Source organism: Ictidomys tridecemlineatus, chromosome 14, assembly GCF_052094955.1.
Source record: "Ictidomys tridecemlineatus isolate mIctTri1 chromosome 14, mIctTri1.hap1, whole genome shotgun sequence".
In the NCBI taxonomy this organism is placed as follows: domain Eukaryota; kingdom Metazoa; phylum Chordata; class Mammalia; order Rodentia; family Sciuridae; genus Ictidomys; species Ictidomys tridecemlineatus.
Window position 1 is genome coordinate 13,196,947 of NC_135490.1, and position 144,179 is coordinate 13,341,125.

A 144,179-nucleotide genomic window follows, 5' to 3' on the forward strand; every position below is an offset into this window, starting at 1 on the left:
GCTAGGATTATAGCTGTGTGCCACTATGCCTGGCTGCTTTTACTAGTATTTGAATAATGCCACGATGGTATTTGAATACTAGTATTTGAATCGTGCCATGTGTATAATTTCTCTCATATTTTTTAAAATTATTTTTTAGTTGTAGTTGCACACAATACCTTTATTTCTATGTGGTGCTGAAGATGGAACCCAGGGCCTCGCACATGCTAGGCAAGCAGCGCTCTACCGCTGAGCCCCAGCCCCAGCCCCTCTCCCACATCTTGAACAGGATTCCTTGCAGGGGAAGAGAACACCTGCATGCCTTTGAGAGGGCTGTCCCTTCACTGCACACATGCCTGCTGGGCCTGCTCTTTCCAGCACAACACACCTCAGCCAACGACTTCTGGCGAATTTAATAGATGGAAAGAATTACCTTTCTGTCTCCTCTTCTTTGTCCAGCTTTTTTTTCTGGAAACCAAAACCAAGCATTACTAGGAGAGCCAGGGAAGGACCCAGGGCTGGAGCAGACTCCCAAGCCCCACATAGTCCCAGCTGAGCACCTGGCAGGACTTGGTGGCGGTAGCCTTAGCCTGTCCCACAGGCTTCTTTGGGAGCCTGGGCCACATGCTGGAGCCCAGTCCCTCCCAGGTCCTATGCAGGGTCCCACCTCAGTGAGAGCAGCCATGCTCCTCCCCCACCTTGGCAACGCTGGTCTGCTTCTGCAGTGACGGCCGCTTGACTTGTTTGACAGGTGTGTCCTCTAGAGACACATCTGCCTCGTTGTCATCCTCTTCCTCTTCTTCCTCTTCTTCCTCCTCTTCCTCCTCCACCTCTTCCTCCTCCTCTTCTTCTTCCCAGGGTATGTCTGAAGTTTCTGTGATGGCGTGGGCAAAGGGGCAGGGGTAGGGGAGTGGCAGAGCTTCTGAGTAGCTGGGTGACACCTGCCTCCTGTCCCAAGACTTGTGCCCCAAGTGTGGTCCTGAGGAGATCCTGCATGGAGCTGAAGGTGTTAGCCTACCCACTGCCCAGGGCCTTTCTCCTCCACAAAGTGGGGGCCAGGGTGGGGCGTGGGGCCCTGGAAGCCCCCAGAAGGTGGGCATGGGAGAAAGAGGGCAAGGCAGGAGGACCACACACCATTAGGAAGGGGTAGGGGCGAGCATGAAGGTGGGCAGAGAGGGCGAGCAGGTTCCAGTGCTGGTGACGTGGTCCCCAGCATGGCACAGTTGAGCTGGTGGGATGGAGCAGAGCTGGGGCCCAGTGGAAGGTGATTAGGTCTTGGGGTTCCACCCTCACGAGAGGACTAATGCCCTTAGCCTAAGGGAAGTGGGAGATGCCAGAGGATTTTGGGGAGGAGAGTGCCCTGAGAGAGAGGCACAGCTGGACAGAGAAGAGGCCAGCGGAAGGGGTCTTGAAGGGAACAAGGTTATACCGAGCTGTTTGCTACACTGCACAGCTTCGTACTGAACCAGCAGCCAGGTCTGGGGTGGTCCTGTGTACAGGTGTTTTGCTAAGTGCTCCTTCTGACCACCTCATTTATTCTTGAAACTATTCTTCAAAGATGAAGCCAAGGGAGGCCCCATTCTCAAGCTACAGATGAGGGGCTGAGGCCCACAGAGGACCTGGGGCCAGGACACTTGCCGTGGCCTTCCACTTCAGGCTCCAGGTGATCCTGTTGCCTTTGGCGATTTTGTCCCCCAATTCAAGAATCTCTCAAGTGTCTGAGTACCCAGTGTGTCCCTAGTCTTGTTTGGCACCATACCCTCAAACTTGCCCACCAACCTCATACTTACCATAACATTCCTGGCCACTGAGAAACACAGGCCCTGAGCCAGCCCGGAGGTGAAAAGTAACTGGAGGAGAAAATTCTACTCCTGTCATGGCGACCTGCAGTGGAAGGGATGTGGGGACAGGAGCACAGGAGACAGGGTCACTGAGGTTTGGCAGCTGCTGTGGGCTGGCCTTGGTAATACTCAGATATGCTCCTCCCACCACAAATGCTCATGGGCTGTGTGGACCTTGGTGCCTGCTCCCTTCCTGCTGAGGTGGGCCTTGTCCAAGATGGGAGCCTTAAAATCTCGCTTCAAGACCACAGATTGCCTTCCAAGATGAGGGGCAGCTGTTAGAGAAGTCTGAAGGCTGTGGTCTGACTTGGGATCTCCTTTGCGCAAATTCATGGTTAGGACCCAGAGGCGAAAGGTGTGGAGGGTTCTGGTGAGATGGCTCCCTGACGAGATACCAGAGGGCTCATCTCTCCTCTCACACTGAGAAGGGAGCTGCCCATGAAGGAGGGGACCCTCACCAGAGCCCACCCACTTGGGCACCTACTGTTGAACGTCCAACCTCCAGAACTGAGAAAAATCAAGCCGTCTCCGGTACCTTGTTAGGGCAGCCTGAGCCGAGTAACGTGTTGACCAAATGTGAAAATGCCACGTGGGACATGCGGTACAGCTTTGGTTTTATGAGAAATATATGGATATACATCTGAATAAAGGTTAGAAACAGTTAAAGAACTAAGTGATAACTGTCGGAGGAAAGTACGGTATTTATTATCTATACTTTTCCAAATGTCCCAAATTTCTTTTTTTCTTCTTTTGAGACAGGGGTCTCACTGTGTTGCCCAGGCTGGCCTTGAATTCCTGGGCTCAAGTGATCCTCCTGCCTCCGTGTCCTGAGTGTTAGAACGAAAGGAACACACCACTGCACCTGGCCCAACTCTTCTAGAATAACAACAACTTGTATTTTTTGAGCTTCTACCATGTGTTAGGTATGGTTAAGCATTTTACTTGCTTTATCCCACATAAATCTACCCCCCCACACCCCCATGATAGAAGTACTGTTGTTTACAGAAGAGGAAGCTAAGGGTTAGAGAGACCAACTTAAGAGTTTGTGATCCAGCTAGGCACAGTGGTGCACATCTGTAATCCCAGGAGCTCAGGAGGCTGAGGCAGGAGGATCGTGAGTTGAAAGCCAGCCTCAGCAAAAGTGAGATGCTAAGCAACTCAGTGAGAACCCGTCTCTAAATAAAATACAAAATAGGGCTGGGGCTGGGGCTCAGTGGTTGGGTGCCTCTGACTTCAATTCTCAGTACTGCTCCACCAAAAATTGTTTCCAGCCTACGACAAGGAGGCGAAGGCCCCTCCGAGGTCTTAACACAAGGGCTATGGGGAATGTTGAGGATTGGGGCCTAAAAAAAAACCCCAAACCAACCCCCTAAAACCAACAAACCCACTAGGCAGAATTGAAGAAAGATAACGGAAGTGCCAGTGCTGGGAGAACCTAAAAACCCTTAGCTGTGTCTCTCACACCCGCAAAGGCTGCATTCACACGGTGGGTACTGCCAGGCAGGAAGTTGGAACAAAATCCTAGCCTTGGGATATTTCTAGAGCAAATGGTAATGCAAACACAAAACCACTCCACTGGAACAACTCCCAAGCCCAGGCCACATGGAGAGCTTTCAGAGCAGAACAAGCAAACCAAACCCCTGAGGATGAGCTCACCATGAAAAGTCACAACTCAAACGAGAAACAACCCTGCCGGAATTAGCAGAAAGAGGCAAAGAACTTCAGGTTAGTACAACCAAGGAGTCCAGATAGGAGAACAATGACTGAACACTTCAAAATAAACCTGGTTATAAATGTAAAAGTGGGAATCAGAACCATTAAAAAAACCCATGAAAGTAAGAAGCAAATGCAGTCACAAGGCCATGAAAAATAGGAGCATTAAAATAAAATGATCAAATGGTAAAAAAATAGAATAAGCCAGTGGAAGCAAGAATTAGTAAGACAGGGCTGGGGTACTGGCTCAAAGGTATAGTGCTCACCTAGTGTGCGTGAGGCACTGGGTTTGATCCTCAGCACCACATAAATATAAAGATATGGAGTCCACCTATAACTATATAACTATAACTAATTATATATATATATATATAAATTAGTAAGATGAAGGGATGCTGTAAAGAATTACTCAGTACAAGCCAGGCATGGTGGTGCATGCTTGTAATCCCAGTGGTTTGGGAGGCTGAGGCAGGAGGATCGCAAGTTCAAAGTGAGCCTCAGCAATTTAGAAATGCTCTAAGCAACTTAGTGCAGCTCTGTCTAGAAGCAAAAAATAAAAAGGGCTAAGGGTGCTGTATCTCAGTGGTTAAGGACCCCTGGGTGCAATCCCAGGTAACAATAATTAATTAATTACCTAGTAAGAGGTAAAGGAGAGATTTCAAAACTATGAGAGATTAAAAAAATTTTAAAATCTTATAAATTAAAACAAAAAACAAAAGACAAAAATATGAAAGAAAGGTTAATACATGGGAAACTAAATGGGGAAGGTCCAACATGCATCTAATCATGGTGTGTTGTAAAGTTGAAAAATTATAATTTGAACCATTACAAGTTGGGGACTAACTTTGCAATTATTTTTAAAATTTTAATTAAAAAATAAACATACATCACACAATAAAATTATAAGAATCCACTGAAAATCCACAAGAATAATCAAATTTTAACACACTTCTTTTGGTAACTGATAGATCAAGGAGATTTAAAAAGTAACGCAGGTTTGAATGCTTAATACACTTGATTTAGCAGACACACATAGAATCCTACGATACCACCATGTATTTGTCTATATGTCAGGTATCAACAAATACCAAAGAATAGATAAGATAGTCTTTTTTTTTTTTTTTTTTGTACTGGGGATCAAATCCAGGGGTGCTTTACCACTAAGCCACAACCCTTCCCCTTTTTATTTTGAGACAGGGTCTTGCTAAGTTGTTTAGGGTCTCACTAAATTGCTGAGCCTGGCCTTGAACTTGAGATCCTCCTGCCTCAGCCTCCTGAGTTGATGGGATTATAGGCTGTACTACCATGTCTGATGATAAAATGAAAAATCTTAAAAGCAGCCGGGTGGGCAGGGGAGGGCAACTTTACTTACAAAGAATCAAGATAAAGATATGAGTAGATTTCTCCAGACAATACAAACTAGGAGAAAATGAAGCAAAGTTTTTCAAGTATTGAAAGGGAAAAAAAATTTCAAACTAAAATTTTTTGGGGGGGGATACTGAAGATTGAACTCAGGGGCCCTTATCACTGAGTCACACTCAGCCCTATTTTATTTAAAGCTGCTGGGATTACAGGTGTGTGCCACCATGCCTAGCTTCGACCTAAAATGTCTTTCAAAAGTAAAGTGAATGATCCAGGCATGGTGGCGTAAGCCTATGATCCCAGCAGCTTAGGAGGCTGAGGCAGGAGTAAAGCGAGTTCAAAGCCAGCCTCAGCAAAAGTGAGGCGTTAGGGCTGGGGATGTGGCTCAAGCGGTAGCGCGCTTGCCTGGCGTGGGTGCGGCCTGGGTTCGATCCTCAGCACCACATACAAACAAAGATGTTGTGTCCGCCAAAAACTAAAAAAATAAATAAATAAATATTAAAGTTCTCTCTCTCTCTCTCTCTCTCTCTCTCTTTCTCTCTTAAAGAAAAAAAAGCGAGGCGTTAAGCAACTCAGTGAGACCCTGTCTCTAAATAAAATACAAAATAGGGCTGGGGATATGGCTCAGTGGTCAAGTGCCCCTGGGTTCAATCCCATGTTAGAAAAAAAGAAAGAACAAGCAAGATGAAAATTCAGACAACAAAGGCTGAGAGAACTCATCAGAAGCAGACCTACAATACAAGAAACTTTCAAGTCCTTGAAGCAGAAGAAAATGTTACAACATGGAAACATGAATCTATGCAAAGGAATGAAAAGTATCCAAAATGGTACATATGTAAACAAATACTAGAAACGAGATACTTTAATTTATAATCCCCTTAGAGCCTTTAAAACAATGTAACGGTAAAACAATGTAACAGTGCAGTACAGAATTTATAGCCTTTGTTGACAGGTAAAAGTTGTTATAACACTACCTCAGAAGACAGGAGGTAGGAGATGGAAATAGGCTGAGCTAACCTCCTCCTCCTCCTCCTCCTTTTTTTAAATTGCAGTAGAAAGTGGTGTTGAAACCAGGAATGTTCTATTGCTGAGCTACATCTTTAGTTCTTTTTATTTTATTTCTGAGACAGGGTCTCACTATGTTGCTGAGACTGACCTCAAATTTATTAAGCTCCTGCCTCAGCCTCTTTAATCTCTGGGATTACAGGTGTGTACCACTGGGCCAAGCTTAGCCCTCTTTCTCATTTCTTATTTTGAGACAAAATGTCACTAAATTGCTGAGGCTGGCCTTGAACTTATGATTCTCTTGCCTCAGCCTCCTGAGTAGCTGGGGTTACAGGCATAACACCACCCACCACGCTCACCAGTAATAGTCTTTTAGAGTACATTAACAGGAAGAATATTATTTGGAGGTAGATTATTGTAAATTAAAGATGCAAATTGTAAATCCTAAAACAGCCACACACATACAGAAAAAATGATTAAGTATATAGCTAAGTGGCTAATGGTAGAGATAAAAGTTTAATCATTGCCTGAGGTTGTGGTTCAGTAGTAGAGCACCTGCCTAGCCCATGTGAGGCATTGGGTTTGATCCTTAGCATCACATACAAAACAAAGGTATTGTGTCCATCTATACTATAACTACACAGGCAGCCCCCCCCCCCCCGCCCGCCCTCTCTCTCTCTCTTTCTCTCTCTGTACCAGGGATTGAACTCAGGGGCACTCGACCACTGAGCCACATGCTCAGTCCTATTTTGTATTTTATTAGACAGGGTCTCAATGAGTGCTTAGTGATTCGCTAAATTGCTGAGGCTGACTTTGAACTCAGGATCTTCCTGCCTCCACCCCGCCAAGCCACTGGGATCAAAGGCATGCACCACTGTGCCTGGCCTACACAGGCAGCTTTAAAAAAAAATCATAAAAGGGCCAGGGATATGGCTCAGTGGTAGAGAGCTTGGCTGGCCTGCTTGATGCTCTGAGTTTGATTCCCAGCACTGGAAAAAAAAAATTCATGAAAACTATTTAATTAATTCAAAGAAGGCGGCTAGGAGAGGAAGAAAGGAAAATAGATGGAGGAAAACAAATAGCAACATGATACATTTACACCCAGGTTGATAAATTATGTGAGATGTTAATGGTATAGGCTAGGATTAGTGACACTCACCTGTAATCTCAACTATTTGGAAGGCTGGGGCAGGAGGGTCACAAGACTGAGACCATCCTGTGCAACTTAGATTCTGAGCTGAAATAAAAAATAAAAAGATCTAGGACTATAAGTAGTGGTAGAGTGCCCCTAGGTTCAATCCTCAGTACAGGGGGAGGAAAGGACATCTAACTGGATAAAAGAGTAAAACTCACTTATATCCTATCTCACAGAAACCCACTTTATGTATAAAGATATAGAGAGTAAAAGTAAAATGATGTCAGGTACGGTGGTGCACACCTGTAATCCCAGTGGCTCGGGAGGCTAAGGCAGGAGGATTGTGAGTTCAAAGCCAGCCTCAGCAAAAGTGAGGTCCTAAGTAACTCATAAATTAAAATGATAATGAAAAGAATAGGAAGAATACACCACATAAACACTAATCAAAAGATCTATATTAAGGCTGGGGATGTAGCTCAGTGGTGGACTCAATGACATGTATATGTGAGGCCCTCGTCTTGAGCCCCAGCACTCAACAAAAATGATATTGACTATTTTTGTGGGGTACAGCTACTGGAGATTGGACCCAGGGCATGTTACTATAGAGCCACATCCCTAGCCCTTTTTTTATTCGAGTTTCTGAGGCTGGTCTTGAACTTGTGATCCTCCTCCCTTAGCCTCCTGAGTCACTGGGATTAAAGGTGTGAGATACCATGCCTGCCTATTTGTATAAAATAAACAGAACTGTTATCTAACTTGATATAGAGCAATTCACCTCCAACGCAACACATATATTTTTCATTTTAGTGTAAACAAAATATTCATCAAGACAGAATATATTCTGGCTACAAAACAAGTCACTACATTTTAGATTGAATTCTTACCAATTACATTCTCAGAACCCAATGGTATTAAGCTATGAAACAACTGAAGCATCATAGAAGATGCCTAATTATTTGGAAATTTAAAAATACACACATTCATAAAATACTTCAGGGGCTGATGAAAGAAAGTGGTAATGATTTGAACTGAATGAAAATGAAAACAATACTTATCAAAATGTATTGAAGCTAGAAAGATGCTTAGAAGAACATCATGACCTGAAATGCTTGTATTATAAAAAGAAGACCTAAATATACCTATTATATAGTATAATATATTATATGGTAGAATATATGTGTATACATTTGTATATATGTGTGTATATGTAAATATATATGTATGTATACACACAAATATGTTTTTCCTTTTATACTCAGGGGCACTCCACCCCTGAGCCACATCCCCAGCCCTATTTTGCATTTTATTTAGAGACAGGGTCTCACTGAGTTGCTTAGTGCCTCCCTTTTGTTGAGGCTGGCTTTGAACTTGTGATCCTCCTGTCTCAGCCTCTGGAGCCACTGGGATTACAGGTGTGTGCCACTGCGCCTGGCTGTTTTTCCCTTTATAAACTATAAAAAAGGCAGAGCAGAGATAGGGATGTAGCTCAGTGATAGAGTACTTGCCTACCACATGTGAGGCCCTGGGTTCAAGCCCCAGCACTGCAAACAAAACAAAACAAAAACTACAACAAGAGTAAGCGAATTCGAGTGGGGTGGTGCGTGCCTGTAATCCCAGCGACCTGGGAGGCAAAGCAGGAAGATCACAAGTTTGAGGCCAGCCTCAGCAATTTAGCAAGACCCTGTCTCAAAATGAAAACTAAAAAGGGCTGGAGATGTAGCTCAGGGATTAAACACCTTGAGTTCAGTCCCCAGTGCCAACACACACACCCCCACACCCACAAAAAGGAAAACTCCATCCAAAACAGAGAAGGAAATAAAAATATGAAAGGAGATAAACAGAAAATTGATGGGACCAAAAGCTAGTTTTAAAAAAATTTCTGTTAGTTTTAGAGAGACACTCAATATCTTTGTTTATTAATTTATTTTGTAAGTAGTGCTAAGGATTGAACCAGTACCTCACACACGCTAGGCAAGCGCTCCACCACTGAGCCCCAGCCCCGCAAAAAGTAGTTTTTGAAGGAAATTAGTAAAACTATTAAATCTCTGGACAAGCTTTAAAAAAGGAGAAAAACAAGTTACCAATATCAGAAGCCAAAGAGCAGATGTCATTACAGCTAACAGAAACAAAACAAAGGAATGTCACGAACAACTTTACACCAAGAAATCTGACAAATTAGATAAAATGAAAAATTTTCTTAAAAGTCACAATGAGGACTGGGGATGTGGCTCAAGTGGTAGCGCGCTCGCCTGGCATGCGTGCAGCCCGGGTTCCATCCTCAGCACCACATACAAACAAAGATGTTGTGTCTGCCGAAAAACTAAAAAATAAATTTTAAAATTCTCACTCACTCTCTCTCTCTCTCCCTCTCTTAAAAAAAAAAAAAAAAAAAAAAGACACAATGAAGCCCTGTCATGAAAAGACCTACAACTCAAACAGTCCTGTATCCATGAGAGCCCTTTAGCCTGTTAAATGTCAATCGGAGCCGAGTACAGCAGCACACATCTGTAGTTCTGGCTACTTGGGAGGCTGTGGCAGGAGGATCACTTGAGCCCGGGTTCATGGCCAGCCTGGGCAACAGAGTTGGACCCTGTGTCTCTCTCCCTCTCACACATATACAAGTTAACCAGATTGTTTCAATAATGCATTCTACCAAATTTATATGAACTGTTCCAGAAAAACAGAAAAGGAGATAATACCCTGTCATTTGGAGGCCAGCATTAGCCTGATACTAAAACCAGATGAAAAAAAGAAACTACAGACAATGTTGCTCATCAACAGACACAAATATCCTTAATAAAATATTAGCAAATAGAATCCAGCAATAAAGAGAAGGATAATATGACAAATGGGGCTCATTCCAGGAAAGTACAGTGATCAATAAATATAATGGACTGAAAATCGAATTTAATTTGCCAAATAACAGAACAAAGGAGGAAAAATATCACCTCAATACAGAAAGGAATACTTTGACAAAATTGAATAGCCAAGTATGATAAAATATCTCAGAAGAGTAGGATAGTTGGAACATCTTCAACCTGGTACAGGACATCTTGGGAAGATGGCTTGCCTTTCCCTGAAGACCTGGAACAAGGCAAGGATGGTCCTGCTCTTGCCATTTCTAGTCAACAATATACTCAAGGTCCCAATCAGTGAAGTTTGGCCAGAAATACACACAGAGGCACAGAGGTGTGCATACGGAAACTAAAGGAGTTAAACTTTTATTCACAGATGACATGAATATGCACATAAATTCAAAGGAACTAATATATAAATTTAGCAAAGACATATAATATAAAACTAATTGTATAGCTGTAGACTAGTTATGAACAATCACAAAATGAAATTTAAAAAGCCCATCTGGCCAGGGCCATAGCACATGCCTGAAATCCCAGCTACACAGGAGGCTGAGGCAGGAGAATTATATAGTTCAAGGCCATGTGGGACAACTTAGTGAGATGCTGTTTCAAAATAAAAATGGTGGAAATGTAACTCAGTGAGCACTTGCCTAGCATGTGCTAACTCCTAGGTTCAACCCCCAGGACTACATACACACACACACACACAAAATCCCACCTGTGTACCTCACATCATATACAAAAATTAACTCAAAATGGATCACAGACTTAGATATCTAAGAACTAAAACTCTAAAGCTCCTAGAAGAAGTTGTAGGTTTAAATTTTTGTGACCTTGGACTAGGCAATAGTTTTTAGATTCAACCCCAAAGGTACAAGCAACATAAGAAACAAAAATAAATTGGATTCTATAAAAATTAAAAACTTCTCTGTTGCAAATAATAGCAGGAAAGTGAAAAGAAAATCTACAGAATGGAACAAAATACTGCAAATCATCTAATAAGGGATAGAAAGAACTAGCATAACTATAGCAGAAAGACAAATCTTAAAATAATTGACCTGAAACCCAAAGGGGGAAAAAAAAAAACAACGAAGACTTGAATCAACAATTCTCCAAGGAAGATAGACAAATGCCCAACAGAGTCACGAGCTGTGAGAGGTATGTTGTAAAAAGGGACAACTGGATTCCTCAAACTTTGCTGGTAGGAATTCAAGAATCACACAGCAATTTGGAAAATAAACTGGCCATTTGGTATAAAGTTGAATATATGCTTATTATAGGAGCCAGTGATTCACTTCCACCATTGTGCTCAAGCTAAATGGAACATTTTCCCAAAGACTTACACTCGAATAGTCATGGCATTTTTTATTCATGATAGTTTAACACTGGGAACCACCCAGATGTCCATAAATAGGTTATTCAACAAACATGACATGGAGCCATAGCATGGCGTGCTACTCCAACACAGAAAGGGGCACGTGACTGTTTACCAATACGGATAAATCTCAAAAGCATTACGACAAATGAAAGAATCTGGCACAAGGGACTACATACTACACGATTTCATTTAAGTTAAATTCTGGAAAATGAAGAACACAGTGGTAGAAAGTAGATCCATAGTTGACAGAGTCAGGCATGGGTGGAAAGGGCTGCCAAAGAGGCAGAGGGAAGTTTTGGAAAGTGATGGGAATTTTCTCTACCTTGATTGTGGTTGTGGCCACACAATTAAACCATTCACACACACATCCAGTTGTGCACTTAACACTGTTAAATGGCATGACCTGAATTCTACCTCAATACAGCTGACAAACTGATTCAAAGAAATAAAAACATTTGGATGGATCCATTAGATAAATCATAATAGCTTAAAATCATACCAATTCTATATAATTCATTCTTTTAATTACTCATTCATGGTACATGGAATTCCTACGCTATGGCAGGCACTATTACGTAGGCTTCACAGATAATGCAGCACACTAAACAGGACAAGCCCTGCTCTCTTGGAACTTACATTCTGGTTGGGGAGAAAGACAGTGCACAAATGAAAACTGATGCTAGTGATGGGTCCCATGGTGTGTGTGTGTGTGGGGGGGACTCATGGGTGAGGCAGGAAGAGGCCATGCTGCTCGTGGTCAAGAAAGACCTCCCAGATGAGATGACATGGGAACCAAGACTGGACTCAAGTGGGAAGGCAAGCCCTGGAACACACAGGGGGAACCAGTCAAGGTAAAGATGCTAAGGAGGGTGAGCACTTGGCATTTTAGAGATATTCAGGGGGTGGGCATGGGGAAGCACACCTATAATCCCAGGGACTTAGGAGGCTGAGGCAGGAGGATCACAAGATCTAGGCAAGCCTCTACCATTTGGCAAGCTCCTGTCTCAAAATAACAAAAGGGCTGAGGATGTAGCTCAGTGTTAGAGTGCTCCAAATTATTTCAAAGGTAGAGTTAGGGAAACCAATGTGGTTTGAACAGGTTTAAGGAGGTTGCTGAGGGCTTTGAGCTGGGCTACATGACTTTTTTTTTTTTGTACAAGGAATCGAACTCAGGGGTGCTTAACCACTGAGCCACATTCCCAGCCCTTTTTAAATTTTTGAGACAGCATCTCATTAAGTTGCTTAGGGCTTCAATGAATTATGGAGCCTGGCCTCAAACTTGTGATCTTCCTGCTTCAGCCTAGGGAGTTGCTGAAATTACAGGTGTGTGCTACCCTGCCCAGCTTAAACTCTCGAATCTTACTCTGAGTAGAATGGGAAGCCATTGACACAACATGATCTCACTTGTGTTTAAGAGGATCTTTCCAGGTCTGGGAGTGTAGCTCAGTGGTAGATGCTTGCCTGGCATGCAGTGAAGCCCTGGGTTCCATCTCCAGCACCACACTCCGCAAATAAAAATAAATAAATAAACAAACAGAGGGATCTTTCTGGCAGCTTTGTACAAAATGGATCAGCCCTTTCTGTAAGGGGCCAGATTTTTTTTGGGGGGGGGGTACTGGGGATAGAACCCAGGGGCACTGTCCCCCCATCTATATCCCCAACATCCACCCCCAACTTTAATTTTGAGATAGGGTCTTACCAAGTTGCCTAGGTTGACCTTGGATTTTCAGTCTCCTTACCTCAGCCCCCTGAGTTGTTGGGATTACAGCTATGCACCACCCTACCTAGCTCAGTAATATTTTAGTTTTGCAAACTGTGTGGTCTCTGTTGAGATTATCCAGCTCTGCTGTTATGGAGGCAAAGCAGCCAAGAACAATATAGAAATGAAGGAGTGTGGCCGAGTTCCAATGGCACTTTACCTATAAAACAGGCAGTGGACTAGATTCAGCCCTGTGTGTGCCTACCCCAGGAGAATAACTGTAGGGGAAGGAAGGTAGACCAGTGGGGAGGTCCCATAATAAAATAAAGGAGGAAGTGCAGTCACCCGTACCAGGGTATAGCTGGAAGGTGGCGAGACAGGACTGGGTCAGGTATATTATAATGGTAGAGCCAATAGGGTTTGTTTGCAGGTAAGATAGGGAATGAGAGACAAAGACATTTTGTATGATTAATTGGAAGAACAGCTATTTGGGAGAAGATGGGCAGGGGATTACAGATAAAAATCAAGAATTTGGGCTTACACATGTTAGGTTTGGGAGATCTATTAGATTTCTATTAAATATATAGGTATATACATATGTACATTGGTGTAAGTACATATATATTATATATTATATATATATTTGGTACTGGGGAATTGAATCATCTAAGGGCACTTTACCACTAAGCTACATCCCTAGCTCTTTATTTTTACTTTTGAGATAGGGTCTCATTAAATTGCCAAGGGTGTTCTTGAACTTGTGATCATCCTACCCCAGCCTCCCAAATAGCTGGGATCACAAGCTTGAGCCACGCACCTGGCTTTTACTAAATATATTGAGTTGGAGATAGGATCAGGAGAGAGAGAGAGAGAGAGAGAGAGAGAGAGAGAGAGAGAGAGAGAGAGAGAGAGAGAGAGAGAGATATTGGGTTTACAGAAACTGGTTTCAAAGTCTTCATTTGTCTAGAGGGTTTTGAAACCCAAGAGACTGGGTGAAACCCTCTAGGGAGTGTTTGTAGATTGAGAAGAAAGTAGGTGTGAGGGCAGTTTTACAGATGGGAATCCCAAAGATTCAAGGACTACTAAGCATAGACTTTTGCTCACTGTTTCAGGGAACAGAGGGAGGGAACACTTCATCCTCAGTTCATGAGGCTACTATGCCTTATTCCCAAAAAGATAATTTATAGGCCAATCTCATTTAAGAGTATAGAAGGTAAATATGTAAATATACTTCTATAATACATTAGCAAAGCAAATCTAGAAGTTATGTGATCCAGTAGTGTTTATCCCAGGAATGTAAAGAAATTCATATATTATTCTATTAATATAATTTTCTATATTAATGGAATAAAGAATAACAATCCCAGGATCATAAGAGTAGAAAAGCATTTGATAAAATTTAATTTTTAAAAAATTGTTTTCTTATTAAACAAAGCAGGACTAGTTGGGGGCTTTCTTAACTTGGAAAGGGTATTTGCCAAACACTTCATACTTAATAAAGGAGCATTAGAAGCATTTAAAACAAACAAACACACAGGAAGAACACCTATAATTTCAGTGGCAGGAAGATCAGAAGTTCAAAGCCAGCCTCAGTAACTTAGTGAGGCCCTTAGCAACTCAGTGAGAATCTGTCTCAAAAAAAAAAAAAAAAAAAAAAAAGGTTGGGGGTATGGCTCAGTGCTCAAGTGTCCCTGAATTCATTTCCTAGTACAAAAAAACAAAAACAAAACAACACAACAACAACAACAACAAAAAAACCCAGACTAAACAACAACAAAAAATCAGGAAGAAAACTATTCTTACATTTATCCCAAACAATCCCCGATTTAACGATGGTTCAACTCACATTTCATAAAGCGTTATGAAAGCCGCACACGTCAATAGAAACCATATCTGAATACTCACTTTGGACTTTTTCCAGGCCTAGTCACACATGGTTCAATCCTTTCTGTTGATGGAGAGTAACTGCAAGGAGCTGTGGCCCTGTCAGCCCCACATTCTGCAGGCAAATAACCAACCCTGGGCAGTATGGTAAGGTGGTTAGGTGTAGTAAACCATTCTCCACTCTGCATTTATCAGAACACAAGTCCATCTGTATTACCTCCGAGACCCTCACCAGTGCAGGGGTGTAGTAGGATTACAGAATAAGGAAAAAAAAAAAAACAACAAAACTGACATTATTCACAAACACTGCTTAATTGTACAGAAAAGCTAAGATAAATTATTAGAAACAGAGAATTTCTGGGGCTAGGTCTGTAGCTCAGGAGTAGGGTGCTCGCCTAGCATGCACAAATCCCTGGGTTCTATCCCTGGCACTGGAAAAAATAAAAACAACAAGAAAATTTCTGCATATAAAACCAATATGCGTACCAAGTGTCTCTTTCACTAGCAATTTAAAGCTGTAACCTGCCCTTCTCTGATAGAGGTGGTAGAAACCAGGGGAGCTCTTTGAGTCACATTTCGGGCACTTCTTATTTCTGAGACAGGGTCTTGCAAAGTTGCTGAGTGAGGCCTTGAATTTGTCATCCTTCAGCCTGAGCCTCCCTAGGCACTGGGATTACAAATGTGTGCCCAACTAAAGCTGGAATTTTTTCCCCCTGGTAGTGGGAATTGAACTCAGGGGCACTTGACCACTGAGCCACATCCCCAACCCTATTTTGTATTTTATTTAGAGACAGGGTCTCACTGAGTTGCTTAGTGTCTCTCTGTTGCTGAGGCTGGCTTTGAACTCATGATCCTCCCGTCTCAGCCTCCTAAACCACTGGGATAACAGGCCTGTGCCACTGTGCCTGGTTTAAAACTGGAATTTTTGAAGGGAAGTTATTTGACTTGCCCAAAGTCCTGAAGCTGAGACGAAAAGCAGGCTCTGAGTGGTGGACTAAATTGCTTCTCCAGCAGTAGAGCAGGACTTTTGGTGTATGAGGTCCTGAGCAGGGTGGAGGCAGCTGTGGGGAAAGGCTCACCATGGGTAGGACCGAAGCCTTCAGTGAGGCAATGGTGATGGGCTGCGTCTTCTTGTCTTCCTGGTTTGTCGAGGGCACGATCTCCACTCGGTTCACCTCATCTTTGGCTTTCTCCCCCAGGCAAATCTGAGGGTGGTGGCAAACAGAAGCACTTCATCACCCCAAGAGCAGATCTTGGAATTCTACTGTCGCTCACTGGGAACAGAGAATCCCTTCTGTTCCCTCTTTCCTCCCCTCCCTGAGGGGCACCCACCGCATTGAGCAACAGCCTACAGCTCTCCTTCCTCTCCGCTTGAGGTCTGAAGGTGCAGCTTCGCCTCTCCAGATTTAGTTCACTACCTGCCAAGGGAGAGGGACAGGTGGGGGTGGGGCTGGGGCTGGGGGGCCCATGAGAACTCTCCAAGCTCCCTTGCAGCCCACCCCCAGGGGAGGGTTACAGCACCTCCATCCCGCCTCTGCTGGGGACAGGGAGGGTGGACGGAGCTGCTCTTGGCCCTCACTCACCCCAGAGCAGGGTCTTTGCTTTTTCAGCTGTGCTGCTGATGCTGGGGCGACTCATGTCGCTGAGCAGAGTGGTGGGGGTGGCCGGGCAGCTGTAATGAGGGCGCCTGCGGTGAGTCAAGGTCTGGGGACCCTGCTTGGTACTCAGCACTACTCTTTGTCAGCTGAGTGGTGCCCCATGGGCCAGCAGGGTTAGATGATGAGGCCTTGGTTGCAGCCTAAGAGTGGCGCCATGGTCAAGGGCTCATTATAAACTCCGGGAGGACAGACAAGTATCCATGGCCCTACAGATGAGGACAGCCCAGACCCGAAACAGCAGTACCCGGGAGAGAAAGGCGGTTCTGTCAAGCCCAGCTTGCTGTGAGATCACTTTTTGAGCCCTCCCAGCCCTGTGGGAGGGTGCCAGGGTGTGTGTGAACTCATTGGGGTGGGGGTCTCAGAAAACAGACAGAATGGATAGTCTGGGCTTAATGCTACTCATGTCTTGGGTCCCAGCCTTCCTCAGCCCCTCCTGAATCTCACCTTGCTGTTGCTCAGGTCATAGGTTGTCCTACTGACTTCAGCCTCGTCCCCCTTCACCAGAGGGCTTGATGCCCACACCAGGCTGTTAAAGAAGCCTGGGAAGGGGAAGAGGAAGGGGAGCTGTCCAATCAGCATCCAAGAAGCAGTCCTTTCCCCCATCCTATTCTCTCCTCCTCTGTGCCTCAGAATCACCTGGAGGGCTCATTAAAACACACTTTGCTGGGCCTGACCTTCAATTTCCCATTGAAGAGGTCTAAGTGGGGCCAAGAGAATTTGCATCTTTAACAAGCACTCAGGTGAGGCCGCTGCTGCTGGTGCAGGACCACTCAGTGAGAACCACTGTCACAGCCACAGGGATTCACTAAGCCTAGTGCATGCTCCTTCTTCCAATTGGCCACCATTCTTCATCTCTGCCTGCGAAGTGTGGGGATTCTGATTGCTCTGCATCTTTGTCAACACTTGACATTGTCACTCTTCCTAACTTTAGCCATTCCAGTGGATGTATTTGATTTTCTAGCGATATTTAATTTGTGGTTTTTATTTGTATTTCCTTGATGAAAAATGATATTGAGCATCTTCTAAAGCAATTACTGGTCTTGTGTATACAGTCATTTGAAAAATTCCTGTTCAAGTATTTTGCCTATTTTTAAGTCCTAAATACAAATGGATTTTAACATATAGATAAATAGCTTTTAAAGATGGATAGATGCTGAAACTCAATACAAATTAAAATTGTATTGAAGTAATGCAAACCATCAGTATGAAGTAATGAAAATCATCAGTAGTAAGTGCTCTTCAGAGATCAGGTACTATTTTGAGTACATAAATATATCATATTTATTCTTTGCAACAACCCTACAGCCTAGTGATATACAGTATGATATTCTTTCCATGCTAGTCATTGTTTTACCTGTTTTTGGTTTTTTTTTTTTTTGTACTAGGAATTGAATCCAGGGATGCTTAACCAGTGAACAACATCTCCATCCCCTTTTGTATTTTATTTACAGAGAGGGTCACACTGAGTGGCTTAGGTCCTCGATCCTCCTGCCTCAGTCTGTGTAAGCTGCTGTGAATACGGGCATGCATCACCACACCAAGATACTTTGCATATTTTTGTAGTTGGACACAATACCTTTATTTTAATTATTTATATTTATATGGTGCTGAGGATTGAACCCAGGGCCTCTCATGTGCTAGGTGAGCGCTCTACCACTAAGCCACAACCCTAGGCCTATTTTGCCTATTTTAAAAGAGTTTTCTTTTTATTGGGTTGTAGATATTCTTTATATATGCTGTATGCTTGTTTTGGGTCAAATTATGTATTTCAAAGATTTTTCATTTCCATTAGATAGTATCTTTTCAAGATTTGATGAAACCCATTTTTTTTTTAATGGTTTTGGTTTGTTAAGACATCTGGCTTAAATTGAAACATTATGAAATGTTTTGAGTATACTCTTTTGTGAATACTCTTAGGTGACGATCAATATCTGCCTCCCAATGGCATATCCATTTCCTCTAGCACCAACATATATATTAGTACCAGCGATTCAGAGGTGCTTAACCACTGAGCCACATCCCCAGCCCTTTTATATATTTTATTTAGAGACATGGTCTCGCTGAGTTGCTTAGGGACTTGCTAAATTGCTGAGTCTAGCTTTGAACTCATAATCCTCCTGCCTCAGCCTCCCAAACTGCTGGGATTACAGGTGTGCACCACCATACCTGGCTGTAGCACCAATTTTGAATATTATCCTTTCCCTATTGTTTTACCTTTGCTGAAAATCAGCTGTAAAAGTTGGTCTATATCTGGACTTCATTCTGTTTCATTGATCTATATGCCTGCTCTAAGGCCAGTACCACAATGTCTTGATAACTCTAGTTTCACAGAAAATCTTGAAATCACAAGTCTGCTAGCTCTGTTATTCTATTTTAAAATGCATTAGTGATTCCAGATTCTTTGCGTTTTCATGTAAATTTTATAATCAGTATGCTAGTTTCTTTAACAAACCCTTTTGAGATTTTTATTGGGATTTTATTGAATGCAAAGATCAATATAGGGATAACTGACATAGTTTTGAGTTATTCAATCCATGAACACATTACAGTCTACTTAGATCTTTAATATTCCTTGGCAGTGTTTTGTAGATTTTAGAGTACAGATCTGTATCTTTTTTTTTTGTACCAGGGATTGAACTCACGGGTGCTTAACCACTGAGCCACATTCCCAACCTTTTTTATTTTGAAGCAGGGTCTCGTTAAGTTGCTTAGGGCCTCCCCAAGTTGTTGAGGCTGGTTTTGAACTTGAGATCCTCCCACCTAAGTCTCCCAAGCCACTGTGCCCAGCCCTGACATCTATCTTGTTAAATTTATTTATTTATTATTATTTTTTGTGATGCCGGGGATTGAAGCCAGGACCTTGTGCATGTGAGACTAGCACTCTGTACCCACTAAGCTACATCCCAAGCCCAGATTTATTTTTACATACTTCATGTTTTGGATGCCACAGCATATGGTATATATTTAAAAATGTCTTCCTCAAATTGCTGTTAGTATACAGAATTACAGTTTGTGTATGTGTACTTGTGTGTTGCTAAGGATCAAATGAAGATTCTTGTATGTGTGCCAGGCAAGCACTCTACACAATTGTGGCTTTTCTTGTATATTAGTCTTGTATTCTGTGTTTTCTGCTTGCTTATTAGTCCCAGTTGCTTTTTTGTACCCTAAGTCATGATATCTGTGAGTAGAGTTTTACTTCCTCCTCTCTGATCAGTGTGCCTTTTCCTTCTTGTGCCTTACTGATCAGGTTAGGACCTCAGGTAAAATATTGAATAGAAGTGGTAAGAATGGGCATGCTTACCTTCTTGGCTTTTGGGGAAACTCTAGTTTTCACCTGTTACTGTGCTGTTGGTGATAGGCTTTTTGTAGATATCCTTTATCAGTTTGAGAACATTTATTTTGGACCTGGAGCTATAGCACGGTGGCATACATGAGACTCTGGGTTTGATCCCCAGCTCAGCCAAAAGTAAAACAAAAACAAAAAGAAAACAAACAAAAACAACAACCCCCACCCCAAACCAGAAAGTTTCTTTCTATTGCTAGTTTGTTAAAAGTTTTTTTAAAGCCTTTTTTTTCCAGTTGTAGATGCGCACAATATCTGTATTTTATTTACTTATGTGGTGCTGAGGATTGAACCCAGTTCCCCATGCATGTGAGACAAGTGCTCCACCACTGAGCCACAACCCCAGCACTTGTTAAACTTTTTAAAATTTTTTATATTTTTAATTCATTAATAGCTGGGTATGGTGGTGCTTGTCTGTGCATGAACTCAGAAGGTAGGAGGATCACAAGTTTGAGGCCAGCCTCAGTAATTTAGTGAGCCATTTTATTCAATTTTTAAATAAAAATTAAAAAGGGCTAGGGATGTACCTCAGTGGTAAACTGCCCCTGCACTGAGAAAAAAAAATTACGAATAAAAATTGAATTTTGTCATGGTATGTTTTTAATTTACTGAAACCATCTATTATTTCTCCTTAATATTGTTTATATGGTAAATTAAATTTATTGTTGTTTTTCTAATGCTTTCAACCTTGATTCCTAGATAAATCAATCACATTTGGTCAAGGTAGCTTTTATATATTGTTGGATTTGCCTTGTTTATATTTCTATATGGATTCATAAAATATGATATTCTAAAGGGTTCTTTGTTTTGCTTTTTTCATTTAATCTCTGGTTTCGGCTTGGGAGATGCCTATTTGGTAAAATGAGTTGGGAAGTGCTCCCGCCTACTGAACTTTTGTGTTTGGTATTATTTCCTCAGTTTGATGTCTCTCAGGCACTGCGTGCAAAAGCAGGAAATCCTCTTGGGATCAGAGTTTCGCTGAGACTCTTCAAAGACCCCCCCCCCCCCCCCCGCCCGCCTTCTCTACAATACCCAGGAGCTGTACTGCCCTGGATCCCTCTTTTCTTCACTTAGCGGCCGCTCTATTCTGGAACCTGAGAATCAAGCAAGAATCATCTTTTACTCTCCAAATCCAGCTGGTCACAGAGCTCAGTTACCTCCATTTCCCTTAATCCCACTCCACTCCTTTTTCCCAACCCTTGCCTTGTTCCAATGTATTACCCACTAGCTGATGGGTTAAACAAAGACTCCTCACTAGGTGGCTTTGACAAGTGGCTTTGGAAATTAAGAGCTTTTAGGATCAAATGTCACCTCTCGTGCTCCACCCCTCATCTAGACACATACAGGACTGCACTCTCTAGTCCTATTTCCGAAACTCCTAAGAAGGCAGACGACGTTTCATGCCTGCGTCCGTGCCTTCTTCGACTGGCCAGCCCTGCCGCGTGCGCCTGGGTGCCCCTTCGGCGTTCTTCCCGCGCTCCTGGCCGCACGGTGCGCATCCCTCTCGGTCGCCCTGCTCCACCGGGGTCTTCCCAGCCAGCGACGAAGTCCCCACCTCCGTCCCCCAGCCCTATTCCAGGGTGCGAGCGAACTTAACTCCTAGCAAGCGCACCGGGGTGGAAAGACTCCTCACTAGGTTGCTTTGACAAGTGGCTTCGGAACTTCGCAGAGCAGGTAAACACGGTGTCCCAAACTCAAACCTACCGCAGGACCGAGTCCTTGACTGCGCTTGCGCAGGACAGCCGGGCTTGTCTAGGACGCCGCACAAAGGGCGAGCTTGGAGATGGTGTGCGCAGACGCACGGGGACACCGCCGCTCCCGACGCAAGGGGCGCGCAGAACCACTTCCGGGTCCGCGAGCCGGCGGTTGTTGGGGCAGCGCCAACAAGAGTGCGGGGTCGCTTGTTGGGCGTGAACGTTTCCCCTTTTCCTTCGTGAGGGTGAGGCGGGACCGTGTCGCCTTCTGCTCTTTTCCTTTCCGCAGAAGTCTGCGGCGCTTGTATGGGCTTAACCGCTCTGCACCAGGCAGTGGGGGACTCCGCAAGGGCGTCACTCGCATAGTTCCACCTGCTCTCTCCACTTACCGCCTGTGCGGACGCTCCCGCAACCCAGAATTCACACTTCCATCGTGACGTACCGAGATCGTCGGGTCCCGGCTCCTAGGGAGCCTGGTTTGATTGGTAGGGAGGGGACGGCTTAAGAACAGCTCAGGCAGGGTCTCACTGAATTGCTTAGTGCCTGCTGTTGCTGACACTGGCTTTAAAACTTTTGTTCCTCCTCCTGCCTCAGCCTCTGGAGCGTGCATCACCTGTTGACTGTATTTTAAAGCCAGTTTGAACTATCAGGGATCTTACACCTAAGAATGGAAATAAATTTGCTTTGCAGGTGACATTTTCTGCTTTGAGTTTCCTTTTACGCTGCCGACAATCAGAAAATTATTTATAGATGCTCAGTATTTGACAAATGAACACATCATAAAGGACCGACATTAAATTTTCCCAAGAACTATGTTCTGAGGAAGGGGAGTACTTTCCAAACTTGATGCCATCCTCTACCCTGATGGTCTCATGTCCAATTGTCTGATAGCTGCTTCCTCTAGTTGATCCACTGGTTCTGAAAACAGACTAAAGTGGCTAACAACCACTGAATTCAGAGTATCTAAGGCACCCAAGGTAAAGGTATTGGATCCAGAAAACAGTTAAAGGCAAGAATCCCTTAATGTAGACATTATCTTTTTTTTTTTTTAAAGAGAGAGGGGGGGGGAGGGAGGGAGAATTTTTAATATTTATTTTTCAGTTTTCGGCGGTCACAACATCTTTGTTTTGTATGGTGCTGAAGATCCAATCTGGGCCGCACGCTTGCCAGGCGAGCGCGCTACCGCGCGAGCCACATGCCCAGCCCCCTTTAGACATTATCTAGCATCTAATTAACAGTTGCATAATTATGGCTGATAAATATATTTTTATTCTTTTAAATTTCCCTGTGACTATATTCTTATGCTTTGACACTTGAGATTTTGGCAACATCAGATGTCAGCTTAGGTTTCTAGATATAACTAAAAATTTTGTATGAGGACAGGATTGACTGGTGGCAAGTAGGACATGGGGGGCGGTGTTTTGGACCTGTATTTATCGTTCTTATCCCATTATCATGGATATTTTGGAAAGTATCTGTGTACCTGGATGAAATTTCATAGGGTACTTCAACATTTTTTCACTTCCAGGTAAAAAATCTTAATAAACCCCCATGTTTTGGAGAATGAAAAAATTTTCTTAGTTGGCTATCATTTGTCATCAGAAAGTTAGATCCTGAGTCCTTACTTCCTAAAATTTTAAAAACTAAAAAATGTGAACCTGAGCTTTATTTGTTTGTTTTTAATACTGAAGATTGGACCCAGAAGTTCTTTACCACTGAGCTACATCTACAGCCACCCCCCACTTTTTTTTTTTTTTTGAAACAGGGTCTAAGTTGCTGAGACTGATCTTCAACTTGCAATCCTCCTGCCTCAAGTCTCTGGAGTCCCTGGGATTAGAGGCATCTGCTGCCATACTTGTAGTTGGGATTACTGGCATACACCACAGTGCCCAGCCTCCCTTCTTTTGATTAATTTTTTAGTGGGAAAAGAAAACCAGTGCACACACACAAAACAGTTAATAATTGACAGTAAAGGATTTGTTGTGAGCTGGGGATGTGGCTCAAGCCTGGCATGCGCGGGGCCCTGGGTTTGATCCTCAACACCACATAAAGATGTTGTATCTACAGAAAACTAAAAATAAATATTAAAAAATTCTTTCTCTTAAAAAAAAAGAATTTTTTGTTTCAACACAGCCACTTCAATGTTTATAGCAGCACAATTCATAATAGCTCAACTGTGGAACCAACCTAGATGCCCTTCGCTGGTTGAATGGATAAAAAAAATGTGGCATATATACACAATGGAATATTACTCAGCAATAAAAGAGAATAAAATCATGGCATTTGCAGGTAAATGGATGGCATTGGAGAAGATAATGCTAAGTGAAGTTAGCCAATCCCCCCCAAAACAAATGCCAAATGTTTTCTCTGATATAAGGAGGTTGAATCATAGTGGGGTAGGGAGGGGGAGCATGGGAGGAATAGATGAACTCTATATAAGGCAGAGGGGTGGGAAGGGAAGGGAGGGGGCAGGGGGTTAGCAAAAATGGTGGAATGTGATGGACATCATTATCCAAAGTACATGGTATGAAGACACAAATTGGTATGAACATATTTTATATACAGAGAGATGAAAAATTATGCTCTATATGTGTAGTGAGAATTGTAATTCATTCTGCTGTCATTTATTTTTTAAAAATCAATTAAAAAATTAAAAAAATAAAAGAATTTATTGTTTCAGGAAAAAGTACCTAATAATAGTCTAGAGACTCCTGCATAAATTCATTTTTTGACTGAATAAAACCACATGATTTCTAGAGAAACTGGAACCTAAGATTTAACTTGGCTTTTATTAGGTTGAATTATATGAAATAAATAATCATGTTTTACCCAAAAAGGCTACGGGGGGGGGGGGGGAGGTATTGCTCTTATAATTGGCAATTAGGAGGGAACAGTCCCTTGGCCATGTATTCACCCTGTCCTGAGGAGACCACCATGCCTGATGAGTTTCTTGCCTCAAATTATTTTTGTGGAAGGGAAGGAAGAGGGCTCTGGGATTTTGCAGATGGATAGGCAGGTCAAGATAGCTGGGGAAAAGGGGACTCTTTTTCAAGTACCTGTGAGAAAGTTGTTACTGTTTTGTCTTCAGAATTAGAATTCTAAGTCCCTAGAGCACGGGAGAATTTTGCTTAATAATGGAACTTCACCATTCACCATTTTATCTCCCTGCTAGGCTTACAGATGCTAATATCAGTCAATTCTATTTGCCTTAAATTTTGCTTAATAATGAAACTTCACCATTCACCATTTTATCTCTCTGCTAGGCTTACAGATGCTAATATCAGTCAATTCTATTTGCCTTTTTTGGATTTGTTTTTTGGTGGCACTGGGGATTGAATGCAGAGGTCCTCTACCACTGAGCTACATTCCCAGTCCTTTTTGTCTTTGTGAGATGGGGTCTTGCTAAGTTGCTGAGGCTGTCTCTGAATTTGTAGATCTTCCCATCTTAGCCTCTAGAGTTGCCAGGATCACAGATATGAGCTTGTGCCATTAGAATACAATTTTTTTGCCTTCAAAACAACTTAAAACTGAGGTTATACCTATTCGAAGAAGGCTGAAACAGCACAAAAATGAGTATTTAATAAAGTCAGACAAGATGGCACTCTTGAACGTATGAATCACTGGATATTATTATTTTTTTTTAAAGAGAGAGAGAAAGAAAAAGAGAGAGAGAGAGAGGTGTCCCCGAACACACACTAGACTTATTTTTTAGTTTTCGGCAGATACAACATCTTTGTTTGTATGTGGTGCTGAGGATCGAACCCGGGCTGCACGCATACCAGGCGAGCGCGCTACCACTTGAGCCACATCCCCAGCCCCTCACTGGATATTATTAACCTGCAGTAAGGTACACACCTGCTTTCCAGTGTTTTTGGTAATGAAGCTCCAGCATACTTAGGTACTGGGCAGCTCAGGAATTAGGAGTTCACATTTCATTAGTGTTCTTCATTTGCTAAATCTGGCCCACAAGGTCTGGAAGTATTCCAGGGGATAGCATTTGCCTTTGAACTTGTCAGGATCTATGAATAAAGCCCAGCCCACACCAGAAGAGCAGATGTCAAGACACTAACAAAGCTGGGCTTTCTTCAATTACTGCTTGTCTGCTGGTGGCCACGTTAGTACCATGCTAGTAAAGAGGTGGCTTCATTACAGCTGTGGACAACATATGCTATCCCCTATGAACGTCAGCCCAATCAATCATACTTTGAAAACGAAGTTGAGTGAGACTTAGTCCAATGCTTGTTCTTTTTTTTTAAAACTAGGGGTGCTCTACCACTGAGCAACAACATCCCCAGACTTTTTTTTTTTTTTTGTATTTTGAGACAGTTTTACTAAGTTGTCCAAGCTAGCCTTGAACTTGCTATCCTCCTGCCTTAGCCTCCTGAGTCACTGGGATTATAGGTGTGGCCACCACTTGCATTTACTTGAAACAAGTTAATTTTTCAGGTTGAGAGGCCCCTGTCGCTCACTGGCTTTTAAGAATGCATGTTTCAAACAGCTTTGTGTTTAGAGTGAGACACGTCCCTGAACACACACTAGACTTGATTGCTGAAACCAGGTCAGTAGAAACCATTGAAGTTTATTGGCGGTCACAATGCTTACACTGTATGCAGCAAACACCCTTACAAGTCTATCCGCAACCTGATCACGCAAGAAAGGAGTCACCACACAGTCGCCAGAGGAAAAGGAAAAAAAAAAAAAAAAAATCAACAGGTTTGTTTCTGGGGGTAGAGGAGAGAAATAAAAACAAAACCTAATTGATGAGTGTCCCATGGGCAAGAGCTGAACTAGAGATGTGAACAACTAGCAGCAATAATTGTGGAAAAAGTACAAGGCAAATAGCTTTCTCCATTAATTTTCCTCTGTAGGTTAATTTTTTATATTCAAAACATTTATTATGGTTTTCATTTTATAAAAATGTATATTTTCAAGGGGTGGGAAAATGTTAAATACTTCATGCTAGGTAGACCTTGTTATTAAGAACCCCTCCCCTGTCGTAACTTCCTCCAGTACATACATTCACGAGTGCAGGGTACATACATAAATATCCACACACACACACCCACACACACTGCCTCGAGGGCTGGGGAAGACAAAGTTATGGCCACACACAGTTAGGCCTCTGGTGGACTCACCCAAATTGCTCAACCAGAGAGCAACTGGCTCATTTACTTCTCTGTGGTCTCTCCTTTATACAGAGACCAAGAACCCTAAAACACATAGTTAAATCCAACTTTTAAAAGCAAGAGGCATCTGTCTGAGGATGAGGGTAAGCAAAGTGGGAGAAAGGATGGTGATAAGAACACCAAATACTTTTAGCTGGAGTTATTTGTCACTGCAAGAGGTCAGGGGACCTAGGGCAGAATCCACAGTTAAACGGGAAGGACAGTGCTCTGGCATGGCTTAGAGTTCCTAATAACAAGGGTTAATACAGCAACAGGAAGTGATCATTTCTGGGGTAAGGAAAGGGCAATAAGAAAAAATATACATTTGGAATTTTTACTTTTTTTTTTTTTGCCTCTCTACACCGTGTCACTAAATATATCTCTGCACTTTCACACATCCTTGTCCAGTAAAGCTTCAGGCCACCAGAATACACATTTTCTTCACTCGCATACATAACCCCTCACATCAGCATTGGTGCACTAGACTCTGTAAAAATTTTTCAGTCACACTTTTTGTTTTTAAACTTGAGTCAATATAAACCTTGTTCAAAATGTTATGAAAAAATGTACATGTTTATACAAGGCAGGTTGTGGCAGGACACTGGGGGTTCTCCCCCATTGGGTGGCCCCAGCAGGAAGGGGCTGGAGTCTCAGATGTTTGTGTCTCTGTCTCCTCCCACCACCCTTCCCACCCAGTTGCCCAGGAACCAGCAGCGCCCTGCCCACTAGTGAGTGCACACACACCCCTATTCCCTGGGGAAGTAGCTAGTTGACCTTTGCCATTTTCCCCACACCCCTGGAGGAAGGAGCCAGGATCAGCCAGGCCCTTTCCCTTGCAATTGTTTGCCCCTCTGGGCCACACCAAAGGGATGCTGCTCTGTACAAGTAGAGTCCAAGGAGGTGTCAGCTCATCATATCATTGCTATTCACGCCATAAGTGGAATTCTTCATCGAGTCGTTGACTTCCCGACGGAATGCTGACAGGTTCTGGGTGAACCTGAAGAAAGGATGCATGTGGGTTGGGGGAGGGTGGTAGGGAAAAGTTTTTGCTTAAAAACACACACACACACACACACACACACACACACACACACATATGACAGACAGCAGAGAAGTGGCTACTGAGAAGAAAAACAAAGGAATAGATAGATGGGTTCTAGTTCTAGGTCAGTTAATCTCACTCTTAAGACCTGAAATTCAGCATGACAGTATAAAAGGAGTATCAATCACAGGGGTGGTAAGTAACCCCTCACAAAGAGAGGGTGGTAAGGGAATGAAGCTATCTCATCTCTTAATTAATGCCAAGAGACCAGTGATACGGAGCTGGTATTTCCAATATGGCAGTTGCTAACCACATGTTAGCCACATCTGTGGCCTGTGCGACTTAGAACTGAATCAAATAGAATTTAAAATTCAGTTTTCCAGTCATATTTTAGTTAATTATAATTAAAATACCTTAACTAGAATTAAATAAAAAACCCAGATATTCAGTTCAGCTACTAGAAAACATCTAAGTATGTTTGGAGCAACCTGGGTATGGGAATCTACTTTGTCAACAATAAATTTATGAAATCTAAATAGAGATCAAGTTTCTGAACTGAGGTGTGCCAGTAAGTATAAAATACATGGAATTTAAGATAGTACAATAAAATGAATGTTAAGACTCAATTGTAAAGTATTGATTATATCTTGACACATTTTAGATAAACTGGGTTACTTAAAATATTAAATTGAATTTTGCTTGTTTCTTTTGACTCTTTAAAAATGTGGCTACTAAGAAATTTAAAATTATATATGTGGCGTGCTTTCTATTGGACAGCATTGGTTTAGATGGGCTTCAAATACAGAGAATGGCCCTTGTTTCAATGATTTAAAATTTAACAGCTGCCCAGGTTTTCTTGGCAGGGTCCTCTGTGCTTACCTGTCTCTATTTTTTGTTAGAAGATTCCGCTCAATGCCTTCCATCAGGTTTTCAAAACACAGATGCATGGCTTGCTGCTTCTCTGGTGGCTGGCTGTTGACGATACTGTTCCTTAGGTCCGAAAAATACTGTGGGCAAGGAGTGAAACAGAAGGTAAGGGAAGATGGGGGAAAGGCAGATTAGCCTTTTGTTCACCTACAGAGTGGTGGAATAATGTTTTTAAAAAAGGAATGGAATACACTACCTACTAAAACTGGATACTTTTTAAAAAAATTTTTTTTTTTTAGTTGACAATGTATGCCTATTTTATTTATTTATATGTGGTGCCGAGAATCGAACCCAGTGACTCCTCAACAACATGCTTAAGCAAGCGCTCTACCACTGAGCCACCACTTCAGCCCCTGGATACTTTTTTTTTTTTTTTTTTTTTTGTGATAATGGGGAGGGAACACTCTACTAGTGAGCTACACCCTCTTCTTTTTTTCTTAAAATTCTGATAGAAAGGGCCTTGCTAAGTTGCCCAGGTTGGCCTCGAGCTTGTGATCCTCCTGCCTAAGCCTCCTGGGCAGGTGGGATTACAGGAGTGTGCACAACTAAAAATCAGGAATTTTAAATTTCTAAAGTACCTTAAGCTGTTTTCTTTTATAGAAATCAAGCCCTATTTATTTATGGTGGAACTTGGGTTATCAAGTGCTCTGATATCCAGGTATATTCTTCCTTTAAAGGAGTCCTCTTACTACTTAGAGGAAATGAATTTTACCCTTTGAACTGCCACATGGTCTACTTCTATCAGGCAAGCAGGAATAGGGTATACTCAGTAAATGGCCCAAATTCCCTGTTTTGCCATACTTCTGGGATATTTCTATTAGTCTTTATTTATTTTTATTTTTTTGCCGTACTAGGGAATTGAACCTAGAGTCTCATGCATGCTAGGCAAGCGTTCTACCACTGAGCTATATTCCCAGCCCCTTCTTTTGAGATGGGGTATCACTAAGTTGCCTAGACTGGCCTTAAACTTGTGATCCTCCTTAACCTCCTGAGTAGCTGAGATTGCAGGCATACACCACCATGCCTGCTTTTTATAAGCCTTTCCCATAGTGCCTGGGACAGCCAATGTATGTCACCACTGCCTCTGCCATCAGGAAGCTGGCTTTCCTACCTTTTCATTAAGTAGTATCAAGCCAAGCAGAGGTCGAGACATAGACCACTGATTCCTACAGTCTTCAAAGATGATGATGTTCAGCACCGTGGACAGCATCTGAAAATAGAAAATCAGGCAGTGACCTAGTATGTGGCTACCCAAAATAAGTTGATAGATCCCAAATAGAGGAGGGTATTAGGAAAAGCTTTTTGTACGTAGGGTAAACCAGACAAATATTTTGTGACGCTTAATTTCAGTCTTATTTCAAGGTAAGTTTTTCTTCATCTAAGATTTCCTGTTCTTTAAACTGACTTGATAATTTCATTTACAAATGGACCTTCCCAGTTTATTCTTGACTTGTGGGGACTGGGATGAAGTCAAGTAAACCAACTACAGTAGGCGAAACCACCTTACAGTATTGCTTCCCAGTACTGGTCTCAGACAGCTTTTTTGACATTTTGTGGATATGATGGAGTTGTGAATTATTTCATTGCTATTGAGGAACAGACAATGGTGAGAGCGTCTAAAACACTATTGGTTTAAATATGAAAAATTCTACTAATCCCAGTTTCTCATCTATTTTAGTATTGTATTTCTGCAGGTTCCTTCAAATCTTGTTTTTGTTACAGACAAATAAAATATGGAGACATATGGTGTGATCAGTTACTTTCTTGTTCTAGCTTTGCAAATGGAAGCATAAGCCAGAAAGAAGGTTGATTACTGCTAACTTACACTCAGTGTTCACCAATGGGCAGCAGTGCATGGGAAGAGGACAGTGCATGAAATAGGATCAAGACAAAGGGTTTGTGCCATTCAAAACAATTCAGAACCTGACTTTTTTTAGACTTTCTATATCCAATGATTATTTAGTAAATTCAAAATCCACTATAAATTTTAATTTTAGTTGGGGGGGATACTGGAGATTGAACTCTAGTGCTTTACCACTAAGCTACATCCCCTGCCTAATTTTTATTTTTTGAGATAGGGTCCTGCTAAGTTACTGGCCTCAGACTTGTGAACCTCCTGCCCCAGCTTCCTGAGTTTCTGGGATTACAGGCATGAGCATCCTGCTCCACTGATTTTAAGACATGAATTCTACCTTAGCAGTGTGAAACTGAGAGGTCAATTCATCATCTTGCTTGGCCTCCACTCTCTATTCTACTGTAGGACACTTTGTCACGGCTTCCTAACCTTTGGCAGCTTCCTTACCTGTTGGATCATCTCTGGATGCTGCTGCATGATGTGCAGAAAGCGGTCACTCTCCTGGTTCAGGGGTGTTGTTCTCTTCTTGGTGCTACGTGACAACTGCTTGAAGAGGTATGTCACGATGTGGTCCAGGCAGGAGCAGCAGCCTGTGCATACCATGGTGTCTGGAGCCAAGCGGGCAGGGGGAAGAGAGGGATACTGAGCTATCGAAGGTGACTTGGGCAATAGGGATCACTCTTGACTAGATCCCAGAGAAGTACCCCATTAAGACTGGGCATGTGGTCATTTCAGCCAAAGCCCAACTCAGGATGTCTCCTGTTAACCTCTTACCCCATCATACTATCATACAGCAAGGCCCAACTTCTAAGTTTTTTGGTAGCACATTGGCAAGTGCTCTACCACTGAGCTTCAGCTTCAGACTTTTTATTTTTCAGACGGCATTTAGTTAAACTGCTGAGGCTGGCCTTGAGCTTACAATCTTCCTGCCTTAGTCTCCCACAGACCTGGAATTACCAGTGTTTGCCACCATACCAAGTCCAATTTCTAAGTTTGATACTGAGTGTATGGTAATAATATTAATTAAATTACTGGCTCAATGTGTTATGAATATGTGTCTTCTGCTTTGTGAAAAAATCACAAATAGATTAGAAAGATGTGTGTGTATTTTTAGATGTGTGTGGAATTTCCTTAAATTTTACTTTCAATTAAAAAAAATTACAACTAGTTTACTTCATCCAGCACTTCATTTGTGCCAAATACTGTGCTGAGTACATGATAGTATTATCTCTATCCTCTCAAGAACTCTAGGATGTATGTGTCATAAGAACTCTAGGATGTGTCTATCTTACACACAAGAACAGCACAGTTTGGAAAGGCTGTGAAACTTGCTGAAAAATCACATAGTGCTAGTAATTGAAAACACTGTGATTAGAATCCAACAAGGCTGAGGTGTGGGCCTATGCCGAGTTACCTGGTGTAGAGGGTATGGCGTTAAAACCAACTTCATATAGCCTGTGGACATCTACATTTTTTAGAACGGAGTGTATTGTTATCTTTGAAGCATCTTGGGGAAAGCCAGCCTTTGTTGCCCCTGCCCCCCGCCGCCCCATATTCACTAAGGCTTGAGCCTGTGGGTATTCTACCAATGAGCTATAGCCCCAGCCCATTTAATGTCTTAATAAACTGTTGAGGCTAGCCTCAAAGTTGTAATCTTCCTGCCTCAGCCTCCCAAGTCACTGGGATTAAAGTTGTGCACCATTGTGCCCAACTCATCTGTTAATTTTTACCAAGGCAATATGATAGCACAACCTGTGGACTGAATGCTGACTAGGTGAAGCAAATGGGCTGAATGATAAATACGTCAAAGAGTAAATAAATCTCTGATTCCTGGAGTGCTGAGGTCCCTCTATTTTTTTCTTTTTTTCAGTACTAGGGATTGAACCCAGAGGCACTGAACCACTAAACTATATCCCCAGTCCTTTTTATTTTAAGGTAGTACCTCACTAAGTTAGTTAGGGCCTCACTAAATTGCTGAGGCTTGCCTTGAACTTGTGATCCTCCTGCATCAGCTTCCCCAGCTGTTGGGATTACAGGTGTGTGACACTGTGCCCAGTGAGGTCCCTCTATTTTTCTTTCTTTCTTTTTTTTTTTAATATTTATTTTTTAGTTGTAGTTGGATACAATACCTTTATTTTAATTATTTATTTTTACATGGTGCTGAGTATTGAACCCAGGGCCTCACATGTGCTAGGCGAGTGCTCTACTGCTGAGCCACAACCCCAGCTTGGTCCCTCTGTTTTTAAGAAGATATAAAATGGCCTTCCAAAGCAAGATCTGACACCTGACTGGACTGTCCTCGATATGGATAAGCTCCTGATGGAAGTAAATGTGTATCATAGAAATGGTCCAGACATGGATAATTCACAATAGATAATCTAGAAGTCATTCTGTGTACATTTGTAATATAGCTTGATTATTCTGCAGTTTACTTAACCTTATTTCTGTTTTGCCCAGCCTAATATAAAAAAAAGTGTTTTATTCTCTAAAAACACAACATGCATATGTATACACATATACACAAAAACTTTGGAGAGGTAACGTAGAAACAAAACAGTCAATAGGAACTGTATGGACTAGGATGGAAAAACTTATGCAGTTTCTACTGCCCTCAGGAAAGAGTCTAAACACACCCTAATATTACTAGAAGGGCCCTTCATGACATTCATTTTTGTACCTACTCAGAATTCAGCCTCACTTCATTCCTTACTCTTCTGCATTACTGTAGCTATCTGGAATTCCTGCCTCCTCCTTGCCAGCAGGGCTCATGGCTAGCAACTTGGGTAACACCTGTGCAGATTTGCTATGTATGCTTTTTTTTTTGTACTGGGGATTGAATCCAAGGGTGCTCAATCACTGAGCCACATCCCCAGCACTTATATATATATACATAAAATATATATTTTATGCAGAGACATGATCTTGCTAAGTTGTTTAGGGCCTCTTTCAATTACTAGGCTGGCTTTGAACTTGCAACCCTCCTGAGCTGCTCTGATTACAGGTGTGTGCCACTCGCCCAGCCTGGTGGATGCTTTGCTGTCAAGCCTTCAGCAGGTCTTCCCTGACCACATCTCCTCAAAGCCAGGAGTTTAGGTATTCTTCCTGAGGGCTGTGGCACACTGCATTCACCTCACTGCAGTGTGTAAGTATAGTAAACAGGCAGATATCCATTTGTGTGCCTGTTTAATTCACTAGATACAAAGTTCTTTAAAGATAGGGTCTATATGTTGTTAATTATAGTATCCTTAGTATCTCACACAGTGCCTGGTATTTAGGAGGGGATCAATAAGAACTTGCTGCAAGAGAATGTGCTATGACTATCATACTTGGTTATTGGGGTGTACTTCCTAAAACAATAATCCTTTGAACATTGGGGCAAGATTCTCTCCTTCTGTTAAGTGGTATAAGTCAGCCCACTGTGTTGCTTACCAAGTGCAGTAAGTCCTTCAGAAATGGAAGAGAGAATATACATAATAACATGAGGTTCCAGACTTGCAATAAAGTTCATATGGTCCTGGGTCAGGACTTCCAGTAGTGAATAGTAAGACTGGCTGAGCTTGGGGTAATCCTATGGCAGAGGAGGAAGAAAATCATCCTAGTTAGTGTGGTCTTCAGCATGGAGGAAGCAGACCTTAAATAAAATAGTATTGTTCCTTTCACTTGGTTAAAAAAGAAAAGTTTGTTAGCAGAAAGGGGTTAGTTTGTGGTTTCTTGGGAGAAACATTCAATCACAGTCTTAGGTTAACAAAAAAAAAAAAATGATGAGGGGCAAGATCCTATCAATGAATGAGGCTTAAGGCTTACCAGGAGATCACTGTGGGGAATAGAGAGAAGCAGCTTAATGAAGGTCTGTAGAGCGTTATCCAGGGCATCGTCTCCATAGAGACGAAAGACTCCAAAATTGACGTAACTCCCACTGAGAGCAGCCTTCAGCATAGAGAAGCAGATAGAGATGCCTTTGAGCTTTAGGGCATAAACTTGATCCTTTGGGACCTCTCCTAGTGTCAGGATGCGATTGCCTGAGTAGACATGTAAGATAAATATTTAATCAGCCACATTAGAATTAATATTTTTATGCCACCCTCTTATTCCAAAGGTATAAAAATTCCAGCAGGCCCATGCTAGCAACTGGCACTGTGATACATATGTATAAGGAACAAAGCACCCCTGGGGATGCTATCTTGACTATTTCCAGGGGCCTGTTGCTCTAAAGTACTTACCGTACATTGTTATCATCTTGCTGGTTTCTCGGAAAAGCAAGATGCCATTGGGAGAAGAGACATCAAACTGGAGGCGCTGGGATCTGAGCAGAGAATATACAGGGAGAAAGAGTCAAAAGTGTTTTCTTGGAAAACAGGGGTACATGAGGCTCTTACTGGAGTAGAATATACAGACAACTTGTCCCAAGGTGAGGATAACCAAGTTTGCTGAAGATATTTATACAGTCATGTCGCTAATCTCCAGAAGCCCAACATACTGTATTCATGTTTCTGCTACTCAAATTGAAAAAATATTTTCAAGAAACAAACAGAGCTGGGTGGTATCTCAGTGTAGAATGCTTGCCTAGCATATGTGAAGCCCTGAGTTCCATCCTTTGCACTGAAAAAGAAAAGCCAAAAAGCAAACAAGTTGGGTATAGTGGCACATGCCAGTAATCCCAGCAATTTGGGAGGCTGAGGCAGGAGAATATGTCAGTTTGAAGCCAGCTTCAGCAATTTAGTGAGACTCTGTTTCAAAATTAAAAAAGGGCTGGGGATGTCGCTCAGTGGTTGAGTGCCCCTGGGTTCAATCCCCCAGCATCAAAGCAAACAAAAAGAGGCAACATCTAAAATTACTCTTTGATAATTCCCAATTTCACTTGACATATAGCTCCTATTACAGCCCTTTAGACAATAATTTAATCACCTTTATAGCCTCAGTGACAATGAAGGGAGGGAGGGGTATATATATTGTTACCATTTTAGAAGAAGAAAAGATACAAAGGGACCTGGATTGCTCCAATAGAAGCTAGGCAGAAAAGGAAGATTTTTTTCCAACAATATTGTTTTGAGTTCTTTGTTCATGAGAGCATAAAACCTTTTCTATTGACAAATTTCTTTCTTTCTTCTTTTTTTTTTTAATGGGGTGGCGGTGGTGGTGATATTGGGGATTGAACCTAGGAGTGCTCTATCACTGAGTACCACCCCCATCCCCTTTTGAGACAGAGTCTCACTAAATTGCCCAGGCTGGCCTCAGCCTCTCTAGTAGCTGGGATTTGTCTGCTCTACTTGTGAGCATCTGACAAAGGTTGGTGAAGTCTCAAATCCAGGAGCCCTTCTTGACTCCCCCTGTCTCCATCAAATCCATGAAGATCTAGTTCTAAAATGTGCCCTGAATCCACCCACCGCCTATAGGGCCTCCCTGTTTCTACTCCTGCCTGCAGTGGTCCTCATTCTTTATACAGCAGCAGCTAGAACAATACCTTTAGATGATGTAATCAAGATCATTTTACAACCTTGCTTAAAATGCCCTAGAAGCTTTCCACTGCAATGAGAATCAATGCCAAATCCTCTACTGCTGTGTGGGACACAGGAAACTGGGCCTCTGCCTACTGGTTTGACTCTCTTTATCACAGCCTGCCTTTGCCAGGCTGTCATCACAGTCGCATTTGTCTGTCTCAGATCCCAGCAAACTCTGCCTCTCTTAGTACTCTGCAGTTGTGTTCTCAGTTTAGACCACTCCTTACCCTTGCAGGGCTACCAGAGTTGTCTTGTCATTGAGTCTCTAAGAGGCCTTCCTGGAGCTTCCTATTCCTTTCAATTTTTCTTTTTTCCCACAGCACTTAATCATAACCTGAAATTGTCTTCTTCTTTTCATTGCACTTAACAGTGAAGAAAGCAGAGATTCTGCCTAGCACAACAGATAAGGAAGCGGCCCGGCAGACACTGGGTACTCTCAAGTATCTATTTTATAAATAAATAATTCTTTTTAAATTTTTTTTGGGAGGTACTGGGAATTGAACTCAGGGGTACTCTATGACAGCTATATCCCCAGATCTTTTTAAAATTTTAGTTTGAGGACAAGGTCTTACTAGGTTGACAGGGCTGGCTTTGAACCTGTGATCTTCCTGCTCAGACTCCTGGGTGGCTGGAATTACAGGTGTGCACCGCTACACCCAGTTCTAAGGTAGTTTTGAAAATGAATTCTCTCAGAGTGCCAAGACAGATGTACATATACCTGAAATTCTAGCAAAGCTAAGGTGTTGGTCTTTCCTTTTTAACCATCCTTAAATTGTCGGGCAAATTTAAAATTTGGTGTTTTGGAAGTATTTCTTACTTTTCAACAAAAGCAAAACTTTATTGATCCCTCTTCAATTTGTCTAAATAAGCACTTTTCTAAAGAAGGTTATTTCATAACCTTCTCAACTATCTCTACTCTGAAATGTGCCAGACGTGACACCATTACCACATTAACTTTTGTATCTGTAGGCAGTGAAATCAGAATCTTGTTTGCCAAACTTCCTTCTCATAAGAATGGAAACCCTGAGACTAACAGGTGACTTATTTCCTGCAGGCAGCTATGGCTTTGTGTGGTTGATATTCTTCTTTCAAAGAAAAACAAACTTTTATGGGTTTTCAAGTTTGATAGCAGTGCCATCTTATCTCCCACAGTCTTCCCAAAGCATGAGATAAAGAAAATTCTCTCAGGGCTTTCTCAGCTAAAGAGTAGCTATGCCCTTCTGATGTCTTCCACCTGTTTACCTGTTATGAACTAGTTCAGCCATCAGCTTGAGCACAGGTGTGGTACAGGCTGGGTCATGGTACCAGAGCTCAATGGCCCGCTGGAGAATTGGCATGTAGGATGGGTATCTGTAAATGAGAAGCTGAGGAAGAATTTCTGAATCCAGAAAGATAGAGAATTTTAAACAATTTGTCAGCACTAGCCAAGTATAAACTCAAATTATAGTCCACTACTTTCCTGTCTCTTGCTTGCTAACCTGGGAATCATTCTATCTAGAAAATGCTGAAGTGATTTTGTACTCTTTTAGCCTGTAAAGTGTATCTAATGATACACTTTAAATTATACAGTGCTTTTCTTTCTGCAAAGCACGGTGTATTTCATATTGTTATTTACCACTGCTGTGATGGGGATAAACTATTTCCTTGTCATAATTATTTAAACAGAGGCACACCGATTTAAAATGATCTGTTTAAGATTATGAAGTAAAGTTAGACTTCCTAATACTAAAATCTATTTTTATTTTCTTCCTTTCATTTTTTTTCGGGGGTAGGGAATACATGGAACCATCTCTCTTTTCTAAGAGTAATGGAGTTTACATGCAACAGTTCCACAGGAATTTATATATTTGGGCCCTATAAGAGAAACTGGGAAATGATCTCATTCATGTCCTAACCTCAGGCAACATTGTGTCATTAGACCACTTTGAAGTGGTAGCTTATAGGACAGACACATGGCAGACCTTATGGGAAACTCCTCATCTTCTTGCCTCACCATGCCTCCCTTGCCAACCCCCCAACCCCCATAACTCCATCATCAAGTTATGCTCCAGTTGAGACTTGTATACTATAATTCTAGTTTGAGTTAGGATACATCCATTCAAACAGCATCATGAAGCTGGTCTTGGCATTGAAGGCGAAAGCTATCCCCCTCAGGTCTCTCACTAGGCCAACTAGAGTTCGCTGTAACAGAAGACAAAAATGTAAAAATAGAAGAAAAGCCAAACAATGGGGGATTTCACACACCTTGTAATCAAATTCTTCCTTCTAGTTCAACAGATATTTACTGAATATTTTGAATCACTTTCCTCCATGCTAGAATGAGATCTTTTCACTTTGATATGAAACAAATGAATTTTGTATTTAGACTTGGGTCCCATCCCCAAGATATCTCATTATGTGTATGCAAATATTTAAAAAAAAAGTAAAAAAATATGAAACACTTCTGTTGTAAGTATTTCAGATAAGGGACATATAAGCTGTCTAAGAAAACAGGATGGTCTGTGGCTCAGTATAGCAAAAATCAAGGCTGGTAAGTTTTAAAGATATTAAAATGATAAATTTAAGGGGAAAAAAAAAGGCCATTCCAAAAGAATGGGGTGGGAGGAAGGCCCACAGAAGAAAAGACAGAAGAGCCACATATCCTAAAGGTTTGTGTCTTAAAAGAACTCAAATGCAGACCCTACCAGAAGGAAGATACGGGGAATTTACAAAGTACCTTCTCTTTGGTTGGGGTCTGGAAATAAGACTATTATGTTAAACCTTGGGGCTGTAAATCACTGTACTCTCCTCTGACAGAGACATGGCTTTGAAGAGGCCAAATAACTTGCCAGTGCTCATACTGCTAGGTGGTAGGAAGGCCCATCTTAGGACTCACAAGCATGCACCAAGATGTCAAACCCAATACTCCATTAACAAAATTTCTACTGGGGGGGGGTTTCTATCAGGATTAAGATTGCTTTTAAACTCCAACAGTTATCAATATGCTCAAGAAGGTAGAACATATGGGGATCCTCACTCTTTTGGCAAAAATTACCACACTTTTTTGAATAGAGTGCTTTAAGCATATGGTTCTATTTCTGAGCTGATACCAGGAGCTCAATTTTCTAGTCTAAAACATGGTCAGTCTAAAAGACTTGTTCCATGGGACATGACAAAGATGTGTCTGATTGCTGTAGTCCATTGTCAAGGAGGTTCTTGTGGGTAATTTTTACTTGCTTTGAATGGAACTAATATGATGGGAAAAGACCTGATATTCACTGATCCCCCTTAGTTAAGTCCTTGATACTGGTTAATACTGTAGCCTAAATCACCAATATGTTCCACACTTACCCTCATCTTTTAGAATCGTACTCATCAGACTCTAAAAACACAAGGGCAAAGGGTAGAGAGTTGGACAAAGCGATGTTGCTAACTAGCCGCTGATGCGAAGATGGAAAACTATGATACTTAAAGACAAAAAAGGAGAACTTCACAAAATCAGGTAAAGCCTTGCAATACCCTATCTGGTGGTTCTCCTACTCAGCTACAGTGCTGTTAGGAGTGCAGTAGAAAGCATTACATATATTAACATCCTGGTATCTTATGATTTGAGCAGTTACCTCTAGGTCAGGAGAGCAGGTGTGTGTGAAGTAAAAAGATGAGGAAAGCAATAATCAATGAATGACAATTCTGAGAGCCAGATATTAACAACTAAAAGTAACTTAAGATCCGTACACATAGAAATTCGAAGCAGGAATCTTAACAGAAATGAGAAATTATAAAAAACTTATCATCATGTGTATATAAAAATTTTTAAAAACTCTTGTGCATTCTGAGGATTTGTTTCACAACAAGGTAGAATGGCTTAACACTATTAAACTATATACATAAAATAGTCAAGATGGTAAAGTTCGTATAGTTTCACCACAATTAAAAATAAATATGGAATAACATGCTAAGAGGCACTGATAGTTTTATATATTGATTATTCCAGGAAAGAAGGGTTGCAAATAAGTCAGAACTGAGTAACTCTAAAGAAAATTACATGAAAACAAAGATGAGAGTAGAAAGGAATAAAGTGGAATAGAGTAGAAATGAATAAAATATAAACCACGTAGAATGTGTAAAACAGAACTATGTTTTGTTTTTTGCAAAGACTAATAAGACTGCAAAATCTCAGTCAGGACTGATCCAGAAAAGCAGTGGTGGTGGACCCCTGTAATCCCCAAACAATTCAGGGGTCTGAGGCAGGAGGATCACAAGTTCAAAGCCAGCCCCAGCAATTTAGCAAGACCCTAAACAACTTAGTGAGAACCTGTCTCAAAATAGGGGGGGAAAAAAGGGGGGAGGTGGGCTGGGAATGTCGCTCAATAGTATCAAAAATGAAAAGGGGACATAATTAAATATATAGCAGTGACTGAAAAGTCAGGAAATTGTAAATAACTTTATGCTAATATATCTGAAAAATGCACATTAAAAAAATCTTAAGAGTTGCTTCAGAATAAATATACTTTAATGCAAAATATTAGACTTTAATAAATCTCTACTAATTCTTCAATTTCACAATCCCAAAAGATTAAGTCTAGTGCTAACCAGTGGGTAGTATAAGGATGAGCACTATTCTGGTAGTGCTTGCTAGCCTGGGCTCTCTCAAGGACCGTGTTCCACCAGATGCTGATTAGCTGGTGGGTGTCAGACTCACCTTTGCCTCTTGCTCATTGAAAGTGTTAGTGCTGAACATCTGGGCCACAGCCTCAAATGCTGCTGTGAGTGGTAACATGAACTGCTCGTACTGATCTTCATCCTCTCCTGAAAGAGAAACAACCCCATGTGTTACCCTGATTCCAAACAATCCAAGCTGCATGTGCCTGAGAAATAAGCCGGGATGAAAGAATAGTAGGCCCCAGAGTAATTCCAAGGGTCCCGTCATCCTAATAGAGTTCACAGTAATTTAAGAACAAATTTGGAAACTAGAAAACAACAAACTTTCTAGTGCAGGGATCACCTAAGTTTTTGAGGTTGAGTCTCAGTATCAGAGATACAGGTATGTGTATTAGGTACGATGTGACTTAGCCTTCAGTAAGAATTAAGAGACAGTTAAGAAAGGACAATGTATGAGAACTAGGCAAGACTCAAACCTGAAAGAGGTACTTGGGAAGCTTTCTTCATGCTTACTTAGTAATTTTTCATAAACCTAGATTGCATAATGTCATTTTAGTAGGATTAAATTCAAATAGCTTAAAATTAGAATAACCACTGAGCTTCAGTTATTAGTTGACACCAAATTACTTTTATCATCATCAGTGCTGCAGAGATGATCAAACCCTCCTGGTTCATATGTGCTGGAAACCAACAGTAAACCCTTTGCTGAACATCTCTATTGGGTTTGCACCTCAACTTGGGGAGGGGGGAGAGAGGAGGTATCTGGCCAATAGGATGCGTTCAGGAGTCTCAAAGCACAATTCTCTTATTTTACAGATGAGAATTTTATAGCCATAAGCATATCAGAAACTTTGGGAATATGCTGTATTCTCTTCCAGTTATAGGGACTATGCCAGCATGATGTGTTCTTGGTGAAATTTGACTGTTATTCCAGATGATTTTGCTATTACTGAAACAACAGAGAAGATTTCCCCCACATACAGTTTTCTGTTCTCAAATAAAGATTTAAACAGTGCCAGATTAATTCATGAGCCTCAGGATTTATTGCAGTACCTAAATCCACCATGAGGAGACGCCCAAGTGCTGTGTAGAAGGTAGTCCGACACCGCATGTCAGTCAGGTTGGACTGATTGTTAATACCCAAAAATGAAAAGTGCTCGCTCTATTGAAAAAAAGAAAACACGTTAAAAAGGTGAAAACATGGGTTAGAGGCAGAATGCAAGCCAGTAATTTGAGAATTACTGAGCCCTTTTAGGCTAATGGCTCCATGGTCATTCCTTAAGGATGTAAGGGTATTTTTCTTTTCTTTTTAAAATTATTGTGGTTGTTACCTGCTAACAACTTATTTCAGGTATAAATGTAGCAGGTGATGTCAATATAACTTAGGTCACCCTGATCTGAAAAAGCAGCTCTGATGCTTGGAACTGTAATCTGGCAGTGTGATGGGAGTGGGAACAGCCTGTGCTGTGGTGGCAGCCAGGACCTCAGCTTGACCTCTCCTTCATGTGTGTGGACGATGGAGAGAGGATGGAAGAGGGGCTCGAATCACTCACCGTGTGATTGTTCAGCATGAACTGTACCGCACTAAGCTTCACTAACTTCCTTACACTACTGTACGTAAAGACAAAGTCAAGGAAAGTGTGAAGCCAACCAAGAATCTTTAAGACGGAAAAAAACCCCTTGGATTAAGTACGGTTTACCCAAACATCTATTTTTCCAGTCCACTTGAGTATACCATTGCCAAGTGGAAAAAAAATTGTTTTCTTCTAAGCAGTATTTAAGTGATCAATAAGAGAACAGTCATATTAAACACCTATCTGTAAGGAAATTGATAAAACCTAGCAGTTTCTCGTATGAATTATGAATATCCTAGAGCAGCTTTCTGGATGGGGGGTTCCAAGAGAGAATTTAACTTGAGCCCTAAACTCTTGCCTAAGGTAACCACAGTGTATGAAGAATAAGCTCCTCTCCTATTCAGAATGACACCAGCTGTGTACAACCTTTGGGAGAACTGAGGAGAAAAATAGCTCAAATACTTTTACAGGATTTACTGTTCTTATAGACCAATGGTTGTGAAAAGCTCACCGAGAGCAATTCAAACTTTATAGTTGCAAAGGTTAACATCATCAGGATGCTTCCACCAATCAGCTGGGAACTTTTATTCTGGATTCTGTGAGGGCTTTAATTTCAGGAAAATGGAGGATACCCAAGTATATACTATAGTTAATGAAAGTAGCAACAGCAGGAGGCCATAATTTCCAAGACTAGCATGTCATACTTTTTGCTGTGCACAGAAGCCAGCTTAGAAAAGGATATCCAATGGACAGGTCATTGAGAAGCTGTAGTGTCTTAGAGGTGATTGGTTCACAACGGCCCCAGTACTTCAAGTTGGTGATGCTGGAGGACAAAAACAAAAAAAAAAAGCAAGAGACACTTTTGATTTGCCTGGTCTCCTTGAAGGCTGGGAGAAGAAGAATATCATCCATCAAGTCACCACACATCTGCATCACCAATTCACAGACATCACGACCACAAAAAAAAAATGGGTATAAAATCTCCGTACTTACATTTGGTTGACTAGAAAAATTATCCTTCAGATAATCTTCACTACTTGGTTCCAAAGCTACACTGGCCCATACCCAGGCCCTTGGAATTCTGGGGCACTCCAGGGCTGATTTCTGCAGCAAGGGTAAGAGATTTCTGCGGCAGTGATAACATGCAGACGTATGCAATTCTGCACCTGCACCATCCACTGTCAGCTGCAGAATTCTAGTAGCCCTTGCTTCTGGATTCTTGGCTGGCAGAGTCCTTTAGACCCCCTTTGCTTTTTCCATCTTAAATTATTAACCAGCTCATGGATATGAGTGTTTAGGGCTGGGATAGTTGGAAGGAGGCAAAACATCACTTTGCACACAGCCCTGGGTAATATATTTGGCTCCTAGTGTGCGCTTTGATAAATTGAGCTCCTAAAGAGGGGAAAATGTAACTAAAGGGGCATAACTTAAAAACAAAAACAAAAACAAAAAAAGGGCCAATCAGGAGCGCCAACTTTGAAGACAATTCAAATAATAGCACCAGATTTTGGAGATTTAAGACCCTCAGTGGGTATGATGCTTCCTGACAGGAGTAAGCCCATCTGAAAGTGGGGCTCTCCCCTGGGGGCATAACTACTGGAAATCAGCATCAGAAAGTGATGCCTGCTCTGGGCATCCTGGGTAGCTCAGGGATCAGGTGAGAGGTCAAGCACCAGTCACTGGGGAAGGAGAGCCATTTTGCTAATGCCATGACAAGGTTTCACCTGTGATCCCAGAGGCTAAAGAGAAGATTCTGTACAAGCCTGGAATGCTCTGGGGCCGGGCCATATCTCTAAGCACAGCTTGTCACACACTCAAAGGCACAATTTTCTGACGCAAACGATCAATGCTGTAATACCCAGGCACTGGCAGCACAATGCCCAGATCACATTGTACAGTTGCAACAGGACTGCAAGGGCCTCTTGCTGAGGGCAAGCTGAAACACTTACATTTTTCCTATGAAGACGCTTAGGACCATGGTCTCATCATTCAAGCCGAGAACTTCTGAGAGTCGGCGGTACAGCTGGTGTCATGTAAAGGAAAAAAAAGTAACCAGAGAATATTAGAACAATCACATATCTGGACTGTTTTGAACATATTCAGGGAGTAAGATGTGGGAAGAAAATTGAAAACAATCCTGTGAACCCCTGTTGAAGGGATGAGCCAGTTTCTAAGTATTACAAAATACTGGATAGATGCTGAGTTCTCTTATTGGTCCCCTTCAATCCTGAAATCACAAAAACTCTGCCAAAACCTTCTGCTGTTCTGAACATTAATTCATGTATAGAGACTAAGAATTGCCAATTTGGGGAAGAACAACAGATGTTTTGACTGGCCATTTGTTAAGCATATGGAATTCAGGAGGAATAGACCCAATTCCTCAATAAGTCTCCAGAATTCTACACACTAAGAGAAAACATTTGTAGTTTCCCAGTACCTAAAATCTGGAGACTGTATCTCAACAGTTTCTCTCAATCAGCAATTTCATGTGTGAGAAGTGAGAACTAAATGGAGCCAATTGTAAGTCTGTTACCTTTGAGGATTTCTGCACCTGGTCCCCAATGTAGATTTTACGAAACTGTTCAAAAAAGCTCAGCATGGCCAATTCCAGTTTCTCGTTACCCGCCTGAGCCAAGCGAGAATCTGTTAGGTTCATCAGCTGGAGCACCCTAGAGGAAGAGGAGCAATGATTCTCAACAGCAGGATAGCCTGTCACCCTACACACCCCAACCTACCCTGAAACAGCCAAACATACCTCCTCTTCTCCTTATCTAGCCTATCTGAAAGGCATTCCCTGCAGGTTGTAAGCTTGGGTGAGGGAAAAAACAGTCTCCATTTCTTGCCCCACAGGAACCACAACTAAGGAATGAGATGTTTGTCACTGAGATCTTGGATAGGGGTAGAACTGAGAATCAGCTTAAAAACTATGAAACACACTGGCATGACGGGTCATGGTATTTCCTAAAATTTCTGAGAGATTGGATAGAACAATTTTATGCACTCCATTCATCTATACAAATGAGGGACTAGCCCAGGGTTCTCAATCTTTTCTCTCAGAGCCACGAAGGAGATAAAGATATGTGAAACATAATGTTCATAGCACTTCCAGGGACAAGGACAAACAGCAGATGTGCACCCGTGTTTTTGTCTCTTTTGCCTATAATGCTCTCTTCCCAAAAAAGCATAATGCAATGCAAGTGAAAGAATATTGAATGAATAGGCATGATGTTACTTTAAGTGAGTCATCTGACATTTTCGTGTGAGAACAGGCAGCAAACTATTTGTTACATATCATAAGTAAATTAGACTCAGTCATTGTGTTGCAACACTTGAGCTAAGAATTATAAGACACCATCTAAACTAAATTTATATATCATGATACACACAGTACCATAGTAGACTGCAAAATCAGAAAAGCATTAAATTTCATTCTTCTTCTTCTTCTTTTTTTGCGGTACTGGGGATTGAACCCAGAGTCTAGCACATGCTAGGGGAATGCTCTACTACTTAGTTATATCTCAGTCCTTTAAAACTTTTTATTTTGACACTCATCATCCTCCTGCCTCAGTTACATGAGGAGCTGGAATTACAGGTGTGTGCCACCATACTTGATCATTCTCATTTCATCTTTGCTCAGTTCTTCAAAGAACGCCAATGGACAATACCATGGAGACTCTTGTTAGGATTAAGGCAGCTAAGGCAAATGGGCATAGAAAGAGACAAAAAGGGAATTTCAGAGGAATAAGAATTATAGATTGAGGGTATAGCTTAGCCTTGGGTTCAATCCACAGCACTGCAAATAAAAAATAAAAGTTGCCCAAGAGCTCAATGTGACTAATGAGGTTTAACTAGGCTATCCATAAATTTATTAAAAAGGAAAAGAATTTATAGATTGAGATGTCCGGGGACAAGTAAAGTCTACGGCATCAGGTTAAAGTGTGTGCATCCCTAAAGAGAACATCTGAAGGTTTAGAACTCTTTATAGTAGTAGCCCCTGCAAGGTCACAAAATCATTCACAACAGTAGAAAGACATTTTCGGTCCTTTTTGCTTATAATCTCATGAGTACGTAGCAGGCTTCCCAGAGGCTACAGGCCACATGAGACACACAGACTGAGTGCAGAAGTAGGTATGAGAATCCAGCTGAATTCCACCATGCAGACATGAAAAAGATTTGCAAATTGGGGCTGGGGATGTGGCTAAAGCGGTAACGCGCTCGCCTGGCATGCGCAGGGTTCAATCTTCAGCACCACATAAAAATAAAATAAAAATGCTGTGTCTGCCGAAAACTAAAAAATAATATTAAAAAGATAAAAAAAAAGATTTGCAAACATGTAAACAACACTGCTCTTCTCATTAATTTTTTTGAAAAATAGTTTTCTTCATAAAAATAAACAATGTTAGCATTTAATGGGCTCATTAGTGTTTTACAATAAATTAATATACATATTGTTTTAAACCCCAACTGCTCTTCTGGAAACCTCGATGCCTTTTTTTCTTTAAGAAAGGTAGGTCTAAGATCAACATGGTGGAGAACATCTGCCTTAAAAAAATTGTGCCTTTTATTTCTGCTATGTAAACTTTCAGAAATCACTAGTTATGTGCTATCTTTCTTTTCTTTGACTTCGAAAAGTTTTCAATAAGTTCTAATGTTCATTAAAAGGTTTTTAATAAAATGAAGATTACACAGATACAAAATAACTTGAAAAAAAAATTTTTTTTCTTTTGGTAATGGAGATTGAACCCAAGGGTGCTCTTCCACCAAGCTACACCCCAGCTTTTATTCTGGAGACAGGGTTGCTGAGGCTGGCCTCAAACTTGCAATCTTCCTACCTCAGCCTCCTGAGTTGCCCGGATTACAGGTATGTGCCAACACACTGGCAAAATAACTTGATGAATGGATATATGGTTGAGAGACAGATCTGAAAAGTCTGTAGTTCTATAATTTTACCATTGGTGACATTTGAGAAACCAGTTTCCCTTGTAACTTGTGTTGGCATGGCAAAAGCAGCCTACATTCCACTAACGCTGAGACATGATCCTTAAACAGAACTAATGGTTACTCCCACATTAATTTTCCTAATTCTGTCCCCATCATTTCCTGCTGAATTATTGCTGAAATGTTTTTTGATAAGTTTGTAGGCAGAGCTCTCACTGCACTTATGAAGGCTGGAAGCTGGAGCTGCAGCAGGCCTGTTTTCATGGTGTTCTGCTTCCTAAGACTGGTCTGTAAGTGAACGTCAACAGGGCATCCAAAGTGGCTGGGGAGTGGTCTTACCGACACACAAGCTCGCCATCCATAGCATCTTGCTCATCAGTGCTGGCAAAAGAAACCCGGCCACCTATCACAGCTCCGATGATGTACACCAGCCACGTCAGCCTCCCTGTGGCAGGAGGAAGCCTCATTAGTGACCCCTCCAGGGATAATTTCACCAAGACACTCTTCATTAGGAGCTTCCTTAATCTTAAGGAAACTCTGGTGAAGTCATAACGTCTTACTTTCCTTGCACATGATGGCTATTCCCTTGCTCTAGTAAGAGTGATGCCAAGGAGGAAATTCACCAGATAATCAATGTTTCCATGTAGACAAGGTCATTACTTTTAGAATGCAGCAATTCTTTAGAGTTAAAAGCCCTCACTGCAGGTGTGATTTTAGTTACTTTTCCCTTGTCCCCTATGATATTCATCCATTCACAAATACTCTCCTGTGTACATGGAAGTAACCTGAGGATGAAGAATGGGGGTGGGGTTGCAAAGGAGGGTGGCATGCAGTTAAGGGTTCTGATAGCATCTCCTCAGGGGTCTAGAACCCTTCTGCACAATATACTCACCCTCTTGTACTGCAATGTCCATTGGGCTGGCGCTGGCGCTCTGCAGCAGCTCCTGGTAGGACTGGGCCGACTGGTCAAACAACTGTACGAGGAGCGCACATGTCTTCTCATACTCACAACGCCCAATGGTGGACAGCTGGTCCAACTGCTGCTGGACCAGACCTGTATCCTCCAGGGGATCTTCCAGGCCATCTCTACTCCCAAGGGGTAAAAGGAAGGATGCTCTCTTAAAATATGCCTATTGAATTCTGCAATGCAGCAGTTCTCTTTCTCCTTAAATTAGCCATCATTTCCTATCATAAAGGACAACACTACTTTTTCCTAAGGAAGGATATTTAAAATTTTTTTTAATTGTAGATGAACACGATATCTTTATTTACTTATTTTTATGTGGTGCTGAGGATCAAACCCAGTGCCTCACACATTTGAGTCACATGCTCTACCACTGAGCCCCAGCCCCAGCCCCAAGGAAGGATATTTTAAAAGTAAGAAGGCAGAGGCCTTTTGCTTTGGCATGTCTCCCTTAGGTATACTATATTTGTTAGCAGTAAATCTTCCCACCTGAATTCCTATCCCTTAATAATTTGTCTGCCGTGAACCTGGCAGCCTTATCTTCTCACCTCTCTGAGCTCTTTTAGTTTAGCCTTTCACTTGTTGCTAATTACAATAAACGTTGGGACTGTAAGTACACAGTCTTTTATGTGAGGCTATTGTGGTCAGATGTGTTTAGGATTTCAGAAATTTTCAGACTTGAGGAAGGCAATATGATGCTTTTCCCATGTATTATAAAGCCCTTGATGGGCCCTGTGGCTTATTAGACTTAATATTCCCATAGCAAATGTATGAATATTGTGAACAGTCATGTTAAACAGGTTTTAAAAATATAAATCTATAAATGGTCTAATAACTCATATCACATTTCGCCACCAAGTGATTTTTGGTACCAAACTGTTGAGAAAATTTAGCTTTGCATCTTCTTGGATTTCAGAATTGCACCTGAGGAAAAATGGATCTGTTTGAGGTCTTGCCTTATCTACTGGCTCTTAGATTTTAACACCTTGTTCTATGGTGTGCTGCTATTGTTCCACCTTAGTATGCTTGGCGGTGGCAGCAGCAGCAGCAGCACAATCACAGCTGACTGTGTTTGCAATGTCCCACACACCAGGCCAGGTTATATTAATTTAATCCTTGTAAGAACCTTATAAGGTAGGTCTATTATTATTTGTGTTTTATAATAATGCAATGAAGAAAGTTGACCAAGAGCACACTGCTATTACCTGACTCCTTGGGCCCACTTCTCTACCTTAACACTGCCTCCTGGAAACCTGGTGCATACAGCAATGTTTTCTAGTGAACTTCATGAATATTCTGATTTTGAAATGACTCAAATTGCAGTTAAAACTTTAACTCAAATGCTCTTGATTTTGAGGAAATTAAGAATGTGACTTTAAAAAAAGACATATCAGACATTCAGAGTCCCAAAACAAAGACAACTTCATTTAATATGGGTCATATTTAAAAGAATCTGACATTTCTTTAACTACAGGTTTCTGATCCAGTTTATAGTCAATGTAGACAGAAACCCTGTGTTAATATACTGCAATCAGTGATAGCTGCCTTGAATTCTTTTGTCTTTGAGTAAGCTCTGAAGTCAGAGTTGATGACTGGACTTATTTCTTTAGGAGTAAACATTAAGCACCATAACTTACATATTAAGAATTCTTATCACCTATGTCCTATAAATTTCTCACATTTGAAAAAAACCAGTGGCAAAAACAAACATACAAATGTGCTTTGTATTCAAAGACATTTCTAAAGACAGTGAAAAGGCGGACAGAAACAGGATGTTTAAAAGAAAGACTATTCTTTCAGACTTTATGCTGTTAGGCTGACAAGGAGGGATAACTATAAACAGTACTGGCTCTGATGGAACTCATGTCAAGTCCCCCTTTGCCAAGTGGGTGTGTATAATGGGTTGAAGCAATCAGTCCAAATTTCCTTACCTTAGTATGATGTGCACAGATTCCAACCGGGATGTGATGTAGGCTTTTGTGACCTCAGGAGTATATGTTTCCAGCATGTGGGGCTCTGTGGCTTTGACGTATGGCACAGAGGCTGCCAGCCGCTGCCACAGGCTCAGGAGATAGTGCACACTATTTGGGGCAAATTCCCAGTGCTAAGGACAACCAAAGGAGTAGAAGGCATATTTTTCATTTCTGTATACATAGTTCCAGACCACTTGTCACAAATGAAAGACTTTTTTTTTTTAAATTACTGGGATTGAATCCAGGAGCACTCTACCACTGAGCTACATCCCCAACCATTTTGATTTTTTTATTTTGAGACAAGGTCTAAGTTGCCCAGGCTGGCCTTGTTTTATGATCCTCCCAAGCTGCTGGGATTACAGGTGTAAGCCACCATGTCCAGCCAGGATAAAGACGTTTTAAAAAAGAGGATAAGATTTTATGGGCTTTGTTCTATGTGTGGCAACTAGTTTAAAGTTATTAGTATTTTTAGAGGGTAAGCATCTAATGAGAAGACAGTTCTATACTGGCTATGTAAACCTAACCCACAAAGAAAGCCCTCTGTGTTTCTCAGTTATTTAGTATGCATGAGAATCACCTAGAGAACTTGTCAGACATAGGGATGTCAAGGCTCCACCTTGGACCTAGGGAATTGAAAACTATGGGGGGCGGGGTGTGTGAGACTCAAGCACCAGTATTCTTCATCAAGCTCCCAAGTGATTCTGATGCAATACTGTTCGAGACCCACAAATCTATTTTAAAAGACTAAAAAAGAGAGGCTACTAACTTTTTATTCTTTGGTCTAGCCCCCTGTTCTATTTTGTCTTTTTCAGAGAGGTTGAGAGGTTAAAATGGAGTTTCCTCTGTTTTCAATCTGAATATTACATTTGTAATTCCCACATGTTTCTTTAATCATATCCCTTACACTTTTTTTTTTTTAAAAAATTATTATTTTTTTTAAAAAACTTTTGTTCGGTTTAGGAATCTTTATTTATTTATTTATTTATTTATTCATTCATTTACTTACTTATATGTGGTGCTGAGAATTGAACCCAGTGCCTCACACACGCCAGGCAAGCAAGCACTCTACCATTGAGCCACAACCCAAGCCCCTCCCTGCACTTTTGTAAACTTAAAAGACGAAGCTACAACAGGAACTACTTTGCAGGGTAACTTATAACCTTTGCCAAGGTAAGAGGTATCCTTAAAAGATCAAAATCAATAAACAAGAGAAGAGATTCCAATGTTTAAGAAGAAACACAAAAGCAATCCAAGACAAACCTGTAGGCTGGTCACTGTGAAGTTGGCTATCAATCGGATGACCTCAGGGTAGTTTTCCACTTTTACCAGTTCCCCCAGTTGATAGTTACTCTTCAATCGAGCCAGTAGTCTGCAAAACTCATGGTAATTGTTTGGGTCTGATAAACTCTGGCAACAGCACGGGGGAAGATAAAATGGAAAATGTGATTAATCACACTTTATGTGTTCATAATAACCACCAATAAGATGGGATTATTAGTTTTGATAAGCAGAGTTTGCAAAGAAAATCCAAGAGGGACCATAACCCTTGCCTATGGTTCTAAAGCTGATTAATGGCAGAAGGACACCACATCTGATGTGACTGGCCTGTGTATTTCCCACCAAAGAAAACCTAATAAAATTTCTCATTTCTACATCTGTCAAACTGATCACTAAGCACAATACTGTAATTTACTACAATGGCAAAATTATACAAATGTTTCATTTATATCATTATTATTTACAATTATCTAAGTATCTTTATATATAAAAAAACTGCGAACAAAAACTAAATCCAAACTTTAGAGGCTAAATTTCTTGGGGGAACAGACTAACTCCATCCTTATAATTTTGTATCAAAGTGATCTCTTCCCAAGACTCCTACATTTCTGAAGCTGGAGGATACTGACTCCTCTTTGGGGCAAATACTCTAAGAATCTAATTAAAACGTAGACTCACAGAACTCTTAAAGATCAAGATGAAATGGTTCTCTGAGATTTCTAAGTGTGGTGTCTAGATGAACTTCTTTCTGACTCCTATAGTTAGTCATACATTAATTGTATACATATATAAATTCTCAAAAATCTTACCTGTGGATTTTCCAGTATTCGTTTAACACCATCGACAAGATGGGAGAGAAACTTGGCCCTCTCAGCATTGTTGAACAGGGATCTCCTGACAGAGGCGATCTGTACTAAGCAGGATAATACCTGAGCAGGATACAACACATACAGTGATTAGGATGGTATGGCTATTTTTACCAAACCTTGTTCCTGCCTATAATATTCCTTAGGGTATCTGGAACAACTTTACAAAAGAAAGAGTATCAGATCTAAGTTGATCACAGCAACCACTCCTGGTTACATTAACAGCTTGGAAAGCTCCCTTAGACACTATACTTAGACAATCCCATAGGCTTCTTTAATGATTCTTGCTTAGAAAATATCAAGCAAATTATATTTTAAATAAAACTTTAGACTTACTTTTATTTTTTTTTTGTTTTAAAATTTAAAGACTTGGCTAATCAGGCTTTGCTATGTAGTGATATATAATGAAATAAACAAGTCAGATCTATTCCCCCAAAAAACAACTTTTACTCTAAAAACATTTTCTGTGGTGTGCTATATATTTACATTGTTTGCTCCTCCCAAATCTATTTTGTATCCTTCTCCACCCTGCTCTGTCCCCTGGGACTATATGACCTCTCAACAATAGCAGCATTCCGTTGTCCTCTGGATTCTGGTTGGCTTAAGCCACTGGGAAGTACCGGCAGGAGGTCAGAAGGCAGAAAAAAAGAGGAGCCCTTCTCCCCACCCTCTAGCTGGGCTGGGTTGGCATGATTTTTCTATGAATGACCACAATTATTGCTTTCAGTCCTCCCCTTAGCTACAACTTCAGTTCTCTTCAGGGTTTCCTTCCTCTGTTCCTGGAGGCCCCCGCTCCTGTGGGTGATCATGCACCACAACCATTTGCTGAATTCCCTTCAATTCTGCCCATACCTTTGCAAACCATCTTTTCATTAATTAGCACTCATGGTTGTGCTCCCTTCTCCTGCAGTGACCTGAATGATGCACACAGCACTGAATTCACATTTCTTCTAAATCAAAGGTACATATTAATTTGGAAAAGTATTACAATGGCCAGGAAATTAGTCCACTGTGGACACCATGCAGAACATCCAGTACTTCACTGTATTTTCTTATGTATATTTTATGTACAACAGCATTTTAGACCAACAATCTAAACACTGGACCAATAGGGTTTTAGAATCTGAATGATTTTTGAGATTAATCATTGCTATTGGAAATACAGCATTCCTAATATCTTTCAAATGTTATTTAGGACAGTATGCAAATTAGTTTTTCCATTACAGTTTCCATTTATCACTATGTAACATTTGCCTGGGTGATTGTCAAAACTTCTCAGCATAATCTTAATGGTTTGGCCGGATAGTATCAGATGAATCCTCATGCTCTAGCCCGTGACATGGATGTGAAGTATAGTACAAAGTCAAACAGACACAAGATGAACAAAAAGAACTTGACCATTTGCAGCAACTGGCCAATAGACAGGAATAATTTATAAACAATGAAACCGTTATTGCCAGAACCTTTAGGCTGTAAGCTTAATCTCATAAGGTTAGATAACTAACCCTAGTATTTCTATCCTATAAAACAAAATGAATGAACACTCATTGCTATTTTTTAGAAACAGTTTGTGTTGGAAATAGTGGTTCTGACTCACCAGAGGTGAGAATGAAGGAGGGATGGAATGATACAGGTCGAAAAACAGCTGCAGAGTTGAAGAATCTAAGAATGCTGAAAAAAGACAAATGACATCACTTTTACTTTGTCCACAGAGTGCTATCATATTATTCTGTTCTAAGATACTACGAGAGCACATCCCGCTGCATACTTATCTTACAGAATGTCTATATCCTTAGCAAGTGGTAACTATTAGGACCTTTTTGTTTTCCACTTTTCCCCTTAAAATATCAATTGCAGCAACTATAAGAAACATTCATTCTTTGGTTCTCAGGGAATTTTAGACAATCCTAACACCTCTAACCACATCAAGAATTTAAAAATTTATCCTTAGGAACACAAAAACAAATGTAAGCTCAAGTTCTTTGTATGATATATACATATTTTTGGTACTGGCTAGGAGCATTCTATCTCTGATCTATGTTCTCAGACCTTTTTTATTTTAAGACAGGGTGTCACTAAGTTGCCCGATTGGCCTTGAACTTGCGATCCTTTTGCTGCAGCCTCCTGAGTAGCTGGGTTGATACTATTTTTAAAGGCAGTATTATTCTGAATAGATAACAAGCCTCTTAATGATTAATACAAGAAGATACATGCCCACTCTTATTTATTTATTAAGAGTTTTCCCATGCTGGGGGATCTATGAGATTCTTCCAACAACCTCTCCCTTGTATTATAAAAATAGACATCAAAATTATCAAAATTCTAAGCTTTAAGTAAACAAGCAATCACTGGGGTTCTTTGGATTATCCTATGAACATGCTGAGGAGCTGTGGGGCAGGCTGATACAGGTGGTGCGATTTCTCTGTTACCTGATCTCCAGCTGGTGGGGATCTGTACTGTACATAGGTCATCTGAGGACTCATCAGTAGATGTGCCGATGAAATCAAAGTTCAGGCAGTTATGGGTGAGTTTGAGCAGCTGCATGAGCAAGCCATGCTGACTTTCATCATTCAAGTTCAGATTCTTTCCTGAAGCCTGGAAAAATTGGCACACAATGAGCCCCAAACAACTGTTCCTCTCTTCCCAGCTTGCTCCCAGATTCAGCAGCAGGATGCTGAGCCAGAAAAGGGGGACTGTATTTCAGCAGAACAAACTGATGGTTTTCCACACAAAAAGATGCTGTACTTTATCATGTTAATCTTACTATAAAAATCCCTTCTGTTCCTTTTTTCTAATAACATTTATTATAAAAACATAAAGTTGATACTTAAATAAACTTTTTCCCCCTTTCGTTTTTTTAAATTTATATGACAGCAACAATTCTTATTCCACATATACAGCACAATTTTTTATGTCTCTGGTTGTATACAAAGTATATTCACACTAATTCCTGTCTTCATACATGAACTTTGGATAATAATGATCATCACTTTCCACCATACTTTCTAACCCCATGCCCCATCCCTTCCCCTCTAACTCTTCTGCCCTTTCTAGAGTTTGTCTATTCCTCCCATGCTCCCTCTCCCCATCCCACTACGAATCAGCCTCCTTATATCAAAGAAAACATTTGGCATTTGTTTTTTTTGGGATTGGCTAACTTCACTTAGCATTAACTTCTCTAACTCCACCCATTTACCTGCAAATGCCATGATTTTATTCTCTTTTATTGCTGAGTAATATTCCATTGTGTATATATGCACCACATGTTTTTAATCCATTCATCTACTAAAGGGCATCTAGATTGGTTCCACAGTTGAGCTATTGTGAATTGTGCTGCTATAAACATGGATGCGGCTATGTCCCTGTAGTATGATGTTTTTAAGTCCTTTGGGTACAGACTGAGGAGAGGGATAGCTGGGTCAAATGGTGGTTCCATTCCCAATTTCCAAGGAATCTCCTCCATATTGCTTTCCATATTGGCCGCACCAATTTGCAGTCCCACCAGCAGTGTATGAGTGTACTTTTCCCCCCACATCCTTGCCCTTAAATAAACTTTAAAAAACGTATTTTTCATATGTTGAGACAAAATGGCCACAGGGAATTTGAAGCAAGATGGGTTGTGAAATTTACCTGTGAGAGGCTAACAATTTCTAGACATGGCTAAGGTAAAACTCTGGATGGAGTTCTGAGGAAATTTCACAACTTGCTCACCTTCCTTCCTCCCTCTTTTCAGCACCATCCTTACCATGATCACCAGAAATTTTTTTAACCAGAATTAAAACAAAATCACCAATGATATTTATTTGTTCACCTGCAGTGTATCTGCAGACCATACAACTGATTATAGCTCCAGTGAGCATGTTTATTGACTCCAAGGTTACACCAGCTGTGTCTCAGTGACTGGCTGGCCATTTGTTTTTGATAGGATCAATGAGGAGGATTTAACCCTGAGTTTTCTCCAAAGCTTTCCCCCATTCAGGGTGTATAATAGCTTTGCCAGGCAACTTGCCAAACCTCAGGAATATTAGGGAATTCAGAGGTAACACTAAGTAACTGAGTAAAAGATAAGTATCATTAACAGTGTCAACAAAAGAATCCAAATTTGCCTTTAAAAATTAAACTGGGAAATATTGGAAAATGAGGAAAAAAACAAAACAAAACAAACAAACAAACACCCCCCCCCAAACCAAAAATGAACAAAAGATAGTAGCTAACCCCATTTAATTTCTCACAGGGACCAAGAACCCAAACATTGTTACAAATGTGTAGGTTAACATTTCTTTCTTCAACTCTATCAATAAATGAATTGAAAACCAACTCTCTACATTAAAACAGGTAATTTCCTTATGTGATACTGTATATCCCTTCAGGTTATTAAATCTAAATGGATGTTAAAAATTCAAAATCTACTTTTCCTTACAGATGTTGCTTGTTTATTTGCTGTTTCTAACTCAGCAGGGGACAGAAGCGTCAGCCTAGTTTTGTGTGGTAACAGTGCAGTCTGAACCTACTTTCAAAGTACCAAGATTCCAAACACCATAAAACTAACATGCTTTCACTCTGAACAGAGATTTTATGTGGTTATAAAAAAACAAACAGCAAAATCTCTAACTTTATGGTAAATTCTTGATACCTTTAAGATAGGAGAATGGGATAAGTGTTCACTTACTGCTGTTTACCTAAGGGAATAGTTTTGAAGTAGGAAAATCACAGTCTTTTTCTTTAACTTCATTGGTTAATCTGGCTGGCTTTTTGTATATCTCTAGATGTATAGTATATGAGAGAGGAATGATTAAAGCAATGCAAAACTCTAATGCCCTCAGTTTGAAGCTGTCCCCTAACAAATTCCCACATATTCTCATCCTTTCAAAAGAAAAGTAGGAAGCATGATCCAACCCATGACTGTACCTGTTTTAATAAATTGCAGGAAAGCGTGAAGATATCAAATAGTGATGAATCTCGGAAAGAGGAAGCTATTTTTCTGTGCTTGGTTAAAGGATGGGTGGTGTCTGCCTGTGTAGAAACAGAATAGACCAATGCCAGTTTTAGAATTAATAGGAAAAAAAAAAAAAAAGCAAAAATGAAAGAATTTTTCATGGAGACTTTAAAACAGAGGATTTCCAATAAAAGCAACATAAATACAAACCACATTTTTAAAGTTTAAATTATAGTTAAATCATCTAGTGAGAAAATATTCCAATTCTAGTTTCAGTGTCCTGCTAGGACAGCTAGCTAGGATCTCATTTCTCATAGCTTACAGAGGAAAAACAAAAGAAGGGATAAATATTTTTACTGCAAATTTTTATTTTCCTCTGCACTTGGAGAGGTAAAACTTAACAAACTGTTGGCAGACATTGTTAATAATTACTGTCATGTCATATTGTGGCTTAGTCTCAAAAACAGAATAGCAAGCCTTGAATTTTGATAAACAAACCACTCAGGGCTGAAGTTTCTGCTGAATTTCCAAAATAGTCTTTAACAGTCATGACTTAAAATAAATGACAATGAGTGGTGTATTGGTCTTTTACTTATTTCTGTTTATGACTTTTCAGCTAAGATATACATATTTTTGTAATTAAAGATTAAATCTTTTATTTTCCTCTGGCACTGAGGATTGAACTCAGGGGTGCTATACCACTAAGCTACATCCCCAGCCATTTAATTTTGAGACAGGGCCTTGCTAAATTCCCCAGGCTGGCCTCCAACCTGTGACCCTCCTGAGAGGCTGATACTATAGGCTTGTGCCAGCACACTGACTAGGACTAAATCTTTTACTTCTTTAACATGCCTTCTATTTTGAACACATAGTAGGCACTCAAAAAATAGAATGCAAGAATTTCAAGGTTATCCAGGGTATCTTTAGTTGATTCACTTATTAAAAATGTAAATCTGTTTGCTGATCAAATCAGCAAAATGCTGACAGACAACAAAGTTTTCCTTGACTTTATTTCTAAGTGCAAACAGGAATTGTGACAGAAATATACTTTCTGAATTGAATCTGACAGCCAAAAAATTATGGAAAATGAATATTATTTAAGGTTAAAAATATTCCAATTCTAGTTTCAGTGTTACTGTGTTAGCATGTAGTCTTAGATAACAAAGGAGCTGCTACAATATATATCATGAACATATATAATCTGCTGTACTGATCATAATACAGAGTACACTTAAACTATGGCAGACATGTTTTTATCACTTTCTCTCCCTTTCTCTCTTTTTGGTACCGGGAACTGAACTAAGGTACCAAACCACTGAGCTTAAAACCACAGAGCCACAACTACATCCCTTATTTATATTTTATTCAGAGACAGGGTTTCATTGGGTCTTAGGGCCTCGCAAAATTACTGAGGCTGACCTTGAACTCATGATCCTCTTGTCTCAGTCACCTGATCAATGGGATTACAGGGGTGCTCCACCGCACCCTGCTTCATCACTTTCTTAAGAAAGAGAAGTAAAGCCTTGCAAGATTTTATATCAACTATTTATGTATTTTATGGGGACAAACTACAAAGAGGAGAACATTAAGGCCACAATCTCTGGTTAATGAATGCTCTCCTACTAAAAAGGAAATAGTGGTTAAACAGTTAAGAGCACAAGCTCTGGAACAAGACTATCTGGGTTCTAATTCAGATGCTCTTGCTTACTATTTAACTGTAGGCAAATTATTTAACCTTAATGTGCCCCAGTTTTCTTATCCAGAAAATGGGATAACTACAATACCTATCATGCAGGACTGCTATGAGATTAAAATTAGTTAATATAAAATGCTAAGAAAAGGAACTGGTACATCATAACCAGTATAAGCTATTATTTTGATAATTACTGATAATTACTGTGACAGAAAACACATGGATTTCAGATTTAAACAGGCTTTAAAAGCTAGTGCATTAAAAGAATATTGACTCACAGTTAAAATTTCTTGGGGTTAATAAAAATATCTGCATAATTATGAGCAATAGCAACAATAGTGCTAATGTAATTAATACACTGACAACTTAAAGGTGAGATATTATAATATTAATATTGGCCTGTTCAATAATTATAAAATTTTAGCTGAATATGAAAATAAATAACTGGAAAAAAAAAAGCCAGAGCAAAAACACAAACAAAAACACAAGCCACTGGTGTTTCCTCTGTAGTACTATGTGACATCAATGACTATTTAAAAAATTAAATCCCACGCAGGCTGGGGTTGCAGCTCAGTGGTAGAGTGCTTGCCTGTACGTGAGAGGCCCTAGATTTGACCCCCAGAATTGCAAGAAAAAAATTAACTGGTATTAGCAGAATGGTTCATACATTCTAAAGAATCTAGGAAAAAATCTTTAGGAGTAGCACAGGGAAATAAGTAATGTATAAATGGCTATAATGCATTAATGTAAATAGGAAAAAGGGGCACACAAATGATGCTGGTTCTATTTTTAAGGTTCCTGGTTTTAACTTAGGACCATTATTCTCATCTTTAGAATGAACATTAATACCAATGAGAAAAGCTGAGATGGTAGGGTGGAATATTCTGGAGACAGAAGGGGACCAGGACAAAAAGAATGAGGTTAGGTTGCTCTTACAGAGGAAAGCCCAATGGAACAAGATTGTTTCAAAAGGGCATTAATCACTTACCGCAAAAGCACACAACGGCCAAAAAGATCATCCCACACATAGCAGAAAACACCAAGACTAAGAAAAAATATGTCACTTACTTCAATGAGGAAGGCTGTAGCACTTACTTGGTTAATTTCATTGGTTAGCTGAGATAAAATTGTGACGCCAATAATGCAGTATTCGACACTGTCCTGGTTAAAAAAATATGTTAAGGCAGAAAGAGTTGGCATGTGTGCTTGATTTTAGCATTTGGGATACACTCATGCTACTGGATGACAGATTCTTTGGTCACTAATAAAACTGGCTAGACAAGGCAGCAAGAAATTAGTTTCAACCTAAATAAAAGCTAACTTTTATTGGACGAGACTGTTAAATCTGACCTCAGCAAGATTTAAAACTTTGGTTTTAAAAAGTTCCTATAAGCACTGTAGCATACACTTTACTATAAGATAAAATGCAAAACACATTTGAAAGGTAAATGACAAAAGACAAAGACCCTGAGGAAAAAAACGTAAAATAGGGAGTTCACAGAAAAGTACACACAAATATTAAATTAACAAATAAAAATGTGTCATGTCTCATTCGAAACAAACAATGAGATACGAATTGCTTTGCCTATTTAAAAGAGAAAAAAAAATGTTTAGCTTCCCAGGCTGAGGTATTTTTTTGGCAGATGGGTACTGGGATTGAACTCAGATGCACTAGACCACTGAGCCACATCCCAGCCCTATTTTGTATTTTATTTAGAGACAGGGTCTTACTGAGTTGCTTCATGCCTTGCTTTTGCTGAAGCTTGCTTTGAACTTGCGATCCTCCTGCCTTAGCCTCCTGAGCCATTGGGATTATAGGAGTACACCACTATGCCCCGCTCAGGCTGAGGTATATGAAGTAGATACTCTTAGAAAATGTTGATGAAGTATAAATGAGATATAACATTTTGAGGGTTATTTGAAAATATTAACTATCCCTTCAGCTGAATTAATTCCAAGGCAAAAAATTTGCCTTTCAAATACACTTACTCAAGTACAAAATATATACACTGGAATAGACTTAACATATTTAACAGCCAAAAAATGGAAACAAACAAAATGCCCAGCTATAGGTGACTAATTAAATAAACTATGGTATTTCACTGGGAATTTTATGTAGGCATTTTTGAAAAGATGAGGCAAGGTTTGTTTGTGCTGACAATGCAAAGACAATAAGGACAAAAAAGACACAGAAGAGAATATGCCAAAACCCCCATTTTGTGTAATTTTTTAAATAGATTAACGTAAGTTAGAGGTTTCTGTTGCTTTTCCCATTCCTATTATATCAAATACATATGCTATACCTGTAAAAACCTTGTGACATCTGTGATTGCATTTCTGAAGACATAGTCATCCTTCTGACAGTCAAACCAGCCCAGTTTTGTGATCCTGGCATATAACTGAATAAGTGCTTGCGTCACAAAAGTAGCCAACTTTGGCCGTGTGGCAAGGTAGTTGAGCACATAATTCCCTGTGGGAAGAAACATCCACTTAATAGACAGCTCTGCCAGAGAAGGGGGTTTGTCTTCAAGCAAACATAGGTCAAGAAATAATAATGTCAGACTGTTCACCCTTTACTCTCTTTAATTGTTTATGCTGAGAAATAATATGCTGGGACCTCATATTTAATATTATTGGTGGGCTTTCAAATTCATATGAAGCATAGCAACCTTGAATCTACTCCTACATAGCTAGATAACATGGTCTTACACAGAATTCAAAATCCCTAGAAAAGTGTTTTGAGTTATAAGTGACAATAAAAACTAAATGAAAGAAATCTGACAACAAATCTGACTTGGGATTTATCTGGAAGTAATTGTATTAGATCTTCTTTACTTTCATAGGCCCAAAATTCTGGGAAAAACCTGGATTCTAGATATTCTGTATGCTTAGCAATTTTAGCACATTATCAAACAAGCCCATATCTATTATAAAACTGAAAAAGAAAAACAACTTTTTTACGTTTATCTATTACTAGTACACCATTAAACAAATTAATTTCTTTAAGCCAGATCAGAAAATTCCATACTTACGAATATCTATTCGTTGTTCCAATGGTAGAGGGTTGTTTGTGCGTGACACAAGCTTGGTAAGGCATGTAGCTGCCAGTAACTGGGAGTAAGATGACTGTAAAAGAGGGGGAAGAAGGACTTAAAATTGTATTGGTAATTCAGTCACAAGGTTAGTTAGAGATTTTATACTGATGTTTCACCTCAAAATATTCCTGTAGTATGGTAGTGGAAAAGAAAAAAGAAAAATATTAGAGGAAACTACCACATTATGCTGCACAGTTAATCTCCAAATTATTTCTTTCCACCAGCAAACCTATTGATCATTTATAACTCTGGGGAATATATATGATAGTTTGTTTGCAGTACTGGGGATTGAACTAGGGCTTGCATAAATGCTCTACCACTGAGCTACATCAACAGCCCTATCTATCTATCTATCTATCTATCTATCTATCTATCTATCTATCTATCTATCTATCATTCATTCATTCATTAATCATTAGTCAATCAATCATATTGGGAATCCAACCCAGGAGCACTGTAACATTGTTCTACACTTTCAACCCTTTTCATTTTTTGTTTTGAGACAGGGTCTCAAGGGTCTCACTAGGTTGCCCTGAATAGTTTTTAACTTGTCATCCTCCTGCCTGAGCCACCTGAGTCTAAGAATAATTTTCCATGAAAATAAAAGTCCTAAAGACAGTAGGCTATTCACAGCTGTGAGAATTATGTAATATATCATGGTATAAAAAATCTTTAATAAAAGCAATTTTGACATGCAATATTTATTCAAGTCACTTAGAGCACGATTTAGACTGATAGGTCAAACCACTAATAATGCAAGAGTCTACCATAACCACAGCACATATTGTACCAATTCTGCTTTCCAGTCTGTGAACTGTCAACAAAGCCCCAGAGTTAGCAGTCAGAGACTGTACTGGAGCTTTAGCAGAAGTCAACTGGAAGTGCTAGCTGTGCATCTCCCACAGGCAAATGCAAAGGATATATGACTTAAATATTAGATTCAGAAAGCTTAGAACAGAATAGACCACTAACTATTCACTCTCTATAATCCTTAGCTACTAAAGGATAATTTGAACTAAAATTTGTACTACCTATTGCATAATAGGGAGTACAATAGTAATAAAATATGACAATAGTAATAAAAACTGAAAAAATAAAGTTACCTAGAATTCTGCCCTCTCAACAGATTAACTGCTTTCATTATTTTACATATCCTTCCAGATGGAAAGTAATTTTTATAAACCAATTTTTAGGGATAAACTTTTTTAAAAAGTGATACCCTCCTATCGGGATATAATACTGGATTATCATTTCTAATTTTAAAAACTTTTACTACAATGATAATAATTTTAGCTACTTTTTGCACTTCTTGGTTTCTTCCCTTTCTTTTGTAAAACAAGATAATGTAGCTAGGCATGCCTAAACTTCTTTGGACATTAGGACAATCAGGAGAATTGTACTTGACTATGTCACCATTTGTACTGAGAAGACTAGTGCTGCATGCTTGTCATCCAAGCTACTTGGGAAGTTGAGGCAGGAGGGTCATAAGTTCAAGGCCAGCCTGGGTAATTCAGATTCCTATCTCAAAGGGCTGGGGATGTAGCTCAGTGGTAGAGCACTTGCCTAGCCTGTGTGAAGTGCTGGGTGCAATCCCCCAACATGTGTATGCCATGTGCATACATGCACACAGAGAAAGCAAGCAAGCTAGCGTTACTTGCTAATAACTACTTGTGATTCTGACTCTCCATGCCCTTTCATGGTACCCTGATGGGATCTTACTAAGACCGCCTTCTTGCAAAAACTAGTAATTTTATCAAATTATGTCTCATTAGAAGTATTATTTTGATTACTACCATGCCATTTTTAAGCTAGAAGAGGTTCTAATGTTGAAAGCTAAACTTCCTGTAATTTTCATTATCAAGGTCTTTATTTCCTGGACTTGTAAAAGGTAATAAGCAGAAGCTATGATATGAAGGAGGAAAAACACAAAAGACTGAGGGTCTTATACAGTGATAAGGACTTTAGATAGGAGAGGTCATTTATATATAGCCCTGTCTTCTGTAAGATGAACAAGGGATAGGACTCTAATATACATTTCAAGAAATTTTCTTGTTGAGGTCATATAGAAATCTGGCAAATATGATGCTTTTCAAAAATAAAATGGAGAGGGGGCTGGGGTTGTGGCTCAGCGGTAGAATGCTCGCCTCACATGTTTGAGACCCTGGGTTCGATCCTCAGCACCACATAGAAATAAATGAGTGAAGTAAAGGAATTGTGTCCAACTAAAAATAAATAAATATAAAAAAAAAAATGGAGAGAGCTGGGACACGTAGAAGATCAAGGAACAGAGGCTATCCTGATGAATTCCTAAGCTTAGAACCAGAATATTTTCCCTAAGCCTCTGTTATCCTCTAGGATTTGTCAAATCTTACGTACACTTCCTCTCTCGAGGAGCAGCTGGCACTTGCTCAGGCAGTCAGGGCTGTTGGTGAATTCAACCAAGGCTTTCTCTGCCTGCAGTCGAGTGGTTGTATCTGTTGTTTCATACAGTTGCTTGCACAGATTCTCTAGTTGGGCCAGGCTCTGGAAAAAAAAGAAAGAAGTCAGTCTGGTCTCCTATCTACTCAAGACACTGTGCTTGAAATTACTGGATAAAGATAAATTTTAACAACCAATGAGAAGAGAATTGCTTTTCATCTCTGAGAAGCTGGGTAACCTTTATCTGATAACCATTTGTAGCTCTCTTTATTTGAGGCTTTAGAAGAAAAAATGACAGAATGCTTAAGGTATCTATATACTTTTTTTCAGTCATTCCCTTGAAGATCAATAACAAATGATACATTTTTCCTTGCAAATACTCATCTTCCTAAGTTTTCCAAAAGGCTTTCAAATAAAATTCAAAATACATTGATTCTATCATCAATTTTACAAGTATGAATACAAGAGGCATTGCTGCCAAAATTAAGCACATAAACATACAATTTGAGTGCTACACAGATCTTTACATAGTTTTAAATATTTTCCTCTTGAGTGGTAGTTATTAGCTTACAGTTATCTATCTGCATAAGGACCATCACTCCCAAGAGAAACTCTAGAAGAATATTTCAGCATGCAGGTACGCACCTTCCTCCCCGGATCCCTCATGTCTAAAGTTCGGCAGTCTCTTCTGTTGTACTTTAAACTCTTGCTTCACTTCCAAATTTAAAACGAAAGGGCCAAAATAAATTCAACCCTAGCATCTGCTCACCCAGAGATAAGAAAAGGGAAACACCCCCAAATAAACCCTTCTCTCCAAATCTTGAACCAGTTCCAGAGAGGTAGGCAGGGTATGGGTGTGTGTTTTGGTCAAAAGCCCAAGTGGATACAAGCAAATCTACTTGCACTGAACATGATGTTCAAGGCAAAGAGGAAAGGAACTAGTTAAGACCACACTTAACTATCACCTTTCACTGATGGAAGGACAGTAAACATCTGTTAGCCTTTAAAGGAATGGTTTGGACTTTAAGAAGAAATCCGAACCTATTTTCAACACTAGCAAGCAAGATTTGGTTTAAGCAGTTCGGAGGAACCTACTATTAAAAATAGCCATTCTAATAAGAACAACAAAAAGATAATAATTAAAGTTAACCTATATAAATTGCTTAAAATATACTACACAGCCAGTTTGCCCAAGGCTTTTCACTATCACCTTTTTCTGTTACACTGTGGCTTTATAAATCACAGCTTTTCCACTAAGCAAGAAAGCCTTTAAGGCAGAATTGCTATTTTATTTAACTCGATATAACAAATTTCTAACCTTAAATTAAAGGAAACAAGAAGGATAAATACTGACATTCTAAGATCTTCAGTGTCACTTCAGAGAACCACCAAAAGAATAAAACAACATCTTCTAATCTCAAATCAACAAAACTACCCTTCATTCAAAATATTTTGGATCGGGGCTAGAGATGTGGCTCAAGCGGTAGCGCGCTCGCCTGGCATGCGTGTGGCCCGGGTTCGATCCTCAGCACCACATACCAACAAAGATGTTGTGTCTGCCAAGAACTAAAAAATAAATATTAAAAATTCTCTCTCCTCTCTCTCTCTCTCTTAAAAAAAATATTTTGGATCTTTGATTAGGGGTCCCACTTACTCTCTTCAATTCAAAAGCGCAGAGAAAACTGCAATTGTAAAGTCAGATACCAAGTAATGAAGGTCTATAAACAGTACCTGTTCCCCCCCCCCCACACATGGCTCACAAACACAAGAAATGGAAGATAAGGCTAATTTTTTGGCGGGGTTGAGGTGGGATGTACCAGGGATTGAACCCAGGGGCACTTGGCCACTGAGCCATATCCCCAGTTCTATTTTGTATTTTATTTAGAGACAGGGTCTCACTGAGTTGCTTAGCGCCTCACGTTGCTGAGGCTAGCTTTGAACTCAAGATCCTCCTGTCTCTGCCTCCTGAGCCGCTGGGATTATAGGTGTGCGCCACTATGCTCAGCAAGGCTAATTTTATATATGCCATAAAATATGTGTTAAAGAAACTTTTATGCTTGCCAGTACTGGCTCGAGACCTTACTAAAAATTAAATGAGTTTAATTATAAATCCCCACATTCCTAAACAAGGGATTAAGTCTCCTTCACAAGGTTTTGTTTCAACATCGAAGTCTGGTTTTTAGTTCCTCCTATAAAATGTTTCACTTAAAAGGAACACATTTAAAACATCGGTAATATAGAAGACATCAGAAGGACCCTCCCCCAAATAAAATATGAAAGCTGGCTACAAAATCTGGTATTAGGGAGCAAGAGCAACCCCACAGTTATCCTAGGAGGTTTCCAACCTCCAACAGACAATCCCTAGACAGACCTGCTGTTTAGGGTGTAATGACTCTCCTCAAGGTCTCATCAATCAGACCGCAATTCTTGTTTATGTTTATTGCAAGAAACTTGCTCACAACAGTGGCTAAGCATCTGTCACACGTATTTCTTTACTGCTAGAAACCTACATGCAAGTTATGGTGGAGTTTTTGTTGTTTTGTTTTGATTTGCTAATTTAGCAGACAAAACATACTTGGGGGTAAGTCTGGTAATGAGTTCTCAGCTCAGAAAACAAGACTGTTAAAAAAACAAAAGTAATTTAAAAGTAATTTGACCATTTATACAAACAGTTTGAAGAACTACAGATCTATTTCTTTGTTTCCAGAGAGCAAATGGGGAACCATTTTGTTTTCCCAAACAACTAGTGGTAACGTGAAAAACAGGGTTAATAGTCACTTTGTCTTGGATAGTCACCATCCATAGAAAGGAGGAATTAGTCATTTAAAATTATAGTCTTTCATCTCCTAGTGTTTCCAAAGCAAATTTAATGGTTGGATTATCTGAATCCCTTTTTTTGGGGGGGGGGTAGGGCCCAACTTAAAATAATTTATTTTACAATTATTTGATTAGCTATTTTTAATAGTTATTTTTTAGTTGTAGTTAGACACAGTATATTTATTTTATTTATTTATATGTAGTGCTGAGGATCGAACTCAGGGCCTCACATGTGCTAAGCCAGTACTCTACCGCTGAGCCACAACCCCAGCCCTTGATTAGCCATTAAAACCAAGATTTCACTCTGAGGGTGGCAATGACACAGCAGAGCATTCCCTTCATGTGATAACACTGATGTTCAAACCTTTCCCTGTTCCATAGTTCTTGTTAAGGACAGCTATTATGTGATGCTACTTTGGTCACAAAAAAGCCTTTAGAGAAGAATGTCTATTTTCTGTTCCTGAGATTACAAGCCTATAATCCATACAGAAACATCCATCTGGTGCCAATGGAACAGAAAGGTACATTTATAAAACTGGAAGACAATACTCAACTAGCAAAGTACTACTTTAGTACAGGAAACTCAGCCAATTAACCCCAAACATAGAACCAGACTGATTTTGCAAAAAACCACATTGAAGGTATTAAAAAAAGCACACCAACTTTATTTAGTAACATTATTTTGTACATTAGTCTTTTTGGCGTGGATAGAGAAAATGCAGTTCAATAATTCTCCACATAAGGTGCAGTTTATTGAAACTACAGACCTTCAAATATAATAATGATTAATCTGAAAAATTGCCATAGATTAAAGGAAAATAAAAATTTTGTTTGTAGATTAGATGATATGCTCCTCTATAAAGCAGAACAGTTTGGAAACTATTTTATTTAATTTGCCTATTATTGTTTTTTAAAATAGGCTTACACTCTATTTTTAAATTAGCCCACTGCTTTAAAAAAAATTAAAAATTGGGCTGGGGATGTGGCTCAAGCGGTAGCGTGCTCGCCTGGCATGCGTGTGGCCCGGGTTCGATCCTCAGTACCACATACCAACAAAGATTTTGTGTCCGCCGAGAACTAAAAAATAAATATTAAAAATTCTCTCTCTCTCTCTCTCTCTCTCCTCTCTCACTCTCTCTTTAAAAAAAAAAAATTAAAAATCATCTTAGAGACTTCCAGAGACCAAGATACTTGCTTTTGGAAGGGTTTAATGACATTGTCCATAATGCAATTACCAAATTAGAAATAAGCATAACTCTTGAAGAACCAGCAGATTTGCAAGTCTCTGAGCACATGTCCATGTCTAACTGTCATCTGCCCATCTGAGATGAGAGAAGCCACCATCACATTATAGAGAGTAGGTAATCCATGAGTTTCAAAGAACAGAGAGTGCATTTACCAGCTTGGAGATTGAAGCTTCATAATTATGATATCTCAACTAGGAAAAAGAATTAACAGGTCAATTTCAACCTGTTAAATTTAGATTCTTCTAGTTGTAACTCTTCTGTATACTAGGAAATACAAGTGTTACGTAAATTAAAAGATGGACACTGAGTCTTGCCAGAAAATGAGCTGTGCTTAGATGGTTAATGAGACTAATATATAAGGCATTCTTACTTTCAATAATGAGTATCCAATTATCATAAACTCTAAAAAATTTAAAAATTCAGGATTGACAATTATTGTTAGGTTAAAAGAGCAAGAGGTAAAACAGTATAAAGTATATTATCAGTTGTAATATATGTTAGTAAATTTTAAGAAAATCTGTATGAATAAAACCAAATTTAATCATCTCTCAAAGGTGAGATTATGGAAGACCTGCAATATCTATGGTATATATTTCTATAAGTTTTGAATTTTTGACCACAAATCTGTGAATGTTTATATTAATCTATAAGCAGGAAAAAATTCCCAAAAACTGTACATATAAAATATTTTTTACCCAGGGACAGTCGCTCATACCTTGTAACCCAGCAACTCAGGAGGCTGAGGCAAGAGAATCATAAGTTTGAGACTAGCCTCATAAAGGCTTAGTAAGGCCCTAAGCAACTTACTGAGGCAGGAGGATCAAAAGTTAGAGGCCAAATCTTTGGAGGCCAAAGTCATTTTGGTTTTATACATATATCAAGAGATCTCTCAGAAGTTATTTCTTCAGTGGAGTCAATGAGAAAGCTAACTAGCTCTCTGAATAAGAAAGTTAACACATGCTGGGCTGAGGTTGTGGCTCAGAGGTGGAGTGCTCGCCTAGCATGTGTGAGACTTTGGGTTCGATCCTTAGCACCACATGAAAAGAAAGATATTGTGTCCACCTATAACTAAAAAAAAATATATATATTTAAAAAAAGAATATTAACACGTGCAAACTACTCATTTTAAAAAGTCTGGTTAAGTAGTTTACAAAGCTGTTGTGGAAATAACCTGAAATAAATGTACTTTAGGAGAGGATATCCAAATGGCCAATGGGCAAATAAAAAGGTTTCAATCTCAGTAATCACCCAGGAAATGAAAACAATGATGAGACAGACACCCATTAGAATAAAAACGGAAAAGCCAAGATCACCATTGGTTAGAATGTGGAACTCACATGCTGCTCAAGGAGTCTGAATGATCAAAACTCAATGGAAACCTGGCAGCAGCTATTAAAGCTTAAACCTGTGGATACCCCATGACCCAGCTACTCCACGCCTGGTATGTGGCCCAATGGGGATGAATATGAAACTAATCAAAGAACATGTTCAAGAATGTTTATGGCAGCACTAAATGTAATAGTTCACAAATGAAAAGCCAAGTACCCATTAATAGCAGTTATAATTTCACATTTTAACCTGTGTGCAGGTTACCCAGGCATGTCTACTTTGTGAATACTCACTAAATTGCACATTTATAATCTGTGTATTTTTTGAATATATAGATAAATGATATTGCTCCTCCCAGAACTCTTCAGGTATTTATTCTTACCTGTTACTTTCTGATATGAATGGGAAAGAAGTTCATCAATAACCTGCAGTTGTACTTCAGACTTAGAATGCTTAGTTTCATATTAATTCATGTTTTCTTTTTAATTGAAAAAGCATTATTTCCATTATTTTCTCAGGAAATGAGTAAGGTAAGATTTTTGGATATATTTGGGGACATTCTACTTTTTAGAGTACTGAGAGGGCGAGTAACACTTTTGGCTGCAGGTGCTGTGTAGTTTGTCTACTGCCTTCAAACAAGATAAAATACATACTTCAGCATGTGATAATGCTGTGCCAGAACCTTGCATGCATTAGATAAGGATGGCAAGTCTGCTAACATATGAGACTGCAAAATTCTAACTTCCAAATATGAATCAATTCTAACTTGTAATAAACACATATGGTCTTTGCATTGTGGGTAATATGAGGCCAAAATACACATAAACAATTTCACAAAATAAACAGCCAAGCTGACTGTGCCTAGTCACTTAATGGTTTTTGACTTATACATGTAACCCAAGAGCATTCACTTAATCTGTCACTGAAAATTGGGTTCCTTCTCATAGTCACTAGTGGTGTGAGAATTGAAAACTGTAGCATAAGAAAAATCTGCTAAGACAGGTTTCAAGACAGCACCCCAAAATAGCCCACAGACATTTCTATTTCTGGTTTGGGTCTTGCAGTATGGGTTAAAGTTTGACATGGCTGCCAATATTTTGTAACAATATCTGATTTTCCAGATTCCTATGAAAAATTATAAAGTCTAAAAACACTTGCATTTTGAAGGGTCACTAGCCAGTGCCACTGGTAAAGAGAAGGAAGTGCTTTCCTAGGCCGGCTTCCTCCCTTGCCAGTTCCCCTGCAAATATCCTGGGTTTAGGGGCTCAATCCAAGAAGTCAGATGTAAAAAGTTGGGAGCTAACAGTACTTAGATTTTGTCTTAACTAAGTCTGCCAAATTTGGTTACAACAATCTTCTGAATAAAAGGGGCTATGAAAAACTTAGGCAGAGAAAAGAGATTGGGAGTTAAGCAATTTGGACACTGGTGATAACTAACCATGTGACTCCGGCAAGTTTATTTCAAGGAGCATCAGTTTTCTCATGTGTAAAGTAACTGGACTATATTACACAATCTACAAAAAAACACTAGTTCTAAAATTCTATGATTATAATATGCTATTTTTCTCTATTTTTAACTATATTAGTAAATCAGAGTTAAAAGTGAGCAAAAGACTAAAATTAAAATAATCACGACGACAACAGTCAGTACAACTTTTTTTAAAAAAGAGAATTATCCTTAAATATAAATCAGGTAACATACACACATCTTGTCATTGTAGCACAGTGCCCTTCCCCACAAACAACTTCAGTGACCTAGCAGCAGGGACAAGGGTCCTTTTGAGTTGAGGTTCAAAACCAAGTAATGGTTATGCTTTTAGGTTACAGACAAATCCCAACTCCTCCTATTAGCTGTGGGAGTATAAAGCATTGAAGTCATTCAAACTAGTTTTTTCTTCTTTTAAATAGAAATAACACCTACTTCATAAGGCTGTAAATGTCAGTGAGGTGATGTATTAATGAGTGAGTTTATTACTGGCTATTATCTATTCTACTGGCTACTAAAAGCTCTAAAAAACAGCAGTTTTATATTTGTTTGCACAAATGTGTTACTTAATATGCTATGGTTGTTCTAAAGGAATTATAAATGCCCTTTCCCTGTAGAACTAGAGGGACTGGGGACAGGATATACAACTGGTCCTCCGTCCCATGGATTCTGATTTTGTGAATTCATTACTTACTAAAATACATTTGTAACTCACAAATCAGTATTGCTCATGGAGTTTTACATGGATATGCGGAGGACAGAAAAATTTTTGAGTTGCTGGACATACATTTCCAGCTGAGGCTGAACACTTTAACACTTTGCTTTCTTGTCTTAAATCTCACAGTGTAAACAAGTGTACAGTCCGTTTGATGTTTTACTTAGTAGCATTTTTTTGGGTAGTATTTGGGTAATTTGGGGCATTTTGTTGATTTTACTGCTTAGAGTAGCCCTGAGCACAATGCTGAAGTGCTGTCTAGTGTGCCTATGTGCAAGAAGGTTGTGATATGCTTGATAGAGGAAATGTGTATCTCAGATAAAGCTTGCTGAGGCATGAGTGATGGTGCTTTTGGCCAAGACTTCAATGCTATATTTTGGTCCAGAGTTCAAGATTAGTGAATCAACAAAATGCATTAAATATAACGCCTTTAAACAGAAACACACATAAAGCAGGTTTATATACTGATTGGTTGATGAAAATTTTGTGACTGGAGTTTGACAGGAACTTAACTTTGTATTTCCCCAAGCAGAAATGGTTCAGTATGTTCTTGGTGACTTTATAGAACATAACTACAGGGAACAATTAAGTTATAATGCAGTTATATTTTTGGCCTCAATGGTGGTACCAGTTACATATTTTCCCATGGAAACAACTATATTTATTCCCATTGTTTCAAGTCATTTGTTCAAACAGAGGTATTTATTAATCTATTTGCATAACTTCCATATTAATATATATAATGTTGTTTAAAATTCTTGAATTGTCTTAAAAAATCTGCTAAAGTTGCCACTTGTATTATTTATGTGTGTATAAGAGTGGATTATAAAACAACCACTACCTCATATTCCCACAAGAATAGGGAAAAGAGGACAAAGGACAATAGCAACAAAATTTTAGAATATACAAAACCAACCTGATTTACAGCATTTGCTTAGACACTGAGGTACAGTGGGAGGCTTAGATGAGGAAGAACAAAGATTTTTTTTTTTTTGAAAAGTTATGATTACCAGATATCTTCCCCTATTCTGTGCCTCTAAATGTCTGTCCATCTCTGAGGAGACACCAAGCCAGCTGAGTGCACACTTGAGGATAAGGGCACCACATACCAAACGGGTTGATAAAGTGGCTGCCTCCACCCCGAAGGGGGCTGCGTCTTCAATTACTGCATCTACCCAGATATGTCATATACAAATGGTTCTCTTTAAGCAGGAATTTAAAAGATTCCCCCCTCAAGAATCTAAGTAGTCACAAAGGAAATAGCTGACGATACAGTGATATGGGGGTTACCCCAAAAGTGGCAAATGATTCTCCTGCAATGCCTCAAGCCCACAAGCCTCACCCAAACTCTTCAAGCTTCCAACTGGCTTTGGAGTCTCTAATCTTGATAGTGAGCCGTCAAGGAGTACCAGATATCAGAAGAAAGCCTTTCACATGGAAGAAAGAGAGAGAGAGCTAAATAAGTACACAAAAATAATCTGGGACAGGCACAGTGGTGTACACATGTAATCCCAGCTATTTAGGAGGCTGAAGCAGGAGCTGAAGTTCAAGGTTAGTGCCAGCGATTTAGTGAGACCATGTCTCCAAATAAAAAAGAAAAAAAGGGGCTAGGTTTGTGACTAGCAAGGTCCTGAGTTCAATCCCAGTAACCCCCACCTCCCACCCAGGAAAAAAGATATACCATTAAGCCTACTGAAGAGACATTCTAGGTACATGTAGAGAGAGATCTTAAGAGAATAAAATTGTGACATTAGAGGCAAAAATCTACTGGCAGATTGGAAATAAAGTAAAAATCGCCATACACGGCAGAGAAGACCCTATATGGATAATATGGGAGCAAATTTAAGCTCAGGCCAGTGAAAAATGTCCCTCATCCAGTTCCAAAAGTTCTAGAAAGAGAACAGAGATTGGGGAGAAAGAAGAAATCATCAAAAAAAAAAAAATTCAGAGAAACTTCCTAGAACTGAAGAATATCAGTTGCTAGAATGAAAAGGTCCACCAAGTCTGAGAAACCCAAGGACAAAGATTCCTTAAGCTGCCAGAATGACCAAGAGACAAAACAATAGGTGACATATAAAGATCAGGAGTCTGAAGGCTCTGGACATCACAAAAGCAACACTGGAAATGAGAAGACAAGAGAGGAGTTCCTGCAGAAATCTGAAGAGAGATGAACTGGAAGACTACCCAGCCAGAGGTAAGCAAGGGCTGGGCAGGACAAATCTATTTTGGGGAATATTAGGCCAAGAAACCTCTCATCCATGCTCCCTTAGATTGTGCTTCAAATCAAAATAAAAGTAATTCATGAGAAAGGTAAGCATGGAAGGGACAGCACGGGAATCCAACACAGGACAAGAATATCAAGGGAACCCCTGGAGAAGACAGAGAAGTGAGACAGACCCCAGAATAACCACTGAAGAGTAAGCCGGGCATGGTGACCATCCAGGACTTATTCAAGCAGAGTGGCTCAAGGGACAAGTGGAGTTCTACCAAGATCCCTACCACCACTGGCCTCTTTAACCAGAGGACAGAATACCTGGGTAGGATTTCTCATTTTAAGTCCTTACTTTGATCCATGTTGAAGTTTTTAATTAACATAAAAAGCCCTCAACTGATGAAGTCATGTTCTCCTTCAAATTTTGGAAAGTTTTTCTATAGAGCTGCAAAATCATTTTTTAACTAACATTCCAAAGACAAGGGCAGTTGTGCAACCTTGAAAGCTGGCTTTGAAATAGACACTGCACAGTAACACAGTGTAGTGGTTAAGAGAAATAAGCTTTGGGCATAAAAAATTCTGTATCTTGTGATTTGCAAATGAAGTTCCAAAAAGAAGAAGAAAAAAACAACAACACATACTAGCATTTTTGCCACCTTCACTTCCTTCTTTATCAAAAAGAAATCTGTTGGTCTCTAAATTGCCTTTTATGGGACTTGATTCTGCCATGCTGTCAGTATTAAAAGACCAAAACAATATACTCTGCTATGAAAACAGCTGAGTAAGAAAGTAGATTATGTAGGCCGAGATAATCACCTAAGGAAAGGAAGTCAACATCTAGGTATTTGGGAGCCCAAATTTATAATTTAAAATAATTATATATGTAAATACATTTCCCTTAAAACTCTATGTTAATAAAAGCAGATCTATATAGGGACAACAATCCTCATAATAGAGGTTTAATACTCCTGTTAATAATGTCACCATACCCTGGGTATAGTGGTAGAGACCTGTAATCCCAGCTACTTGGGAGGTTGAGGCAGGCGAATTGCAAGATCTGGGCAACTTAGTAAGACCCTGTGCTTCAAAATAAAATTATTTTAGCTTACTGGTACAGTGTTTGCCTAATGTGTGTGCGGCTTTGGGTTGATTTCCCCCATACTGAAAAGAATATTACTATACATTTTTAACAATTTAAATAAGTGTGACCAATCTTGATATTAGCAGATTTACAAACTTAATAGTGATCTTTACCATGTAGCAAGCGTGGTAAAACAACTGACTTCCAAAGTTCAGAAAGTGATAGCCTTTTAGTTAGGTATTAAAGGAACAAAAATAAAAGTAGTTTAAACACTCACTTAATTTAGTCCTGGTTTTCAAGAGCTGTTTGTCTTTTTAGTTCTCTTTTTACCCTGCAGAGGAACACTGTAAGGCCAGAGCATACTTATTGTTTTAAATTTATGTTTTTAATATCAATTTGGTACAATATTCAAACTTCAGAGTACTAGAGGCATTTTGTGCAGACTGCTGTTAATACATTAAAAGCCACATTTAAACACTGAATTATATATATAACAAAGGAAGTGATCACAAACACAATCACCATCTCTGAGTCCACCAATCATCAGGCTTCAGCACTGCTTTGCATTAACTACATGAAAAGGGTAGATTCAAGCAAAGCAATTAATAAGCTACCCAAATAAATGTAAATGTAAATGGACTTGGAAAATGTTCAAGGAACTTCAAGAATCTTTGGCTTTCCCCCTTCTATTTACTAATTCTTAGAATTTCCAAGATTGATAGAAAATGTATTTACAAATGAAATCGAGTTTGCTTATGAAAAACAAACAAACAAAAACTAGCTATAGATGGCAGAAAATCTTGCCAAAACCTGACATAGTAGTGGTATTAAATATATTCAAAAACCTTTTTAAAAAATTTTAAAATGTGTTCTTTGTATTTTAAAAAAATATTTTTAATTGTAGTTGGACACAATACCTTTATTTTAATGTGGTGCTGATGATCAAACCCAGGGCCTCCCATGTGTTAGGTGAGCATTCTGCCACTGAGCCACAACCCCAGTCCCCATAAATATGACATATTGTATATTACATGGAGTATAACTTCCCGTTTTTGTGGTTGTACATGATGTAAAGTTACACTGGTTGTGTATTTATAAATGAATATAGGAAAGTTAAGTTATAAATGAATATAGGTTCATTCTACTTTCTTTTCCATTCCCATCACTCCTTTCTCTCCCTTCCTCCCCCAATCTGGTGAACCCCCTGCCCCCTATTGTGAGTCACTATCTGCATATTATTTGACTTTCGTTTCTTTTGAGATTGGCTTATTTTACTTAGCATGATAGTCTCCAGTTCCATCCATTTACCAGCAAATGCCATTGTTTCATTCTTCTTTATGGCTGAGTAATATTCCATTATGTAGCGGTACCACATTTTCTTCATCCATTCATCTGTTGAAGGACACCTAGGTTGGTTCCATATAGCTATTGTGAATTGAGCCACTATAACATTGAAGTGGCTACGTCATTATAGTATGCTGATTTTAAGTCCTTGTGGGTATTTACTGAGGAGTGGGATAACTGGGTCAAATGGTGGTTCCATTCCAAATTTTCTGAGGAATTTCCATACTGCTTGCACCAGCAATGTATGAGTGAGTGTATCTTTCCTCCCACATCTTTGCCAACATTTATTGTTACCAGTATTCTTGATAATGCCATTCTGAGTGGAGTGAGATGAAATCTTAGTGTAGTTTTAATTTGCATTCCTCTAATTGCTAGACATGTTGATTTTTTTAAAAAAAATATATTTGTTGACTGATCATATTTCTTCTTCTGTGAAGTATCTGTTCAGTTCCTTAGGCCCCCCCACCCTTTGGTACTGGGGGTTGAACCCAGGGGTGCTCAACCACTGAGTAACATCCCCAGCCTTTTTTGGATATTTTATTAGAGACAAAAGTCTCACTGAGTTGCTAAGTGCCTCACTAAGTTGCTGTGACTGGCTTTGAACTTGTAATCCCCTTGCCTCCAGAGTCTCTGAGATTAGAGGTGTGTGCCACTATGCCCGGCCTTAGCCCATTTCTTGTTTCATTTTTCTTTTTTTATGTTGCTGGGGATTGAACCCAAGGTCTCAGTGCATGCTAGGCAAGCACTCAACCAACTGAGCTATGCCCACAGACCTTTTCTTGAATGGATTATTTGTTCTTTTGGTGTTGAATTTTTTGAGTTCTTTATGTATCCTGGAGATTAATGCTCTATCTGAGGTGCAGGTAGCAAAGATTTCTCCCATTCTGTAGACTCTCTCTTCACATTTATGATTGTGAAGAAGCTTTTAATTTAGTTTGATACCATTCCATTTATTGACTCTTGATTTTACTTCTTGTGCTTTAGGAGTCTTGTTGAGGAATTTGGTTACTAGGCTGACATGATGGAGAGTTGGGTCTACGTTTTCTCCTAGTAAGTGCAGAGTGAGAGATAGGGGTCTAATTTCATTTTGTTACATATGGATTTTCAGTTTTCTCAGCACATTTGTTGAAGAGGCTATCTTTTCTCCAATGTATGTTTATGGTGCACACAGACCTCTTAAAACTCAGCAATAGGAAAAGAACCCAATTTAAAAACAAGCAAAAAGTCTAAACCTAAGAAGATACACAGACCTCACCTAAGAAGATATACAGATGGCAAGTAAATATATGAAAAGCAGCCAAACATTATGAATCATGAGGGTACTAAATTACACCAACAGTAAAGATACCACCACTATACGCCTACTAGAATGGTTAAAACCCTAAACGCTGATAATACCAGCTGCTGGCAAAAATGTGAAACAGAAACTGATGGTGAGAATGTAAAATGTACAACCACTTTAGAACACAGTTTGGTAGTTTCTTATAAAAATAAACATACTCTTATCATATGATTCAACAACTGAGCTCCACGGTATTTACCCAAATGAATTGAAAAATTATGTCTACACCAAAACCTGTACACAAATGTTTATAGAAGTCTTATATTTATAAGTGGCAAACTTGGTCATAAAAGACATGGAGGAACTTAAATGCACACTGCTAAGTGAAAGAAACCAATCTAAAAAGGATTCCAGTGATATTTTTACATTCTGAAAAAGGTAAAGCAAACCAGAGGCAGTAGTAAGATGAGTGCCGGGTTGTGGGGAGAGTTGAACAGTGGAGCACAGGATGTATTAACACTGTCATGGAGTACCTGCCATTACACCTTTGTCAAAACCCATAGTCTGTACACCACAAAGAGTAAACATTAATAAATAGGGGAAACAGGGGAGGGCAGGGTGAGTGGCTATGGAGGAACTGTCTGTACTTTTAGCTCAATTTTTACACAAACCTAAAAGGGTTCTAAAAGACAAAGTCTGCTAAAAACAAATTTAATTTGCCAGTTTAAGAAGTCCAACTCTCCCACCTCAATTTTTATCTTAATATTTTTCAGGGTTTACTAACCCATGGTATTTATATATTAAAACATTGTCATTATATATCTTAGTGCTCACACCCTATCCCACCACTGGTGTATGTGACAGGGCAGCAGAATGAATACCATTCTCTAGTTTAATACACAGGTATTCATAGTAAGAGAAGATGTAACCGTGGTTATGTTACCGTGGTTCTCTGCCTACCTAAATTGGAATCTATACTGTACCTATCTGGTAGAAAAATCTTCAATGGTTAAGACTTATATTGTTTCAAAGTAATGCTCACATAGACATATATTACTGTTACTTTTCTAAACTACACCCTACCATCCATTCAAATATTTGTCTATGGGACACAAAAACAGTTTGGTTTGCCTTAGGGATCTGCTATTTCATATGCTCTCTCTGGTGTTCTGCCCTTCTCTGAAAAATGCTAAATACAATCTGGACATTCAACTATTGAAAATTTTTCTCTTTTAAGTTCCTCCAGCTTAACCATGCATTTGTTTCCATGAAAAAGAAAACACAACACTCACTTCACCTGAGGAACAGTTGACAGTAAACTGTAACAGATTTGTTGCCGCACTGTAACAAAATGTGCAACAAAAAAAGTATGTGTGTATCATATCAAAAAACTTATTTTTGAACACCCCTAAAAATTTTTTTAAAACAAACTCGTAGGAAATGACTACAAGTATCAGGTATTTTACCATCTCTTTCATCCTAAACTGGTGTTATATTTTTTGAGCTAATTCTCACAAAGGAAATGGGTAGACAAAATGTAGATAACATTCCAGGAAAAAGCCAACACCATGGAGACACTTCCCCCAATGTACATGTGGGACTGGATGAACTATACTTAAATGTTTTGAGTTTGGACTGAGTTGTCACCATCCTATCTTGATTAACTGCTGTGTTCCATCACTTCTATGGATCAACATAACCATATAACTCATAATTGACTATAAACAATATATATGCATAATTAACATAAGAACTTAATGTAAGTTCCAGTACTATAAATACACTTCAAAAGGAATTTTCCAAACTACTAGGCTAAGAACACAAGGCTCTGAAAAACATTAGCAGCAGTTGGAAACAGTAAGAAAACAGTTGACTACACACCTATACGACTACTGAATTCTCCAAGTGTGACCAAATGCTGACAGGCTGCATCAATATTTAAACTAAATGCGAAGAAAGGCAGGCTGATGAAAAGAACACAGACTTGAAGGTCAGAGAAGAGAGTTTTTATCAGTGGTTTTATGTGCCATTCTGCTCTAGACTATTTATGTGACACGAGAATACCCTAAGTCTTGAGTGTCTCTTTCCTATCACCTAGGAAACATGATTTATTCAACAACAAATGTGAGTGTCTAACATGTGCTAAAGCATCATTCTAACAAACAAAATAAAGATCCCTGTATACCTGCTGCTGATATTATAGTAAGGGAAGACAAATAATACTCAACACAATAAATAAGCTATAAACTATGTTAGAATATGATATACACTATGAAAAACTAGAGCAGAATAAGGAGAATTAAGAAAGTGTATATATGTACATATAAGGATAGAGAGAGCTACAGGTTACAGTATTTAAGGTAGGCCTCATAGAAAAGTGAAAAAATGAACCCACATTTTTTGGGGTGAAGAAATTAGCCAAGAGGCACATCTACTTGTCTCAAGAAGGCTCCTCAATAGGTAAGATGAAACACATTCCTCCAAAGGGAAAGATCACTTTACTGGGTGGGTGCCAACTATGTGCTAGGTATTTTAAACATGTTTCATTTTCTTTTCTTTTTGGTACCAGGGATAGAAGCCAAGGATGCTTGACCACTGAGCCACCCCAGTCATTTTTATTTTGAGACAGGCTCTTGCTAATTGCTAGGGCCTTACTAAGTTGCTGAGGCTGGCTTTGAACTTGCTATCTTCTCCTATTTCAGCTTCCCAAGCCGCTGGGATTACAGGTATGCAAGCACATCTCATTTTCTATACAAAATTTAAAGTTCCATTGGTTGTTATGCTCATTTAAATAAAAAAAAGTGTTAGGGTTGGGGATATAGCTCAGTTGGTAGAGTGTTTGCCTCACAAGTACAAGGCCCTGGGTTCAATTCCTAGCATCTCACACACACACACACACACACACACACTTGAAAGACAAGTACATATTTCAGATGAGTTAATTTAAAGAACATCTATGGAAATACAAACAGGAATATGCATGAATATACTACATACATACATATGTGCTTAATTCATAAAACACTGTTGTTTTATTATAAATTACCAGGATCTAATGCAAGACACCTCAATCTGAATTCATCCAAGGAAAATCTATGCAAAATGTGCAGAATCAAAGAAGATAAATTGAAAGGAACTCAATAATGTTCACAGAAACAAAAGGACGAACACAGCCTAATCACCTCAACATAATCTCCCCAACAAATATTATTCATTGGAAGGGGATATCACTTACTCTTCTCAAAAATTAGCTTCTGTAGTTAAGAACATGAAATATACCTCAACAAATGGTATTAATACTAATTAAGTCTTTTTAAAGACAGAGAGAGAAAGAGAGAGAGAGAGAGAGAGAGAGAGAGAGAGAGAGAGAGAGAGAGAATTTTTAATATTTATTTTTTAGTTCTCGGCGGACACAACATCTTTGTTTGTATGTGGTGCTGAGGATCGAACCCGGGCCGCCCGCATGCCAAGCGAGCGAGCTACCCCTTGAGCCACATCCCCAGCCCCTAATTAAGTCTTCAGGCAAGGATTTCTTTAACAATGTCCTTAAAAGCCCACAAAAAAGTGAGATTAAATAAACTACATTTGAGAAGATAATTTTACATTCATTCAGCCCAAATGGATACTGGAGTAGTCTAGGGTATGGTTGTGAGTTAAGCAAAAAACAAACCTAATCTAACATGCATGCTATTTTGTGTGTGTGTGTGTGTGTGTGTGTGTGTGTTGGGGGAGGGTACTGGGGATTGAACCCAGGGACACTGTACTATTGGGCTATATCTCTAGCCCTTTTTATTATTTATTTTGAGACGGTCTTATTAAGTTGTCCAAGCTCACTTTAAATTTGTGATATTTCTGCCTCAGCCTCCAAAGTTGCTGGGATGGCAGACATGTGCTAATTAAACAAAAAGCGCTCACCCCCTCCCCGAACCCCTCCCAAAAATCCAGACCTTAATAAGGATGACCTTAAAAATATGCTTTGGAACTTAAACTCCATCTTCCTGTTTTGGTAATTAGGTTTAAAGCAAAATGTTCACAACTACTTACATTTTCTTCAGAAATCTAAGATTTCCCAAACTGTAATAAACTAAAACATCTATCCTAACTCACTCAACAGGGCTCACTAAAGTTCAGAATTGCACAATTAATGAGAATAATAGCCTTGAAGGTCTGTAGTGCTTTAAAAAAATACAGCCCGGGGCAGATTGAGAGTTCCCTGACTCCTGGAAGAGTGCTACAATACCTTCTTAGTCAGGTGGGGGAAGAACATTAAGAAGCACTTGGCGTTTAACACTGGTTACACACCTTTTTCACCACACTGCTCCTAACTACACTACTTTTAACTAATGAATTCTGATACGCTAAACTTTTTTGTAGCTACTCTGGCAAAACTAATGCATAAAAACAACTTGTATTCCAGTGGTAACAATGGGACTAGCATTAGGTATCTATCCTCCCTGTCTCTTAACCTTCATGCTTTTTTGGTCCTCTGTTCTCCCTATTCTGTATTCTAAACAATATCCTCAGATCTAGTTCTCTAATTCTCTTCAATGCTGTGTCTAATAAGCTAATCTAATTCACAGGGTTTAAAAATATACACCTTTTTTTTGGATTTGTTTTAAACTTGCTGTGCTGGGGGACTGAACCCAAGGATTCAGAGATTTCCTTCATATATACATATTTTTTTTTGCAAGTTTGTCAACACATTAAAACAGAGCTATCGAAGTCGAAAACAGGATCTAATTTATTGTAATGGCAGGGTAGTTCAGAAAAATTGGCTTGTCTTACAACAGGAAATGGAATTCTTCCCATTCATTTTTGCTCTCAAGTAATCTTATTCTCCCCCCCCCCTTTTTTTAAAGGTTAGCTCTGGACTTAAAGGACTTAGCAAAACAAACAAAAAGTAGAAACAAAACAAAACAAAACAAAGGATTTAACAGTTAGCATTTCTGGGTGTTATATAGTAGAGGTCTTTCAGATAATAATACCACATGCCAGAAATTCCAAACTTTTTTTTAAAATTATTTTTGAAACATGTTGTTAAATTGGATCTTTCCCATGTGATACACATGTATCAATGATACCCATACCTACATGCAGAATCTTGACTTATATGTATAATATTTTGTTTTGTCAGATTTAGAGAATTGTTCTAGTCTAATGAGATTTTTCTAGCTCATCTCAAACAATTAACTCCTTTACCTCTATATGATCAGTATATGAAACTTCTATTCCAGCAATTGTTTATGTATTAGTTTCCCTTGAGATTAAAGAATTATTCCACTGAAATTTTAAGATAGGACATATTTTAATTCTTTTAAATTTCTGAGGGCATGCTGGAATACATAGCTCACAGGAGATTATTATGTCTATAAGAGTATTTGAGATCTTATGTTTATCAAACTCTTTGTTCACATCCAAATACATTGTTTATATCACTTCCCTTTTCTACATTACTGGTTTGTTTTAAATCTCTTGTGAAGTTTTTCTAGATTTTCAGACCATTCTGATCTCTCCAGTACTTTGCAAACACATTTTTCTATCTTGATCATATGTTTCTTATTTATGTTAATGAGTTTATATCTTACTTTTCCATGATATCCAAAGCAGTGAACATACAGCAAGCATTCAATAAATAACTGCTTTACTTTAGTGGAATGTCTTAAAACGTTTCAATATTGGGGAAGTACGAGAACCTTCATCTTGACCCTACCTCACTAGTAGAAAATGATGAGGGAAGAAATAGGATTCTGTATTTGGCTACCTCAAGGGAGGAAAATAAAGAATGTTATATGTGTTTAAAAACATTACTCACCCTTCAATACTATCAAAATCTGCTTTCATATTCATAAAATCTTATTTCTTTAAACAAATTTATGGCAACACATACTTATGAGAGAAATGTATTCAGTTATAGTAATCCAGAAAGGGGCAATATATTTCTCAGATGATGGGAAATAGACTATTTTGAACCACACTGTCAATCACTATTTCACCTTATTACTACAGTCCTAAAATATTTTATTTAATTGATGACACCCAAAAGAAACTGCCATAAAATATCTTCTTAATTCCTGACAAGCCAGGAAAAGCCACACTGTATGTCAATTCCTTAAAAACACAAGTTATTTTTATATCTTTCTTAAAATATAACCAAGATGAGTGCTGACTATAACAGCCAGAGAGAATATACAAAGATCTCTAGTTCATGTGTCTCAAAAATGTGGTAAAAGGATTGCTGGGGATTTTTGAGACTCTTCTGGAAGGTCTGAAGGATGCAGGTTATTTTCACAATAACACCAAGTTATTATTTATACCTTCTTCACTGTCCTGACACAAATAGTACACAAAGGTACAAAGGCAATGGTGGATAAAACAACTGGTGCCTCATTGCAAATCAAGGCAGCGGCTTTAAAGTGTACCGGCAGCCTTTGTGCTCTGTGCTGCAACACACTCATTTAAAACAAAAGAAAAACTCAAGACTTGAGAACATCCTTGATGAAAGAAGGAGAACATTTCTTTTTATTAAACTCAACCTTGAGATATCTTTTAAATATTCCATGTGACAAAACGGAAATATGCATAAAATACTTCTATAGCATACCAATGGGTTTTTGCTTAGCACAGCAAGGGAAGTTCAGATACAGTTTCAGATTCCATACTGCAAGTAAGCTTTACAAAATGACTACTTTTAATAGTACTGAGAAACATCCACAATTATCTGAAAAAGTTATTAAAATACTCTCCCTCAATCCATACACTTTAATCCCAGCGGCTTGGGAGGCTGAAGCAGGAGGATCTCAAGTTCAAGGCCAGCCTCAGAAATTAGGCAAGGCCCTAAGCAACTCAGTGAGACCCTGTCTTCAAAAAGGAGTAAAGATGTAGTTTAGGGTAAAGTACCCCTGTTATCAAGACCCAGCAACACAACAAAACAAAAACAAACAGAAGCAAAAGGGAGAATCTACCTTTAGTCCATTAAGACAGACATTAAAGAAATTTACAAAAAAAGATGGGGCTGGGGTGGTGGCTCAATGGTAGATTTGCCTAACATGTGTGAGGCACTGGGTTTAATTCTCAGCACCGCACATAAATAAATAAATAAAGGTCCACTGACAACTAAAAATATATTTTTTTAAAGTAATGCAAATGATATCTTACTAAAATTTTTGTGTTTTGTCTTGGAAAATGCTTTCTTTTAAGGCTTTTATAAAGAGTTTATGATGGTTATTTTAAGTGAATTAAATATATCCTAAAAGTTTTCTTTAGTTTTTTTTTAGGGGGTGGGGTGGGGTGGGTACCAGGAATTGAATCCGGAGGTGCTTAACCACTCCCACCCCCACCCTCACTTTTTGAAACAGGGTTTCACTAAGTCGCTTAGGGTCTTGCTAAATTGTTGAGGCTGGCTTTGACTTGTGGTCCTCCTGCCTCAGCTTCCCCAGCCACTGGGATTACAAGCATGCACCACTGCATGTGGCTTTTGCTTTAATTTCTAATATAGCAAATGTTTTAGTTATAACCCACAAAAATAAGAGCACTTGAGGTTCTCCTAAGACCAAAAAGTTTGAGAATTGTGGATGAAAAACATCACCATGCCTACATTTTTTCCAACTTAGCAAGAAATACTTAGGAACACTATTTGCTGCAATGTATGACCAACTGAATTATCATATAGTGAACATCACTTGAATCCAGAAATAGAACTTGGTCAAACACCCCAGAAGCCTTTTCCATGTGTTCCACCCCAAACATAACACACTCCCCTCTAGATGTAAGCAACTGTTATTTGGTTTTTATAGTGAATACTTTCTTGTTGTTTTCTCTTTCTGGTTTCAGCACCTATGTGTGCTTCCCTAGATTCTACAGTTCAGCTGTGCTCAGGCAAACAATGTAGTCTTTTAGTTTTCTTTTAATGCATTGGTTTCTCAGGATTCTTTCACTTCTTTGTAATTTATCTACAGAAGAACCTAGGTTATTCGACCTGTATAGTCCTTCAGATTTGGGTATTTTCTAAAAACTGACAGATGGATCCAGAGACTGGATCAGACTTAGGTTCCGCAATCCTTGGCAAGACCATACACAGGGAATGTTTGGCAAGAGAAATGCCTCTCTTGTGATTTTAAGAACCAATGAAGCTACTACCCTATCTATTCAGTCAGTAGGGACTTTGAAATAGTGACACTTAAACATATCATTTCTTATCATTTGTTAGTGGAAATACATTAATAAAGTATTTTGTTCTTCATCGACCATTTCGTTATTCATTGGTTATAATCACATAGAAAATGCAGAGTACTCAATTCTTGACCAATTTTTAAGATAATGAATTGTTCTCCTACCATTCTCTGCATGTGACCAATTATTTTTATTATTATTAATTAATTCATTTATTTTTGTCTCACTGGGGATCGATTGAACCTAGGGGTATGCTGCCACTTAATTATAATCCCAGTTCTTTTTTATTTTCAAACAGTGTCTCACCAAGTTGCTGAGGTGGCCTTGAACTCGTGATCCTCCTGCCTCAGCCTCTTGAGTGGCTGGGATTATAGGTGTGTGCCACTGTGCTTAGTTTATCATTACTTATAAATATCATTAAGAACTCATGGGGGCTAGGGATGTAGCTCAGTGGTAGAGCACCTTGCATAAGAATGCAAGGGCTAAATATAAAATTATTTCACTTTATTATCAATTTGAAGTTTCCAAAAGGGAGTATTTTTCATATTCCCAGTGAAAAAACTTATGTAAATGAAATTTTGCTCTTACTAAAATGAGATACAAATAAAATTTTCCCAAAAAGATAGTTTCCAGACAGCAGGGCAATTATCCTAAACATTTAAAAGTATACTAACAGATTTAAAATGCCCATGCTCCTCATTCTTATTAAGCAGCACACGTAAAACTTCAAGAATATTTATATTAGTGCTTCTCAACATGGGATCTTGAGATAGTCTTGGTGCTCCATGAGTTCCCTGTGGGCATTTTAAAATAATGTATTTTCACTTTTATGAGTGTTAAGAAATAATATAAGCATATTTAGGATCAGTTGCTGATCAAGCACTGTATCATGATTTTGGTGTTCACATTTCTGTTTAGGGGTATACTACTACCAAGTAGTTTAGTGGAGGGCTGATAAAAAAGGATCAAAGTGGGCTTGATATGTAAATGATGCCTTCTATGAAGTGAAGACCAGGTTTGTAGCTCAGTGATAGAATGCTTGCCTAACATGAATGAGGCACTGGGGTTTAATCCTCAGCACTGGTGTGTGGGTGTGGTGGGAGGTGGTCAAATTACATTATGATCAGAATTTCTCAGTGCTTTGAATGCAGAAAAATGGCATAAGAGTTGAGTCCTCACAGGCACACAGCAGCAATGGTACAATGAAGTCAAAAAGGAAATTACAGTGACTGCTTCAAGAGTTTGGAATTTGTTTTGGGGGTGATGAAAATGTTATGGAATCAGACCGCGGTGATGGTTGCATAACACTGTGAATGGTCAGAAGCCACTGAATTGTATACTTTCAATTGGTAAATTTTATACTATGTGAATTTTACCTCATAAAACAAAGAATAGAATGTAGGACATACTGTCAGTATTAGAGATATCATCAAGCACATCAAATGTATGCTGCTAATTTGAATGTAACTGGTTTTACGGTTTGTTCAAAATCTGTATATCAGTTTACAGTTACATAAGAGTGACAACCCAGGCTGGGGCTGTAGCTCAGTGACAGAGCGCTTGCCTAGCATGCAAAAGGAACTGGGTTCAATCCTCAGCACCACATAAAAATAAACAAAATAAAGGCATTCTATCTACAACTACAAAAAAAAAAAAAAAGAAAGAAAGAAAAAAAAAGAGTGACAACCCTGAGGAATTTACACCTCGTTCTATGTTTGTTAATATATTACATTAAAATCAAAATAGTAAATCAACACTGAAAGGTCTATGAAATACTCTCCTTTAAAAGGGGGTTATATATTAAGAAAGTTTGAGAAAAACTGATATGAAAGACTCATAAGTGTTATTCATATTTTATATCTGAAGTTTTTTTTGAGAGAGAGAGAGAGAGAGAGAGAGAGAGAGAGAGAGAGAGAGAATTTTTAAATATTTTTCAGTTTTCAGTAGACACAGCATCTTCAAACCTTTTAATCTCTATTTGGTGCTGAGGATCGAACCCAGCGCCCCATGCATGCCAGGCGAGTTCGCTACTGCTTGAGCCACACCCTCAGCCCTTATATCTGAAGTTTTAGTAATAAATCAGTATAGGAATATCAAGAACTTACTACAAAAGTCATACCTTCTTTATAAATTACTCCAAGCCTTTTGAAGATTCTTTTATCCATATAACATTTCTACTAAAAAAACTGAGTATCACTTTGAATCTAATATCTTCTTATAAATATACTAGCTTTTATAAATGAGGAACAAAGGTACCAAGAATCAGGCACTGATTTCCCTGTTGGTCAGGGTACTTCAGTTTCTGCTTGATCCTCTACAATTAAACTAAGTTACTAGTCAGTAACTTCTTAACTCATTTTTTAACAAGCCTTGTAGTAATTAACAAACTCAAAAAAGAAATACCTTCCCTGTGCTGACAACTGATAGATGATACATATGGGTCACTGTAGTGACAAAAGCAATAATGGGAACAGAAGGACACAGTTAGAAGATCCTTCCAAATCTGAAGAAACTAGATAAGCACAGTTTGGAAAGTATGGTAAACTCAGCTTCCACAGAGCCCACGAGCAAAACATCAATCAACCCAGTGGCTCAGGAGGACAACGCAGGAGGATCATGAGTTCAAAACCAGCCTCAGCAACTTAGTGAGGCCCTAAGCAACTCAGCAAGACTCTGTCTCTAAATAAAATATAAAAAGGACTGGGGATGTGGCTCCGTGGTTAAGTACCCTGGGTTCAATCCCTGGTACCAAAAAAACAAAACAACAACAACATTTTTGTTTAATTGATTTTTCAATTAAAACTTTTGCTATTATTCATATAACACTAGAGGTTTACTTTTCTCAGTGCTAGGGGGATCAAAAAGTGCTTGGGCCTGAAACATAACAGATCAAGATCTTTAAAAAGTCAAATATAGGGGGCTGAGGTTGAAGCACTGGGTTTGATCCTCAGCATCACATAAAAATAAATAAAGTAAAGGTATTGTGTACATCTACAACTATGAAAATATTTTTAAAAATCAAATACAGTTCATGATGGACTCAGGTGTGTTCTGAAAAATATAAACTCAAAAGACTGATTAATTCTTCCAGTCAACATAAATTTGTATATGCTCCATGGTGTTAATATATAATGGATCAATAATTATATAATTCTAAATGTTAAACAGGTTTTGCCCATCTGTTGAAAATTTCAGAAGATATGAGGTTTTAAAAAATTTTGAGCCCTTACTCTGCCAGGCATTAAAAAGAAGAGTATGATTCTGAAGGTTAGATTTGATTAGTCTGAGTCTGTCAAGAGCGACCCACAGGTTGATGACAGCAAATTCCAATTATGCTGGCTAGGGAGCAGCAGCAAGGCACCAAGGCAAGAAACAAACAGTCTAGCAAATCTGGGGCAGCGTCACCTCTGAACTCTACCCTGCGTTTCACCCAACACCACCCTACATGAAGTAGAAACAATTCCTCTATTTCAAATGAAAACAAAAACAAAACTAAAAATGCCCCACAGTGCAGTGAGCACTTCATACTGGTCACTAATAGGATTACATGAATACAAGAAATTCTGGTTTGGGAATTGCCAATTTAAAGTAAAGGCAGTTTTAAACAGAAGAATTTCTAAGAGATATACGATGTGTAGTTTTCCAATTTCTAAGACCAATGATACATGGAACTCTGAGGAAGTGCTGCTTTTGTGGTCTCCCAAATTCGAAGATTTATGGAAGTTTGGGGATTAAACTTTTGAGACTATTTTGGAATCTGTATGATTTAATCCTTACCATAACATTGGTGAGAAAGGCATCACACTTACTCTTTTTTTTTTTTTTTGGTGGGGAGGAGGTACCAGGGATTGAATTTAGGGACACTTGACCACTGAACCACATCCCCAGCTCTATTTTGTATTTTATTTAGAGGCAGGGTCTCGCCGAGTTGCTCAGAACCTCGCCCTTGCTGAGGCTGGCTTCGAACTTGTGATCCTCTTGCCTCAGCCTCCCAAGTAGCAAACTGGATGTTATGTGGGATTACAAATTTTGAGAATCAAATTGCCTCTGTGAAACAAAAGGACAAAAATTGTTCTCTTGGTCACAACTACTGGCTATAAAGAAAGGTCACAGTGGAAGGAATAATTACCAATGATCTTTAAATGGCAGCAAATTAGAATTACTTGAGGGGTTGGAGATATGGCTCAGTTTGTAGAATGCTTGCCTTGAAGGCACAAAACCCTGGGTTCAATCCTCAGCACCACCACCAAAAAAAAAAAATTACTTGAGGGTGCTGATCAAAACAAAATCAAATTGCCACAATCAAAACTGAGATTCAGAGTAGGGGGTATTGCTCAGTAGCAGAGCACTTGCCTAGCATGTGAGACCCCGGGTTTGATCCCCAGCACAGCAAAATTAAAAAAGCAAAATTTTCTGATTTGGTAGGTTGAGGTAGGGTACAAGGTGATATATATATACACACACACACACACACACACACACACACACACACACATATAAATATATATCTTAACTTTATATATTTTCCTCAAGGGGACTCTGAATGGGCAATGCAAAACATCTTTTTGTAAGTTGTATGCCTAAAGTCATAAACTATTAAATGGATTAAAATTTGGGTCTGTCTTCAAATCCTATGCTCTTTCCACTAAGTTATACTAAAAATCTAGATTCTCATTAAAGTTCAGTCTATGAGGGGCTGAGGGTGTGGCTCAGTGGTAGTGCGCTTGCCTAGCATGCATGACGCACTGGGTTTGATTCTCAGCACCACAAACAAATAAATAAAATAAAGGTCCATTGACCAAAAAAAAAAAAAAAAAAAAAAGTTCAGTCTATGAGAAAAAAAGTAAAAGGTCAAGCTTTTCTGTGAAAAGAAGGCAAGATACCTGAACCTGGAGTTCAAGTAGAGTTTTAATCCTGGCTTTCATTGGTTGTGTGATTTTGGATTAAAAAGTTTAAAAGCTAGCAGGGTGAAGTGGCACACACCTGTAATCCCAGAGGCTGGAGATTAAGACAGGAAGAGTTCAAAACGAGCCTCAATAAGGGTGAGGTGCTAAGTAACTCACTGAGACCCTGTCTCTAAATAAAAAATACAAAATAGGACTGGGGATGTGGCTCAGTGGCTGAGTGCCCCTGAGTTCAATCCCTGGTAACAAACAAACAACCAACCAAAAAACCAAAACCAACCAACCAACCAACCAAACAAGCAAACAAACAAAAAACAAGTTCAAAAGCTTAATTTCCAAGTATTTTGTTCACCTGAAGAGGCTTTTATCTTGATATTAAATTTTTTTTTTAAAAGTAAAAAATGCACCTGAAAATACCCTATGCACTCAGTGTTTTTTGGTTCTGACAATATGGCAAACCAGTTAGCTTCCAAATTTCCTACCACAAACATCTAGGATTGCTATAAAAATAATACAACAATCCTCTTAAATGTGTGGCTGTACTAACTAAAGAGTAAGGCAAATCAACTAGGGCCAGAATAGGGAACTAAAAACCAGCATAGTAAACATGGACTGAACCTGCAAGCATTCTGATGCAGATGGGGAATGTTGGTCTGGGATCTTGGTAATTAAGGGGCTTGAGTTTTAAGTCTCTATAAGCACAATAGATTGCTCTGGGCCTGAATCAGTTAGGGTGTTAGAATCCAGACCCTAGGGATTCTTTTTTCTTTTTTTTTTTTTTTTGGGCAGTACTGGGGATTGAACCAAGTGTACTAGACCACTGAGCCTTTTTAACTTTATTTCTGAGGTAAGGTCTTTCTAAATTGTCCAGGCTGGCCTAGAATTTGCAATCTTCCTTCCTTAGCCTGCCAGGTAACTGGGACTACAATGTGCATGCACCACTACATCCAGCTTGGATTCTTAATTCATATTAGATAACCAAATATCTCAATAAAAAGGTAGACTAAAAATGTAATGAAACTGTTTTAAAATCTGCTCACCAGTACAGGAAATAATAAACCTTGTCTGTCTTGATCTAAACTCTGGGTAAAGGAAAAAAAAAAAAAAACTTACTAAGACTTTGTAACAAGGACAGGTGTCAAACTCTGGTTCAGGCAGGAAAAGAAACTGACATATAAACTCTCTTTGGGCCAATGAAACTTCTGTGCCAGGTGGAATTAAAGGCAAAAACCTCTTTCTTAACCCAGGTCATACGAGGTTACCATAGATAAAACTACCAATTCAGCTCAGAATCTAAGAAACTGAATAATGTGACAGAAATGAGAATAACTGTTTAAGTTTAAAAAGCTTAAGAGAACAAGACACTATGAAAAAAGAACAGATTTGAACAGAAATGGAATAAAACTTTGAAAAATGGAAAATATCCTGTAAAATAAAAAGCTTCTCAAAATCTATGCTAAACAACTTAATAATTGCATCTGAAGAACAAGTTAGTATTCTAAAAAGAGAAATCATTTTAGAATAAATAAATAATTCAGAATAGAAAAGAGAAATAAAAAACATGAAATATGAAAGAGTGGTTGAGACATTCATAAGAGATATCAAGTAGATCCCAAAAAGGCTTCCAGAAAGGGAGAGAATGGAAAAGGTAAAAAATCAGAGAATTCTCCAGAATGGATGAAAACCATGAAGACTTGATTTTAGTAGATGCAACTTATCAAACATGATCAATAAAAATTAATCTACACCAGACATTTTGTAGTAAAACAAAGAGAAGATCTTAAATAGGGGGAACACACATTTCATTTTCTAAACTGAGACACTTTTGTCTCAAACAATGCTAAGCCAGATCAGATCCCAAGACCACAGGAGTAAATTGGGACTGTTCTAGACTTAAGACAGAAGGAGGAAAGGGACAACAGACTTGCTGAAAACAAGAGCCAATGGAGTCACCTTCTCAATAAGTGAGAAAATAAACAACCCTGCCCCAATTGTTCTTTGTTTCTATACCCACATATATTGTCTTTCAAGAATGAGAGAGAAACAAAAACATTTTCAGACAAAGAAAAACCAAAATTCTCATTCAAAGATCCTTGCTAAAACAATTACTAAAGTAGTCACATCTCTGGAAAAAAATAATTCATTCCAGGACAGTATAAAAATTAAGAAATAACAATTCCAAAAACATTATGCCAATAAATTAGAAAACACTGAGAATGTAAAAAAAGTTTTAGAAAATTACAAGTTACCATAAATCACTCAAAAAATAAAAGAAAGTTTGAGTATATCTATTGTCCCACTTCCCCTGCAAAATGGGCTACTGGGCTGGAGTGCAGCTCAGCGGTAGGGAACTTGCCTAGGATGGGATGCACAGGCTTCATCCCCAGCACCACATACAAAAACCTAGGCTAGAAAGCTTTATGGTAAGTACTACAAACATTTAAGTACTAATGCCAATCTTATTAAAACTTCCAGAAAAGAACAGAAGTTTAAAAAGAAGACAAGGAAAAAAAAAAAAGCAAAATCCAAGTATGAGGCTAGTATAATCTTCATATCAAAACCTGAAAAAGGGGAAAAACAAACAGTATGGCAATAACAATAACAAAAATTATATGATAACTGTCACTTATAAGTATTAGGAAAAAATTGAAATAAAGTACTTATAACCCTAAACCAACACAAAAAGCTTAATAAGCTGATTTTAAAATACAAATAGAATTTTAAAAAAGGGCCAAGAATAATAGGAGCCATTCTGAAGAAGAATTTGGGAGCACTTGCCATATGAGACACCAAAACTTATAAAATGATAGGCACAGAGACAGAGGAATAGACCAAGGGAACAAACCCTGAAAAAGGAAACACAGACATAACAATACAGATCAGTGGAGAAAGGTCAAAAGGACTGTACAACAGTATTGAGAAAATTCATATGAAAAGGAGCAAAATTAGGTCTCTACAAAAAAGTGTCAGCAGATCCAATTGAAAATATGATCAAGTGTTTTGCTTTTTCATATAAACAATGCTTAGAATAGCTTTAATTAATTTAATCAAAGAATGCTAAATATTCCTAGTAAAAACAGTTTGGTTTACTATGATCTAGTTAGAATTAAAATGATCAGGATCTATGTGTGTAATGTAATAAGGTGTACACACACACACACACACACACACACACACACACACACACATACCAAAACACAACTTTAACTTTTTGAGGATCTCAAGTTCAAGGGCAGCCTCAAATGAACCCGCAAGTGGAAAATTTCATACCTGACCACAAGTGAGGGGTCACAGTCAACTCAGCCACACTAAAAATAAAAAGCACTGGGTATATGGCTCAGCATTAAGTAAAGCATAACTGGGTTCAACCCCTAGCACCAAAAACAAAAAACCCCAAGAAACCCACTTCTTTGTCCTTTTCTTGCCTAAACTTTTCCAAGCATGTTTACTTGTACCTTTTTCTTTTATTGAGCTAACTGCATAACAAAATTACACTTTGATTGCTGGAAAAATTAAAATTCCTATATTTGTTCTAAGAAACAATAATGAATACTAAGTTACTTTCCAAACAAAGGGTAAGTAAATTCTTTTTACTGTATTATCACACTTTTTTTTTTTTTTTTTTTGGTACAGGGGGATTGAACCTGGGGTGTTTTACCACTGAATCACATCCTCAGCCCTTTTTATTTTTCATTTGAGACAGGGTGTCAAAGTTGCTTAGGGCCTCACAGTTACTGAGGCTGACTTTGAACTTGAGATCCTCTTGTCTCAGCCTCCCCAGTCACTGGGAATATAGGTATAGGTCACTATGCCTGGCTACTATCATACTCTTAAATTTATTTCTAACTTAATATTTTGTAATTTTAATTCTACTTCATTAACCTGATATCAACATCATTTTGATTAACATGGACATATAGTAATATTATTGTATTCATATTGAACCATTCTGCTGGGAGGTTGAGATAGGAGGATCATGAGTTCAAAGCCAGTCTCAATAATGGTGGGGTGCTAAGCAACTCAGTAAGACTCAGTTTCTAAATAAAATACAAAATAGAACTGGGGATGTGGTTCAGTGGTTGAGTGCCCCTGAATTCAATCCTCAGCACCAAAATAAATAAATTAATTAAAAAATAAACGAATCATTCCAAATATTAAGCTGTGGGTAAACAAAACAGATTTGATAGAGAAATGCTAACTGGCTTAAAAATGCTTTCTTAATACACCCACATAAAAATATAATATTTAACATGAAACAAGCTACTGTTGTAAATAATCAGAATACTCAGTCTGTTTAGAAATATGGGTCAGGGTAATATTCCAATGTTAAACAAACTTGTATGTGTGATTGGAGAACTAATGATTTATAGGGCTTCAAAGTAGACAAATTTTTAAATTGCAGCACATCCTCTATTAAATAGCGGTAAAAAACAATAACACTGTAAAGTCAAGCAAAAAGAAGGAAATTTCAGTTGTCTTCTAAAACCTGATGATGTGGTGTGTGCTTACAACCGTGGCAGTAAAGTACTACAGTATACCACATGCCAATTTAATACTTTCTTACCCTATAAACAAATTTTTTATTCTCTAACAGAGGTCAATGTACATTATAATGTATTCTCCTTGAATGTCATTTTGGATATTATTTCTTTATACCTGTATGTCACAGATACAAATAGCGAACAACCACACCTATCGTTCCTGAGACTAGCTGGCTGTTAGTATATTAAGACTCAGCATCTCCCCTGGCCTATTGACTTAGCATTCTAACCATTAATATACATTTAAAGTTAGAAAGAATGAAAGAGGAGATAAAAGGTACAGGCATAAAGGAAGAGGACAATGTTTTTACTGGCATAAAAATCCAAAGAAAGCTTCTCAGCTTCCCTTATCTCTTTTCCCATGAGAAAACCCCCAACATCATATGTACTCTTTTAGAAAGCTCAACAATAAAGCACAGTATTAAATTCAAACCAGAACATTAAAGGAAAAAATACAAAAACAATCATAAGTACTTAATCTTGGAATTTTGAACTCTGTTTAAGAGAAGCAAAAAAATTCATAATGCCATATTTATTCTCTGACCAAAAAAAAAAAAAATTTAAGTAAATGTTTCTTAAGAGACTTTGGTACACATGCCCCCCACACTGCTGGTTTTCTCATTCTCTGAAATTCTAAATAATTTTTCCCTTAACAGTTATATAAAATATCAATATGGTTTTTAAGTTTGTACTACTGTATGAGCTGTGAAAAATGCTTTCCAGGAATTCAAGTCAGCAAATAAGGAAGAGCAGACAAACTTCACTATAAAAGACTTAGAAGAACCTCTTAATTTTTTTCTGAGAGAATTTACCCTTTATTATTTATTTATTTATTTGTGTGTGTGTGTGTGTGTTTATGTGGTGCTGAGGATTGAACTCAGTGCCTCATCCATGCTAGACAAGCACTCTACCACTGAGGTACAACCCCAGCCCTTAGAAGAACATTTTAACAGAAGATTTTTAAAAAGAAGTCTTTGAGCATGCCTGTAATCCCAGACAGGAGGATTGCAAGTTGGAGGCCAGTCTTGGCAACTTAGGGATACTCTGTCTCAAATTAAAACATAAAAAGGGCTGGAAATGTCCTGCAGTGGCAAATCATTCCAGGTTCAACTCTCAGCACTGCAAGAAAAAAAAAATTCTTTTCTGGGTACCCCTAAAACAGTAATTGATAGGGGATAAATAGATGATGCATGATATAGAAAAAGGAATCTGCTTTTCCAAAAGTTAAAAAAATAGGACAGAGACGCAAAATGGATCAAGGACAGATAAAAGTAGAATCACTCCTTTTTAAAAAATATTTATTTATTATTTGTAGTTGGACACAATACTTTTATTTAATTTATTCATTTTTATGTGGTGCTGAGGATTGAACCCAGGGTTTCGTACATGCTAAGCGAGCACTCTACTGCTGAGCCACAACCTCAGCCCCAAGTAGAATTACTCTTAGTTGCCTTAATAGAGAAACCTTTAAGAGATACTGATGGTTCTACTAGCCAATTCAAATTTGTAAAAATATGACCTCCTCTTTTTTTACATTAAATGTATGCCAATAAATTAAATTCTTGCAGTTTCATTGCTGATTGTCACAAGCATTTTATGCTTGCCAAGGTAACTGAATCTAGAACAAACTTTCAGGGTTTTACTTGAGTCTTTCAGTTGCCATAGTATATCAGAAATAAGATGGGTACATGTTGTAAGGAGGTGACGTTTTACATATTTATAACATCTCAAGGTCACTGAAATGGAACCTCACTATAAAAAAAAAATGTGTGTTCTAATCCAAGTCGGTTTCAGAAAAACAATCGTTTATTGGCTATCTCCGCTTAAATGTATGTGAGCACCTCAAACTCTTATATTCAAGACTGATCTTACTCTTTCTCAATGTCTTCTTTATTCTGTCTCCACTTGGCTGCCCAGAAATGTGGGAGTCTGCCTTCTTAAACTTAACACATTCAGCTGTCAACCAGGTCCCAACTAGTGTAACTTCCTTAACATCAATATTCTGTTTTCCATCTTCACAGTTACTGCCTTACTTCTAACCTGATTACTGCTAGTACCGACTACTGCTTCATCTCCTATTTTGTGTGCGTCCAATCAATTTTCTCTACCACTGCCACAGTAATCATTCTGTCTTTCAATACAGGTTCTTGGTGTTCTGGTCCCTTCCTACCATCACATTCTCATTTCTCATCTTACTCCTCGTTATTTCCTATAGAGGAGCCATATTTACTTCCTTTTCCTAGAATGTCCTGTAAACATACAGCTTTGCTTATGGCACTCTCTCAGTCTGGTGTGGTCTAAATAATTTGGAGAATACAAAGTCTTTTTAGATCTGGCTTAATTAAATTATCTACCACTTTAAGACCTTCCTGCTGGGCAGAGTGGCACGTGCCTATAATACCTGTCACTCATGAGGCTAAAGCAGGATAATCTCAAGTTCAAGGCCATCCTGGGCAACTTACTGAGACATCTCAAAACAAAAATTTTTTAAAAGAGTCAGGGAAGTAGCTTTGTGATGTAGCACCCTTGGATTCCAACTCCAGTAATGCAAAAACAAAAACAAACAAAAAAAACCCCCCCACAAACAAAAGGAAAAAAGACCTTCCTGGCTCTCTGAGGGAGGACTGACACTTGTGGCTCATTATGTTCTATGCATACAGGTGTCACATTACTGACAATCACCTGGTAATCCTTACTGGCATATATATCTGGCTACTAAGGTCCTCAAGCATAGATGCTGTACCTCATTCACATTTATATATGCACTGCCTAGCAATCTGGATGTAGTACATGATAAAAAATACCAGACAAATGAAGGAACTTTACTGATGTACATACTTAATTATCATTCCTTCTATCTCACCAAATCACCAAGATAATAATACTATTGTAACAATGCCATTCTGTTAGATAGAAAATAGGTGAGACACATTAAGGGTACATACGAGAGACATTAATAAGTTGGAGAATGTAATATAAGGTATGTTTGAAACTAGAAATGAAGAGGGCGTTTAAAGAAGAACATTTTTGGAAACTTCGAAAATACGCCTCATTTCCTTATACTTACACGCAGAACATCAATTAGAACCCCCATATCTTTCAGTGTCAGCTGGTGCATTTATATTTCTAATTTAGCAAATATTTCTAGGAAGGATTAGGAAGATATTGACATTAAACAGTGAATCACCCCAAACCTGCTAACCATCTCTATTTATGTCAACAAAATAATACATAATATTTTTGCCAAAGGTGAATAGCTATTTAATAATGTCTTTATTAACTTCCATGTCACTATTTAGAATTAGTTAGGCCTACCCCTAACAAGTAGAATCAGAGATTTTTCAGCAAAGATACACTTTTAAATGTAATCTTAATACAGTCATCTCATCTCTGACAAAGCGCCAAAAACATAGGTTGGAGAAAAGATAGGCTTTTTAACACACAGTGCTGGGAAAACTGGATATCCACATGTAGAAAAATAAAATTAGAGCCCTATCTCTCATGCCGCACAAGTCAACCCAAAGCGGACCAAAGACCTAGAAGTTAGACCAGAAACTTTTCAACTGCTAGAAGAAAATACAGAGGCATCACTGCAACATAGAAGTGAAGGCAATGATTTCCTAAAGTTTGGGAAATAACACCAAAAATTAAGAAATGAGATGACAGCAAATATAAAAAAAGCTTCTGCATGATAAAGGAAACAAGAGTATCAAGAGAGAACTTACTGACTAGGAGAAAATCTTTGCCAGCTATTCTTCCAATAGAAGGTTATTATCCAGAATATACAAAAAAATTCAAAAACTTACCATGGGAAAAAACCAGATAACCCAATCAATTAATGGGGAAATGAATTAAATACATTTTTCAAAAGAATACATTTAAATGGCAAACGTATACATGAAAAAATGTTCAACATCTTTAGCAATTAGAAAAATGCAAATTGAAACTACATTGAGATTTCACCTGACTCACTTAGAATGGCAAACATCAAGAATACAAACAACAGCCAGACCCAGTGGTTCTGGCCTGTAATCCCAGAGACACAGGAGGTTGAGGCAAGAGGATCACAAGTTTGAGCCTGAGGCAACTGAGACTGCCTCGAAACCAAAAGGACTGGGGATATAGCTTAGAGATAAAATGCTTCTGGGTTCAATCCCCAGTACTGCAACAACAACAACAAAACATTAAATGCTGATGAGAATGTGGGGAAAAAGGAATACTGTTTATACACTTTGGCGACTATTAATTAGTACAAACACTAAGGAAATCAGTAAATGGAGGTTCCTCAAAAGACTTCCATAAGACTCAGCTATACCACTTCTTGGTATCTACCCTAAAGAATTAAAAGTCATGGGGCTGGAGCTGTGGCTCAGAGGTAGTGCGCTCACCTACCATTCATGAGGCACTGGGTTCTATTTTCAACCCCACATAAAAATAAAGATACTGTTATAACTAAAAAAAAAAAAATAAAAATAAAAAAATAAAGTCATTGTACTATAGTAATATGTGCAACACAATTCACAATAGCCAAGTTATAGAACCAGTCTAGGTATTCACCAATAAATGAATAAAAAAGAAAATGTGATAAATATATATAATAGAATTTTATTCAGCCATAAAGAACAAAATCATGTCATATGCAGGAAAACAAATGAAACTGCAGAGCATCATGTTGGGCAAAGTAAATCAGACTCAGAAAGTCAAGGATTACAAGTTCTCTCATATATGGAAACTAGAGAGAAAATAAAAATACTGGCTTTGTGAAAACAGAAGGGAGACCAGTAGAGTTAAGGAAGGGGATTTGCGGAGGAAGTGGAAAAATGAAATTGACCAAATTATGTTACGTGTACGTGACTATGACACATTGAATCCTACTATAATGTAAAACCACATGTACCAATTAATTTAAAAAGTGCTATACAATAAATTCAATCTCAAAACCAGCCATTTTTAACACTTTAACTCAGAATATTTCTGGATTATTTCCAAAACTATAGCTATTTATTACTATGAAAAACTTTAGGGTATTTTAAAATTAGAAACTGAAGGGAACCAAAATTTCTAGTATATCAGGACTTAGCATCTTGAATCAGTGATTTAATAGTTTAATATCTTCTATATTCTTCAACTTACTTACAAACTGATTACAAATACATCAGAATTTTAGAACGTTTATTTTTGCAAAGTGCTTTGGGAAAGAATATGTTAAAACCCCTTCCCCAGTCCTTAAAACACTATTTCCAGCTGGGCATGGTGCTAGACCCTTATAATCTGTGACTCAGGAGGCTGAAGCAGGAGAAACACAAGTGTGAGGCCAGCCTGAACGCTTCGTGAGACCATGTCTCAAAATAAAAAATAAAATGGGTTGGGGATGTAGCTCAGTGGTAGAGCACCCATTGGTTCAATCTGCAATACTGTAGAAACAAATAAACCCCCTAAACATTATTCAAACAAATACCTGTCCCCACTATTGCCTATCATGAAAAATGATTTTTTTTCTTTCTTCTTCTTTTCTTTTTTGTTTTTTTATGATTACACTGCTTCTCCTCAACTTTGGTCAAGAGAACAGAACATATCATAGGCTTATAGCACAAACAGTAAGTAATCTTAAATCATTTAATATATCCATTTGCATTCATACACATATGGGAGGATGAAGATTGAGCTTATTTTTATTGGCAATATCAAAGCAATTCTATAATATATGTGCCACTTCTGCTTCTCTTTGGTTCACTAGCAAGTTCTTATTCTAGAGTGCTACTGTCCAGCAGAAATTTCCATGAAAATGAAAATATTTTACATCTGCACTATGCCACCTGTCACATGTGCTATGTGAAATGTGGCAACACTGAATAAATTAATTAAAACAATTTTTTTTAGTTGTAGGTGGACACAATAACCTTTATTTTATTTTTTTTATATGTGCTGAGGACTGATGGCAGTGCCTCACATAGGCTAGGTGAGCGCTTTACCACTGAGCCACAACTCCAGCCTAATTTTTAATTTAGGTAGGGATATGTGACTAGTGGTTACCATTTTGAACACTGTAGGAGAGATCCCAGAGTGCCACAGCTGATAAAACATATCAAATAATTTCTGAGTCTGATCTGGTTCTGCCAAACTAGACTTTAGTTAGAAACATACTCTGGTTGGTGCCACCCTTGCTCTCAAAGTCAGGCAACAGATTTCAGAACTTTTCTCCTAAGAAAATGCACCAAGGCTCTGCAAACTTTTTATGGAAAGGGCAAATACCACCTCCAACTAAGGTTGAATTTCGTTAAATTTTACAATAACTACCACCACAATTACTATCTAAATCTTCCAATGGTTCTCCAATTTTCCAGGGATACCAGGTCTTTTAATTAATCTCTTTCAAGGAAAATTTCATTGCTATTATCTTCACAATGCCTTGTACAGTGGCTGTGAGGATTAAATGAGATCATGTAAAGTGGCAAGCAGTTAAAAGTCCAATTAATGCTAGCGTGAAGTTTTCAATTTGCCTTCTCTCAAACACATCCTTTCCATTGTATGGTAGTAAGAGTGCGGGCACATGCACACATGTGTGAAGTGGTAAAGAGCCAAGTATGCAAACATTAGAAACACTTAGGACTAGTTTCTTAAAATTCTTCCCCCTCCCTCAGGACTTTGATATGCCCCTTGGGAACTATAAGCATGCCACTGAGAGCTCCCTGCTAGTGAGTCACTGTAATTGTGAGTAAACTGTATTCCTTGAATGTACTGGAATGGAGGAAAGTGGTAATGGGTAGTAATAATCCTTCACTCAGGACTTGTTGACAAAATCATCATCTCATTACAAACTCACAACTCAATAACCCAGGCTTGTTATCATCTTCCCATTCAAGTATTACTTCCTTCTGTGATTCCACACAGCAATAACTGGACATTGGTAGATGCTTTAAGGTCACTGGTACTGATTATCCTTAAGACTATAATTCAGTGTCTAAAAACTCAGTTTGTGTATAACTGTCCAGGAACACATATTATAATCATGAACTAGTCTTTCAAAGAGGTCAAGAAAGAAACACTGATAAATCAGCTTTCTGATGAAATGTGAACATTTTCATCTAAAAAGAAATATGTCTTTAAATTCTAGTTCTAAGTTTTGCAAATGATCTGAATTTGCTAACAAAATTTCACGGAGGTACATTTTTCTTCCAACCCTCCTCCAGAGAGTAGTAATATAGCTTCCATCATGTTCTCAAAAATAAATAAAAGAAATCCCCGAAAGCTGAATAACTACTGTTTATCCCACTGGCTTTGAAGTTAAAATTCTCAAGTTACTCAGCATGAGTTGTAAAAGCATAAAAAACTAAATGACAGGACAGTAGTTACCCTGAAGTATGCAGGGAGCAAGGTATGAGCATTTGTTGAGAGGGCATCAGGTGGACTCTTGGGGCACTGACAATATTGATTTGATCTAGGAGCTGGTTATAAAAGAATGTTCACTTTGTAAAAATTCATCAAACAGAATACTTTTTTTTCTTTGTATCTGTCTCTAGGTATACCGTATATCAAAAAGATGTTAAAAAAATAACACAGATGAGTCACTTATACAGAGGAGACATCATTAGAAATCTTTAGAAATGATGCACTAGGAGAAGCCCACGTGGTGAAGAACTGAAGCCCCAGACAACAGCCAGAAATGAACCCAGGCCCTCAGTCTAACCAAGCCTGCAAGGAACTGAGACCTGGAGCAGCACAGGCACTTGAAAGCAGAAGCTCCAATCCCAGTCAGACCTTGAAACTGACTGCAGCCTACAGCTAGACTGTAAATGAGACCCCAACCAGAACCATCTAGTTAAGCTACTCCCAAACAAACAAACAAACAAAAAAATGCAATTTTAAAACACTACCTTCCTTACACATATTGAAGTGAAGAGTAGCCTCAGTAGCTGTACCTACAGAGAGAAATTAGCTTACTGGTTTAAATTGCCAATTTTCCCTCCTTGAAGTGCTATGGTACAATATTGTTTTCAAAATTCAACCAAGAAGGAAGAAATACAGCTGGTGATATGACCATAAGTTTCTGCATCAAATGGAAGCTAATTTTTCTGTAAGATACAGGACAGAAATCTTCTCAATGCTTCTTTCTATTACCTCCATCTAAATTGGAGATTATTTCACCACAGTAAAATATGTTGTGTTTTACTGAATAAGTATTTATTTGAATGGTACACACGTATACATACATCCTTTAATTTTTCCGAGTGTTCTCACAAAAGGAAATAAAAAGTCAAAGAGTTATCAAGTTACATAAATACTCTATAGATATATTAGCCCAGCATGATGGCAAGCACCTGTAATCCCAGACTTCAGGAAGCTGTGGCAGGAGGACAGCTTGAGCCTAGGAGTTTGAGATGGTCTGTATGGACAACACAGCAAGACCCAGTCTCAAAAAATAAAATATGGACACATTATTTGTGAAAAAATCCACAAAAGAGGTAGATGGGGTGGGGCTGGGTAGGGGGATGGAGCTATCCCTGTATCACTCCTGTACTTCCATTTGTGCTTCTGAAGCCTGTCCAAAGAGCATCAGAACCTGACACCTTAGCTTCTGGCTCCAGGGCCTTCCTTATCCTGCATCCCCTGCAGAGCAAAGGGCCTTGCACACAATTAAACATTCCCACATTGTTTTAGTTTGCTTAAAAAGTTACAAAAGTTACTATTTGTTTTTTTTTTTTTTCCTTCCATTTAAAACTCTCAAAAGTTGTACAGGACTCCCTTTTCAAAATGGACTACTCATTGTGCCCATTATTTTCTTGGGGGTTTTTTAAATACTGAAATGACAACTGTCACTTTTTCTATAATATGGCTAAAAATTTTCACTGTTAAATTTTAACCTATCACTTGTAATGATTTTTCATAGCTCCCTAGAGTTACACTGACAGTCAATATTTAATTACTGCACCTGAAGTTTAAAACAAATTATGACTACTTTGAAAACAATTTTTTGTTATTGCATAGTTATAATGAAGAGCCCAGTAAATTAAGACTCTGTGTAAGGCTCAGCATAATAATACAATACATCCATCAAGACCCCAGAATTTTTCATGCTATTATTTATATTGTATAATTAATATATTTACTTATTAACATATTTAATAAATATTCTTCCGGTCAAGGTTCTGAACATCAACTAATACCATTAATATATGATCCTTCTTCTTAATCTTTGTCATTTCCACTTTACTCAGTTGTCATCTCTTTGCAATAACCAGTAAGCAAAGGAAGACAGTGAATCCTCATTATTTTCATTATCTTTAAATATTTTTTAGAAAATGGAATGAGGGGTAACCAAAGATAATTACATCCGAATGAGTCTGATATTTCCCTCTAGGCTTGTAACCACAGCCAATGAGGTAAGTAAATAAGTTCATTTAAGACCAAGGATAAGGGCTGGGGATGTGGCTCAAGCGGTAGCGCGCTCGCCTGGCATGCGTGCGGCCCGGGTTCGATTCTCAGCACCACATACCAACAAAGATGTTGTGTCCGCCGAGAACTAAAAAATAAATATTAAAAAAAAATTCTCTCTCTCTCTCTCTCTCTCCTCTCTCACTCTCTCTTTAAAAAAAAAAAAAAGACCAAGGATAAGAAAACCATTACGGGCTGGGGATGTGGCTCAAGCGGTAGCTCGCTCGCCTGGCATGCGTGCGGCCTGGGTTCCATTCTCAGCACCACATACCAACAAAGATGTTGTGTCTGCCGATAAATAATAAATATTAAAATTCTCTCTCAATGGTTTTCTTTTTTTTATGACAGCAACAGAGCTAAAAGACAAACTAAATATTATAATTTTTCCATTACTAAAGTTTTACAGCACTTAAAATCTTTCATAAAACACAACCTTAGAGGAGAGATAACTAAGACTTCAGACTGAGAGGACTTGACAATCATAAAATGCTTAGCATGGAGTTAAAAAAAAATGGCTCACCCTAGTGGTTCAGAAAAGTACTAGATATATAATGACAACTATTTAGTTATACATGTGGAGCTTTCAAATAATCTTCATCTTAAGATTAATAAACTGTAATAAACTTCTTTATTAAACTTCATGCTCAAACAGCATTTTGAGGAAAGTATTCCCTCTTCAATGAACTACAGACTGGTTTTTATTTACTAAATTCACTGAAAGGAGAGTATATCTTTTCTCTTGGAAAGGTTTCTGTAACAATAAAACACCACTTTAAAGTCTGTGAGTGCCCAATACTAACTTGGTGGTCTAACAAAGAAAAGCCACATACCCTATTCTCCCCAGAAAGAAAAAAAATCACAAACTTACCCATTGGCATAGACACCACTTACCACTCAATTGAGTTCTTAAAAGTTCTTAAAAGTAAATGAAGAATAAAAACAAATCACTGACAGCATGCTTCCCTGTTTTGAAAAGCTAATTCTTACTTTGGTAGATTTATTTTTAAGTGGATTAGAGAAAAACAACTCCTTACTAAAAACAACAAACCCTCCTTTGAGCAAAAAAAGGCTATGAAAATTGCTTTGATACATCTTGACTTTCTAACAATTAGGAATGACAACTGTTTTGCTCCAGAAATGTGGGAGAGCTCACACGAAGGGATCCTTCTTATAGTAAACAAGACAGATGTATATCTATAAAAGTATCGGCTTCTTCCTCTGCAGGCCAAAGCATCCTTTAAAAAGGCTATCTATTCAAATCATGCTCTGGAATGAGTTCATGGACACTAATTTTTTACCCCCTAGTATATAAAAGACCACTGGACCCAAAGTGCTCTTTACTGTAAGCAAATCTCACATCAGTCCTGTGCATTGAGGCTGTTCCTCTAAGTGCCAGAAGTAATTTCTGCCTACTTACTTGTTTAAATTGCAAGGATTTTTTTTTTTAATCACATAAACTGCTTCATGCTTAGCAGTAGCTGCAATAAAAACTCAAGGTACCATACTACTATTATTATTATCATTTTGTACAAATCTTATTGCTATTTTCTTTCGATGGTGCTGGCCATGATGCTGGCTTCAAAACACAAATCTTGTGGTCTTCATTTGTGGTTGTTTCTTCATATAATCCTGCCCTGATAACTCGTCCCTCACATTCCAAAGATCTGCTCTACATCCTTGCCTGCAAAATGAGTCTTTTATTTAGTCTCTTCTCTTCCAAAGAAACGAAAAGAAGTCATGCCACTGACGCTTTTGTAGATATACCAGGAATAAGATCATTCTTTTTGAGGAATGATACCATAGAGTATGCAAAATAAAGGCGACATTGCTCTGTAATCTTTACTTCCTACAACTCAAAACCTGTGGGATTGGTTACTTAGAAAATCGGAAGGTTCCCAATGGATTTGCATCAATAACTGTCATAAAAATATCAGATCTAAGGCATAGAGAGGAAAAACTTTACCTAGTTTGCCAGAAATACCCTGCGCTCCTCCAGCTACTACTGGGTTTTGTGTGGGCTGTCCTTTTTTCGGGCCTGTGTTGTGTCTTTGAGGAAAAGTGGCCTGGCCCAGAAGCACGCGTGGGGCCGCTCCGGGGCCGGATCAAGACCCTCGCGAACACCGTCTGCACCCAACCCTGCAGCTCTCGTTTCAGACACACCCCCCTCCACCCCGCGTTTCACAGGAGGTGTGGGCGCTCAACTCCTTCACTGTGGACAGGGGGACGCGAGGGGAGGCGGGCCGAGGCCTGAGCTCCCATTTTGGAGGGCCGGGAGCTCGGCCCTCTGGGACGTGCGATCCGGAGTGAGGGAGCGGAGGGCGCATCCGGGGAGGGGGCAGGAGGCCGGATGGGGGTCTATCGCATTCGAGGCCGTGAGGAGGAAGGCGGCGGGAAAGACTCAGCGGAGCGAGGGTCACCGGAGTGAGGATCCTTTTTTGTTATCGCGGCGTGACGGCGGCGTGACGGGGCAGCCCCCCTCAGGACATCCAGCAAGGGGTCGCCCTCCCCTCCCCGCTGGGGACCCTGAGGACTCCGCCGAGGCCTCTGGCCGGCTGGGAGGCAGCGACCGCCCGGCGCCGGGGCTGTGCGCGCCGGGCACCGATCCTGCCCCTCCAGCGCCTAGCGCGAGGCGTGGGACCGGGTGGGAGGGGATGGAGGAGGCCCCCGGCCCGGGAGGCGGGAAAGGCCCCGAAGCTGCGGGACGGGCGGCGGCTCGGCAGCCCCGAGTGGCGGCAGCGCGGCCTGGCGAGCCCCGAGCCGGCTCGAGCCCCGGGGGCCGCGTGCGCCCCCCACTCCACTCCCCGCTCTCCGCGGCCGCCCCCTCCCCCCGCGGCTCCTCTCACCTGCACATGATCCGCCATTTTGCTCCATTCATGCTCCTCTCCGGCCCCCCCTCCCCCCCAGCGCGCACCTCGGCCGGGGCCGCTGCCGCCGCCGCCGCCGTCGCCGCTGCGCCTGCGCGCTGGGGGCTCGTCGCGCTACGCTCGCGGCGTAGCGCCGCTCGGCTGCGCAGGCCCCGGCGGGTCGGCCGCGGTTGGAGAATGCGCAGCGCGGCTGGGACGGCGTAAAGGCGCGGGCAACGTCAGCGGCCCCGAGACGCCGAGTGGGAGGAAGGAGCGGGCCCGGGGAGCGCGAGGGAGGGGAGCTGGGGGAACAAAGCTTTGTTTACATGGGTTTTAAAGGGGCCGCGCTCGTTCCGGCGGGCGGGCGCTGGCGTAGGAGGTGGCGCAGCCTTTTGCTTCTGTGCGCGGTGAGGGCTCCCGGATGGGGGCCGGGGTCGTCCCCACCTGGAACCCCTGCTCCCTGGGTATTCCCCTCTGCCCACGTGTCTTTCCCCTTGACTTGCCCCTGGGACGACACCGCCACCATCACCACCACTGCCAACAGCAACAGCAATCCGGCAGCGCACCTACTGTTAACCCCCCGGGGGGCTTCGGTGGTGCGCGGGGCCGACGCATCCCCACATACCTGCACTGTTCATTATTCTCCAATACACTGTTTTCAGCAGTTGGATTTATGTTTGTAGTTTTCTGGTTTTCTGTTCGGGGCCATTGCCCTCTGATCAGATTTTACCAGCGACCTAGTAGTGATTTCCTTGTTTTCATTTCTGTCGTTTTTGCCTGCATAAGCAGTCATGGAAATAGCTTCCAAATAGTGGTGATGATCAAAACACACAGAAGGCACTGTCTTAATCTCCTGAAACCGATTGCTATCTTAACCAGTACTCTAGGCTACCTTCTCAAAGGGGTCAGATGCTGGGAGGGGTGCTGCTGGTGGTCATTAGGACCCCTGGGCTCAGGTTGGTAGGACAGCTAATTCCAATTCCTGCTTTTCCCATTATGAGTTACCTGTGTTAGATAAGCAAGTTCTTCTTTAACACTGGATTCTACTCTAGTTTCTATTCAATGCCCCTACTTTAGATCTCCCCTCGCCCCCACATTCGATCTTAAGTAGATTTCCAGAGCGTTGGTTATTTGAAGTCTGTGATTTACTGGGTGCTACTATGTATAATCCAAATTACGGTGGTAGTAAATTACACACCTTTTATGTTCGTATATAGTGGTATGGTGCTCTTGATTCTCCTAGTGTGTCTTCCTGATTCACAAAGGTAGGACGTGTAAAAACTACATTACCCAGACTCCTTTGTAGCAAAGGTTCTGTATGCAAGATTGGCTCAGTCAGTGAGACTCAGAAAAGATTTAGGAGGCATAAGTGAGGCAGAGCTTTAGACTCATTTCTGGGGAGCCCAATGCGCCTAACATCTCTTGGTTTCTATACTTGTTGTATTCCAGCCCCGCCCCCCCTTAAGCACTATGAGTGTAAAGAAGCAGGGATTGTGGAGGGTCAGGGGCCTCCTAGCCTTGAGTTACACTAAGGTGGTATATTCTTGGAATTCTTATTTCAGTGGTCATCTTTGGATTCCCTCCTTGACTGATTGGGGAGAGGTTACAGCTTCCTGGCTCAGATTTGTGTCTTTCCCCTAATTGCTCCCCACCCATACAGTTATTTTTCTCTTTCTCTTCCCTTTATCAAAATGGTACCGCCATCCATCAGCCAATTGCTCAAAATAAGCACCCAGGAGTTATCTTAGTTTCTTTCTCATTAGTACCCTATATCCAAATCCACCTGCAATTCTTGCTGAGTCTTTACCTAATTTATGCCCCAATCTGGCCACTTCTCTATTTCTACTTACTGCTAATACCCTGGTCCTAGCCACCATTTCTCTTAGCTCAGATATTAGATTTATAACTAGATTTTGTACTTTCTGTCTTCCTCCTTGATAATTCATTTTTTATACAGCTGCAGACTTAAAATTATAACAGATAATTTACACCATTACTTACAGTCCCTCAGTGGCTTCCCATTGAATTTAGAATCCAAATCCTTGCTGTGGCCCAAGAAGCCACATGATATGAATTCACCTCTTCAGTGTCTCTGCTTGCTCATAATACTCTGATCATTCTAGCCTTCTTACAGCTGCAATTCTGCAATTCTGTTCTATTATAGTCCTTTACTCAGAAAATTTCAAGAACTGGGTGCTTTTAGTACACTATTTCCCCCTTATCTACAGGAGATACATTTCAAGATCCCCAATGGGTGCCTGAAACTGCAGATAGTACCAAACCCTATGAATGCTATATCTTTCCTATATACATCTATGCTAAGGTCATTTACAAAGTAGGCACATTAATTGATTACCAACAATAGGTGATAGAGAGCAATATAAGTTACTTAAGTTACTTAATTGTTTGTTTTGGGTATTATCTATTTAATATTTTTGGACTGTGATTTTTGAAATTGTAGATAAGGAAGGACCTCTGTGATAGGACAAATAACGTACTTAATGGAGAAAGGATAGTCTAGAAATGAAACTTGGAGACTGGTATTGTCCTCCTCCTCCCCTCAGCCAGGATCCTCTGGGCATGGGGGAGGCAGGGATAGATCTTTCAGAATCTCTGCTCACTTATTTCTTTGTCCAGTCCTTCGTCCTTTCCAGCCCCCTGTCATCTCTCTTGCTTACTTTATACCTGTGCTCCTGTTGTATGCCCAGAGCTGCCTCTTATGTAGTTGCTCCCACCTGTAACATCATTTGAGGTTACTAACCCCCAAGCTTGTACAAATAGTGAGATATAGTTTCTCCTGTTCCTTCCTCTGTTGCCCCCAAAGGAAAGTTTACAAACTCCTTTGTGTTAAATATTTGGTTGCTAATCTCTGTAGGATAGTAACAAAAAGTTGCAAAGTTCTTGGAGCTCTTGTCTCTCTTCACTCCAGCTGAGAAAAAACATTGTGAAGGAAAGGGTCTCAGTGGCCTATAATTGAGGGGTGCCTCTATTATAGACCCTCCCTTTCCAGTGAAAGCAAAAGCCAGGTGCCACCCCAAACACACCTGTGCCTCAATATAGACCCTTGGGATCCTTTGATCTCTGATACTTTTTTCTTCCCTTCGGTGGTGCCTGGGGTACTAAAGTTTGTCTAATTCTTTTCATCTCTTCTGTGCCTGGGAGGGGAGGTGTCAGCCCCTGTTCACAGGTTACCCCCAGAGGCTAGGCAGAAGCTACTGGAGTAAGTGCGTAGGTGAAGTTGAACTTGACAGACAACAGGTGTGTTGCTCTTAGTACAGTCCTGTTACTTTCTTCAGAGTGAGGCTGGAGAAGGAGGATTTCTCCAGCTTCCATAGGCCTGGGATGGGATGGGGGTGTCTGGATTACCTGGGGCTGAGGCCTCCAGGTTTAAACAGTTTCCAAGGAATCTGATAAATTTGGGCGCCCCCCTGTGGTTCTGAGTGAAATGTGTCCCACTTACCTCTGGGGAAGGAGAGCAGGGGAAGGAGAGGAACATCCTCTACAGCCTTGCTGCCTTATGGCCTGGCCCACCCACCAGGAGTGTCAACATGTCAGAACTGGGAACTGACTTCAGACTTGCTTTATCACCCTTTGCACTTTTAGCAAGATTTGCACACTAAAGTCTGAAGGGCATTCTCTGGCAGTCCCTAAAATATGACCCTAAATCCTCTTACCCCACTAACTTCAAGGCAGGGCTGACTCTCCTTAGGTATTCTAGAGACACAATAGGCCACATCCTAAATGTGTTCTCCTAGCCACTTCCAAGTGTATGCTTTATCCAGGACAACATTAATGGTTCTCCTTTGGGCTTTAGATCAACCTTTTCAAACCCTGGGCTGAGGGCAGGGAGATGGAATGGCCCAGCCCCCAGAGCCAGCCCATTCACCTCTGTAAACTGTTTTGATCACATGGTATGTACGACAGAAGGCCTGAGTTATGCACCACTCTCCTCACCAGGGCACCTGAACCCCTGTGGTAGTGTATGGATGCAGTTATATAAGCACCTTTATGGGATTGACCCCATGAGCATTTGTCTAATTCACAGTTTCCCCCAACAGTTTTGCACTGTGCCTCCATCCAGATTGCTTCTTCAAGCCATCTGGTTCTAAGGTGAATTTCTTGTGGAGCTTGGCTTTCCCCAAAGCCATGTATCTTCTTTCATGGAGTCTGGATTCCACTTTGGGGCCTGGCAAAATAGCACATTAGAGATCTGTAGCCCTGGGCTTGACTTCCTCCCCCAACCCCCAGCCCCAGCCCCAGCCCCAGCCCCAGCCCCAGCCCCAGCCCTAGCTGAGTTTGTGCCTGCCCTGCTTTTGTCAAGGGACACTGGCTGGCTGGTGAAAGAGTGTACTTGGAAGCTTTGGAAAGTATGAAGCTGCTGGAATTTAAGTTTCAGATGAAACCCAAGTGTCTTTCTAATGCTCACTAGGGCTAGCAAGAAGGTGAAATCTAGTGGTTGAGATGTATCTGGGGAATAAGTCTCTTCTCCAGAGGGGAAGTTGATATTTCTAGAATCTTCACAGGGGGATGTGTGGTATTGTTGGCAGCAGGGAATGCTCCCATGTAGAAGAACAGGTGCATTGGTGTGTTTATAAAAGTGTTGTCCGACTAAGGTGCAGTTTGGAGCAGTCAAGTCTAAGTGTGGAATGCAGTGTGTGATTCAGCTATCTGAGTCCAGAGACCTTGGGTTCTGGTTTGGTGGCCTTGAAGGAGTCCCTCAGACCTTTCCAAGTCTGTTTCCTCCCTTTTCAATTAGGAGGTTGTGATGGTTGATTCCTCAGGTCTCTTCCCGCTCGGTCATGCTCAGCACCCAGCCTGAGCCAGGGTCTTCTGCTCCTGTTTTTACTGTGATTTTCTTTCTGTGTCTCTATTCCTGGGGGTCAGCCACTCCCCATGCTAGTTTCCTTACCTGACTTGTTGCTCACTGAGGAGCTGAAATTTAGCTTTTTGGAAATTGTGTGTTACTCACTGGAAATGCAGGAAGCTTGAGCATGAAACTCTCTCATCAGAAGAAAAAAAAAAAAAAGAAGAAAACCACATACGGAGCAAGAAACCGCAGGGCCTATCAGCTCCTCGTCATCGCGCAGACTAGAATAGTGCAGAAAGCTCTAGGCAGAGAGGAAATGAACTTGAGAGAAGGGGGAACACAGGCCAAGAAGAGAGAGGAGCGAGGGCGGGAGCCCAGGCGGCGATGGTCAGGATGGAAGAGGTGGCGGTAAAGCAGGGCTTCCTGCACCTTCAGCAGCAGCAGACTTTTGGCAAGGTGGGCACCAGGCTGGGCCAGGGCGAGGCAGAGTAGGAGCTTCTAGAAATTCCGGGGGTGGGAGGAGTTCAGTGTCTCCAAACTCCTGTGGAACCTCGCTGTCCACCAGGACAGATGAGAGCTCCGCCCTGGGAGGGTTCCTTTCTCACCTGACTTGCCTTCCAAACCAGGCCTCCGATCAGTCCCCAAACTGTGCTCTTTGCTGAGGGTTATAGGTTGGGGGTGGGGAGGAAGGAGGGTGATGACTTAATCTCTCTTGTTCTGTTGAACTTCTTGTGGGGACAACTTGTGGGGGACAATTGAGGATGACAGGGGAGCTTCCTTCCCCCTTTTTTACCCAGGTGGGGTGTTTGTGGCTAGCATTAAGCTTGGGCTGGGACCCCTGGGACCTGGGGCTCCGGTTTGTTCAATGTCCTCCTTCTCCCTGGCCTCCTGAATGAGGAAGTCCTCTTTCCTCACTGACCCCCACCCAGGCACTTCTCTCTCTCTCTCTCTCATGGCTGGTCACCCTGTCAAGTGGTGAGGCAGAAAGGTTCAGGAGGGAGGAGGGACGTTCCTGAGCCAGGCCCTTCCTCAGGACTTCCCACAGGATGAGGACGCTGTGGTCTGGGCCCTCACTGCCCGCCCTCCTACTCTGTCCAGACTCGGGCTCTTCTTCCTTCCATCAGCCCCTGCAGGGTTGGCCTGCCACCTGCCTTCCTGCAGTCTGCAGCCATGGAGCTCATTCCCATGCTCCTGGATGCCCTCAGCCATCCCTGCTCACCACCTTGCAGGCCTAAAAGTCTTGGTTGCTGGAGGCTGATCTCCAGCGTTCTACCCTGTGAGCCCTTTTGCCTTCTGTGCTTCCTCTGATCTCTTGGGAATGTTCCCTCTCCCTGTCCCCGAATTGCTGCTGCAGTCCCTCTCCCCCTTTGATCACCACCTCTCCTTCTCCAACTCCTTTGGTTCTCCGCCTCCCACACCTGGGTTCAGAAGTGGCGCCGGTTTGGAGCTGTGCTGTATGGAGAGTCAGGCTGCGCCCTGGCACGGCTAGAGCTCCAGGAGGGCTCAGAGAAGCTTCGTCGGGGAGAGGCCAGCCGGAGGGTCATCCGCCTCAGTGACTGCCTGCGGGTGGCTGAGGCAGGTGGGGAGGCCAGCAGCCCTCGGGACACCAGTGCCTTCATTCTGGAGACCAAGGAGCGTCTGTACCTGCTGGCAGCCCCTACCGCTGAGCGTGGTGACTGGATGCAAGCCATCTGTCTCTTGGCCTTCCCCGTGAGTCATTTGGGGGTGCAGAAAGGGCTATAAGCATAGAGGAGCATTAGATACTTCCTGTGGGAAGGTGGTAGAAGCGCCAAGGTCAGAATGCTGGGGCACTTCCTTAAGGGTGGATCCCAATCCAGAGGGTGGAGAGGGCTAGCAGACTGGGCATGCCCTGAAAGAAAGCCTGGGCCAAAGAGGGCCTTGGGATGGTGTTGGTTGTAAGACCTGAAACTTCTCCCCAGGGGCGGAGGAAGGAGCCCTCAGGGCTGGAGGGGAAGAGTGGCAGGCCCTGCATGGAGGAGAATGAACTGTACGGCAGCTCGACCTCAGGTGAGGGGTGGGCTGCAGGGTGGGCTCCCGGGGCATGGTTGGGAGGAGGTGTAGCCGATGGCGGCCAACTCTTCCTGCCTGTGGTTGCCCTGCACCCAGCTGGCCCCCTTATCATGCTGACTTCCGGTGTGGCCTGAGATGGGGGAGCCCGGGGCGGCTCACCACAGCTTGCCTGGCCCCTGATGGTGGGAAAGGGCAAGCTGGAGGCCCAGGTCAGGATACTTGCTGGGACCTTAGCAATTGTCTGAAAAAAAGAATGGCTTTGTCTCAGGCTTGGCTGTGCAAGGTGTCCTGGGACCGGGAGCTCCTTGGTGACCAGGCAGTCCTGCTCTGCTCACTGTCTCTGTGCCCTGGGTCTGGGGTGGAGTGAGCTGGTGGACACTGAGGGAGCTGGTGGGCTGCCTTCCATCGAAGCTCTGCCCGTGGGAAGCACATGGGAGGGTGTGGGCCTGCTTCACCAGCAGCTGTGACAGCGCAGACTTGGGGTGCTGCTGGTTCAGGGTGAGAGATGGTGGAGAAGCCCAGGCTGTGGCTCCGGCAACAGTGGCAGGAAGGATGTGGGCCCAAGGTTGGGTGAGGTCTGAGGGCATGAGGCCTTCTGTGGTAGGGAGTGGGGGGGCCTGGTATTTGAGTGAGGGGAGGTCCCCTGGCACCCAGCAGCCAGCTTTCAAGATCGGGGCTGGAATCACAAGCACGTGGATGTAGTTTTTAGAGACCTCTGGCACATCCCCTTAGACCCGGGCAGCGTGGGCTGCCAGCTGCTTCTCTTAGCTGCCTTCTTTCTCCTCCCCTCTTCAGGGGTCTCCCTCAAGGAATTTGCTGTTACCGTGAGACCCACAGAAGCCAGTGAGCGGTGCCGGCTCCGAGGACCTTACACGCTCCGGTTGGGGGTGAGTGCTCTGGAGCTGTGGAGTGGCCCTGATCCAGGCACCCAGCTGTACGACTGGCCCTACAGGTTCCTGCGACGCTTTGGGCGGGACAAGGTGAGTGAGGGACTGCACTGGGGCAGGTTGAGAGGATGAGCCAGGAAAGAAGGAAGGTGATCAGAGGCGCATTAGTGCAAGAGAAAATGGAGAGGGAGGAGGAAGGAAGGCAGGCAGCAAGGTCCACAGGAGAGAATCAGCAGAGGTGGCCGAGGAGGGATGAGGGAGGCCATGGGGAAGGACCAGGCGAGGGGAGAGAGGGGGCGGCAGGCGAGGGCGTGGAGTGCTCCTGCATCCTCTCCAGGAGGACTGCAACCCAGCTGCGTGCTCAGCGGAGGGAGGCAGAGGGTGGGAGAGAGGATGGGGGGCGTTTGGCTTATGAGGAAGAAACTGAGGGAAGAGGAGCAAGGAGCTCAGGGAGAGGGCTCTGGCCATTCCTGGCGGACGGAAGCTGGGGGCACAGGGTCTGTATTGGGGTGGGGGGAGTCCAGGAAAGCAACAGTGCCTTTTTCCTGGCTGCAGACCACCTTTTCCTTTGAGGCGGGCCGGCGCTGTGTCTCTGGAGAGGGCAACTTTGAGTTTGAAACCCGGCAAGGCAACGAGATCTTCTTGGCCCTGGAAGAGGCCATTGCTGCCCAGAAGGATGCTGCCCCTCCTGGGCCCCCACCCCCACCAGCCACAGTGTCCACAGTGCCCACTGTGCTGCCCCGGCCGGAGAGCCCCTACTCCCGGCCCCACGACTCACTGCCACCACCTTCACCCAGCACGCTGGTGCCTGCGGCGCGCTCCGAGGGGGAATATGCTCTGCCCTTTGATGCAGTAGCCCGCAACCTCAACCTGGGGAAGAGCTTCAGGGCCATGCTGGCAGGCCCTCCCCTGCTCCTGGCTGACCCTCTGTACGAGGAGCCCTCAGCCCCTCCACCTGACCACATATATGATGAGCCTGAGGGCATGGCCTCCCTGTCTCTGTATGACAGTCCGCAGGAGCCCCAGGGTGAGGGGTGGAGAAGGAAGGCCACTGTGGAAAGGGGCCCCAGCATCCTGCAGCAGGACTTGTCTGTCTCTGGCTGGCCACAGGAAACTGAGTATGACAATGTTGTGCTGAAGAAAAGCCCAAAGTGATGCGGATGTCAAGATGGGGCCACCTCGAAGTACATGGGGGGTGGTGGCTGGAGACTGTGGGGGAGGAAGCCTGTCTCCCCTTCCAGCTTGGCCAGTGCGTGGAGCATCTCTGTGGGCTCCTTCTGCAGACCCAGGCCTGGCCTGCCCTGTTTGGCCTGAGGGATTCTCCCTCCCAGGGCGCACTGAGTCACCAGCCCTGAGCAGGCAGAGTGTCCTGGAGAGACCCACCCTCCTCCCACTCCTTTCCACTTCCTCTTTTCTTTCTTTGACCCTAAAAGGAACCTGGGGGCATTTAGGGCAGAGGAGAAAAGGATAGCCACAGTCTCCTTGACTCCCCCCACCCCATGGTTCCTTGGCTTGTGCTGGCCTCCTGCTTGCTGAGGTCCTTCCCTGGGACAGCCTTAGCTCCAGGCACCCAGGAGGATGGCTGCAGCTTTCTGCAGGTTTCAGATTTCTCTGTGGCATTAAAATGTTTTTGAACTACTTCTGTTATGACCTGAGTGCTGTGGGGGTAGGTTGAATACTCCAACTGACCACCACTGGACACCTCTTTGTCCAGCTGCAAGGTCCTCCCTAGGCCTAGACTGGGCCCCAACCATCTGTCTGTAGAATCAGAGGCCCGTGGAGGTCAGGGTATCCTCAGGAAGACCTTTGTCTTAGTCCGTTTTCTGTTGCTGTGAATGAATACCACAGACTGGGTTATTTATAAAACATTAGAGGCTTATTGGGTTTAAGGGTCTAGAGACCAGGGAGTCCAGGAACATGGTGCTGGCATCTGCTTGGTATCTGTCATGGACCATCCCGCATCTTAACATGGCAGAGACATCACATGGCAATGAAGCCAGATTTAAAGTTAGGTAGTCAGTGTAGTTAGGTAAATCGGGTCTAATATCGAGTGAAATCTAAGATGGAGGCCATGCTGGGAGTGACTCAGGGAAAACGCAGAACGATTCATGGAATGTTAGTGAAGTCCCGAAAAGGCCCTAGGCCAAAGTCCACCTCAAAGAAGTGTTAATGAACAGCCCCCAACAGATTTGGAGATGGCCCATCCCAGAGAAGTGATAAGCCCATCCCAAAAGTCCTTTCTGCCCTTTTGGCCCACCTGTGTCCCACCCCTCAGGCCTTCCAACCTACATTCCATCACCAAACCTATAAAAAGGGGAACACATTGTCCGCTAACTGGATTCCACCTTCTGGGTCCCCTTCTTCCTCTGGGAGAAGTCTTTTCTTCTGTCCTTTAATAAACTTCTAATCTCTACTCTGACCTTGCCTCGGCGTGCTTCTTTGGTGTTATTCTTCAACATTGGGGAAGCAAGGACTCGACACCAGTCAACAGCGGTAACAGCAAGACACAGAGCCAGCTTGCCAGGGAGAGCTCAACAAAGCCACTCCCTGGACAACCCACTAATCTGTGTATGGCTGACTCCAATCCATGAGGGCTCTGCCGCATGACCCATCATCTCCCAAAGATCTCACCTCCAAACAGCATTAACATAAGAATTTGGGGATTAAATTTCCAGTACATGAAATTTGAACCACACCAGTGTTCCCACAGTCTGCTCTTTGCCAGGATAGGATCACTGCAGGAAAAATGGTGGGAGATGCATTGGGGGGTTGATTAAAAGCCAAACTATAAGAAAGGAAAGGGTTGGACTTTATTGAGCCTCTCCCACAGTAGAAATGGGGCTCAATGGCTGCGTGGTGCTGGGCAGTTCCTTCCCTCCCCTGGGACTTGTCCTCTTGGCAACAAGAGGGGCCTGCTCACGTGGGAGCTGAGAGTCCTTCCAGTTCTAATTCTCCCTTGGGGCCCAAGTCCTCCTTGCACTCCGTTTTACCACAGGGTCTCTGTCCTTGTGGTCTCATCAAAACCTGCTTTCATGAGAAGGGACGTTTCTATATTTCTGATATCAGTGCTGTGAGTCAATTATGGTCACCGTGTGTGTCACTGTGGACTACCTGACCTCTCCCCCAGAAGGGCAGAGGAGGCAGAAATGTCTGTCCTGAGAGGGGACATGAGTGCCACAAGAGGTGAAACACGGCCCTGGGCTTCAGAGGAGATTACTATTTGTTGGGGGACCAAGAAAGGCTTCATTCTTATCAAAGGCGTTTAAAGTGAACCCTTCAGGTGGGAAGGAGTTTGGTGGAGTTTAAGTGGGGTATGAGGAGAGCATTCTGGATGCAAATAAGAACATGGTTGAGACTGCAAGGGGAGGTAAGAAGTTCTGTACTTAAGAGGGTGGATACAGCCATCTGCATACCATCCCTGACTTGCCTTGGTTCGACTTAGGATTTTTGATTTCATGATGGTGTGAAATCAATGTCATTCAGTAGAAACCTTGCTTTGCATTTGGATCTTTTCCCCAGCTAGCCGTACGTGGTATGATCACCTCTCTCAAGATCGGGCAGCAGCAGTGAGCCCGAGCTCTTAATTCCTCCATCACCTGGTAGTTAAAGAATATTATTATTTTCCCCCCACATTTTTTATTGATGCAGTATAATTATACATATGGATTTTGTTGTTACATATTTGTATGCGCACATGATGCAATATAACAATGTAATTTGGCCAATATGAATCCTCAGCACTTCCCCCCTCCCTTCTCACCTCCCACCTTCTTTCCCTTTCCTCTACTGAGCTCCTTTTGATTTTCATGAGATCTACCCCCACCTTTCTTTTCCTTTTTCCTCTCCAGCTTCTGCATATGAAAAAATATATGACCCCCTAAGTTAGTTTAGGTTATTAAATTCATTTTTGACTTATGATAGTTTCAACTTACGATAGTTTCAACTTACGACACATGGGCTTATCAGAATGGAACCCAGTAACCCCAGCATAGGTTGAGCAATGCCTGTGGGTGGGAAGGCAGATTCTGATCAGGTTGCAGAGAGTTTGTACCTAATTAGAGAGGAAGGAAGAATGAATTAAGGCTTTTGAGCAGAGAGTCCCACTGGAGCTTTAGGACAATATCCTCGACCACCCCTTGGAAGGTGAACTTGGGGTTGGAGGGGCCAGGTTATGGGCTGAACAGAAGAGGAAAACTCAGAAAAGACTGATTTAAAAAGCATCAGAGATACCTCCTGTAGCTGTTGTCCTGTTGGATGTGGACCACAGGGAAGGTGGATTTTAAGGGAGACTCAGGCTTTGAGAACAAGGCTCCCAAGGAGCCGAGTTAAGACAACTGGCCTGGAGAGAGGCTCTGGAACTGAGGAGGGAAGTGAATGACAGGCACATGAGTTGACATCAGCCCCTCAGGAGCATTGCCACACACGGAGACAAAAGTTCCTGAAGGAATTTGAGAGAGGGATGGGCAGACTGGAGATAGTGGGTGGGGACCTTCCTGTTCATTTTGCCTGTGACCAAGGTCTGCATTCAATCCCAGCCTTAGGATTCCTGGAGGCAGGAAGGCCCAGTGCTCCTGAGGACCCTAGTCTCTGCCCTCTGTGGGTAGGGCTGGCAGTTAGGGGTCTCCGGCAATGGAAGGCATCTTTCTAATTTCTTCTGTGGCCATCCCAGCCAGGCCCAGCAGGGGGCAGTGTTAGCCTGTGGAAAAGGCCACAGGGGGCTTAGCTGTGCTGGGCTTGGTTGGGGTCTAGGACCTGAAGGAAGGACGCTGCTACCAGAAGGGTTTGGGAGCAGCTGGAGGAATCTGCCTTTTGGAGCTTGTCCCCGCAGACTCACAGTCTTCAGGAGTGTGGACCAGGAAGTGGGGGTCCTAAGCTGAACACTGCTCTTGGCCCTTCTCACTTTTGAGATCCAGGGCCTTCTGAGTCCTTCCACCCTGAGGCTGGCATGGCCTGACAAGGGGAAGTGGCAGAAGGCTCAGAAAGGTGGGGTGAGGCTGGCAGGGCAGGGAAGTGGAGCCTAGGGGGAAGTTGGGGGGATACCGAAAGTCTTTAAGACAGCTATTGAGGAAACACTGAGCAGACCCTCAGGGCCCCTCTTGGAAAATGTATCCAGTGGATAGGCCACCTGCAGAGATCTGCTGGTGCCACTTCAGCCAGCTTCAACCTTGCCATCGTCACCCACGGCCTGCCCATCATTCCTGCAGTCAAAAAGTGCCATGGAGCACCCGCCGTGGTCCAGCTCACTGGGAGCTGGGGTGTGGATAGCTCCACAGGCCTGCCTGCCCTGTGGACACACACTGCAGGGCCCATAGCACAGATGACCATTGAACACGTCCACAAAGGGGTCCTTAGATGCATGAGGCTTGTTGCTCCTTCAAGGGAAGAGCAACAAGAGGCCAGCAAGGGACAATCCATGGGTAAGAAAACCAAGCAGCCTTGAAGGCACCAGGCAAAGGAAGATCAGGTGGGAGTTCTGCCCGGAAAGTGTCTCTTGGCTCCAGGATCTGCTGCCTGGCAGTTGTTGATACCACAAGAGACTAAGCTGTCATCAGGACACTTATAAACTGGTTTTATTTGCTAATTACACTCACGAGTTGCTTAACAATGGGGACCTATTCTGAGAAACTGATCACTAAGCATTTTATCATGTGAACGTCATACCTAGATGGTATGGCCTACCACATCTCTGAGATGTATGGCATATATATGCATAAATATCAATATGGCGTAGCCTATTGCTCCTAGGTAACCAACCTGTACAGCACGTTACTATACTGAATACTGTAGGGAGTTGTCACACAACAGTATTTGTGTATCTCAATGTATATAAACACAGAAAAGGAACAGTAAGAGGACCAGGCGATGGGTATTTTTCAACTGTGCTGTATCTTATGGGGTTTGTGTGCAGCCTGTTGTTGCAGAGACCTGGTTGTGCATTGTATGACTCTATGATGCAGAGGTGGTGTCAGGGTAGGAAGAGCATCGTGACAGGCCCCCAGCACAGAGATGTGTACACAGATTCATAGACTGCTGGTGTGCGCACACAGCATACTTTATCATTCTTCTTGTTTCTTTGCTTCTCTACCTCTCTTGCCTCCCTTTGTATTTTTTCAGAGTGTGTGTGTGTGTGTGTGTGTGTGTGTGTGTGTGTGTGTGTGTGTGACCTGTGGTGGTCATTAGCCTGATCCCATGCTTGTGGTGGGGGTGGCCAGCCCCCTGGTGAGCTCCCACCATGGCCCTCAGCATATATGAAGGCCCAGATTGCTTGGGTCTCTCTGTTCACACAGGCTCCTCCCTGATGGCTCTACTCAAGCTGTTGCTGCCACTACCTTTCAGCTGTGATGCTAACCAGCCTCCTGTCTCCTGCCTCCTGGGTGCTGATTCAATTAGCCAAGGTGCCCACCTCCTGCTAGCGCCATTTATAAAATCAACCAGGCCAGCTGGAGACCTCAGACAGGGCGGGGCTGGGAAGCAAAAGGAGGGGTCAGTAGCTGGGAGGAGGAGGTAGAGGAATGAGGGGACCTGGCAGGGGGTGTCTGATCCGATTAGGCTCGAGGCTGGCTTCCCCCTGGCAGGTGGCTGTACATCACTGCCTGACTCTGGCCCTCATGGAGCGGAGCCCATCAATCTCTGGGCTCTGGCCAGGCTGCTCTCTTCCTTGCCTCCTCCCACCCCAGGAACCCTCTTTGTGACACTAGCTTCTGCATCTCTGGGCTAGAGGTGGCTGATGGGGACAAAATAGATGTGGAGGAGAGACCACCACGTTCTGACAGATTTGTGGGGGTGCCAAAGTCCCCAGGCTGGGGCAACTGATTCCAAGATCTGCACCCAGGTGCCATCAGCCTTGTGTATCCAGGGGTCTGGTCGGAGGGCTGTGGAGTGTAGGTGATCCTAACCCTAACCCTCTGATGAGGCATGCCCCGGGGGGAGCATTTTTGAGTCTGCACAACTTCTGTTTGCAAACTGCTTTGGGCAGCTTAGTGTCGTGGGTTGTGCACACTGGCTTAGCCTGACTCCCTGGGTTCAAATTGGATGCCTGGGTGCAGGCATCTGTTTCTGCATGTGGAACATTGAGATGATAATCACATGCTCCTTGGAGGCTTGTGGGGAAGATGAAAGGAATGAATGAATGCAAAGCTCCTAGAAGGGTGCCCAGCACACACAGAGCTCTTCTCAACTGCTCCTCCAGATGGGTGGGGCAATTCATCTCTATGCTATCAACAAGACCATGGCAGCCAGGAGAAGCCAAGTCCTACCTTTCCTTTGCAGGGTGGACTTGGGCTCTATGGAGGGGGGAAGGCTTGGGAAGGAGAGGTGGGATTCTGATAGGAAGAAAGGCAGAAGAGAGTTCAAAGAGAGAAAACATCAGTGGCTTTTGCTTTCAGCTGGATGGGGGCTCCACGCTGGAGAGAAGTTCACCCCTGCTCAGTGCTGTGTCCTGTGGTTTGTTGTGCCCAGTCATGGGAAAGCTGGGAAGGAAGATGCTTAGCAAATTAGATGACCTTTGGCTTGAGGCCAGGCTGGAGGGCAGGTGGCCACCGGCAGAGCTCCTCCTCCATCCATGTGCTGCAGGCCCTCTCACCTGCACATCAGGGACAAGAAAGCAGCCCCTTGCTGGGCAGGAGCACCCTGCAGGCTGGAGACAGGAGCGCAGAGCCCTGGGACCAGGCTCTGCAGCTGTGCCAACAGAGGAACTCAGGGCCTATTAAGAGTTTTGAGAGGAGGAAGCTGGGAAGGGGGTAGCAGAGAGGAACCCAGAGAACGTTCTGAGGGAGGTTTACCATCTCCCTTACAGGACTGCAGCTGTCCAAAGGACAGGAGTCATTCTTCACCAAATTCATTGTTAAGTCCTTCAACACTTCACAGGAAGTCTGGCATGATTTCTTAGAATAAGCAAAACCTACGTGTGTGGGGGGGGTGCACAGATGCTTTTCAAAGTGCGTGATTTGTGGTGCCCTGGAGGTTGACCCATCTGGAAATTTCTCCCTGTCCTTGCCAAGAATGCTGCTGAATGCATCTGAGCTCCCCCAAAAAAAATCTGGAAGGATTTTTTTTGGGGGTGCCAGAGATTGAACCCAGAATTGCTGGTTACTCTACCACTGAGTGACAATCTCAGTTGCCAGCCTCTTTTAAAAAGCAAGTGCTCTGGGGGGAAGCATTGCTAGGGTCTAACCCCTCAGAGCAACCGAGTTTCCCTGGGAGGCCCAGGAGAAGCTAAAGGTGATAATAGCCCTGAGCAGCCCCTGGATTCAAGGGCCTATTGGTGCTGAGCCTCTGGTGCACCCTAAAATCGGCAGGCAGGCCTGCAGATGGAGGGTGCACTGTCAGCCCAGGGCACAGGCACATTTCCGTCCCTTGATGCCACCTCTCTTCCTGAGCCCCTCTCCTTCCATCACCCCCAAATCCTGCCCAGACCAGGGTCCTCTGGAGGCCTGCAAGCTGAGAAAACCCTTACTATTGAATTCGAGAAGCAGGAGGTCTGAGCAAGAAGAGGCCTTAGCAAGCTTCCCACTTTCCATTAAAGGAACCGAGGCCAAGTTTATATTTAAATCCCTCTTAGATGTATTTAAATTTTATAAGAATTTGGGGATTGATCACAGAGGCAATTTGCCCCTAAGCTACATCCCCAGCCCTTTTTATTTTTTTGTTTTATGACAGGGTATTGCTAAATTGCTGAGGCTGGCCTTGAACTTGAGATCCTCCTGCCTCGGCCTCCAGAGTTGCCAGGTTTACAGGATTATACCACCCTATCTGATGGGGAGGTAATTTTTGACCTTCTCTGTTCATAGGGGCGGGGCAAGAGGGAAGGAGACTCTGGATTCCCCCACTCTACCCTTGCAAGGGCCAGTCTCTGTACAAGGATTTCTTCCCTTCTCCAGTGCCACTGTTGCAAGTCCCTGAGCAAATGCCCAAGGGTGTGTGGGAGAGGCTGGGGTTAATTAAGGGCATCTGAGATGGACGCTGTTCATTTCCTGCTGGTCACCTCCCGAGCCGTCCTGGAAGCCAGGCTATGTGGACCTATTCCCTTTCGGTTTCCCTCTGATGATTACTCCCCCATGTTATCCTTGACCTTAGCCCCTGAGGAGCAGCTCTGCTGGCAGTCATCTTGATACCAGGGTGCAGCAGCCGGCTCCTGGCTCCGATTCACTTGGTCCACGAGTGCATTCGTGACAAAGCAGGCTGGGCTGAGGAAGAGGAGACGGGAGGCCTGGGAGGCCCCCAGGATGTGACTAGGAAGGTGGGGGCACACGAATGATGGACCTGACACAGTGACTGGAGGAGTGACCAGAGGATCCAGGGCGTGGGGTCATCCGGGGAGGCTCTGGAGAGGAGCCAGGTCTCTGTGCAAGGAAGGACCTCAGAGGCTGCTAGTGAGGAGCAGGGTGGTTCCTGAAGCCAGCTTTCAGGGCCACCAAGTCAGTGGGGACGTTGTCTGAAGCCAGAGTTACACCCAAGAAGCAGTGAGAAAAATGCTGGTGTTGTCAAGGACCCTTGGCTGCGGGGAGTGGGGACCTGTCTGGCTCAGGGCCAGAGGTGCTGCAGGGAGGGGCCGTGGGCCAGTCAGGGTGGAAGGAGGCTGGCCTCTGGGGATAGAGTACTCAGCAGGCTGTCGCGGGCCAAGGTCTGACAGGCGGGAGATGAGCCCTGCAGGAAGTGGGTGCCTGCATTCAGAGCTAGACCTTAGGATCCAGGGCCTTGGGGCTGCTCAGGCCAAGTGACCCAGCCCAGCCCCCCATGCCAGCCCCCACCCAGGCAGACATGGGGCCACTTCCTGTGGGGCATTCGGAACTGCAGCCCTCACCAGACCCTCCTGCAGCCAACCTGTACCTGACCTGTGGCTAACCAGGCGCAGGGTCCTGTGGCCCAGCAGAGAGAAAAGGAGGAAAAGGAAAAAAAAAAAAAAAAAAAAAAGGATCCCTTTGAGTCTCCCCTGAAGGCTGGAGAGACCACAAGCCCTGGAGAGGGCACTGAGCTCGGGACTGTTGCTCGCTAATGCGCCTTGTCCTTACGGAACTAGGAGCTCTAAGCCCTGCTCTGTCACAAGTGACCCCAGGTTATCAAGCAAGACTGTTCCCGTCTCGGGGCCTTATCCTGCCATCTGCAAAAGGACGGGGTGGGATGCAGGACCTTCCAAGTTCCCCTCGACCCCACAGGCCTGTGTCTTGGGGCAATCTTAGGGCTGCAAAGCCGCAGAAAGGACTCTGTCAAGAGGGAATGAGGAAAATATGGTTTTGGGTTCTAACTTAATCCTATAGTGGGGCCCACTGCTAGGATTTGGGGTAAAGCACTCATCCTAAAGGAAGGAGAGGGCATTTATAGGATCTCTGTGCATGGCTGTGCAGGTGGAGCAGTGAACAGCTCTGCTAGGCACTCATGGCAGTGAGGGCTCAGGAAAGCATGGCAAGCCTCACCCAGGAATAAAGAGCAAGTTGCCAGGGAGAGGGGATGCTTTGAGGACTATGTAGTGTCTATGGCCCACCATGTACAGCTGCACAGGCTGTGTACCACACAAGTCCGGTGTGCACCTTTAGACTAAAGTGGAGCCATATGTGGGTATCTAAGACCCATCTCTGAGCATCCCTCTTTCACTTAGATGTTAAGGCCTTTGGGCACTTGCTAACCTTAGAGTGTTCCTCTAGCTGAGGTTGAGACAGAAAAAGGACAATTTCCTTGCTTTGCTACAGGATGCCAAGCACTGTCTGGGAGCAGGAGTTTGTGGTGCTCAGTGGACCTGGAAGAGCCGAAGTGTCATCTTGGTGGAGGTAGCACCAGTGACCGAAGATGGTTAGCCCTTGGGGACAGCCACAAACAATGAGAGGCACTTTTCACAGATTAGGGTTCTTCCTTCACGGTCCCTGCGAGTGGCTATAAAATCCAGTGTCACACTCCCTTGGAAGTGAGCCTTGGAGCTGCCCCGTAGTCCCCCGCCTCCTCTCCCTCGCGTGGCCCTGGCTGGAATGTCTGCTCCCTGTGCAGATCCTCCTGCCCCCACCCCGCCCTGCCCCTTCCAGGGCTCCTCTCAGCCCCTGGCCTGCTCCTCTGTTCCTTTCACAAAGGAAGTCATCACCCAGAGAGGGTGACAGCAGCTTCTGTTTCCGGATGTCACAGTTAGCTGCAGAGCCTCCTTGTCACACCACACCCCAGAGGCTCAGGGCAAGGGACATCTGGGTGTGGTGACCATGGCTGGGACACAGGGGTCCCTGGGGGCAGGGCACCCACGTCCTCCTCCTTCCTCTTGAGGCAGAGGTGTAGTCTGGAGTCCACCAACGGAGGAGCAAGTTTGGGAAGACTGGACAACTCGCCACAGCCACCCCTGCTCATAAGGGGCCATGTGGGGCTGGGCTAGGCCCTCCCCAGGCAGCTGCCCACCAGGGGGTCGTGAGTGGGATTTGAGGCAGCAAGCAGTGAAGACTGAATGAGAACTCACTCCAGGGCTTTGCCCCTGAGAGCTGTGTCACCTTGGGCCAGTTACTGCGCTTCACATCTGCTGACCTCATGAGGTTTCTGTGCCGCTTAAACAAGTGGAGATTGTTTACTTCTGTTACTTCTGTTCCAGCGCAAGTCATCATCAACCTCCCAAGTGCCCCATGGAAAGCAAATGCCGACATTTGTTCTCATCTTGGGGTCTTCTGAGCTTCCACAAGTCACCAGACTAAGGACAACCAGGATGGGACACAGGAGGGACCCCTGGAGGGAACGGGGTATAAGGAACTTAGATGGTCCTGGTTGTGGCTCAACAAGCTTCCTCTGGTGCTCACCAGAGGCTATGCCAACAGCAAGACCAGGATAAAGGTCCAGGGCAGAGGGAGGCATCCATCGAGGGCAGCACAGGGCACCATGGGCAGGACCCAGCTCTTTAAGAGGCCATGACTTCCTGCTGATCCAGGCAGGTGGACAGGTGATGGACAGGCTGAGGAGGAGGAGGAGGTTGGAGTAGGAGGAAGGAGGGACTGGAGAACTGACCAGAATCTTCAGCAGCTCAATGGAAACCATCTGGAGGGAGGGGCTGCCCTCGGGCGGGGAGAGTCCTGGCTCCTGGGCCTGCTGTGCACTCCCTGCCTCTACAGGAGACATGGCTGGAGCCCTCTCCCTGGCTCCCAGACAGCCCAGGAGCCTTCCTTGCCAGACCTACCCCCAGGAGAGGCTCTGCCTGAGCCCTGAGGGTGTGGGTGGGTGCTCTCTGGCTTAGCTGCTGGTGATTCAAGGGACCCCCTGATAACACAGGGGTCAGGAGGGGGTACTCCCATTGCAGGGTCTGCAGGTGGCCAGATTCTGACTGTCTCCAGGCTTGTCATCGCTCACATCTGTGGGCACCCTTGGGTGACGGCTGGGCGTGGGGCTACATCCTGCTACCTCACCAGCTCCTTCTCGAGGAGGTCTGGATCAGAGACTGTCCCACACGGGGTAGGGTTGGGTTAGCAGGATGGAGCCTGCCCCTGGTGCAAAAGCTCCGACATACTCACAAAGGGGATCTGCCCCCAAAAAGGGGCTCTCTGAAGGACTCCCTCTGTCTACAGGGGTCCTCCCGGCCACTTCTCCTGAAGCCATTCGGGACCTGGCCAGATTATAGGGCTATGGGGTAGGAGACAGTGACCTGGGGCAGGGAAGTTCCTCTGCCTGGATGGTCCACTGAAGGACTCACGAGTCACCTTTACTCTGTAGAATCTCCAGTGCCCACTCTTCTGGCCCTAAGGGTTCTGGTCTAGTGACGCTGACCCACCAGGCCTCCAAGAGTGAGGACCACACCACCCTGACCTGGCTGGGAACCCTGTTCTCCAGAGCTGTGCTTCCCAGCACTCCAACTGCAAGCCTGGCGCAAACACCTGACTTCTTTTTGACAAAGATCACGTAAGTTCTTCTGTGTCGGGGCCAGGCTGGGGGAGGGGAGGGAGATGTGAGCCGTCAGCACCAGCTAGCTCTTCCTCAGGATTCCCTTCCGAGGGTTGGGGCTGGAGGCTGCCTGACTTGGGGGCCTGCTTTGAGGAATTCTGAGTGGGGAAGCAGGGAGACCCCAAAAGACCTTCCCCAAATAATTCATCCATGATGGCTTCCCTCCATGCTGGGCACATGAAAGGTTTTATCATTCCTGAAAGCCGCCCTTGTAAAATGCAAACACCTCTGTAAAGTGGTCCTGACCTGAGTTCACTATCAGCCAGCACCTCCATTATGGTCACAGTAACAGGAAATAAGTGACAGTCAGAAATTTGATCTGTACAGAGGTTGTGTGCGTGTGTGCGTGTGTGTGTGCGTGCGTGCGTGCGTGCGTGCGTGCGTGTGTGTGTGTGTGTGTGTGTGTGTGTGTGTGTTTTGGGGGGGTAAGTGGGTGGGAGGTGTATTTTTTCCATTTATTCCACAAATATCCATCAAGCACTAATGAAATGTCAGGGCATGCTCTTGGTCCCCGGGACAGAGTGTGAACAGCGGAAGGGAACCTTTGCCCTCGTGGACTTTGCTTTCTTTGTGGGGAAGAGGCTGATAACCAAAATGTAAATAAAATGGGAGGTGTGTCCAGTCTGCCCGGAGGAGGAGCCAGCTTCCAGAAGGACCAGCCTCTTTCTCTGAAATCCCCAGGAAGAGGGTGAGGCCAGGAGGCTCCTCCAGCCAGGGAAGTGGACGGAGGAGAGACAGCATGCCCTGCCCCCAGGAGTCCAGTGGGGAGTTTGTGGGTCCCCCAGGAGGGGTGTGTTAGTGCTGAGGGGACGACAGACACGGCACAGGGGTGTGGGAGCCCAGAGAAAGAGGGCCCAACTCCACTGGCACTGAGGAAGGCGTCTGGGGTGCTGTGGAAAGAGAACAGGGTACTCCAGGCCCAGAGACTGAGTTGGGGCACCGTAGAGTGTCCCTGAGTGCTTCGAGTAAAGGAAGGGCTCAGAGCTGCGGGGATGTCCCCCGTGGAGAAGGAGGGGAAGGGCACAGTGGGCTCCCACTGCAGGGCAGGGTGGCCCCAGGTGGGGGTTTCTTTGAGAGCTCTGCTGTCACAGGGAGAACCCAGTAGAAGGGAAGCCTAAAGCATCCTTCCTCCACAGATCCATAATCAGGCCTAGAGGGCGAAGAGAACTGCCTGAGACCCCACAGTCACAGGCACAGTGGGGACCAGAGAGCGCGCTGGCCCTGGAGCGGTGGTAACTGGACGAGAGCAGCCCTCGTCCGGAGCATCGCCCTGTTAACTCATCCATCTTCACAGAGGAGGGCGCCAGGCTGTCCCCTGAGGAACCCTCGGGGACACGTAACAGTTCATTTATTCTAGGGTACATGGTCACTGTGTGGGGAGCAAGGATCGCAACTCCACAGTTTGTTCTAGGGACTGTACTCTTCTCCCTGGAGGTGACATGGAACATAGGGGTCAACCAATGTCGTGGCTGACTAAGAGAGGGTGAGGCCAGCGGCCCCTGTCCAAGCATGGCCCTGGCAGGGTGAGCTCGTCTCAATTTTCCAGCCCCCCATGCTCCCCCAAAGTCTTGTCACTTCCCAGTGACCCCATCGATCATGATTTTTTGCAGACCCTCAAACAGAGATGAATTCCGGTGAACAGCCGGCTCTGGGTGTGGGATGCTGTCATTTGCTGATTGCTGTAGCATGAATATTCCCACAACGGCCAGTTTCCAGCTATCAGCTGGATCCCAATCAGCTTGCAAAACCGCACAATCTCCAAGGGGCTCTGTGCAGACTCCAGTCACCAGCACAGCCCCTCTTCCCTCCCAGCTCTGCCAGAACCCCCCTTCTCCCTACCCTCCTCACTTACCACCTCTGATTCAGCTAGGTTCTCATAAACGGGTATGATTTGAAAGTTCTCATCTTGGGAGGTTTATTTCCTCTACTCAAAAAGAAATAATAATAAAAGATTCATGGAGTGCTTCCCACTATCATCATTTCCTAGAAGGGGCCTTCCTTTGTGATTTAGTTCAAATCTTGGTTCTACAGATAGGAAAAGTCTGCCCCAGAGTGGAGGGACCTGCCCAGAGGCGCACAGCCAGGAACTCACTGAGCCCAGCCAGAAACCAGGGCTCTGGACTCTGGGTTCCTGGCTTGCTCTTGTGCCACATCTCAGCATGCTCCTAGATTCCTGGGGGGTGATTCAAAGGCAGATAAAACTTTCACTGTTCAATTGGGAAGATAAGATGAAAACATACAGCAATCGGAAAACAATTCAAGATGGCGTTTTGGCTCTTCCACACCAGCCTACAGCTTTGAGCCAGACTCGTAAATGCTTCGAGTCTAAGCTTTATCATTTTAAAAGGCAGATATTATGAACACTTTCCTCATGTATCTCACGGGGTATGGTGAAGACCAAAGGAGATAATGGGTAGCAAAGTATGCCTAAGATAAGGGAATACAATGGCCCTTAAATATATACAACAATGTTCAACCTCATTCAGAATAAGAGAAATGTAAATGAAAATTACACTGTGATAAACAATTTTTTCACCTATCAGATTGGCATTAGCCCAGAAAGTTGAAAATACACTCTAATAGTGATGTTGTAAGAAAATAAGCATCCTCGTCTTTCTCCTGGGAAGACAAATGTGTGTAACCTCTATGGAGGGTAATTTGGCAATATCTATCAACATTTTAAACACACAATCTTCTGACCTAGAAATTCCACGTCTGGGAATTCAGCCTATAAATATATTTGCATAAGTGCCAAGGATCTGTTTACGGCTCTTTGTTGCATGATGTTTGTGAAGGGAAGAGATTTGAAGTGATATAAATGCTCATCAAGAGAAGTCTCTTTGGGCTGAGGGCGTGGATCAGGATCAAGTGCTTGCCTAGGATGAAGAGGCCCTGGGTGCCATCCCCAGGGATCTCTTTAAGAGGCTTTGATTCATTCATCTCATGGAGAATTACACAGCAGTAAAAAGGGAAGAGGAAGAAAGCTTCACAGTTATGTACAAAGCAGGTCATCAAGTGAAGAAAAGTAAGGTACAGAGAGAGGTATAGTGTGTATAGTAGCTACATTCTGTGTCTTTAAAAAAGGGAAATAGGAATATTTGCCCGTGCACACAGAATAATACTCCAGAAGAATCTTTTGAGACTGTCATGTATAACTAAAAAGAAGAAATAAAAGAAAATTATACTGATGGTTATCTATCAATCAGGGGCAAGCCTAGGGTCTGGAAGGGTAGGGAGGGGAGGAGGGTAAACAGGGAGATTCTTTGATATTTGCCTTTTTCTGTAGATTTTTGAGTTTTAGAACTATTGTGAATGTATTCCCAATTCAACAACATACATTAAAAATTGCTTTGGGCTGGGGCTGTAGCTCAGGGGTAGAGCGCTTGCCTAGCACGTGGGAGGCATTGGGTTCGATCCTCAGCACCACATAAAAATAAATAAATAAAACAAACATACTAAACTACAAGAAAAAATATTTTTTTAAAAAAATGCTTTGTGAATTGTGAAGCACTTTACCGATGCTTGTTCCTTGGACTATTGCTAGTATTTAAGTGGATTAAATTGCAGGGTCTGCAGAAGGCCTAGAAGAGAATTCTTGGGAGTCCGGGACTGGGGGCAGGACTAGCTGGCATGCAGGGTCTTGAGGGAAAGCATTCCTTGTTGTTCAGTTCGACAGTGGCTGGTCAGGGGCTGCAAGTGTGGCTCAGTGGCAGTGTGCACGCCACACAACAGGTCCTGGGGTCAAACCCCAGCACCCCATGTGAAGCAGTCTGGCCCACCGTAGGCCAGACTGGTGAGGACTGCTCCTCTTGCTCAGGTGACTGTGGCAGTGACCCTCTGTTGTAGCCGGCTGTCTTGTTCGTGACTTGTGCTTGTTTGGACATTGGTGCCAGGACTCTGCAGTTTGCAGCCGGCTTTAGCAGAGAGGTATGCCAGGCTGGAGGGCCCTGAATGACCTTGACCTTCGTCATATGGGGGTGAGTGTGAGTGTACCAGGGTCTTGGTCCACCCAATCCTCTCACAGGGCTTTGAGGTAAAGACTGTGATGGTCTCCATTTTACAGATGATGAAATCGAGGCACAGAAAGGTCAAGACCTTGGTCCAGGCTGGTCCGTGATTCCAGGCAGCCTGGCTCCAGAGCCGCCCCTTCCAAGCCAGGTGGGGCTGCCTCGCCCTGGAGACCCCTGGCTTTCCTCATCTCCTGCTGGAGACCCTGTGGCTCCTCCTCCCTTTCCCGTCATGCCTGGATAGGTACTGTCCCTGGACCAGAAAGGAGCCCTCTGACGGGCGGATGGGTGGGAAGGAAGCTCCACTGGTCAGGGCGACTTTGGTCTCTGCTGGGTCACCTCCATGGCGGGCACCGCGTGGGCACCGTTCGTGTGGCTGCTCAGATTCCTCTGTCCTTGGGGCCCGAGTCCTGCTGCTTTTCTTCTCCCCTCTGAGGGACATCAGAATCCCCTGGAATCCCCCACCCTTGCATCTTGGTATCCCAGAAACGAATCCCAGCGGACGGAGGCCTCCTGTCCATTAGAGAGGCCAGGGCCTTGCTATCTGCGCAGGGATCTGCCAGAGGGGGGCCGCGGCCTGGTGAGAACATCATGTCTCCAATTAAAATGCTGAGGATTCATCTTCGAACTCAGCCCCCCTCAGAAATTGACATTTATTAGGTTGTCAAAGCTGATTTTTCTTCCTGGTCCTTTCCTGCCCCCACCTCTCATCTCTCTCTCTCTCTCTCTCTCTCTCCCTCCCTCCCTCCCTCCCTCCCTCCCTCCCTCCCTCTCTCTCTCTCTCTCTCTCTCTCTCTCTCTCCTCTCTCTCTCTCTCTCTCTTTCTCTCTCTCATTCTCTCTCTCTCTCTCTGTATACAAATGTACATACAAGTAAATATCTTTATTTTGCTTTTCAAAAATTAAAAATGCAGCATTAGGCTTGCCTCCCTCATTCCTGATAGAATGGGAGGTGGTAACGAGGGAGCAGAATCAGGCTGTGTGTGTGTGAGTGTGTGTGTGTGTGTGTGTGTGTGTGTGTGTGTGTGTCTGTCTGTGAGTGTGTCTGTCTGTCTGAGATGTTGATAAGGAGTCTGTAATCTGGGGTGAAGCTGGCCTTGTGTAGAGACAGAGGTGGCCAACTGTGTGGTTTTAGAATGGCCCTCCCCACCATCCTAAAATATATCTTTCTCCCATCCACTACTCACCCTGGGTTTGCACTACTGGGAACTCACTTCCATGAATTTCCTCAGCCAGCCCCTTCCTGGGTGCCCTTTTAAACAAATTTCCCCGAGAGGGAAATTCACTGAATTAGTAACATCCCAGAAACAGAATTCAGAACAAAAACAGACCCTAAAGAGAGTGTCTTGTCCTCTCCTGCAGAGAGAAAGCTAAAGTCTAGGAAGACAGGCATTTGCCCGAAGGCACTCATGTTAGTGACAGTGATGGGGCCGTCACCTAGCTCCTCTGATTCCGAGTTCAGTGGGATCTAGCTTTTCAGATTGGTTTTCTCTGGTGACAAGAGGGAGGGAGGGAGGTTGGCTGTAGGTCCTGGCTCCCAAGGAGAAAAGGCAAAATGAGGGGACAACTTGGCCCATGTCATAATCTTTGTATGGATCGTCATTTTCATTTCCGTATTCTTTTCATTTTTGATTTGGGACATGAAAGGGAGGTAGAGAGTGACTTTCCTTAAGACGGTATGTACCAAACTTCAATTACTATCCTCACCTCTACTTTTTTTTTTTTTTTACCATATTTTTGTGCCACTCCTATTCATGTGACATAATATTTTTCTTCAAATTAACTCATTTTTTTTAAAAAAATTAATCTATTTATCTGAAAAGGAAATGTTGTTTTGCTGTTGAACAAGGAAACCAGTTATCACTTGCCAGAAAAAGATAGCAATCATAAAAATAAATATAATGAAGTCAAACAACACTAGCAAAATTTAGTGAGGTTTCTTTTCTGCTGAAAGCTCTTAGCTGGAGGAGGGCTGGTTGCTCTGTGTAACAAGGAAGATTAGCAAGTGTTGAAAAGGCATTAAAAGCTTGCCAGCTCCTGGGGGACCTTCTCCCCAGGTCCTCAGGGTCTGTACTAGTTTCTCAGAGCTGCCCCAAATCCATTGGCTTAAAACAACAGAAATTTGTTGTCACACACTTCAGAGACTGGAAGTCCAAAATGAAGGTGTCAGCAGGGCCCTCTCTCTCTGAAACTGTCGGGGAGGATCCTCTGATGCCTCTTCCGGTTTCTGGTTTCTGGTCCAGCCTGCTGGACCGTCTGCTCCTTGGCCTCAGCTCCCCTCCTCTGCCTTGCTCAGCACACAGCAGTCTCCCTGTGGTTCTCTTGCCTTGACCCTTGTAAGGACAACAGGTCATCTCAGTCTGACCTCATCCTAACTAATTATATCTGCAGCAATCCGATTTCCAAATAAGGTCCCTTGCTGACTTCAACAGGGGATGGAACCCAGGGGTGCTCTACCACTGAGTTACATCCCCAGCCCTTTTTATTTTTAATTTTGAAATGTTTTAGTCAGGTTTTTGTTCCTGGGACCAAAAGATCTGAGAAGAGCAACTTAAAGGAGGAAAAGTTTATTTTTGGTTCACAGTTTCAGAGGTTCAGTCCACAGTAGGCTGACTCCCTAGTTCTGGGCCTGAGGTGAGGCAGAACATTCTGGTTGAAGGGCATGAAGGAGGAAAGCAGCTTGGGACATGATGGCCGGGAAGGGGAGGGGGAGAGAGAGAGGGGGGGGAGAGAGAGAGAGAGAGAGAGAGAGGAGAGAGAGAGAGAGAGAGAGAGCGCTCTCCCCTCATGAGGGACAAAATATAAACCCCAAAGGCACGCCCCCAGTGACCTTCTTCCTCTAGCTACACCCTGCTTGCCTATAGTTATTGCTCAGTTAATCTCTGTTAGTGGATTAATCCACTGATAAGCGACAGCTCTTCTAATCTAATCATCTCACCTCTGAACATTCTTGCCTTGTCTTGCACATGAGCTTTTGGGGGACACCTCGTGTACAAACCCGTAACATCAGTTTCCAAGGTTGGTCTCAAACTTTTGATCCCTCTTGCGTCAGCCTCCCGAGTTGCCAGGATGACAGGCATGTGCCACCGCGCCTGGATGAACATACCTTTTTGAGGGATACAATTCAATCCCTTAACATGGTCACTGAAAGAGAACTGAAAAGAAAACTTCTCACTGTGTACACCTGCCTTGGGCTTGACCACTGCTTGGGGAGATAGTGCATTATGGGGTGTGGGCAGGCTGTGAGGTCCCCCCTCAGGTGCCCTTCCTGTCAGAGGCAGGCAGTATCCTTAAGGTCTGAGCGGGCCTTTGGGGTCTTTGAGTCTGTTTTGGGGTCAGCGGGTGGCTGTGGGTGGTGGGGGTGTGCTCACTTGGACCTCAAAGACGGACTCTACACAGCAGCCAGCATTCACTGAGGGCACCTTGGGAGTTCCTGGGTGTCCACGTTTGGAGTGTCTGTTCTGAGCCCATCCCTGGTGGTACCAGGAAGAAGACCAAGGGGAGAGAGCCAAGTGGATGGGCAAGCTGGTGGGCTGGGAAGGCGCAGCTGGTCTCGGGGACCCTGTTGAGCACTTCCATGAGCAGGAGTGGAGAGCGTCCACGGAGCTCTGCTGGGCGGGAGGGAGAGGAGACAGAGGACCATATGCCTGGTGATGAGGGTGCAAAGAAGAGAAAGAGAGCGGGTTGAGGGTACAGGGAAGAACATTCCTGGCATAAGGAGCCCTGAGCTTAAAGCCTGGGGCACCTCAGCCTGCCCGTGGGAGAACCCAGGAGGCCCGTGGGGCTGGAACAGACTGAGTGGGAAGAAAGAGAGGCAGGGGGGCTTGTAACCCTTGAGGGCACGGGTGTCGTGCTTTACCCTGAGTGCCAACGTGGGATTTTGAGCAGGCCGGCCAGTCATCTGACTTCATTTTTTTTTTGTCCCGCTACTTTTTATCACGGTGGCAAAATTCACATAACATAAAGGGCGCCATCCCGAGCACTTCAAGTGCACAGTGTGATGGTGTTAGGTGCGGTCATCACGCTGGCAACCCTCTCCAGATGCTTTTCATCTGGCAAAACTCAAGCTCTGTCCCCATTAAATGACGACTCCCGTATTCCCTGCTCCTCTAGCTCCTGGCTTTTACTCTTTGGTTCTATGAACTGGCCCACGCTGGGTGCCTTCCATCCACGGACTCACACAGCTCTGTCTTTTGGAGATGATCTTATTTCACTTAACCTAATGCCTTCAAGTTTTATCCATGTGATAACATGTGCCCGAACTGCCGTCCTTTGTGAGGCTGAAGGATATTCTTTGGGTGGCTATGTCACATTTGGATCATCCTTTCATCTGTCAGTGAGCATTTTAGTTATTTTATTTTTCAGTGAGCATTTGGTTTTAGTAGCTATTGTAAATAAGTTGACTATGTCGATGGGTGTGAAAATATATATATATATTTTTTTGTAGTCCTTGGGACTGTACCTAGGGATGCTGTATCACTGAGATGCACCTCCCCTAGCTATTTTAATTTTTTATTTTGAGACGGGGTCTCACTAAGTTGCCCAGACTGGTCTCAAACTTGTGATCCTCCTGCCTCAGCCTCCTGGGATTACAGGCACAAATACGTCTTTGAAATGTTGCTTTCAATTCTTTTGGATATCTACCCAGAAGTGGAATGCTGGACCACATGTAATTCCATTTTTTAATATTATAATCATCATACTGTTTTCCAAAGACTGCACTGCACCATTTCACCTTTCCACCAGGAGTGCATAAAGTTTCCAATTTCTCCACATCCTCACAAAGATTTGCTCTCTTCTTTTTGTGTATTAGTCCTCTTAAAGGCTATGAGGTGGGATCTCCACGTGGTTTTGATTTGCATTTCCCTGGTGACATGGGGCATCTTTTCATGTGCTTGTTTATCTTCTTTGGAGATGAGTCTGTTTGAGTCCTTTGCCTATTTTTTGAACAGAGTTGTTTGTTTTGTTGTTGTTGCATCTAGTGAGCTGACTTGACTTTGAACAGAACACTTTGCTGTTGTCGTGGGAATGATGGAGAGGTAAGAGTGAAGCCAGGGGCCGTTCCTGTAATAATCCAGACAGATGAGGGAGGTGCCAGTCAGGGTGACAGTAGTGGATGTGAAAAGTGGTGAGGAATGACTGGTGATTTACTGACTGGAGGAGCTGTGGGGTGCCAGGGATGACTCCAAGGACTTTGGCTTTGGTCCCTGAAAAAATGGAGCAGCCACTGACTGAGATGGGGGAGGCTTCAGGAAGAGCAGGTCAGGGGGAAGGTCGCGGGTTCTGAGCAGGTAGGTTAACATGTGGCTTCCAAGAGAATGTGGAGGGTGAGTGATAGGGTGGAGGGTGAGTGATAGGGTGGACGGAGCTGGAACAGAGAGAGAGTCTGAGTCAGTTATCATGTTGGAGGGTATTTTAGAGCCGCAGGGCATTTTGAGCTCACTCTGAAAGTGACTGTTCATAGAAAAGGAGCCAAAGGACTGGTCCCTGGGTCATTCGGGTCAGCAGGACTAGCAGGACCAACCTGTAAAGACAACAGAGAAGGCGTGGCTGGTGATGTGAGAAGATGTGATGTGAGAAGCAGCCCTGGAAAGTGCGGCCACGGAGGCCTGGGGAAGAGTGCATTTGAGGAGCAGCTGCCACCCGCCCTGAGCATTAACTAACTGTTGCTAGTAGGTCACTGGAACAGGAAGGGAGGCAGAGAGGGGCTCAGAGGCAGCCGGGACCATGGCCACAGCGAGGACCACGTGAGCTCCTGCTCCATCTATTAAACAGCAATCAGAGGCTGAGCGAGGGGAGCCCCGAGGGGTGGGGAGAGACAGGACAGAGAGAGAGGGACTTTGGGTTGGGAAGAATGGTGGTAGTCGAGCTGCTCCAGGGCTCACCCCACCAGAATGTCTGCATCGGAGGGGCGGAGGGACCTGGGTCTGCCAGAAGGGAGCTGGCAGTGGACCCTCAGAACACTACCATGAACCTGAAAAACTCCAGTTGTCCCTATAAAGAAGAGCTGAAGGAGGAGGACAGGGTGCCAAAGTCCCCGAGGACCCTCGCAGGGGAGGGCTTTCTGGACCAGTTGACTCTAGTAGCAAGGAATCAAGCATCCCCTCTGTCACCTCCGTGTGCTGTCACCAGCAATGCAGCCCAGGGGTGGGGCGAGCGGGGAGGAGCAGAAGCAGACCCAGGGGACACGGCCATCATCATGCCTCTCACCCAGAAGCAAAGAAATTCTGTGACACTTCTTTCCCCCTCCTCTCTCAAAGTACCAGGTCAGATGTGTAGGCAGATCTGAGGGTATAGACTGTATGGCGAAAGCACTTTGGCTGATGAAATGATACACTGTTAAGGTTTAGATATGAGGTGCCCCCCAAAAGCTCATGTGTTAAACTCTGCCAGAATTTTCAGAGTTGAAATGATCGGGTGGTGAGAGTCTTGACCTAAATAGTGGATTAATCCACTGATATGGATTAACTGGGCAGTAGGGCATGACTGGAGAAGGTATGTCTCTGGGGGTGTGTCATTCGGGTTTATATTTTGTCCCTGGTGAGTGGAGCCCTCTGTCTGCTTCCTGATTGCCAGATCCTGAGCCGCTTTCCTCCTCCATGTTCTTCTGACAGGATGTTCTGCCCCACCTTGGCCCAGAGCAATGGAGTCAGCTGTCTGTGGAGTGAGACCTCTGAAACCGTGAACCCCGAACCAGCCTCTCCTCCTCTGAAGTTGTTCTTGTCAGGTCTTTTGGTCACAGCTGTGAAAAAAGCTGACTAGAAACAACACACACACACACACTCTCACAGACACACACACACACACTCACACACACACACACACATGCACATACATGTGACTCCATGTACCAACGTGTCATCTTGGGAGGCCATGAACTTATTGCAAAGACGTTGCCATGGAACAAAATATTCCTGGAACTCCTTTTTGGGGAATCCAACTGAGCATGTGACACATTCTCTTGACTGTTCTCTGTGGGGGTCACTCTTTGCATTTCAAGGGTACATTTGGTTTCTGGAAACAGCCTGAAGTCATTGAGAGTCAAGTGCGATAACTGAAATTAGGGATTCGAGTTTATTGTGGCCACCGAGGAGATTTGATCCAGCTAGAATAAAACTTGTTTTGTCTTGTTTAAAAGAAGACAATTCTTCTTTCATAGGATTTAATAAAGTATGGTGGGTAAAGAGCCTGGCGTAGTTTTTGATCTATCTCAGGCATCTCATAATTGGTGATTATTAATATTCTTAAAACAGAGAATGGAAGCATTATTGAAATAAATGACGTGTCCCTCAAGGTGAAGGCTTTGAGGGGACTTTATCTAGAATTAGAAATTTTGCTCAGCGTGGTAAAAAAAATACTGAATTCATAACTTCACAATCTTATCTGTTGCTCTCTTTATCAAGCTTGCGAGAGGAGGATTAGGAGGGTTCCGGGTCAAAGACACGAGCTGCTGAAGGAGATCTTGGGAGAGGAATGGGGCCAACCCCGAGGGCACCTGCAGGACCGCCCATGTCTACACCGGGGGCTGGAAAGCCCAAAGTGCTCCCCGCTCCCCTGCCACTCTCAGTGCTACCCCACGGGCTTGCTTCTGTCAGGCAAAAAGCTCTACCCTTAGGAATTCTTGTCTTTGGCTTAAACTTTTAATCCTGCAGGACAAGAGCAAGTAGTCCTGAAGATAGCAGGGGAGTAATTTACAGCTTTGTGTGCAGAAGGTTACTAAGTCCTTTCCCGAGGCCAGGTCTTCATGGAGGGAGAGCGGAGGCAATGGGAGGGCTGTGGGAGTTTCTGCAGAAGGGGTGGGAGGAGGCGGCCTCCCCAGGGAGTTGGAGGCACTGAAGCAAATCAACTCGGGTTCAGCTTTGTGGACAGCCAGACTTCTCTGTGGCTGCATCCCCAGGGTCCACCAGAAGCAGCTTCCTGACCCAAAGCTGTGCATGGTGAAGACTTCCAGGGTCACCTTGCCGCCATGGGGTACAACAGGAAGACCCGGTCCTCACTTGTGTCCTGCCTAGCCAGGTGAGCAATTTTGGTTACACGCTGCGTAGGCTTCAGTTTCCCGTGAAAGAAATGGATGGTGTGGGGCTTTAATAGTATTTAATATGCTTTTATTTTTTAACCTTAGTCTGCAAGAAAGAATACATTTAAAAATAATCATATTTGTGTAAGTATGAATATATAGTCATGCATCACATAAAAACCTTGCCAGGCTCTTTACCCTCCATACTTTATTAAATCCTTGTTTACCATGGTGGCCCCATAAGATCACAGGCCCTAGGATGTCATAGCAGTGTTTGTATAAGTACCCTCTGTGATGTCTGCACCATGGTGAAATTGCCTAACGGGTGCTTATCTCAGAAAATCTCTCTGTCATCATGCGACATATTTCAGTCTACATATACCACACGTCTATGCATATGAATTTGTGCACATTTCATCTATTATATACACCTATCATTATCTATGTGTCATCTATCTGAACCCAAAATTGTTGACTTGCAGTTTAAAAAATATGAGATGGGGTAATTGATAACGCCCCTTTGAGTTTGTTATTTTAGGCCGATTTCTTAGCAAATCCTTGGTTGATGTGTTCAACATGCAGTTCAAGGTTACAGGACGTGTCCACATAAAGACTTCACACAGGGCCCAATTCACAAGGAGGGACTATTCCTTGTGACTTTTGCTCTGGAATTGGCTTCCGCAGCGGAGACCCATGTCACTTTCCTTTTCTCCTACAGGTACATCCCATTTCCTGCTGTCCTGTAATTTTTGAGTGTGAGATAAAAAAAAATTCTCTCCCTTGTCTCTCATCTTTCTTCCCAGATTTTGTCTCCTGAGCCCCTTTTCTTCGTGTTGCTCTGTTAAAACCCAAGCTCCAGTTCCACAGGGTTCCTGTGATTACCTCTCTCATCATCCCAGGCCTTAACATGGACACTTACTTGTTGGAACTGGGTTTCCTGTTCATTTGGGGGCTTTCAGCATTTTTCTTACTTTTCACCAGTCCAGAAATGCATTTACAAAATTAGTTTGTTATATTTTCCACTTTTTGATTGGTGCATTATAATCGTACATGATGATGACTTTATTTTTGTTCATCATATTTTTGGTGTTCTTTATAAGGAGAGTTGTTTTCTGGACACTGAGACTATCAATGACATCAAAATGGAAAGTCCCACTGATCCCTCTCAACAGAGAAACCTACACTCGGAGACCACCCCCTCTCCAGCAGGGAAGGGAAGAGGCGTTATAGCCATTGGATAACTGGAAGACAAAGATCTTCCTTTGGGGATGTGGTGGATGGGGGGCAAACTTGGAAACTCTGAAGAGGTACCTGGATCAAGAATGTAGCTGCCTGACCCCATCCCAACCCTGGAAGATATTCCCTGTGTGACTTTGGGCTGACAGATTATCCTCTGGCTGTATCTTGGATCTGGAATGTCTATATTTTAAAGGCTTTGTCTCTAGCCTGTAGCACTATTGGGAGGTGGCAGAGCCTTTAAGAGGTGGAACCTAGTGGGAGGTCTTAGATCATTGCAGGGGTGCCCTTAGATTGTAGGTCATTGATTTCTTCCTCTTTCCTTCTTTATGTCTGAGCCATGTGATGAGCAGCTTCCTCTGCCATGTGCTCCCACTATGATGTGCTGTCTTGCCACAGGCCCAAAGCTTGAGTGCCTAGCATAGTGCCTGGCAAACACCACCTATTCAATAAATGCTGACTGCTATTGTTTTCTTTCTTTTCTTTCTTGACTGCCTTGTGGGCAGAGCATTTCCCATCATCTGAAAAAGCTACAGTGTCTGCACCAGGTGTCTGGGGACCCAGGTCACTGCCTCACTGTGAGAACTGGGGCATGCCACTTCATTTCACTATTTTCTCACATGTAAACATTTTTCTCCTCTGTAAAAAGAGGGGGTGGACTAAGTGATTTCTAAGGATGCTTCTCGCCCTCACAGTATGTGATTCTCTTAAGAAGTGGTGTGAAAAGCAGAATGTACCCCCCGAAAGCACAGCGCTTTCCCAGGCAGCCTTCAGCAGGAACGGGGCTGTGCTTCCCAGAGCTGATCTGTTTAAGTTGCGTCTTTGGAATTTGGCACATATGTTCCCATAGGAGTAGCCTTCTGAGTGGTTGCTCGCTTTTCAGGACTAGCTCATAAAGCCCTGCTTAATCCAGGAGGAAGTAGGAACACTAGGCATTTGCATTAGAAATGGCAGGAAACAAAACCGCCACCATACTAGTAATTAAACAAAACAGAAAAACAATTCTATTGAATAAGAACACATTTTTTATTTATCTGGAATTCTGGTGCTTGAGGGGAGCAGGTTAATGTAGAAGAGGAGGAGGTCTATGCAAGTGTGTGTTTGTGTGTGTGTGTGTGTGTGTCTGTACACGCGCACGCACACTGGGAAGTCTGCCACGCTCCTTCAATGCTCTCTCAAGGGATTGAGTGGAGGTTGATAGCACAAGTTCTTGCAATGTCTGAATTTTGGTTAAAAGTTCAAGGATGCCACCTTATCTTTTCTTTAAGGTGGTGTTGACCTAAGTTTTTCTCATATCTGACAGTCACTGTAATAACTTGGGCTTATCAATGGAAAGGGGTGAGAGGAAGAAAGCAAGTAAGAAACAAGGGCGAGAATTACCCTACACATCACAGATGGGGGCCTCTCTGTATGTTTTGTTGGGCTGGTTCATATAACGTTTTAAAGTTTCTAAAAATTAGCTATCAGGGTTTAAAAAGGAGTAGCTTAAGTTTATGGCCCTACATTGTCACATGGTGATACCATGCTGGTACCGAATAGCCCCTACCTTTGAAGCTAATTACCAGAACAGAATATTTCATATCATGAAAGTATTTTCTGTTTGGCCCCCGTAGGCATTTGAGTTTGAAAACTCCAAGTGATATACATTGAAAAGGGAGAATTTAAAAGAGCATGAGAGCCAGGTGCAGTGGTGCACACTTGTAATCCCAGAGACTTGGGAGGATGAGGCAGGAGGATCACAAGTTCAAAGCCAGCATCAGCAACTTAGCAAGACCCTGGACAACTTAGCAAGATTCTGTCTTAAAATAAAACACACACTCAAAAAGGGCTGGGTTAAGTGCTCCTGGGTTCAATCTCTGGTACTAAGAAACAAACAAAAATAAAAAATAAAAAGAGCGTGAGTGTGGTTGCATGAAGGAAATGCTTGGAAGGGGAGTCAGCTGAAAGAAGTAATATAGATAGAAAAAGAAAAGGGAGGTGAGTCATGCATCTTTACAGAAAGCCAGGAGGAGGGCCAGGCTGAAAACCTAGGGGAAGGGGTCAGGTTTGACAGTTCCTCTTTTGGCCACCAGGTGGCCTTGCAGTCCCTGAGCAGCTTGGTTGCTGTTTAGGGTGACTTCTAAATGACTGGGAGAAGCAGCGTACAGACCTCTGTGTACATGAGGTTTCCAGCTAAAATGTCCGCACCTGGCTGGTTAACTTTTTTAGGAAACAAATCCTGGGGTCCTCCTCCAATGATGTGCCTATATTTCTGATTCATGGGCATTTTGGCTGTGGCATTGGTACTCCCTTAGTCACTGGGATGAATCTGGCTGAGCCTGATGAATGGGTGGGGTCCCCTCTACCCTCCAAGTTACAAGTGGGACTACTTGAGCTCTGGGCTGGTGTCAGGTGGAGCACTGCTTCTCCCTACCTGTCACCCCTAGGTGCTGCCTCTGTGTCTTCTCTTCCCTGTTCCTGTTTCACTTAGTAGTTTCTGAGTTGTTATGG

At 42.1% G+C, this 144,179-nt stretch overlaps 3 protein-coding genes, 1 long non-coding RNA gene and 1 other non-coding gene across 11 annotated transcripts in view; 3 read left to right on the forward strand and 2 right to left on the reverse strand.

Moving 5' to 3' along the window:
- Positions 1-22,583, reverse strand: part of Npm2 (nucleophosmin/nucleoplasmin 2) — a 27,487-nt gene extending 4,904 nt beyond the window's left edge. The window contains exons 1-9 of one of the 5 annotated variants that reach the window (XM_078030919.1): positions 21,453-22,583; positions 16,957-17,051; positions 16,438-16,526; positions 16,187-16,272; positions 15,934-16,059; positions 2,356-2,460; positions 1,770-1,863; positions 678-853; positions 413-447 (exon numbers count right to left, since the gene is read on the reverse strand). In XM_078030919.1, coding sequence (XP_077887045.1) covers positions 413-447; positions 678-853; positions 1,770-1,863; positions 2,356-2,460; positions 15,934-16,059; positions 16,187-16,272; positions 16,438-16,492 — 677 coding nt within the window. In that variant the 5' untranslated portion in view covers positions 16,493-16,526; positions 16,957-17,051; positions 21,453-22,583. Of the gene's footprint in view, positions 1-408; positions 448-677; positions 854-1,769; positions 1,864-2,355; positions 2,461-15,933; positions 16,060-16,186; positions 16,273-16,437; positions 16,527-16,956; positions 17,052-21,452 lie in introns of those variants that run through there. The other 4 variants (XM_078030920.1, XM_021729098.3, XM_078030921.1 and 1 more) reach the window with 4 other exon arrangements.
- Positions 22,584-26,108: 3,525 nt separating this feature from the next.
- Positions 26,109-65,183, reverse strand: Xpo7 (exportin 7). The gene is made up of 28 exons (XM_040293315.2): positions 65,058-65,183; positions 64,371-64,517; positions 61,932-62,025; positions 61,203-61,369; positions 59,968-60,060; positions 57,179-57,283; positions 54,700-54,865; positions 53,868-53,941; positions 52,214-52,333; positions 51,387-51,533; positions 50,085-50,257; positions 48,082-48,275; positions 47,529-47,634; positions 44,785-44,920; positions 44,201-44,274; positions 42,994-43,074; positions 42,231-42,294; positions 41,731-41,839; positions 40,718-40,824; positions 38,129-38,217; positions 37,279-37,386; positions 34,759-34,841; positions 34,343-34,557; positions 33,968-34,106; positions 30,986-31,146; positions 29,795-29,893; positions 28,636-28,763; positions 26,109-27,711 (listed from the first exon to the last, which is right to left on the reverse strand). Exons 1-28 carry the CDS (start codon positions 65,076-65,078, stop codon positions 27,618-27,620), a joined length of 3,294 nt encoding a protein of 1,097 aa, XP_040149249.1. The 5' UTR covers positions 65,079-65,183; the 3' UTR covers positions 26,109-27,617.
- Positions 65,184-80,737: 15,554 nt separating this feature from the next.
- On the forward strand, positions 80,738-80,811 carry Trnav-cac (transfer RNA valine (anticodon CAC)). Its single transcript has one exon. It is a non-coding gene; the product is annotated as a tRNA-Val (tRNA).
- A 17,891-nt stretch (positions 80,812-98,702) lies between these two features.
- On the forward strand, positions 98,703-105,115 carry LOC144370293 (uncharacterized). The gene is made up of 2 exons (XR_013430233.1): positions 98,703-101,136; positions 103,060-105,115. It is a non-coding gene; the product is annotated as an uncharacterized LOC144370293 (long non-coding RNA).
- A 2,159-nt stretch (positions 105,116-107,274) lies between these two features.
- On the forward strand, positions 107,275-117,958 carry Dok2 (docking protein 2). Of its 3 annotated transcripts, none has more exons than XM_078030918.1 (5): positions 107,275-107,392; positions 114,050-114,331; positions 114,562-114,649; positions 115,448-115,632; positions 116,095-117,958. In XM_078030918.1, the coding sequence occupies exons 2-5, from the start codon at positions 114,302-114,304 to the stop codon at positions 116,692-116,694; spliced, it is 903 nt and encodes a 300-aa protein (XP_077887044.1). In that variant the 5' UTR covers positions 107,275-107,392; positions 114,050-114,301; the 3' UTR covers positions 116,695-117,958. The 3 variants fall into 3 exon arrangements, with proteins under 3 accessions (XP_077887044.1, XP_040149273.1, XP_005329349.1); XM_040293339.2 differs by lacking the exon at positions 107,275-107,392 and adding an exon at positions 107,931-108,221; XM_005329292.5 differs by lacking the exon at positions 107,275-107,392 and adding an exon at positions 108,125-113,077.
- Positions 117,959-144,179: the final 26,221 nt, after the last annotated feature.

What these genes read in the sequence shown, in the direction of transcription:
- Xpo7 (XM_040293315.2), bottom strand. Translation starts at nt 65,078, where the DNA reads ATGAGGGATCCGGGGAGGAAG. An exon ending in GGAACAACGAATAGATATTC is followed by an intron (nt 61,370 to 61,931) that starts GTAAGTATGGAA and finishes TTCTTCCCACAG; the next exon opens with GGAATTATGTGCTCAACTAC. An exon ending in TGAAGGACTTACTGCACTTG is followed by an intron (nt 31,147 to 33,967) that starts GTAAGCAACACA and finishes GCTTGGCTCCAG; the next exon opens with ACACCATGGTATGCACAGGC.
- Dok2 (XM_040293339.2), top strand. Translation starts at nt 108,141, where the DNA reads ATGGGTTTTAAAGGGGCCGCGCTCGTTCCGGCGGGCGGGCGCTGGCGT. An exon ending in GTACGGCAGCTCGACCTCAG is followed by an intron (nt 114,650 to 115,447) that starts GTGAGGGGTGGG and finishes TCCCCTCTTCAG; the next exon opens with GGGTCTCCCTCAAGGAATTT. An exon ending in GACGCTTTGGGCGGGACAAG is followed by an intron (nt 115,633 to 116,094) that starts GTGAGTGAGGGA and finishes TCCTGGCTGCAG; the next exon opens with ACCACCTTTTCCTTTGAGGC.